This window comes from Callithrix jacchus, chromosome 20, assembly GCF_049354715.1.
Source record: "Callithrix jacchus isolate 240 chromosome 20, calJac240_pri, whole genome shotgun sequence".
NCBI classification, from domain to species: domain Eukaryota; kingdom Metazoa; phylum Chordata; class Mammalia; order Primates; family Cebidae; genus Callithrix; species Callithrix jacchus.
The window spans coordinates 8,767,048-8,911,226 of record NC_133521.1 but is presented as its reverse complement, the minus strand read 5'-3'; the positions used below and the strand labels follow the sequence as shown (position 1 = coordinate 8,911,226).

Genomic DNA, 144,179 nt, shown 5'->3' with positions numbered 1-144,179 from the left:
CATCTTGCCTTGTCTGGGAGAGAGATATGTGCTGGGAGAGAGATATCTGCTTTACTTTTCTGAACTCTTGTTCTTACTCATTCTGGGAAACGTGGGTGCCAACTCCCTTAAGGGATGTGGGATTTGGCTCTTGTTTTCTGCTGAGAGCCAGCATTTCCTGGGACTGAAATCAGGCCAAGACCTCTGTGTGGCACAGCTAATCTCCTTCCTGTCCAGCTCTCAGACCCCCTAGGTGGTGGGGTCAGCAGGGTCACTTCCTCCCTCCCTTGGCACTAGGGGTACTTGGCCAAAGACAAACCAAAGTCCAATGGCAGCTGGCCCAGCCAGAGTCAACCTGCTCCTTGGTGCAAATTCCCTGAGGAAGGAAGTCTGCTTCTGAGGATAGTGTAGTTGGGATATTTGATTGGCAGCCCAGAGACCTGTGTTTCAATCCTAGCTCTGCTACGACCTTGCTTTGTGATCTTGGGCAAGTCACTATCTCCCTTTGGGTCTCAACAGCTCCATATGTAAAATGAACATGCCGGGATATCTCTTACGTTCCAAGACACTAACTGTGATTGCAGGAGAGAGAGAAAAAAAGAGAAAGAAAAAAGAAAAGAAAACAAGAAAAAGTATAGGTAAGCACAAGCCTTGGGGAGGAGCCTTCTGCAGCTCAGCAGCCTGGAGCATCCTTCTGAGCAAAGCAATGGATTCAGAATTCAAAGATCAGGAAGGTTCTTTATTGCTAAAGGGGGAAAGGTCCGAATATTGCTTAGCAAATTACCATCTGCTAGGGGCACCATTATGCCTTGACACAACCATTGGTCAGCAAATTGGTCACATTATTGGTTAGTAAATTTGAGGCTGCAGAATTATTTATTGGCAAATTAGAGATGGCAGAATTATTGGTTGGAGAGGCCAGAATTGCAGCGATTGGTTAGCAAATTAGAGATGCCTGTTTTGGTCTGTGAATAAATCACGGCTGGTCAGGATATTGGAGGCCAAATTAGAGGTGGCCGGGTTATTTATGGCCAAGCCAGGAAAGCAAAAAGTGCATCTGCAAGGCAGAAAGGGGGTCAGCCCTCAGTGTGTGGGGCTACTCCGTGAATGCACCTCCAGGTCGCAGTAGAGTGGGCTGGATTCTTGTCCCACAACTTCTAGCTCCCATCTCCCTCCCCTTTTTTCCAAAGAGAGCTTAAAAAATGTTTGCAGTGCTGAGCTGGTCATCAGAATAGAGGCTGGAAGTCCAGCCCAAGAAAAGATTTGATTGGAGTTGCTGGCTGGAAAGGAAGCTGGGTCCAACTTAAGAACATGCCCTTTGAAAACAAGATTTCTCACTGTCCTCTGGCCCAGTCTAGGATGGGGAGCTATGGGGCATGAAATGTCCCTGACCTCAGGAGCCCAGGATCAAGCTGAAATCCTTCTTCTTCAGGGCTCTGTCCAGACACCAGTTATATGGGAAGACCACCTCTTCTTTGGCAGTTTCCAGTGGCCTCACTCTTTTCTGAACTTTTCCTATCTGGGTCATTCACTACTCAGTTATATTCACCGTGCTTTCTAGGGGATTTTACCTCTTGCCGAGTTTTTCATAGTGCCTTTGCCAGATGAGAAGCTGTTTGAGGGCAGAACTCTTGCTCTTGTTTCACTTGTTGGGCCTGGCACAGGACTTTGCATGTGTATATACACATGATGGATACATGTGAATGTATCCATCAGGGACTTGATGTCCCTGATCTCAGGAGTCCAGGATCAAGCTGAAATCCTTCTTCTTTAGGGCTCTGTCCAAACAGATGGATACATTATGTGTCAATAATGTGTGTATAAATGAATAGATAATGTATAGATGAATGATGAATGAGTGGATAATAGATTGTTGGATGGATGGATGAATGGATGAATGATGGATGGGTGTGTGGGTGGATGAATTGAATGATGGGATGGATGGATGAATGGATGATGACTTTGTGGGTGATGGCTGGATAATGAATTGGTGGGTAATGGATGGATGATGGATGGATGAATGAGTAGATAATAAATGGATGGGTGATGAATGGATGATGGTTGGATGGATGAATTATGGATATATGAATGAATGAATGAACAAGGGATGGATGGGTGATAGGTGAAGGATGGATGGATGGATGATGGGTGAATGAATGAATGAATGGATGATAGATGGGTGGGTGATGGATGGATGATGAACAGATGGGTACATGAATGAATGAGAAATGGATACATGAGTGGATGGATGGGGGACTGTTTAGATGGTTGCATAGAAGAGTGGATGATTGTTTTTGATGTTGTTTTAGAAAGCCAGAGATTCCGAAGCGGAGGAACGTGGAGTTTCAGAGTTAGAAGAGATTTGAAGCCATGTAATCCACTCCCTCAAATTCCCTAGGCTAAGTTTTTAAATAAAAAATCAGAAAAATCATTGTCATGCTCACATATCTGGGACCATAAGGGAAAGTGAGCCAAAGTCTTTCAGTTAACCCTAGGGTAATGATCCCCTCTCATCTTCCATCTTCATAAGAGAACAAATTCTAAGGAAAGCCCAGAATGTGCCTCAGAGCTGAACTAGGATAATGGCGTCACAGGGAGCTTAGGCTGCCATGATCAACATAAGCTGAGTTGTATCTTTCTAAAGTGCCGGGACACTCACCTCTCACTTATTCTCACCTCATCCTGGAGAGCAATGTTGTGGGAGGACTCCTCTACATGTTATAGATGAGGAAACTGCAGTTCGGAAGGAAGGAGTGACTTGCCAAAAGTCCCATAGGGATTCAGGGCTAGACTTTATTCTCCTGGACACTGCCCCTGATGACCCACCACCAGGCAGCTGGCCTGCCCTTCCTCCCCTTTCCCAGTCCTCAGGGCTCGCATGCACGCTCTGTTGGTAGTGTTCATCTCACCACTTGCATTGCAATTTCCTTCTTTTATCTGTTTCTTCTCTTTCTCCCCAACTAGATTATAAACATCTGATGGCAAGGACTATGTCAAGCATCTGTCCCCGGTGAATAGGTTCAGGTCAGCAGAGTCTCTGCATTATTTGAGTCAAGAAAACTAAAAGATGATATAATTGTGTCCTACCAACTCAACCCAAATACTTCACGTTTCTGATTTTTAACTTTTCAAAGTTTTCTAGTTATCTCATGTATTCCCCAGAAAGGTGCTCTGGTGTCATGCAACACTGGTTATCCTGTTAGCTCTCCTCCTGGACTTGTTCTCTGCTCTGTTCTCAGCCCTGAGGTTAGTTGTGGGGGACTGCAGTCAACTTCCTTACCCTCTGACTCCTGGTCAGGTTTGGCTGATAGAGCAAAAGATGAGCAGGTGAGCAGAGAGAGAAGGTGAATAATTTCTCCTTGGGTCCCTCCTTGCTTTACTGTTGTGTCTCTGCTAGGAGCTGAATCCCTGCATGATGACGCTTCCCACCAGGTGGCCCTTCCTCCAATTCTAGCTCTCACTGGGAAGCACTACTTTCTCTTCTCCCCTTTAGCCCTAGGGGTGATAACAGGGCAAAGCCCTTTGTATAGGGAGCAGCTCAGTGCATCCCTTGCTGACTCCTTTCACCCTACAGACACCTCCGCCAGTATCTTCGTTGAAGTCAGTTCATTTGCACCATTGGTTGTGGACAGGCAAACCCTGGAAACAGATGCCAACATTTGGCTTCCTCCTCCCAAGACTCAGCTCTAACAACCGAGGTGGTGATCACATCCCATCTATTGCTTTCCATCTTAGTCTTAACAACCCTTGAAAGGCACCTCTTGGGGAGAATGCACTGTCATTTCTCAGATTCCTCTACCCTCAACAATCACCAGCAGCCACTAATCTATTCGTTGTGCTTGGGTCATGACAAGCCTCACCCCGTGATCTCCAGCTGGGGAAGCCCTCCTCTGTCCCATTTCCTTCTCTTTTAGATGGAGGAGTAAATGAAACGATGTAAGTTTAGTGTCTGCTGCATGGAACGCACTTGATAAACAGGAGATACATTATCACTCTTAGTAATAACTATCCGCTTAGTGTTGGATATTTCAGTTATTTCACCTTTTCACTACCACAAAAAATGCTCCGATGAACATCTATGTAGATACAACATTTTTCATGTTTAGTACAGGTTGAGTATCTCTTTTTTTAAATTTGAGAAGGAGTCTTGCTCTATCACCCAGGCTGGAGTGCAGTGGCGTGATCTTGGCTCACTGCAACCTCTGCCTCTTTGGTTCAAGCGATTCTCCTGCCTCAGCCTCCCGAGTAGCTGAATTACAGGCACATGCCATTAGGCCTGGCTAATTTTTGTATTTTTAGTAGAGACAGAGTTTCGCCATGTTGGTCAGGGTGGCCTTGAACTCCTGACCTCCAGTGATCTGCCCACCTCGCCCTCCCAAAGTGCTGGGATTACAGGCGTGAGTCACCTCACCTGGCCCAGGTTGAGTACCTCTAATATGAAAATTCAAAATATGAAATGCTCCAAAACTCAAAACATTTAGAGTGCTGATATGATGCAGAAAGGAAATGCTCAGTGGAGCACTTCAGGTTTCAAATTTGGGATGTTCAACTGGTAAGTATAATGCCAGTATTTGAAAAAAAAAATGAAAATAAAAATTACCTGAAATCCAAATCATTTCTGGTCCCAAGCATTTCACGTAAGGGATACTCAACCTGTGTTATTTTCTTAGGTCTGATTCTTGGCTCCAGTTAAAGTTGCCAGCCCAGTCGAAAGGTATGACTTTGGTAATTTTGCAAATACAGCCAAATCAGTCTTCCAAAACTACCTGACTGAACGGGTTTGTTGGTTTGTTGGCAGAGCCTTGCTCGTCAGGATATGCTCTGATGGTCAGTGGTGATTTGCAGAAGTGAAACTGAAGCAAGAGCAGTTTGATGACTTGTCCTACATCTCGAAGTCTCATAATGGAACAGCTGGAGGCTGAAGTCCAGATCCGCCTGGCTCCAAAGCCTCTCCTTTCCATTGCTTGCTGCCCTATGGCTTTGCTGTAGTGAGCTGGCCCAGCCCGCTCTTGCTGGCAACTACTCTCTGTACCCACACCTGGGCACAGTGCTCCTCACATGCCTCCCTTGAGTTGTGTGCAGAGGCCATGCCTCTGGGGAAGCAGGCCTCTCTCTCCATCCCAGGGTACTTCAGGGTCTTACAGCTCAAGGGACATCATGGTAACCACCTCTTAGAGAGTTAAAACCAGGAGGGCCATGGCAGTGCCCTGAGGAAAAGATTTTCATGCATAGGGAACCTATTGGCATCCCCTGGGGGCTTTTCCAACCTAAGCCCCACCCCTTCTGAGGATGGATGGGCTAGGATCAGGACCAAGGGAACCCTGTGGCCTGAGGAGTCCCTGCTCTGGGTGGCCCAGGGGTATAGAGCAAGCATGGCTATCTTTCTCTGTAGCATCAGACTTGCCATGCTCTGTGGAAAGGCTCACTGTGCAGATCCAGGCACCAAATCCAATTGTCTACAGAAGCCTAAATCTACCATGTGCAGTGCCTAGAGCTCTGAGAGGGGAGGCCACAGGAGGCTCAGAGCAGTAACGCAAGGGAGAAAGAGCACTGGCTTTTCAGGCTGGAAGTGCTCCCACTGGAAGCTTCACCCAGGCAACCTCTGCCAGGATCCCAGGACCTTCCAGAGAGGCCTTGGCTCCCTGCCTCACTGGCTCTGAGGAAAAGCAACAGGAGCTGCACCAGAGAATCCAGAGAAAAAGTCAATTACTGGGTCACAAATTCGGCTGGGATAGGAAGCACAGTCCGTAGTTCCATTCTTCTTCTGGGCTTGGCCAGGGAGGAAGAGCAAGGCCGGGCAAGGTTCCCCAGAACTGCTGGGTCCTGGACGGCGGCTGCCTGGCGCAACTTCCTGTTGCCTTCTCCCACCTCAGAGACCTGCTGGGTGCTGACAACCAGCCCAGGCATCACTGCAGGGGCCACAGACTGGATCTGAATCCAAGATCATCTGCAACGTGAGCCTAGACGTATTGTGTTTGATATGTGCAGAGTTTAGAAAAATGAGAAATCATGGCCGAACTTTCAGCATTAGAAACAAGTTAATCTGGACTTCTGACTGTTGTCGAAAAAAGCCAGGCTTGGCCACCCTGGGCACATGCCCTCTGGGCAACAGACATTGGGAACTGAGCTCCCTATGGACAGGGCTTGGACTCTCCCAACAACCATAGTCTCCCCAACAGTTTCATCTCTCAAGTGGACCAGCTTCTCCCACTGAGGGGCCCTCCCCAGCATTGGGAGGCATTTTACCATCTGGCCTCAGCTATATACTAGGGTGGCTGAAAGGTGGCCCTGCCTTCAAGAGGACAGAGGCTTAACACTCATCTCTACTATCAGGCGACCCATGGGAGGTGCCATCAGAGCAGGGCAGGAGCATAGACACAGTGCTGCAAAGTGCTGAGCAGGCTGTGGAATGAGCATTTATACAAAGGGGTCAAGGCAGGTCTCATGGAGGAGGGGTGGCTATGCCAGGCATTCGGTGACAGTTGCAAGGTCAATTGCAGCACAAGGGGAGCAGGTTCCCAGGAGCCAATGGAAGCTGGAATTGGCAGGATCTTTTAGGATAATAAGCCTATGAGGCTAGATGGGGAATGGAAAGGGGTAGGGGACAGACCAGTGATCCACTGTGGAAGAGGCCCTGTGGGTCATAAGTCCTAACCTTCAGAGCAGATCTTGCTTCGATAAGAAAAACCTGGATTTTAACTCAGCTCTGCTACTTTCTACATACACATCTTATTCAGCTTCTTGACTTCTGGTTTCCTCTCTGTAAAATAACCATAATATACTCATCTGTATTAGCTGGCTCAGGCTGCATAACAAAATACTATAGACTGAGTGGCTTAAATGGAAATGTATTTTCTCATAATAGTTTTGAAGACTCCAAGTTCAAGGTGCCGGCAGGTAGGTTTCATTCTGAGGCCTCTTCTCTTAGCTAGAGCTGCTATCTTACTGGGTGCTCACATGAACTCTGTGTGTATACTATCTCTCTCTTTTCAGTAAAGGAGCCTACTACCTCTCAGAGCAGGGTCCCAACCTAATAAACTCATTTAACCTTCATTGCTTCCTTGGAGGCTTTATCTCCAAATACAGTCACCTATAAATTTTGAAGAGACGCGTTTCAGTTCATGGGGCTGTCTAATAATTGATGATGGGGATTTAATTAGATTAATATGCAGAGCACCCATGTTTAGAGCAGACGCATCAGGATAATAGGGACTGGTGTGGAGTGGGGTAAAGTGGAGAGCACACAGCCCACACGGCACAAAGCCTAAAGACCGGCTCTACTCAGACCCGAGCAATGGTGCTCCCAACGTGGCCACAGCTTTGATTTTGATTCAAGGAGTCTGGAAATTCAGACTTTTACATGAAATTCATAAAATTTAAATATCAGCTTAAATACTCTTAAGCACTGAACAGGTCTAAGGAAGAATGCATCTGCTACCTGATTACGGCCCATCTCTTTGCAATATCATGCTTGGTGCATAGCAAATGCTTGATAAGCATTACTTCTTTTTCCTGAATAAGAAAAACATTTACATGTCACTTGCCTTCCTTTGCCTCATTTTTCTGGAATAAAGCCATCCCTCTGTGAGGTAGAGCAGGACCGCCCCTCCCATAACCAGGACCCCAGACTCCTCACATGAAAACCTCTTTTTCCGTGACTACTGTACAAACTGAAGTCTCAGCATTAAGGGCCCTTTGTCCCACAAAGCCCTTTGGTTGGTGAGGTCTCACTGGTGACAAACTGGACCTGGAGTTTAGTTCGGGCATGGGCTGCAGAGACTGGCTCATCACATAACAGAACAATAGACATTTTGGTTTTCAGACATTGAACACAGAACACTAAGTGCAGAGGTGGGGTCCCAGCAGCATGGCTGGATGCTGGAGCCCATCAGAAAGCACTACCAAGGAAAGGTTTACCCGTCTTGGGAATAACCAAGGAATACTTAAAAGCAGGGATGCACAGCTTCCAATGGGAGGCCACTTGCTCCACTCCTTGTCATGTCACCCACCTTCTCCTTCTCCCAACCTCAATACCACATGTTGGATGTGCACTCATGAGCTGATGGTCCTTTGAGGAATGAGAATTTCAGAACAATTCCTAGAGAGGTGGAGATGGGCTGGCAGAGAGATACCAGGTAACATGTAGTGTTTTCAGGCAAATAGAAATCTCAGATAAACAGTCAATAATTTTTTTTTTTTTTTTGAGACAGAGTTTCGCTCTTGTTACCCAGGCTGGAGTGCAGTGGCACGATCTCAGCTCACCTCAACCTCCGCCTCCTTGGTTCAGGCAATTCTCCTGCCTCAGTCTCCTGAGTAGCTGAGATTACAGGCACACGCCACCATGCCCAGCTAATTTTTTGTATTTTTAGTAGAGACGGGGTTTCACCATGTTGACCAGGATGGTCTCAATCTCTTGATCTCGTGATCCACCTGCCTCGGCCTCCCAAAGTGCTGGGATTACAGGCGTGAGCCACACAGCCAATAATTTTTTAACATAAGAATGTTCCCAAATTGCATGGGACATACTTATGCTAAAAAAAAATTCATTGTTTATCTGAAATTCAAATTTAACTGTTTTTTCTGTATTTATTTTTGCTAAATCTTGGCTAACCTTCAGCTAATGAGTGAGGAGCAAAATAGAGAGCAGAAAGCAAGAATTCAGAAGCAAGAACTTGGGTATAAGAGAGGAGTAGGTGAGACATAAGAATCCTTCAGGATATTGGGGTTAAGGCTAAATTTCTCATCAATGAGGGAGTGAAGAATTCAACCGATTGTAATTAAATCTCAAAGGAAAAATGACCATCAGCTCAAAGCTGTTTCTTCAAAGATGGATAAAACTTTGTCCAAGTTCAAAAGTGAGCCACACCTTCCAGGAACAGGCCCTCCAGTGGGGAAAGCATCTGACAATGACAGTGAAAATGACATGAGGGACAGCTAGGTTCTCCCAGGGAAGAAAAGGGGGTTATGGGAGCCCATGGGGGGCCCAAACCAGCCTGGAGCACCTTCAGGCTGAGTCCTGAAGGATGAGGAGAAGATAAATTGGGTATTTGAGTTCTTCTGTTTTACAGAACAAACTGAGGCCTAGACCAGGTATGGGACAGCCAAGATCCCTCCCCTAATAAGTGGGCTGGAAGTGTCTATTGGTTGTCCTGCTTTTGAAACATAAAGCCTGGTTCCTCTTTAAAAAGCTTATAGCCGGCCGGGCACAGTGGCTCACACCTGTAATCCCAGCACTTTGGGAAGTCGACGCGAGTGGATCGCCTGAGGTCAGGAGTTTGAGATCAACCTGGCCAACATGGTGAAACCTTGTCTCTACTAAAAATATGAAAATTAGCCAGGCATGGTGGTGTGTGCCTGTAAGCCCAGTTACTCGGGAGGCTGAGACAGGAGAATCTCTGGAACCTGGGAGGCGGAGGTTGCACTGAGTTGAGATTGCACCATTGCACTCCAACCTGGGTGATGAGAAACTCTTCTTAAAAAAAGAGGGGTAGGGCTTGCAGAAGTTTCCTGACATGCACAATTGGATAATAGAGAGAAACTAAGGAAGATAGGTAGTACATTTCTTGGGGAAGCTTACTGGGCACAGCTGAGCCAGTATAAGAAACACTTCAAATTAAAACAAAAATGTAACCAAAAAATAAAAAGTCATGGACCTGAGAGGATGGGCAATGTACACTGTAAAGTGCTGTGCCAGCCCACAAGAGGACTATGCATAGCAGCCTTCTACCTACAGGGTCAACATGCCAAAACAATGCTTCTACATCTAACCCTCCCACCTCTAGCACTGGTCCCAGAGGATTTTGTCCAGGAAGAGAAACTGAGGGGATGTGGTGTTTACTTCTAAAACCAAGGATGAGCCAAGCAGCACTGTGCCAGGGTGAACCTACAGATGCTGAGGCCCAACCACCTACCCTGAATCATTCTCAGCCGCCTATCAGGCAAAGTCACTTTGCCTGACCTCTCCTGACCTCTGCTTTGTCTGTAAGATCAGCATAATGATAGTTCTTAGCTCATGAATATTGAGTTAAATGAAGTAACACATGTTAAGAACTTACAACACACTGTGGGCACATTTTCGGCACAATTTAAGTGCTAGCATCTATTTCTTGTTTTCTTGATTTATTTTTACTAGACACAGGAATAAACCTGAAATAGGAGTTTTCTCATGTATTAGTATACAACATCCAAAAACATCAGTCTCTAGTCACGGAAATATCCACACCTCCCCCAAAATGTTCCGAATTTCAGACTCCAGAACTAGGCAGAGAAGAGAGAATTTTGCTCCTGGGTAGGATCCAGACCATCCCAAAGTCACACCATGCAGGCATTGACACTGTTGCCCCATGCCCCTTTGTCACTTGGATATTCAGAAATGATGAGTCCTTCAGAAGGGATACAGTGCAGTGACTGGGAAGGAAAGGATGTTCCCAGTGAGGGAGTTTTCCTACAGGCTCGTTGGTCACCAGAAGGTAGTAAGCTCCCTCAGACGTCCAGTGACTTTGAGCTCCATTCCGAAAACTTCTAGGTCTGGGTGCATGTGTGTGTGGGCACGCACTTTGTGTAAGCTGGAGGAATACTGAAATTCTCTAGACTTTCGTCAAAGCAGACCCCAGGCCAACTGCTCACTGCCTGCCTCAAAGGATTACTCACCCCGAAGTTATCTGTCGCCTGCCACCAGGGCCACTGGCGGCAGACTGAACACGCAGCTAATCGAAGGCTCCTCCGAGATTCTGGCTGAACCTCTCTTCAAGGCAGTGTGAAGGAGCCCAACAGGTGTTTTCACAATTTTCCCCTCTCTTTTTCTTTCTTTTCCCTTTTCTTTCTGATTAAGTTTGCTCTCTGGGTGGGTTTCTCTGCTTGCTGTCTCACAGCCTGGTTATTATTACATGAAAAACTAGCTTCTTGCACCTAAGAGAGATGCTCATTTACTCCAATAACTAGGAATTTTCAATGGCAGTCTCAGAGCAATTCTACACTACGATTTACACTAGATCTTCCAGCCTGTTCCTTGATGAAATGAGTCCCTATTATTATTAGTCAAGTGATAATCAAATGCCTAAAATAGGTTGATAAAAGATCTCTGAACCACAGGAATGGGTTATTAGTGGAAGCTATGATACAGTTCAGGAAGAGGTTTCCAGAAAAATATGCAACTACGCACAAATATTCTTTTCTTTTCTTTCTTTCTTTCTTTTTTTTTTTTTTTTTTTTTTGCCAGGAAGAAGCCACACAATTCAGGAAAAAGAAAGGTGTGGGGGTTGCGGGGTGGGAAACCAAAGATCTATCAAGTTACAGTTCCTAACTCACTGCAAAGCTTCCGAGGTCTAACTCATTCTCTGGGGTCTTTTATGCAAAAAGGCAATTTGCTGGGCACTGGTTGAAACTTCATTGCCCAGGAAACCACTTGAAGGAGTCAGAAATTCTGCTGCATCACACACCGTTTTGCAAATTCCTAGATCCTTTCGTCTTCCTGGACGTTCTGTCCACTCTAGGATACAAATGTGAATCTCAAACTTCCGCCATTTTTCTTTGCGTATCATCCTCACAATTTGCTTTATATCCATGTGCCTCCTGTACTATACTATTGAGTTATTTTTCTTTAAAGAGGCTTTTTCTGTATAAATAAAACTTTAAATCCATTTATTGGGGTCAGCAACTCTGTAACATTGCTATAAATGTAAATCAGTCTCTTTCCTCACTGCTTGAAAGCATAGGTTGCTTCTGTCCCAGCCTCCTTCCAACTCTGCAGATAAGCCCTCTGCCCCTGTTTCTGAGCCTGGGGGATTCTCAGGTTGCCCACCATTAGCTCCTCAGCCTGCCTCAGGATTTCAAAGTGGGATAGAGAAGCAGCTCTGCATTAGGCAGTGAGAATCATCACCTTCAGTGGCCTGATGGCAACAATATAAGCCTCTAGGCATTTGATTATTGCCAGATGGGACTGTGTGTGTGTGTGTGTGCCTTAGATTTCTGTTAATTAATATGTTTTTTTATTAAGCCCAACCAAGGAAGTCTGTATCTTGTGAAAATGACCCAGCGTTCTCTTGGGTTCCTCTTTCCTAATGTTTTACAGATAGCAAATTTAGCTCTCTGTCTTCCGTCACCTGCGTCTAGTGCAGTGGATGCAGAGGATCCATATACCCAATTCACTATTTCAGTATTTTGTTATTTCCTCTCTCTTGGTCTCGAACACTCCAGGAAGGAATCCACATCCAAATCAAGTCTTCTCACTGCTCTTTGGAAGAATTTGAGCTTGTTGAGAGAACTCGGAAGCACAGTTGATGGAGGATTAGGAACTGGGACAGAAGGATCTGCCATCTTCTTCCAGACTTTGCAACAAAGCCACACCCTGCAGGGTTCTAATACTTGGAGAACAGCTAATATGCAATTTTTGTTTTCTTCATAGGAATGCAGGATCTCAGCACACTTCGCTCTCCTAGCTTAATGGCAGGCTTCCAATTCCAACTGCGCCGTTAGGGAAGTATTTGTCCTCCCTGAATCTCAATTTACTCACTGTAAAATGGACAAGATGAGGATGTCTGTGCTCCCATATCCCAGCCAAGGGGCTGAGGGAGGAAGGGCACATGAAGCTCCCAGCCTAGTCCTGGCACACAACGTGAGCTTACTCTTCCCAAAGAGCAAGTCACATGCCACAGACCTCCACTTCACACTAGGCTAGCTTGTGCCAGCCACTGGAAAAACCTATCAGTCTCCAAACTTTCCTTAACAAAGCACAAAGATGAGCCTAGCCTGACCGTTTCCCAGTGGCCCTATGTTTGTGAGCAGAATGTTGTCCATTCCCAAGGTCTGACTTGATTAACTTTACCTTGGCAGCTTCCCAGAGGTCCTAACTTCTGCAGCTGAATTGTCACAGGCTATTTCCCTTGTCTACAGTGAGGAGTGTCCTTTAGTGCCCCCAACCCCCACTTCCAGCCCTTTCTGCCAGAATTTCCCATTACAACTCTTACAGCAGAGGAGGAAGACCCAACCCTAGGTCTCCACCAGCCCACAGGAGCCTGCTGGCATCCCTAGAGTCTCCCAGATGTAGATCTTCCAGATCTCACAGCTCAATAGCTGTGAGATGTTGTTAATATGCAGCTTTGGAGAAAGCACTAGATGGTTTTAGTAATTTTGCCATAGTCTTAGGCAAACTCATTTGCCTCTCTTCTAGATCTTTAATAGGTTTTTTTAATCTGTAAAATGAGGCTCCATTTCTATTTTTATTTGATGAAAGATATTTTGTTTATTTTATTTTATCTTTTGAGATAAGGTCTAACTCTATCACCCAGTGGCACAATTGTGGCTTAGTGCAGCCTTACCTCCCCAACTACCCAATTCTCCCACCTCAGCCTTCTGGGTAGCTGGGACCATAGGTGCACACCACCATGGCAAACTAACTGTTTTTGCACTTTTTGTAGAAACAGGGTTTCACTTTGTTGCTTAGGCTGATCTCAAACTCCTGGGCTCAAGCCATCCTCCTGCCTTACCCTCCCAAACATGAGCCACCATACTGGCCTTAATTTTATTTTTAAATTGAAGTATATTATACATACAGAAATGGGCAGGTATCATACATATATAACCCAGGGGTTGGCTTTCTTTCTGAAAAGAGCCAGGTAGAAAATATTTCCTACATTGCAGGCTGTGCAGCCTCTGTTGCAACTCCTCAACTCTGCCTTTGTAGCATGAAAGCAGTGATATGCCATATGTAATGAATAAGCATGGCTGCGTTTCAATAAAACTTTATTTGCAAGAACAGGCAGCTGGCCACAGTTGACCTCCTTTGGGAGATGAATAAGGTTAGATTTGATCTTGAGGGTGAGAAACTTATAATAGGATTAATATCCTTATAAAAGGAGAAACAGGCCAGGCACGATGGCTCATGCCTGTAATCTCAGCATTCTGAGAGGCTAAGGCAGGCAGATCACCTGAGATCAGGAGTTTGAGACCAGCCAGTTCAACATGGTGCAACCCCATTTCTACTAAAAACATGAAAATTAGCCAGCTTTGGTGTAATCTCAGCTACTTGGGAGGCTGAGGCAGGAGAATCGCTTGAACTAGGGAGGCAAAGTTTGCAGTGAGCTGAGATCATGCCACTGCACTCCAGCCTAGATGAGAGAGTAAGACTCTGTCTCAAAACAAATAAATAAATAGGAAGAGACAGGCATTCTCTCTCAGCCATCTGAGGATTGCCCAAGGTGGCTGTCGAAGTCCATTTGGGCTGCTATAACAATTCACCTTAGACTGGGTAGTTGATAAGCAACAGAAATGTATTGCTCGAAGTTCTGAAGGCTGGGAAGTCCCAGATCAAGCACATTAGGTGTCTGGTGAGGGCTTGATTCTCATAGATGATGCCTTCTATATGTCCTTATTTGCAGAAGGTGCAAATAAGCTCCCTCAGGTCTTATGATCCCATCATGTCCTCATATAGCAAAAGGCAAATAAGTTCCCTCAGGCCTCATGATCCCATCTGTGAGGGTAGATCCCTCATGACTTAATCCCCTCTGAAAGGCCCACCTCTTAACATTATCATGTTGAGGATTTGATTTCAATCTATAAATTTATGGGGCACACATGCAGCATAGGTTTTGACATATGAGCTATGGGGGTTTACAGACATAACAGTGACTATTATAAACCAGGAAGAGACCTTACCAGACACCAAATCTGCCGTACCTTAATCTTGAACTTGTAGCCTCTAGAACTCTGAGAAGTCCATGTGTGTTGTTTAAGCCACCCAGTCTGTGGTATGCTGTTACACTAGCCCACAGCAGGGAATACACTAATCCCTGACATGACCCAATGAATTATCACCAAATGAGCACACTTGTGTTACCGCTGTTCAGCTCAAGAAATAAAAGATGGGCTGGGAGCTGTGGCTCAAGCCTGTAATCCCAGCACTTTGGGAGGCCAAGGCGGGTGGATCACAAGGTCAAGAGATCGAGACCATCCTGGTCAACATGGTGAAACCCCGTCTCTACTAAAAAAAAAAAAATACAAAAAATTAGCTGGGCATGGTGGCACGAGCCTGTTATCCCAGCTACTCAGGAGGGTGAGGCAGGAGAATTGCCTGAACCCAGGAGGCGGAGGTTGCGGTGAGCCGAGATCGCGCCATTGCACTCCAGCCTGGGTAACAAGAGTGAAACTCTGTCTCAAAAAAAAAAAAAAAAAAGAAAGAAAGAAAGAAAAGATGATAGCATCCCAAGAGCCTATGTGTGCCCCTTCTCATCCACTAGATTCTATTTACTTCTGATGGCCTCCTAGTTTTATTCTTATACTTTTTAATAATTTCTTAGATCTCACCATTTTTTTTAAATTTAAATGTTAATCTTATTTGATTGACTAGTTAGACAGTATCATTTAGGACAGTAGCTTTCCCACTTTCTAGAAACAGTAGAAACCTGTCTTCAAGGGAAACATTCTGTGACCTCCCTAGGATATACTGTGTATAAAAAGCATAGCTCTGGGTGCACAGGAAGCAGAGACTCAGAGCTTATTCATTCCCCATCTTCCCTACACTTGGAGCCCAACTGGTAACCACTGAAGCATATCCAGGAACTCTGAGGGTTTCTCTGAATTCAGTTTGAAAACCACTCCTTGAAACATTCATGAATATCCCAAAACAGATGTTTAATCTATAATTCACAGATTCTTCTAAGATAACACATATTCTTCTCCATGGTCCCTGGGATGAGCCAGGACTCTGAAATGGTAGTAGCAGACAGGTTAGTAGTATCAGGTGGGCACATGGACCCATTGATTCATGAACATGACTGACACATCCCCTGTCAACCTTCTAGAAACACCTGAGGGAGTGGAGCTTTGCAGGGGGCTCGGTCCTGCATCACCAGGAGGAAGCAGAACGTGAGTGATGGTTAAGGAGGTGACCTCAGCTGGGAGGACCTGGGAATACAAGTTACAGAAACATTCTTGCTTATAACAAATGTATCTAAGAGTAGAAGACACCTATTTTATTATCTGTTCCATTTCTTTACTGATCATGCAGTGCCCTTAGGATTCCAGGCACCTTGTGGTCTTTTCTCTCCTCCAGGATTTAGATCCCTCATTCAGATAAAAGGTGAGGGTAAAGGTTAGGCTCTGGAGGAATCAGGTTAGGAATTCTCATTAACTGAAGCAGGCAGGAAGCCTCCAGAAAATGCCCTGCGTTAGATTTGCCCCTCACGTCCTACTTAGGGCTTCATGATGGCTCTTGCATCGAAAGGGTGAAGCTTTTCAGTGGAATTTTTAGCATCTGTGAGAATACGGGGCATGAGAGCAGATAAGCTGAAGATACATTGACGAGACAGTGAGGGAGGCTGTCCTAGTCCTTTTAGTGCTTTTGTAAGGAAAATACACAGGCTGGGCAACTCATAAAGAACAGAAATGTAATTCCTCACAGTTCTGAAGGCTAGGAAGTCTAAGATCAAGGTGCCAGCATCTGGTGAGAGCCTTCTTGCTGCATCATCCTGTGGCCAAAGGAACAAGGCAAAAATAGAGAGGGAGACAAGCAAACCCACTCCCACATTAGCAGTGTTAGTCCATTCATGAGCATGGAGAGAAACCTCTTAAAGATTCCACCTCCCAATACCATCACAGTGACCAATTTCAACATGAGTTGAGTGGGAAACAAACTCCAGCAGAGGCCCGTTACTCAAAGAAGAGTTAGAGTCACACCAAAAGTAGGCTGTGGCTGGGCTTCTGCACTCCGCTCCTCTACTCAACTGCTGTTTGGCCTAGTGATGCTCACCCAGTCTCTCTGAACTTCAGAACATGCTGTTTAAAAAAGGAAAACGGTCCTTATTTAGCTATCTGAGTGAATGTTCACACTGTTCAGATGGGACGGTGGGAGTGAGGATGCTTTGCCACTCTACAGCAACGGTTCTCAACTGGGAATGATGTTGCCCACCCGCCCTTCCCCAAGGAATATTTGGAAATATCTGGAAACATGTTTTGGTTGTCACAACTAGAGGAAGGCTATGCTGGCGTCTAGTGAGTAGAGGTCAGGGATGCTGTTTAAATCTCCTGCAATGCGTTGGACAGTCCCTCTCTCCCCACCCGCCCGATAAAGAATTACTCATCCCAGATACCAATAGTGCTGGTTGTGAGGAGCCCTGTGGTAGAGTCTGTGAGATGTGTGATTTAGACAAGGCCAGCTGTCAGTGGGCACCCTGATGCAGGTGACGAATGATGGGACCTTGCTCTTGCTTGGAGGTGAAGTGACAAGGAAAGATCTGAGACCCCCCACAAGGTCTCTGGATCTTCTCTGGAGTCTGAGTCCAGAGAACATGTTGAATGTGGGCAAAATAAACATGGCTCTGGTTATTAAAAGAAATATCTTCTCCAGTCCAGCCACAGGCCATACAAACATTAACAGCTCTCTGAAGAAATTCATTTGTCACTGGGGATCATATTACCCAAGCTTTGCCACTCAAATTCTCTCCTCCCTGGATTCCTGCAAAGTGGCACCGCTTCCCCCTTAGGTTCCAAATAGACCTTATCAGGCATGTGGGCACCAATCCATGGCGAATCACTGGAAGATCAAGCCCCCCGATACCTCATGTATCTTGTCCCCAGCCGCCCCAGTTGCTGGCTGCAAACAGAGCAGATCTGGTTTTGGGTGATATCATTCCATGTCCTCAACCAGAGACATTGAGATAATAACTTTCCAAATATTGTCTTACTAGATGCTTATCACTGTAAAGCAATATTTTGTCACTAAGCAGTGAGCAATGGCAGTATCATCTTGCAGAAACACCCACATTGATGAGGGGAGGTCAGGTCAGCACATGGAGTGGGGAGGTTTGGAGGGAGCAGTGGATGGGGTGAGAGAGTGGGCTCCAAAGACACCCAAAGGTCTTTGAGACAAGTGAGTGGGGCTTTTCCAGAAGAGCTGGTTTTCAGGCTGTAAGCAATGAGCTGGTTTCCAGGTTACTGCATCAGAGGGGTGGACGATGCGGAAATGAAAGACCCCACCGCTGCTCTCAGGGTGTTCACAGTCTGAATGGTAAACAAACAGGGGTGGCGATCCACCAGATAGTGTGGACTGTGCATATTGTCTCATATAATCCTCACAACATCCCCATGATGACAGCAATTAAAACTATCAGTTACGGTGGTTTCATTCCATGTCAGGTGGTGTTCTAAGTGCTTGTGCAAAACAAAGCAACTGTGTTACCGGCCAGATGGAGCTACCAGACAGCCTCGTTTCATTGTATGATAACCGTCCACTTCATAACAGTTCTTCAGCAAGAATGAGGTAAATAGCAATACGCAACTGCATTGCACATACACATTAGCTATAAGATGCATGGTCCCTTGGTCGCTGCTTTCCTGCTGGTAACAGAGGGGTCTCAGGGAGGCAAGCTCTAGTCCCATCAGCCCAGGATGTGAGTCTGTAGATGTAGAGAAAAGGCAGGGGCAGGAAAAAGTGATAAAAGATGGAAGAGAACAGGTCAGGACAATTCTGTCACCATGTGGCCATAAAGCCACACCCAGGCTGAGGCTATCAGACTCCATTGCCCAATGCCCACCTCTGACATCAGAATTCCTTTAGAAAAGTCCAGTCCTTTGTGAAACCCTTTCTAGAGAGATCTCCAGCAGGACAAAGGCAGATAGAAATAAAAAGAGGGAGAGAAAATCCTGTGTGTGCTTTGTTTATTGTGTTTTGAGGGATGAAAGGTGGTAGTGCTGAGGACTTAGTAGCTTAGTGCTGAGGACTTAGTAGCTTAGTGCTGCTGTGACACTTGAGCCAAGTCGGGATGCTCCCAGGGTCAGGATCAGGTCAAAGTAAAGGGCATACTTGACCCCATACTAGCAGCTGTGTGATCTTGGGTGAGTTTCTTAACTTCTCTGTGCTCCAGCTCATTTATAAAATGAGGACATTAGTAGGGAATAGGATTGTTGTGAGGATTAAATGAACTAGCCACACGAAAGCACTTAGAACACCACCTGACATGGAATAAAACCACCGTAACTGGTAGTTTGAGTACTTCACTGAGATGCTGTGAGGATTAAGTAAGACGACACACACAGCCCAGACTATCTGGTGGATTGCCACCCCTATATGCCAGGTCCTGGCAGGCAAAAACCACACTCTTCAAGATCTTACATTCTAGTGGGGGTGACACATTTCAATTAATACTTTAAAACTATGATTTCAGGCAGCAATAATGGCTATGAAAATAATCATTGCTATGAGAAAGAGAAAAGTTCATCAAAAGGCTATTAGAATTGGCAGCTATCCTAGGCAACTTTAGACATGGCGGCTGCTAGAGGCCTCTGGCTGGGGCTGCCATTAGATCAGAGACTTGGAAGAGGTGAGGGAGTGTGGGCCCATGAGAGAGCTGGGGCAACCAACACAGGCAGGAGCACAGAAGCCCCAGGCAGGATCAGGCTCTGTCTAGGAGCCATACATCTGGAAAGAGGGAGGGAGGGGTTGCTGGAGGAGCTGCCGGCAGATGGCTGGGCAGAGACGAATTCATAAGAAGTCTTAGGAGCCGGGGGAGGACTTTGGCTATTATATTATTCTGGGCATATTAATTTTCTAAGGTTTCTGTAGCAAGTACCACAAACTGATGGCTTAAAACAACAGAAATTTGTTCTCTCCCACTTCTGGAGGCTGGAAGTCCTGTGTCAAGCTGTCACTGGGCCATGCTCCCTGTGGAGTGCTAGGTATACTTCCTCCTTGCCTCTTCCTGGTGGTGACTGTGAATCCTGGGCTTGCAGCAGCCTCACTCCTGTCTCTGCCTCTGTCACCACATGGCTTCCTCCCTGTGTGTCCGAGTCTTCTAAGGATACCCATCATGGGATTAAGTGTCCACCCTACTCCAATCTGACATTATCTTAACTAATTACAGCTACAGTGACCCTACATCAAATTCTGAGGTATTGGGGGTTAGGACTTCAGCATAGCTTTTGGGGGAACACAATTTAAATTCATAAAACTGGGTGATATGAGAAGCCAGGGAAACATTGTGAACAGTGTCATGACATAATCTGATTTATGTTGTGAAAATATCATTGCACCTGCTACATGCAGAATAGACTCTAGAGGCCTGAGATGGGAGCAGCGGGCCACTTAGAGGCTGTTGCAGGAACCAGGTACACTATGGCTATGGCTTGGAGCAGGAGGAAGCAGTGGAGGAAGTGGGAGCTGGGTGCATCCTGCATGCATTGTGAAGGAGGAGCTGAGAAATTTGCTAATGGAGCAGAGGTCATTTGTGAAGACAAGAAATAACTGTTAGGATGACACTCTATTTTGACTTGAGTATCTGGGTAGACTTGTGTGGCCATTTACTGAGATAGTGACCTACAAGGCTGGGGCACATTTGTGGTGGGGTGGACAGCAGTGATCCCAAAATCTGCCTGAGCACAAGTTTCTGCTGCCATCAAAGTGACAGCTTCAGGAAGAGTTGGATCCTCAAGCTCAACATGTCCAAATCTCAACTCATCACTTTCTGGACTCCAGCCTGCTCCTCCTCCTGTTTCCACATCTCTTACATATTCTCACCACCCACCCAAATGACCAAGCAGGAATCATTGGGACAACACCACCTTCCAAAGCGTCACCAAGTCATGGGACTCCTGCCTGTTACATGCCCCCCTGTTCATCCTCAGCTCTCCATCTCCACTGTCCTCTTCCCAGCAGCCTTCATTTTGTCCACATGACCATCTTGTGTCCAACTGATTATAGTGGCCTCCTCACCAGCTCCCTGCTCCTGGCCTTGTCCCTTCTGATTCACTGCGCATCCTGCAGTTTGTGGGTTGGTTATGAAAGCTACAGGGGGACATTTTGGGTATCTCCCTCCAGCTGATGGTATCACATAGAAAGACTTGCTTAGGGAAAATTAGGTGCTTTCCTGCATTGTCAGCTGGTTCACAGGGAGTTCTCTGGTGACCACGTCTCTAATACAAAAGTTCTAGACCTTTAAGGTCAAGGTCCCAGATTCAAGTCCTGACTTCCAGCCTTCTTGGCTGAGTAACTATGGTTGAGTGACCATAGAATGAATTGTCACACCTGACAAAAAAAAGACGCCTTTGTAATGATCATCATATGACAATAGGCATAGCATACATTTTGGTGGGCTGACCACAATGTGGGGATACCCTATACACTGGGTAAGTTACTAAATCTCTCTGAGCCTCAGTTTCCCCAAGGACAAAGGAGGGTAGCCAAGCCTAGCTAGTATGGTCGCCTGAGGATGAAACGAGGTCCTGTGCATACAGACACCTATCTGGGCCCCTGGCACACAGAGGTAATCACAACTAACCTCATACAAAGAACCACTTGAACGCCAGTGTCACACACAGTTCTGCTAACTATTCCCTGTACATATCTCAATTGGAAGAAGAGCAATTTTGAGAAACTACAGTCATTTGAAGTCCTCCTTCATTATTAATTTTATAGAGAGTTATTTTGTGGTTCTGGCTTTTTTTTTTTTTTTTTTTGGTAATTAGATGCTGTAAAAATTTTTTAGTGATTTTCTCTTCTTTGTAATTAGAAATAGCGATTAGAGTATCTTTTATATTACATGGCATTTTTCCTTTAAACAATTGTATACATTTTGTATTCTTTGCTTTTCTCCATACAGACTTTAATGAGAATGGATTCATTGTGTACCATAATTTGCTATTATTATAGTGTGTCATGAAAATGAGTTATTTCCGTCACAGAAATATAATGCCCAGTGTAATGTATTTTTCTGGTCGTTTTTATTTTTTCCCTCTAGGGACAGGGGAAATGCGTTTGCCAAGTTTAGAACCCACTTGAACCTTGAAGGCTGGGAAATTACAAAGTGAACTAGGGCTTTCTGGAGTCTGAAATTGCCATTTTGTTACTTTGGACTGCCTGGAGTGGAGTGTGAGGCAAACGAGAGGTGGTTTTCCATGTTTCAGTTAAAAAAAACAAACACAAATGGCATCTGGGCAAATAGCATCTGTTCAAGCCAGGCATGGGAAAACAAGAAGCAGGTCACTTCTTAAGACTTGAAGAGGCTGTATCACGGCTGAGGTTTGTCAGGGTACCAAAAGAATTCTGAAAATCTGCCTGTGTTTCTTTCTGCTGTTGAGTGCAAACTCTGCCCGTTCAGGGAAAAGCCCACATTAAGTTTTATGTGGCACAGCCCAGCCTATGCACAGAATGTGCCAGTAGCTTCGTGCTGGGGTTCCTGGCTTTCTGCTCCAGCCTTCCAGTTGTGAGCGGTAGCCAAGGCAGTAAGCAGGAGGATGTTATTCTTGCAACTCACGGTAAGGAAGGAGCCCAGGGGCTGAGCTTTCCCTACTCAGTGCCCGCCTACACTCCCACCTACAAATGAGGGTGCTGTTCTTAATGTATTCTGATGCCTCCACCTAATGCTTGCACTGGAGGTGGCTCCCAGGGCAAAGATGGCATGTGGACACCAGGCCCAGGTTCAAGGAATGTGGTGTGGATGGAATAGACCAGCCATATTTGGCCCCGGGGCATTCTCTGTGCTGTGCCACCTCACAGCTCTGGTTAGGGTAGGTGCCATGGAATTAGAGCACGAGGGACATGCTATATGTGCCAGCGGGGATGAGTTCCAGTGGGAAACAAGTGGCCCACTCTGAAAGAGTGGGTGGAGAGTCCACGAGCACCCACCTCACAGAGGTGTGGGCATGGCAGCTCTGGGGAGCACCCCAACCTCTATTGGATCAGCAAGGCAGTGGAGCCTGCAGGGGGTGTGTGTGGTTGTGAGTGAGGCCATCGCCCTGGAGCAGGCCCTCTCCCTACTTTCAAGTGAAGGAATTTGCTTTTCCTTGGAGGGTCACACGATGCTCACAGCAGCCTCCTTCTGTCCTGCAGTTTCTGGGGATTGCAAAGTGTGGCACTTGATCTCATCTCCTTCAGCTCTCCTGACACGCCTGGGAGGCAGCCTTCGGGACAGTTACTCCCATCTTACAGAGAGGAAAATGGGATGTTTGAAAACAGCCTAAAGCCATAGCTTAAGGTCTAGTGAGAGTCTCAGCATCTTCCTGGGTGGGGAGCAGGCTGAGGAAGGTGAGAAAGGGGAGGGCATGTCATCAAGGGCAACGGCCAACTGATGTAGACCCTCCCTCCACATTGCCTGCTGCACAGATTTCCCAACAACCAGCCCTGACCCATACTGTCTTGGTTAAGAGACTAGGATTCAGCAGCAAATTCCCAGAGTTCAAATCCCAGCTCTGCCACTTGGTAGCCATGAATGTGGAAAGACTACCTAACTTTATGATACCTCAGTTTCCCTATCCAGAAATCAAGAATAGTAACAGCATCACCCTCATGAGATCATGATGAGAATTAAAGAAGCTCATCCAGGGAAAGCCCTGTAGTGCAGACGGGCTCCTAGAGGCAGTGCTCCATTTGTGTAATGCACTCCTCCAGGTGAGGAGGCTGCAACTCCCTGCAAAGCTCAGGGGTCAGGCCTTGCATCTTTGTGCTTATGCCAGCCCAAAGAGGGTGCCTTCCAATGCATCCACCTGGAGGGGCATCGTCCTCATTCTTTTTTTCATTTTTATTTATTTATTTTTTTTTTTGAGGAGGCTGCAACTCCCTGCAAAGCTCAGGGGTCAGGCCTTGCATCTTTGTGCTTATGCCAGCCCAAAGAGGGTGCCTTCCAATGCATCCACCTGGAGGGGCATCGTCCTCATTCTTTTTTTCATTTTTATTTATTTATTTATTTTTAGAGGTGGATTCTTGCTCAATTGCTCAGGCTGGAGCGCAATGGCATAATCATAGCTCACTGCAGCCTGGAACTCCTGGCCTCAAGCAATCCTCCCACCTCAGCCTCCTGAATAGCTGGGATGACAAGTGCACATCACTGTGTCTGGCTAATTTTTAAAATTTTTTAGAGACAAAGTCTTGTTGTGTTGCCCAGCCTTGTCTCAAACTCTCGACCTCAAGCCATCCTCCTGCCTTGACCTCCCAAAGTGCCGGGATTATAGGCAGGAGCCACAGAGGCTAGCCTAATTCTTAACAAGACACACATTGGCTAGCAGTGGCCTGGTTCTAGAGAGCACACACATTCAAGGTGCTCAGTTAGCATAGTTTTTAGTCCCTTGAATTCACCTTGTCTCCCTGCTCAAACTCCCCTCTGGGAGGGAGCAAAGCCATGCCAGTTTACTGAATCTGGAGGGAAAAGGAGAGTGTGTTCATGCAGCTACTGTTGCCTGCATGGCTGTGTCTCCCCAGTAGACAGCCCATATATATATGCATCTCTCCCCCATAGATAGTCCAGAGCTGGGGCCCAGGCTGCCCACATCTCAGCTGCCCTGAGCCCAGCCCCTCCACCACCTTTCCCTGCACAGCACAGCCCTTGTGCCCCAGAGAGCACTTCCCTTAGATCTTTCTTGCTTTCCTCTTGCAAGTTTTCTTTGACTCTCTCCCTATCTGAGGACTCATATTTAAGCAGGCCAAAGTGACATTTCATCATTAATACCTATTGCAGTTCTACCAAGTTGTGTAAACATGCTGCCTAGCACACGGCTCCGTCTGCACCCCCCTCATCCCACTTCCCATTATAATTGTTTTCACTCCTCTAAATTCAGATGTAATTCAAGTTGGAGAAATCGCTGCTGGATTGCATCTGCAGGCAGGGAATTATTAGTATGACTTTTTGGCAGTGTGACAGTGATGTTTCGACAATCTATACATATTGATTTAGGTCGATAATAAACAATTTGATTAGCCTCCCCATTCACGGGCTGTCATTTCAATCACTGACAGGGGCCAGCAGAGTGGAAGGGAGGCAGCACTCACAAGTGGCAAGAATTCTCAAAATAAGAAACTCAGTGCTGATTAGAGGCCTGGCTTCAGTGAATTGGACAAGACAGCTCCGCCGCCACGTTATTAACTCCCTGGGAAAATACTCAGCCAGTCCCCGGGGCCAGCCCGCATATTCTGATGTGGATCGATAAGCAATCTCCGGTGTATATGGAATTCAGACTCGAATCATTTGTCTCTGGCTCCTTTCTCCAAAGAGAGCCCTGTGGTCCAGACCTGGCCTGCAGCTCCACTGCCCCTCCCCGCACCCCCACACACCCTCCCCTTTTAACTAATGACCCGCCGCAGAGGAGGCTGGAGAGTTGAAACCTTTTCCATCATCAAGAGAGGCTCTCTCAGGTGTGCCTAATGATAGTAATGGCCTTATTGCAATTTTTAAAAAATGGCTCCCACCCTGACATCTTGGAGGTGAGTTTATGTAAGTGATGGGTATGCCTCTTGATGACAGATACATGAATGTCCTGGTAATGGACAGCCCTCCCCCAACCTGGAAGTGTTCACCCTTGATGGTGACTCTTTAGCAGAGCAAGAAGATGACCCCTTCTGTCAGGCTTCTGTCAGGAAGACAGAAGGGTGAGTGCAACCCAGGGGTGCTGGTGGCTGGGACTGTGGCTAAGGCAAGAAAGAAGAGATGAATCAGGGAAGGCTCCAAGCTCCTTGCAAGCTGACTTCTTGGGCCTCTGGTCACTGATTGATGGAGACACCATCAGATGCCACCCCCTTTGGCAACAGGTGGTAACAGACTCTGAAGGGCACTGAAGGGAAGGATCCTGCATGGGGCCACATGGCAAACCAGCTAGTGGTAGGGTCCCAGGTCTCCTAACTTCTCACAGCAGGGAGGACAGTGTGATTTAGTGGTTGGGACGGGCTTTGGATCAGGCAAATCCAGGTGTTGCAGCTGGTGAGTCACTTCACCTCTTAGAACTTCAGTTTCTTAATGTGTAAAATAAGGCTGCATATTCATGATGAGAATTTGATGAAATATTGCAGGTAGAAGTGCTGGTGGCATTGTAGATGCTCAATTAGATGCTTATTGAGCATCTACATTACAACCGCAGTGAGTTTTACACACTGTTTTTTACATATTATTTTTACTTTTATCATCAGAGCCCTCGCAGAAGTCTAATATGTGACATAGACAAAATCAGCTGCTCTGCATTATGTGAAAGCTGAGAACCTGGGCTTTGCCCAACTGGCCACACATCCCTGGTCACACCCCCTTTCCACCATTTCATGTCTCTGCAGCCCTTGGGACTCTCTGGAATCAACCTAGAAACTACTGGCACAATAAAAAGATGATGATGTCAAGAGGCATGGCTATGGGCTTCTAGTCCCAGCTCTAAAATGCTGGGTCTATTCCTTTTTTGAGGCCTCTGTTTCCCCAGGTAGGACACATCACCTCTCAGATTCTCTAAGACACTACGGTCCATCGACTCCCATAAAACCAAACAGTCATAACATCAATGGCACGGGGTGGTGGTGTCCATGCTGCGCATCATGCAGAAGGGCCTCGATAGCGTCTCCAGTGGAGAATGTCAAGTGGGAGAGGCCCTGAGCCACCCACCCCCACAGAACAGTCTGTGTCTCCACCGAAGGGACCTGCGTCCCAGAGAAAAACAAGCAAAGGACAGTGTCCATGAGGACTGGATTTCGCTGTGAGAAACAGAGACCTAAAATAACAAGACTTCAACAAGATCAGACTTTATCTCTCTTTTGCATAAAAGCCGGGAAGTCAGCCATCCGGGCCTGGTGTGGCTGCTCAGCTGCACAAAGTCCCCAGGGACCCAGTTTCCTTCCCGCTCACTGCTCCACGATCCTTGGGGTCGTGGGGGCTGCATTGTCTGCACGTCCCAAGATGGCGGCCAACAGATCCAGTGTTCCAGGAAGTCACACAAAGGAGTGAACAAGAGATATTGCACAGAGTACAGACCAACTCTTTCTTTTAGTTATGAAATTTTTAAAAGGTTATGAAGATAGTACAGAGAGTTCTCATAGCATCCACAATCCAATTCCCCTACTTTTAAGATCTTATGTTCATGTGATACATTTCTCAAAATTAATAAACCAGGATCGATACCCTGTTACTACCTAAACTCCATACTTCACTAAATAACCTTAGTTTTTAACTGATGTCCTTTTTCTGTGCCAAAATCTCATTCAGGATATGATTTTGCAATTGGTTATCATGTCTCCTTAGTCTCCTCTTGGCTGTGACCACTTTGCAGACTTCCCATGTTTTTGATGACTTTGACAGTTTTGAGGAGTACTGATCAGGTATTTCACAAAATGTCCCTCAACTGGAAATTTCTGCTGTTTTTCTCGTGCTTAGACTGGAGTTACAGATTTTGGGAGGAAGACAACTGAGATAAAGTGTCATTCTCATCACATCATAAGAACATCTTTGTTGTTTCTAGTGTCTGATCATTACGAATGAAGCTGCTGTAAACATACGCATGTTTTTATGTGGCCAACTCTTTAAAAGAAGATTTCAGAGACAGCTGCAAAATTTCACCCCCTGTATTGTGAACTAAGTTTACTCACCTGGCCACACTTACCTGCAAGGGAGGCTGGCAAATGTAGACTTTATTCCATGCTCAGCTAAAAGATAAGGTTTTTCTTATTACAGAAGAAGAGGGAGATGATATATTGCAGACAACCAGCAGTCTCAGCCAAGGGGACTTGATAGGGAAAGAAGCAGACAGTACCAGGGATATAGAAAGGAAAGAGTGAATTTCAATACCCGATCCCTGCCACTGAGGGTACCAGGAAAAGCCTGGCCAATCATCACTGGGTCTATAAAACCGAGCCTGGTGGTGGGAAAATGTTCAGTAATTCACTCATTCAAAAAGGCATACTGAAATTTTTATTTATACAAAAGGGAACAAGGTGGGAACCATGGCTCTGCTGAGGTTTACAGCCCAGTTATAAGGGTCTAGCCATATTTTTGAAGAAGAAAAGGTTGTGTGATGTTCTGGGATCTCTAACAATCTAACGGAATAGGGTGGAAGCCTGTGGAAGTTACTACCAATTCCAAGATCCATGAATCATTCTTTAAGTTAGGTCAGCTTTTCACTTGCAAAGTCACTGATTCCCTTTGAACTACCGCACAGGACAGCCCTTGGCTTGTGGGGCTATCCCATTTGGTATCTTATGTTGATGCATTTTCTTGGGTGCTTCACCAGCTGGCTGAGAAGCTTTATAGGTCTGGGAATTAATTGGCTCTCATGGAGGCAGCAGGTCTATTCCCATGCAGATTCTGCCCAGTGCTGTCCTAATTCTCAAGGACTTGTCATTTTCTTGGGAAATTAGTTTGACTCTGATTCTGAGGCAGATGGAGATGACCTGAAATTCCCTCCAAATGTGGGTAAACTTTTACTTAGGGTAAAATTGAGCATTTTGATGTATTTGCCTGTACTTACGTATAAAGCCTTCCAGTAATGCCAGGTGGCATTTCTCAATCAAGGAATAGGCAGGTGAGTGTCTTCCTAAATTCCTGTCTTCAAAACTGCTCTAAAGTTTATTGTAACATCAGAGGGCTTCCCCGCTGAGTCCCGAGGTTAAAGGTGTTCACCATTATAAAGAGCAGGTCGAGCGCATAGACCCCCCAGGTTTTCCCAGGGGTGGATGAGTGTGGCAGGGCAAACCAGAACAAATTCCCAGTCCTAGGGGTCAAAGGGGACTAAGTCATGTTGCACATCAACACAAATAAACACACGGAAAGATTATATTTCATCTGCTCTTGCTAGAGAGCCTGAATTTTTTTTTTTTTAAACTGGGGCCGAACCATCTCTAGACAGTCGAAAAAACCATAATATGATATTTCCAACTCTTTAATCTCTGAGTTACAAATTATTCTTTCTGTCTCCTTATTGCCCCATGACTGGTGACTTGCATGACAATTACAGCACAATTTCATCCCATTTTGTCCTATTGTGAATTATGTACAGGCTTGACTACCAACTAGATGTAAGTTTCTCAGAGGACTTGGTCCCCTTTTCATTCTCCAGATGTCCTGCATTTAGGACATGGTTATGTGGACAGCCCAAAGACCCAGCTTTCCCAATTACCTGGTCTCATGATCTGGGGCCAGCTGCTGAATTCACCAAAGCCTCAGTTGCTTGTCTGTACTATGGAGCTCACACCCTTCCGTGGTTATGTGTACTAAATGCTGTAACAGATCAAAATGCCCTGCACCGTGACCGTCCCACAGAAAATGCTCAGAAAGCACTAGATGAAAATAAAAACAGATGTGCATGAGTGTCAAAGGGATAAATTAACGCAAGGGCACATGAATGTTTCTCTTTGGGATAGTGCAGTTAACAAGAAAAGGCTGGAGTTATGTTAATTCCCATTAATATCCTCAGAGGGTTGGGGGAACAAAATGGACTAGCAAGCCTTGAAATGCAATCAGATCTCGTTTTTATCTCCCTTGCTACGGCTTTATTGTAGTGAAATATGTTCATTTTAGCAGAGGGTGATCACCCTAAATAGACAATGCGAGAAGCATGAGATGCCAGCAGAAATTTTCAGAGCATCTGCCCGGGACGCCCAGCTCCAGGCCGTTCTGGTTTATGTATTAAAACCACCCGCAGATGTGATTCTGAGTAGCCGGCTGATGGATATTTGCCGCGGTTAGGCTACATTAGACTCAATTTATCCCCCAGCACTCATTGTTGCTATTGATTGATTTTTAAATTAGATGAAGGCAATCTGTAAATACCACCCAATCAAGTTCTAAAAACATACAGGAGATTAGACAATTTAGGGTAATCAATGGAAATATTCTTTGATTTGCTACCACTCAATTTTGACCATAAATTACAACTATAACTTGCAAGTTAGTAAGCTATAAAGCAAGTGGATGTGACAAGAAAAACTAGAAGAAATGAATTAAGAGGCTAAGGAAGCACCACTGATGGTGTCCTATAATGAGGTGAATGACTTCTGCTTTGTATTTTGCATTTCTTCTTGGGACTCATTGCCAGTGATAGGTCAAGACAAGGAGGAGAGCTCAAAATTTGCCTGCCCTTTAAAAGAAATAGTCTGGGGGCGAATGGGTGGAAAATTTGTATTCGAAGTCTAACCAATGACTTTGAAGAATAATTTATCAACCTAATTTTGTGATTGCAAATACATGTCATATAATTTTAGGCTCAAAGCCCCATGGTTTTTGGCATGCAGTTCAAGGCTCAGAAAAAAAAAAAGAAAAAGTAAAAAACACAGTTTGTGAAAACCCTCACCTACCTCACAGACACTTTCAAATGCTAATTTGAAAGTCACACTTCTGTACTGCTATTTCCTACAAAGTCTAAAATGTAACAATGATTAATGTAATTTTAGATCAGAACTTTATACTTTTAATATTTATATTTGTCTGTCTGTACAATCTGCACATCATCCATATTTTTAAAAGAAGCACATTCAGACTATGGATTTATTTTTCTTTCCCCACCCAACAGGTATGTAATTTAGGGGAAATGAATTCACTCAGGAGCTCATGATTTCACAGTAAAGGCCAAGATTCCAGAGCAGCCTGCATCACTTATTTATCCATTCATTCACTCATTGATCCACATGAATGTGGAAAGAGAGACAGGTTGCTTCTGGTTTTCTCCTCTTATTATTATTTTTTTGGCACTCCTAGGAGCTTTGTAAAAGTAGGAAATAAATAATCAAACTGTGTAGTACTCAGTCTATCCCCACAAATAATCTAAGGACTTTCTGAGACATTAAGGTAAACAGGCCAGTTCTGGTGCCTCTGCCCTGGGCAGTGGGAAGAATGAGCCTGTGATGGGCTCCTCTGTTTTCTGGCTTGTGGAGGATGGGGCAGGATGACATCTTCTGACAGATCCCTGCACTGGTGGGACCTACAGGCAAGCAAGGACTGGATTGTGTATGTCCTGGTTTGGGGACTGCGTCGGAATACCATGGGACCCCTCTCCTCAGGGATTCCAGAAGGAATGGTGCCCAGGTACCCTTCAGAAGGCTTTGGGAATTCAAGACCGAGTGGGATTTCTGAGTGTAGGGGGTTCTCTGGAAAGCAGATGGCAGGGTAGGGAGGGAAATGGTAAAGCTGATTTTGTTTCTTCTGGAAGACTGGGAACCTAATTTTTTAAAAAAATTATCTTGCACTGATTTTAAATCAATACATGCTGACTTTAGAAAATTCATAAAATGATAAGATAGAAAATTTAAATTACCCATAATCCTAGTGCCTCAAATTTCTTCTGTTTTTACGCATCTCCTTTTCTAATTCTTTGCAGCATTTGGCCTGTGAATACAAAAATAAAGTTAGCCTGTCTGGTGCCTGCTTTTTAAACATTTAACATTGCGTAATAGGCATTGGCTCATATGATTAAAATGTTCAATTAACACCATTTCCAAAACTGTAAAATCCCCGGCGATCATGGCAATACTCACTGAGTGCTGACTGGGAAGGAAGCATTTAAATGCATTGCTGTGGTGTATCCTCGTAACTGCCCTATGACGCAGGTCCTGTTGCTATTATCATTGCCACTTTGCATGCTCATGACAGAACGCTAGAGCTAGGAGTGAACCCAGGGAGTCAAATGGGCTTCTGGATCTCAGCGGCAGCTACGGGATTTATGTTTGGGTCTTGCAGAGATAAGAGAGAAACACTTTTCAATACTGAAAAGAACTCCCGGCTAGTCACGGCACATTCAAGTTGCTCACTCTCTGGTGTGTCATCTGCCAAATATGCCCTTGTGTAGGATAACGGCTGGTACATGGTCTCAGGTCACGTTCCTTGAGGGGACACCTGGTGACAGTGTTCCTCCCCAGGCTGTTATGAGCACAAGATGAGGCCTTCTCTGGGAAAGTGTTGTACATACTGTAGAGTGCTATACACAAGCACAGGATCCAGGCAACAGTGGTGCACAATCATGCTCTCAACAGGATGTTACTGACTGCCAGGCTGTGGTCCAGATGGGTTTCATTTAACCGCATGTTAAAACTTTTTTGAATTAATCGCTACTATTTAAAAATCACAAAATTTCCAGAAAAAAAAATCAGGATTTTCAAATTCTCTAGATAGGACCACTGGGCCTACATTCCCATTGGCTGGAGTTAAGCAATAGCCACCTCCTATAGACAGAAATTGGTCTCAGAGCACCGCAGTCCTCACCACTCCCTTTTGCATACCATCTGACCTGCTGCATCCACTGATGCTCCTTGCCCAGCCTTGGAGGAGTGGGAGTTTACCATGCTTGCCTCAGATATTCTCTGGAGATAGAATTCTGTCCCTATCTTCTCTCACTAAACCCTGAAATGGGTGGCCAGTCTCTGCCTACTGTTCCTTGAATATCAGCTCCACAAGGGCCAGGAACTCTTCTGCTGTATTCTTGCTGCACTCCAGCTGACCCAAGCAGGAGTGGACACCCAGTCATTGTTGAAGGGATGAGTGAATTAGATGGAAGCTAACAAGGTCTGTAAGATGCAGGCAGTCTCCAGGATGAAACAGGTGAGCTGTCTGATGAGCCATCAGGAATTGGCATCTCAGCAGGTGACTCAATCTGCACAAAGACTCTTATGGATGCCAGCCAGGTAGACAAGGAGCTTGGGAAGGCCCAAATGGAAGGTAGACTTGGCTGGAAGCCAGCTGCTTACCATAGCCTCCTCTGCTCAGGAAAGAACTTCCCTTGGTGCTCCTGCAGCAGAGGGCTGGCAGTAAGACTGCAGGGAAGGCTCCCCATTGGCCTGTCAGCAGAGAACGTTAATCCCACCTGCCATCTGTTCTTTACTGTGCAGGTTGCAAAGCCTCCTATTGCCTTGTCTTTTCAATGCCTCACCACGACCCTGGAAGATGAGGCGACTCAGGCAGGCAGCTCACCTGGAGTATTCCAGTGAGTAAGTGGCAGGGCTGAGCCTTTACCCTGGGTCTCTGGCAATTGCCTCCAATATATGGATCTTTGATGGTGTGGATCTTGCTTCCAAGAGGCTCCTCCAAGAAGAAAAGCAGCATCCAGATGAAAAATTCCTCAGCGCAAGCTCAGAGGCTCTTCCTACTCAGATTCTAGAGTTGCCACCTCTGAAAGCAGGCGTTTCCTCCCAAGGAGAAGGAGCTGGGGACAGGGGTGTTCAGGAAGCACACTGATGAAAGACTCAGAGGTCAGCCTGTCTGGATCTAATTCTGACTCTGCCCTTTAATAGGAGCTTCAACAATCCATGAACTCTGTGCCTCAACTTTTCCTACCTGTGAAATGGGGATATCAATGGTTACTGCCTTTCTGGGCAGCTGAGTAATATTGATAGAGCCAGTACATCAGAAGCTAACATTGACTGGGCACTTACTATGTGGCAGGTGCTGTTCAAGGCCCTGGGCATACACCTGCAGTGCCCACTGTGCAGTGAAGACCATATTATCTCCTGTTAAACGGTTCACCTCCTTGTACCTCCATAGTCACATGGGGTAGATTTCTCATTATCCCTATTTTGTAGAGAGAACTGAGGCACAAAAATGTTCTATAACTTGCCTAAGATTGCACAGCTGGTAAATAGGAGAGCCGAGGTCCACGCTAGACAGCATGACAGTGGAGTCCACATTTCTCAGCTCTATCTGCCTCTGCTTGCAAAGAGCTTCACCCACAGTGTTAAATCAAACCTTGTGATTAGGTTAAACTACAATCTCTGTGGAATCTCAAATCAATCTCAAATCACCAAACACCGGCAGTTTCATGCGCATCAACACACGAAGAGCTTGGTAACTTCTCATAATGGGGATGCTGAAGATGATGATGATGTGATTATGATGGCAACTTGCATCCAAGGCAGAGGATGTGAGGCCATGTCCCAGGCTGCCGGTCTGAGTTCTCACCCCAGGCTGGCCTCCACAAGGGTCTGGGAGGGCCAGGGAGCTTTAGAGGAATTGCCTGGGAGGTGACCAGGAGAAGTGAGATTTACTTTATCATGGTACGGAACTGAAAGGGCAGACTAATTAATCATGGAAGTTTCTAAAAGTGCTTTTATTTTGCCATTTAGTATGCCAGTGAGATCATTTCCCTTAATGTATACTCCTGGTATTAACATGCCTTAATCCATCATGGGCTGTATTATGAAATTACTGTGTTTTACTCCCGGGTCCCTCGGAAGATCATTAACCCAACTTTTCTCCAGGCCATACATCATCAGCAGGATTACCTCATGGGTCCAGAGACCCCTCTCCCTGGGCTATGTGGTGGGGCTGCCCTAGTCATTTTTCCTTGCCTCACCTGACAAACAAGGCTGTTTGCATTAGTGAGCAGATGGCTCGCGGGTGACAACCCAACGTCCCTTCCCGCCCATCGCCTCTCCTTCTAGTGACCCAGGTTTCCATGGGACACAGCTGAGAGGGGGGCAGCGTCCACTTACAGCTGTCCTCCCCACTTCTGCTGATGTCTTTGGGCCAGCCAAGCTGTTCCAGCTTAAGGACATGTGTTCTTATATTCTTAAGCCCATCCTGCCATCCTGGGGTTCATCTCCTGGGGGCTCTGCTCTGGAGTCAGGGGGAGGCAGAGGGTGGCTATAGGCACCCCTGCATTAGCCAGTTCAAGGGACTGCCTATCTTAAACACCTAGGCTGTCAAATCTGACCCCAACATGTTCCTTCCCCTATCTGTCTTATGGCCCCACAATTCACTTTGTTCTTTCATTTTATTACTTTTTTTTCCTGGTTTTTTTGTCTAGAGACAGGGTCTCTCTCTGTCACTCAGGCTGGAGTACAGTAGTATAATCAAAGCTCACTGGAGCCTCCAACTCCAGGGTTCAATTGATCTGCCCACTTAAGCCAAGTAACTGAGACTACAGGCATGTGCCACGATGCCCTAATTTTTAGATATTTTGTAGAGACGGGGTCTTACAGTGTCAACCCAACATGGTCTTGAACTCCTGGGTTCAAGTGATCCTTCTGCCTCAGACTTCAAAAATGCTTAGATTACAAGTGTGAGTCACCATGCCTGGCCCATTCCTTTCTTCATTACGTTTTTGAGGAACTGTCAAACTATTTTCCATAGTTTACTGTACCATTTTTAATTATAACTATTTTTAATAGACAAGGAAAATTATGCATATTTATGGTATATGACATGATGTTTTGATATATGCATACATGGTAGAATACTGTTGGAAAAAGATGCTCGGTGCTGCAAAGAAAGATTAGCACTGCGACAATGGAATTTTTAGCAAGAAATTTTTTACTTTTTTACTTTCTGCGCTGCATTTTGTCACAAGAGTACAATGAACAAAGGAAAAGCAGACATATTTATCCATTAGGCATTTGGGGTTGTTCTTACTGCTGTGTTTGATTTTCATTGGTTGGAGCCAGACCTTGCAATTTCAACTAAAACCTGATTGACTAATAACTTAAAATTTTTCTAAACAAGTAAGTATAGGCTGTGAACTGGAACATGTCTGTGAGGACATCCAGCACAGATATTTTGGTTAAAGCACAAGGACATAGAATAAACTGGGTAATTTATAAAGAATTATAAATGAATAGACTGGGTAATTTATTTAAAAAAAAAAAGAGGTTTACTGGACTCACACTTTCACGTGGCTGGGGAAGCCTCACAATCATGGCAGAAGGTGAAAGGCACATCTTACATGGCTTACGTACCTGTAAGCATGGCATGTTTAGCAGCTACATAGGATAGAGCTTAACAAAGAGTTATCAGCAAACTTATTCTTTAACAAGAAAGGAAACTTTAAAGAGGAACTTTTTTACTTCCCGCAATAGCTAAATCAAGTTATTTAACATATGCATTACCTCACATATTTTGATTTTTGTGGCGACAACACTTAAAATCTACTTCCTTAGCAATTTTCAAGTACACGACATTGTTATTAACTGCAGACACTGCTGTACATCATGTGTATACGATGGAGCTCTTGAACTTCTTCCTCCCGTCTTACTGAAACTGTATCCTTCGTCCAACACGTTCCCAATCCCCTCACACTCCAGCCTCTGGAAACCACCAGTCTACTCTGTTTCTGTGAGTTCAACTTTTTTGGATGCCATATGTAACTGAGATCATGCAGTGTTCATCTTTGTGTGCCTGGCTTATTCTACCTAACATGTGCTATAACTTCATCCATATTATTGCAAGTGACAGAGATTCCTTCTTTTTTAAGGCTGAATAGTATTTCATTGCAAATATACCACATTTTCTCTATCCATTCATTTATTGATGAACACTTAGGTTGCTTTCATTCTCGGCTACTGTGGATAGAGCTGCAGTGATCATGGGAATACAGGTTTCCTTTCAACATATGGATTTCCCTTCTTTTGGATATATACTTATGTATTAGTCAGTTTTCATGCTGCTGATGAAGATATACCCAAGACTAGGTAATTTATAAAGAAAAACAGTTTTAATGGACTCACGGTTCCATGTGGCTGGAAGGCCTCACTATCATGGCAGAAGGTGAAAGGCATGTCTTACATGGTGACAGACAAGACAGAATCAGAGCCAAGTGAAAGGGGAGATCCCTTATCAAACCATCAGCTCTCTTGAGACTTATCACTATTACAAAAACAGTATGGGGGAAACCACCCCCATGATTCAATCATCTCCCACCAGGTCCCTCCCACAACAGGTGGAAATTATGGGAGCTACAATTGAAGATGAGATTTGGGTGGGGACACAGCCGAACTACATCACCTTGGAAGTCGATTGCTGGAAGAATTCTACTTTTGATTTTCTAAGGAGCCCCACTCCTGTTTTCTCCAATGCCTGTACTAATTTACATTCCTAATAGCAGTTCATGAGCCCACCTACTTCTTGAAGCCAAAAGAATCTGAGCTGTCTTCTCTAATCCTCTTGCTCTTAGTCATCTTAATCTGCCCATCAGAAACTCTTCTTCGCTCTATCAGCAAAAAACATCTTGAACATACCATTTCCCTTTTTTCCCTGAATCCACACGGATCTAAGCCGGGATGACCAATTCTTGCCTCTAACTGGTGTCCCTGTTTCAACTCTCAGCCTTCTGCAATGCTTTCTCCACAGAGCAATCAGAGGGATCTTTTAGAAACACAAATTTCTGGGGTGCTAGAAATATCCTGGATTTTCTCTAAGGCAACCCAGGTGCACATATGATGGAAATTCATTGAATGCTCACTAAGGTGAGTGCACTTACACATTTCCTAAATGTACTATATACCTCAACTCTTAATCATGAAAAAGGTAAATAACACAAATCTGGTCATATCATTCCCTGCTGCAAATCCCCCAGTAACTTCTCCATGTCCTTTGATGGAATTATGTAGCTCGTCTGTCCTCTTGGCTCCAGGTCACCTGGTCTGCTGTTCTTTCTGTCCTCATTTCTTGCTATGACTTCACCCCTTGTCCCCCTGCTCTACCCTCTAGATCTGGAACACACCAAGCTCAGTCAAGCCTCAAGGCCTCCTCCTTTGCTGTGCCTCCCACCTGGAACACTGCTCAAGATCTTTACCTGGCTGACTCCACCAGGTCATTCTGGCCACAGCCCAAAGTCACCCCCTCAGATTGACCTACCTTGGCCTGCTTACTTAAAGTACTCTTTCTCTCACTCATCACTTTCTCTCACATTACTCTGGTTTATTTTCTTCAGGAGACCCAACTCGACCTCAAATGATCTTGTGTGTGTGTTTGTTGTTATCTACTCTCATTAGTCTGAAAGCTGCCCCACAGCAGGAAACGTGTCTGTCTTGTTTATCCCTGTCTCCCCAGAGCCCTGCCCACCTCTTCCTGACCTTTCCCTCCCATCCTCTGTCCAAGAAGATCCTAAAGTGACAATGGGACCCAGAGAGGAGAAAAGGGAATCAATGGGCTGTGTTGACCAGGAGAGTGGACTTGGAGAGTGGCAGCCAGAGCCACAGGTGTTGGCTGTCTCTCACCTCAAAGACCCTCCAATGTGACACCTTCCCAGCTTCACATGTCACAATTTCATTGTGTCACCCCCTTCTGAGTAATGTGACACCTGAACCCTGCTAGATGGAGGCATAAGGAAGAGGCTGTTGGGCTGTGAGCAGCTCTCTGTACTTCAAAATGCATCATGTAATCCATTCAGTCCTTTAGAAACCCAGGAATTCAGACTTCTGAAGATACCCATCTATCCACAAGTCTGTACACAAAAAGGCATCTCCAGCCTTTGCCCTCTCTCCCCTGGTGAGAGGGGCAGAAGTAACACCTTTCAACCAGGTGTCTGCTGACGTGTGTGCCAACCCTGAGGGTTCAACCAGGTCAGAGTGGCCTTGACGCCTGTGGGTAGGGGCCAGGTTTGGAGCAAGAGGCCCAAGCATGTTACACAGTATAGAGGGATGAGGCGCTGAGTCCCCATCAGAGGGAGGCTGACACAATAGCTGACCTCTGGCACAGCCGACCCCTGGAAGGGCCAGAGTAGAGCCCTTAGCTGAGGCTCCAGAGGACACCTGGTCCCAGAAACTTGGGCAGGCCTTTCAGAGCTGTCTTAACTTAAGATCCTCTAAGGCAACCCTAGTTGGATGCAGATGGTTTATTTAGGAGGTGATTCCAGGAAGCATAAGCAAGGCAGGGAGAAACTGAACAATGAAGGGATGAAAGCCATATAGTGTTTGTCCATGATCTGGTACTGCCATGAGCAACCGGGGCTTGATCTTACTGGGGCCCTCTGAGGAACTGTGTGAAAGACACTTCAGAATCATCCCCTGGAGGATGGAGAGGCTAGGCCATTTAGCCACTGACTCTGATCCCCATTGGTTGAAGCATGTACATGCATTCATGTGTAGGCATGTGCATACACACACACACACACACACACACACACACACACACACACACTGCCTGGCTGCACACTGGCATTTAACCCAAGCAAGCTCCCTTGGTGCCCAAGAAAAGAAGAAAGGAAAAGAGAAAACAGGCTTGAGTGGATGCTCTCTGCCTACTGTGAGCTATCTGCAACTTTAGTCAACTCAGATGGGCTATGGGGATGGAGGATGAGGCATCCACAAAATCCACTAGAGAGTTGCTGTGATCATGATCTTGGGGCAATTGTGTGACATCTTGCACTGAGTCAATAGCCACTGCTGTGGGTTCAGCCACTGTGTGTACTCTGGGTGGCTCTGTGTCCCCAGGGCCATGGGCTGCTAGACAACAGCAAGGCCAAGCCAACCCTCACAGGCCTCATGCATCGCCCCTTTCAAAGCCAATGGCCAGGAGCTAGGTGCTGGGGGAATTGACCGTCAAATCAGACTCTTCACTGGTATTTGCCTGCAACTTACTATACCAGCTAATGGGTATGTTATTTCATTTCATCCTACAGAAGCCTTGAGCAATGAGTGCCATTAGTTTCCCACTTTGCAGATGAGGAAACTGAAGCACCAGAAGATGGGGTAACTCACTCACCATCACATGGTAGAGAAAGGTTTATCTGAGTCTGAAGCTTAACTCTGAACAGCTCTGGAGAATGATCCCTGCAGGGCAGCCTCTGAAACCCCTCTGAACAGAACAGGCTGGGAGCCCAGAGTTTCATCCCAGGAGCACCTCGACTGCCCGCAGCCATACTCACCACCAACCTGAGTACAGATCCAATCAGAGTTGATGCCAGAGTCACACATCCCCCTGCTTTATGGTCAGAAAGGAGGCAGGGGATCTGGGGTCTGCAGTGATGGGCCTAGGGCAACCACTTCGACAGAGGGGCAATGGCCTGACCAAGGCATGCCAAGCCTGTGGATGTGCCAGTGAGCCACAAGTCAGAACATCCTTGCTCTCTTGCCTTGGAACACAACCAGGCATGTCGGGGGCACATGGAGCTTGGCATTCATCTGCTGCAAGGGCTGAGTTGGACTAAGACAGATGGGGGTCATTACCACTGTCCTTTCCTACATCTTTGTCCCTGCAGTCTCCCTTCTTGGAAAGGAGCAGGGTATCTGGAAACACTAGGAAAGGCATCCACGAGCAGCTGACATCTGTGTGTTGGCCGAAGTGAGTGATGTACTGATGTGTTGCTTTACTGTTAGCCCTTCACACAGACAGTAGGTTTCATTGCTTTTTTCAAATCAGCAGGGAAATGCTTGGTTACAGGTCAATGGCCAAAGCACAAATCATTCTGGACAAATTTGGTGAAAAGTCAGAAACCACAGGATGGCCAGCACCAGCAGAGGCCAACAGGTAGCCTGGCTTATCAATAATCCTGGTTGCATCATTTTTTAAAGAAAGGACATGAATGTGGGTCATTGCATTTTGCCATACTAACACCTAAGTGACCTGGTTCCTCTGGATTAGAAAACCGACAAAGGAACATATGATAAAAGCCACACTGGTTGGAGATGGGAGGCAATTGGGGCTGGCCTTCTGGGATTCCCATGAAGGGGCAGGCAAGCTGTCACTTGATCAGTGGAGGGGGTGATCCTAGAAGAGCAGCCAGAAGCCAGGGTTGGACACCATCCGAAACCCTCCACGTGATGGGGCCAAGTTTTTTTGTCTCTCTTGGCCTCAGTTTCTCCCACATGTGCAAGGGGATAATTGTAAAGCAACATATCACACACAAGGCAGTGATCAGGAAGGGGGCATTTATTCCCTTCAGGTAATACGCCAGACAGTAATATCTTTTATCCTCAACGAGTGCCTCAATTCACCTTTTTTTAGCCAAAGCAATGGAAATCTCTTATAGTATTGTAGAAGGCATCTTGGTGCCTTCAGAAACCACTGCTTATCTCCTGTAGTGGCCCGTCTAGTAAGCAGTAGCCAGGGCTCAAGTACTGGTTGTCTATTTCCTGGCCCATGACCTTGCACTCACATGTAACTTCATAGGTTCCTCAGATGCAAAAGAAAAAAAAAGCCTCACAGAGCAGCTATGCCTTAGTGATTCTAAGTAGTTGGGTTATGAATGAATACGATAATCCAAGCTTCTCCAGTGGAGGGCATTTGGATATTTTTCCTTTACCTAAAATACCCTTTTCTTGATTTTGCAATCAAGAAACCTGTCCCTTCTTGATTTTGGCTTCAATACGATCCTCTTGGCAAGGCCATCTCTGTCTACTTTCCCTCACCAGGGCTTCCCCATTTATTATCTCCTTTCCTCTCTCAGCATTCTGTTTCATTCTTCTGTTACAAAAGTTGCACCTTACATATAACTATTAAATGGATTCCTCACCTGTCTGTGGTCTATCTCTCCTACCAGTTGCTAAGCTCTCAAAGGTGGGGGCTTTCTGTGTGTTTTGTTCACAACTGCATAACTAGACAGTGCCAATCACTGTCTAGTGATAAAAGGATGGACAGATAGATGGGTGAATGGATGAATGGATAGGTGAATGGATGGATGGATGGGTGGATGGATGGATGGATGAATGGATGGAGGGATGGATGGACAGACGGACTAATGGATGGATGGATGGATGGATAGATGAATGGATGGACAGATGGACTAAGGATGGATGGATGGATGGATACAAGGTTATGAGGAACAAATGAAAGAGCATGTGTGGAAATGCTTTGGAAATTGTTTTAATGTAACACATCATTGTAAAATGCTAGTGCCAGGCTCTGTGACAGATGCTTTGCAAACATCATTACCTCCAATCATCCAACTTTGCCTCACAGGTACTATTCTCCCATCGCACAGATGGAGAAACAAAGGTGTTAGTGAAGTTAATTAACTTTTCTGAGATCACAGGGCTGGTACTGAAGACACTGATGGGGTGAGGTTCAATCCCAGGCAAGTCTAACAGATAGCTTACATTATTTCCCACATTACACCATATTCCAAAGTTCTCATCTTCAGAAAAGTTATGGTGCAATGAAGTCCTCATGGCCATTCACAAGCCTGAAACTCCATACCCTTAAACAAAAGAACCCCGTAGTCATTCTTGAGTCAAATTCTTGAGTCAATTCTTCTTCTTCTTTGTGAAGCATAATCTGCCTCTCCCCCACTCCCATGGTCAGTTGTCCTTCCTTGCTTCTGTCATCGAGGAACTTTCACCTACCACCAATTCCTCTCTAAGGAATCACTTCTAATTACCTTTAACAAGAAGCCGTTCTTGTTAAAATTGGGTGTAAAGTAAGAGTCCAGAGTTCCTAAGCAAGGAGGGGCATTTGTGCATTAGTTGCAATCTCCTTTGATTCCTCCAGAGGTCTTTCTTGTTTACAAATTCTTTTGGTTGCAGAAAGTTAATCTAGAAAGTTAAAATGCAGGGAGGAAGTGGCATTCAGATAAGCAAGTGCCGTCTTGCCTGTTTCATAGGGTTTCCCAAGAGAATCTAATGAGAAAATAAACATGAAAGTACATCGGGAAAAAAATATAGCAATGTGAAGACAAAGATACTTAAGAATATGTTATTGCTGCCAGTGCTTTACCTTTACCCAAGCTCATAATGCTGCCAAGGAGACTTTATGGCATTTTCTAATTTAATCCTCACACCGTCTGCAGCAGCTACCATCAATATGTCCATATTGCAGAAATAAATGCCAGTTTAGCAAGGGCAAGGGCTTGCTCCATTGAGAGGTGTACACGGGGTCCCTGTCACAGAGCCGGAGCACTTGCTGTGTGTTTCTCACGGTCAGCGCCCACCGTTCCACTGGAGGACTTCAGCACAGGCTACATTTTCTATACAACCTACCCTGGCAAAAACGAGGCCATCGACTGTCCCGAGATAGCAGGACTGGTTTGGGGAGCTTGAGATCAAGTTCGGGCTCATAATTTTGTGTCCATTTATGGCTGAAGTGGAATCCAAAAGCCTGTTAGAATCTCTTCTTCATCATAAATTCAGGGGGTGAGGCTGAGCCACGAGAGTCCCCAGGAGAGAGGGTTGTTCCTGTGTCCTTCTCTTGCAGGAATTGGAAACAGAAAGAGATACTGAAGTCCAGAGAGCAGGAAGTGACATCCAGGGGAGAGATACTGAAGTCCAGAGAGCAGGAAGTGACATCCAGGGGTCCCCAGTGTTGAGTAGCAGTCGTCACACTGCCCACGGGTTTGTGAAAATGTAGATTCCAATTGTGTTTTCCAAATGGACTGAATTATAATCTTGGGTGTGAACCCTAAAACTCTGCATTCTCAACAAGGTTCCAGGGAGAATTGGATGACTAGCCAGTTTGGAAAATTACTGGTGTGAGGGAGACAGACTAGATAGAGACAGAGTCCAGTCTGGGTTAAATAATGTCCCCCCAAAATTCATGACCATCTGGAACCTCAGAATGAGAACTTATCCTATTTCAGGGCCTTTGGAAATGTGATTTCAGTCTGTTTTTGTTATTCACAGCAGTTATGCTCTATAAAGTCAGTACAAACACTGAATTAGAGAATTCTAAACCACTTCCCCTAGGTGAAACAGAGTTAAGTTCCTGCAAGCCTCTTGTCACAGTGTTTTCTCTAACCAACCATGAGTTTTGTTTTTTTTTTTTTTGAGATGAGTCTCACTCTGCCGCCCAGGCTGGAGTGTAGTGGCATCTCAGCTCACTGCAACCTCCGCCTCCTGGGTTCAACTGATTCTCCTGCCTCAGCCTCCAAAGTAACTGCAATTACAGGCACCTGCCATCACACCCAGCTAATTTCTGCATTTTTAGTAGAGTCAAGGTTTCAGCATGTTGGCCAGGCTGCTCTCAAACTCCTGACCTCAGGTAATCCGCCCTCCTCGGCTTCCCAAAGTGCTGGGTTACAGCCATGAGTCACCATGCCTGGCCCCATGTCTATTTTTTTGCATGCTTCTACTTGAGGACATCTTGTCCTCCTCATATTGTTGATTTATCCATTCATTGAACCATCAAAGCCAACTACACTATAACTCATGCCTGGACAAAGCTTCTCTAACATATAATTTCCCCATAAGGCACATCACAGCCTTCTTGCACATAGGAACACTTGACAGCACTTCAGTGCTGCACTTTGGGATCATTTCAAACAGCAAAGTCACCAACAAAAAGTACAAACATGCAAAAAACACAGCACTAAAAAGTGCAAGAAAGACACTTGTTTTTGAGAAAGCGGAACCTAGAAGGCGGAGCACCACCTTACTGGAGCTCAGCTGGGAATGCACACACTGGGCAACCCACACTTTTCGCTACTCTGCTTATATCTGCAGATGACCACATGCATTGATTTCCAGCTTAACAAGTAAATTTTGGTGAGGAGGTAAATAGCAAATACGGAATTCATGAAGAATGAGGATCCACTGTAGTTAAGATGAGGTCATTTTGGATGACAGTGGATTCTAAATCCAATATGAGGTGTCCTTAAAAGAACAAAAGAGGACATACAGAGACAGTCACAGAGGAGGAAAAAAATTCACGTGATGACCAAGGCAGAGATTGTAGCAAAGCAGCTGCAAGCCAAGAAATGCACGGTTGCTGGCATCCACCGGAAGTGGAAGGAGGCAGGGAGGGACTGCTCCTTAGAGCCTCCAGACAGAGGACACGGCCCTGCTGTCACCTCAATTTCAGACACCTAGCCTCCAGCAGTGTGCCATCCCATGGCCGGGAGCAGTGGCTCATGCCTGTAATCCCAACATTTTGGGAGGTTGAGGTGGGCAGATACTTGAGGTCAGGAGTTTGAGACCAGCCTGGCCAACACGGGGAAACCCTGTCTCTATAAAAGTACAAAAATTAGTCAGGCATGGTGGTGAGCACCTATAATCCCAGCTACTAGGGAGGCTGAGGCAGGAGAATTGCTTGGACCTGGGGGGCAGACATTACAGTGAGCACTCCAGTCTGGGTAACAGCACGAGACTCCATCTCAAAAAGAAATAGAAAGAAAAAAAAAAAAAACAGAAGTGTGCCACCCCTTGTTATGGCAGCCCTTAGGCTCCAGGAATTATAGTTCTGAATATGCAGGGGCCAGCCTGGCTCCAGGAACCATCAGTCTTGTGGTTCTAGGGAATCCCTTCCACTGGAAAGCCAGCCAAGCTCCAAACCCAACCGGCTTGCCTCAAAAATCAAATAAGAGAGTATCTGTGAAGTACTTAGAAGACTGGAGTGTGTTATATCCATTCAGCAGAGTATTATGCAACTCATCGTGTCCCTAAATCACCTTTCAGCTGCTATGCAGCACCCGCTGCAAATGCCCTGGGCTCCAGCCACGCTGAACTCTTCACCCTTCCAGGCAAACACTGGGCATGGGGCTGCCTCCACACGTTTTCTCAGGTCATTCGCTATCAAAACCAGGAAACCCACATCTCAAATGCCACAGCCTTTATCTTCCAAGAAGATGGAGCTCTTCTCTTCTCTGAAACTTCAGTCCTATATAGAATGCCTCTCGCTGACATAACATAGAATTTTGCCTTTGGTAATAATTTGCAATTTAAATCTATGAGGCAGGAACTTCTTAGTCCAAGTGTCTTCCACCTCCCTGGCACATGGTAGGTACTTAATACATAATCTGGAGTTGTGTGGGCACTCAGCAGGGTGTGTTATGTCATCCAGGATGAGAGTATTTTTAGCCAAAGGATCTTCAAGTCCCTTCCTACCTTGACATTCAGACCCCAGGACTGTTAGAGGAATGAATGAGTAGGTCAATTCATTGGTTCAATTCTTATACAAGCCCTGAAGTTTGTATAAGATCAGTCAGTTCCTGGGCTCTGGAGCAGGGATGGGAGAGCAATAGTCCAATGCTGCTTCTGGGGACCAGCTCCAGCCTCACTGCACACCTGCAGCAGGCGTCAGGCATCCCTGTGCCCAACCTTTGCCCTAATAATGTCAGTTTGAAGGTCCATTGGAAGAGCAGGGATGACTGCACACCATTCATTCTGAACTCAGGTTTTTTCCATGTCCCCTGGCTGTGCATTCTTCCAGAGAAGGCAGGCAGGAGATGAGCAAGGTGGTTAGGGGCTGCTGAGTACCCCTGAGCTTTGGTGGGTGGAGACCACAGACAGGAGGACCTGACAGCTGGAGAGGTGCCCAGCAGGATTGGATTACCCTTCACTGGGAATCCAGACCTTCATTCTGGTGGGGCAGGCACTGCCAGATCCGACACCTCTGATTATCCTCTCCTAAAACCACAAAATGACAGAGAAGTGGGGCCTCAAAGAGATGGCTTATCCAGGATCACACACTCAGGACCAGATAGGTAACCAGTATGGGTGACTGCACCAAGTAGTGGTTGGCCTATGGACCCACTTGGAGACTGGATGCATTCGGTCATCATTACCTTTAATGCTGAACCGAATACAAAGTGCCTGGCGGGCCAGATTCAGTCTCACATCCATTGAATCCAATTCTCTGACTGTCCTGATGGAAACTCGTGGGGTCCCCTTGGGGCCGAGTGGTAAGGGATCGACAGCAGTAGGAGAGCCAGATCAGCCCTGCCCACATCTAGACCCTCTTGTGTTTATTCTTTCAGCTCTGGAAATCTGAACCTAAAGAGCTGGAATAACCTTAGAGAAAGCCCCATTATACAGGTGGAAAAACTGAGGCCACAGAAGGGAAGAAACTTGCTGAGTTCACTCAGAAAATGGAGAGTGCCAGGCAGAACGAGGGCTCAAGCTAAAATGTGACTTGTGTGTGTGTGCATGTTGGTAGCGATTCAAGCCTTCTGCAAGGACAGGACAGTACTCGGCATGTGACACAAACCCAGTAAGTTCATGGCTTTGGGACGATTGCAAACTTAGAGATCATACTTTGGGAACTTGAAGGCTGGTAAGATGCTTTCCCAGCATCCATTTACCCCCAGAAGGCTTCTGAGTTCTCAACATTTTTTCCCCAAACTCCTGGGCATTTCTTTTGGGTGCCAAGTTTGACATGACTGCTTCAAGTTCATAAGGAGTATGGAATATACAGAAAGCAGCTGAAGGTGAGTCATTCATTAATCATAAGCAAAACAGGCCCTGATCAAGGACATACCAGCACAAACCATAAAAAAGAGACAGGGGGACAGGGTTGCCCAATCGCCTTATTTAATATTAACTACATTATGTTTTTTTTTCACTTGAGTTCTGAGAAATATTGCTCCCCACTCTCTGGTTTTGTATGAACTCAATCCAAAGTCAATTTTCCTTGCATACAGGGTGCCTGCTTCATGGGTGCTGAGGCTGAGATGCGGGACTCTGAAACCATGGTCACTCACCTTGGAAGAAAGTCAGCCGGCGGGACCACTGACTTTCAGTCTTATCCTCGGTTCCTTTTTTCTGCACTGCCTGATATATTCAGGTAGAAAGCAGATGAACAACATGAGGACCACCTGTCCTTAAGAGGTGCACTTCACTGGAATAGAAATAACAAGTGCCCAAATAACTATGCAAATAGCCATCTGTCCACACCACTGGGCTGTGGTCAGTCGGGGTCCGACCTGATCTGGGGGAGGTGAGATAAGTTAGCATGCACACCACGCGGACGGCTCAATCACATTTCCATCTTTTTCTCCTTTGCTCTCACATGTGTCCCATGATGTGGGCAGATCATGGGGTGTAATTGCAAACTGAGACTCCAAGTACAGGCTATACTGCATGTAGGGTCTTCCCACTCCCCACGCTACCATCAAAACAGTGTGGCAGGAGGCTGAGCACTCTGAAAGGGTAGCTGTCACTGCATGATTAAGCTATGGCCCCCCCTAGGGCTGCTTGTCTGTCCAAAGAGGAAGACTCTGGGCTTGGCAAATACTGCCATTTGCACTCGCTGTGGTGCCCAAGTGCCTTCTCCCTTCCCTGGCATTTTCAGCCTGTCAGTCGCTGGCCCCATCGTCTCTCTCCAGCCATGGAAATGGCTGAGTTCTATTGTTCACCCTGATTAGAATGTGTGGCTCCCTGAGAAGGTGGCAGGGTCCCAAATGGTGTGAGCATGCCTCCATGTAATTTGCACAGCATGGGAGTACTGTGATCTAAAGGTGAGATTCAGGAGTTTGCCCCCAAAAATCCCCGGAGATGTAATGGAACGATAAGGAGATGAGAATACAATCTGACACAAATTACCTGGTGCTTGCTGGAGGGGAATGAGGTGGTGGGAACTGCCAGGGTAAGTCTGGTTGGTATTATCTCTGTAGAGGGAGGCAGGAGAGGGAGAGGAGCTCATGTGAACTTGGTGTGGGCATCGCTTGGAAATCCTAGGATGTCAGAATTAGACAGATCCTGAGAAGCTTTCTTGGCTACTAGTTACAAATGTCTGGGGACTAGCAAGATGTAGGAGAATTGTAACTGGAATAGGTTTGTGGCGTGATGTCCACAGCAAATCAATGTACTGAAACACCAGGTTGCCGCAGAGAAAGAGGTTTAATCATAGGGTCACTGAATGAGGGGATGAGAGGAAACCTCAGATCCACCTCTGGAGGAGTTTGGAGTTGGAGTTTTAAGAGTTTTGTAGTGGGGCAGGGAACTGTGGCTCATGCCTGTAATCCCAGCACTTTGGGAGGCTGAGGCAGGCAAATCACGAGGTCAAGAGATCAAGTCAATTCCGGCCAATATGATGAAACCCCATCTCTACTAGAAATACAAAACTTAGCTGGGCATGTTGATGTGTGCCTGTAGTCCCAGCTACTTGGGAGACTGGGACAGGAGAATCACTTGAACCTGAGTGGCAGACATTGCGATGAGGCAAGATCGCGCCAGTGCACTCCAGCCTGGTGACAGAGAGAGACTCCATCTCAAAAAAAAAAGGGTTTTGGGGTGAGCCGATTGGTTGAAAAGTGCAGGTGAAGTCATGGGGCTGAGAGAGGATGAGGCCATATTCTCATGCTGATCCTGTCCTTCTGGAAGGGTCTCCAAATTGTTGCTGGAATTCAAGAGCTAAAAAGCATCTTAAGCAATCTTTAAGCAAAAGTCTTATGATTCTAATGTCAGAGATCTTGCCTATTGGAACAATGAGGATGCAAATCAATTCTCAAACAGTCTTCGGACCCTAGTGTCACAAACCCTATTTATAGGAATAATGGGGTTGCAATGGTCAGGATCTAGTGCTTTGTGACTTTCAGCAACAAGGAAGTGGGCCAAAGTGCAGCCTGATGAATACTTAATTCTAACTATTTCTGTCCAGAACCTGGCATGCAATTCTTGTCATCTCTGAGGGTATGGTTTCAGAATCACCTGGATCCCACCCTTCGTGGTTCTGAATTAGGAAATCTGGGGCACGGCCAGGCCAACTGGATTGCCATTCAGCACCAGGCACAACCCTGAGACAAAGCCTGCTGGGAAATCACTATTCATTTGATAGAGAAGGAAACTGAGTCACAGAGGAAAAGGGTTTGGCCAAGAGAGTTACAAGCAGATCTTTTAATAGCTTCTTGATTCCTTCCTACCTCCTTTCCTTCCGTCCTTCCTCTTCTTCTCCTTCCCTTTGTCTTTCTACTTTCTTCTTTTGTTCTTCTCTTCTTCTTTCTTTTCCTCCCTTCCTCCCCTTCTTTCCTTCCTCCCTCCCTCCACACCTTTTTTCTTCTCTCTTTCATTCATACATGTAGTCAACAAACATTTGTTAAATATCTGCTGTGTGCCAGGCACTATGTTAGGTAGAGAAACAGCCTAAATCCCTCTCCTTCTAGAGCAAATGCCTTCACGGGAAAGGCCAGCAGTCATCAAATTATCACATGCATAAATGTAAAATTACAGCTATGCCCAGGAGAGGCACACAAAAGGTTGTATCAGCTGGATTTAACATTGCACAGAGATGGCCTCAGCATCTTTATCTGTAAAATGGAGTCTCCTCACTTGCCCTGGCTCCTTCCCACCTGCACAACTCACACTGGATATTAATAGGGATTAGACCTTTTAAACATAAGAATAATTATCCAAATGCTGGGCTTATCTTGACTCTGATAGTCAATCAATAAATATTTGTAAAATTGAATTATTCTACAAAAATAAAGCAAGGATTAGCAAGAATCCCAACCACCAACCCAGTGTTCATTTAACTTTCCTGTTTGTTCAGATAAGACACAATCTGGATTTGCTGGATTTCAACAGACCAGCAGAAAGACTGCTTTCCACAGATCCCTGGAATGTCAGAGTTGGAGGGAGCTTAAATATAACGTATCTTCCTCGACTTCACAGAATGGGAAAAAGTTATTCAAGGTCACATGCGGGAAGAGTGGTAAAGCCAAGGTCAGACACAGATGATAGATTAACCAAAAATAAAAAATAAAATAAAAATAAATAAATAAAAGTGGATTTTGGGAAGCCACCCTCTTCCCTCCCACTCTGAGTCCATGAGGTTTAGGTACCAGCTGAATCTATTTACTTCCAAGCATGTTGCACATGTCTGGCCAATCAGCTTGTTCCATCTCCCTGGTCATAGTGATTGGTTCAGGAAAGAACATGTGGCTCAAAATGATCCAATGAGAATCAGCCCTGGGACTTTGGCTGAAACTATTGGGAAAGAGATACTGTATTTCTATTGGTTTTGCTAAGCGGTAAGATGTTATTCTGGAGCTGCAGGCAGGCAGCTTGCTACTGAGCTAGAGAGACTCTCTATTAATGAGTCCACACAGTGATAGAAAGGGAAATAAGAGCTGAGGAGCCACTGAATCTTGATGGAATATATTTTTTGGACTCATAGATGCAGCCATTCCTGAGACTAAATCCTCTGCACTTTTCAGTCGTGGGAGGCAATGAATTCTCTATTACTGTTTAACCCAGTGTCAGAGACAGCCATCAGAGATTTGCGGAGCTTTTGCTGGAAAGCAATTTCCCAACACTACTTTTCAGCATCCTTACAACTAGGTGGTACTAGGCAACTGAGTTCTTGCCAACACAATTGGAAGCAGAAGTGAAGTATAGCACTTCCACCAAAACCTTCCATGAATCTTTCACACTCTTTTCTTCCTTCCACTGATTAAGTATCAGAGCACCCAAGATGATCTTGGGAGCCACACACTGAAAATGACATCGGAGGGTGCTGTTCACTGCCATTTGGGCTGAGGTAAATGAAAAGTAAACTTCCTATATGTTAATCTATCAAAATTCCAAAGCCTCTTTATAATAACAGCTACGATTCTCTTCATTCATTCACCTAGTGTTTCAGTCAGGGTTCTTAGTCATAAACAATAGAAATCACCTCTAGCGATCTTAAACTGAAAAGCAATGTATTAAGAGGACAGTAGTTGCTCATAGACACTCCACAAGGGCAGGAGAACCAGGCCTGGGACTACACTGGTCAGAAAAATCCCAGATTTTTGCCACAGCACTGGAACAGGGGACAGTGTTGAAGATGGCACTGAGCACCTGTATCTCCCCTTGCCCATTGGCACCCTGATGCTGCCACTTGGGCTTAGATATAGCTACCACCATGGTCACTATCTTTTGTGGAATGGATTCCACAAAGTCCCTGCTTCTGCATGTCTTTTGGAAAGTCTAAGGCAGGTTTATCTTTACTGATGGAGGCTTAGGTCATGCAACCATACTCTAGCTGCAGTTGAAGCTGGGAAAGTAAACAGAGGGCATTCTCCCATTACTACAGAGGAAGAGAGGTTTTGCTTCAAAAAGTGGCAAATTCTCCAAACATGAGAAGGGGGTTCAAACATAGGACAACCTAAAGGATTAATGCACGTATGCTACAGCCACCGTGAGATGGGTTTCCATCCCTGAAAGAAACTGACTGACAATGTGTACCGTTAAGATGTTTCAAATTTTATGCAAAATAGAAAATAGACATGTTCTGGAGATTGTGCTAATCACTTGACATGTATTATCTGATGTAATCCTCACAATGCCCCAAAGGGGATAGAAATTATCCTCACTTAGCAAATGAAGAAACTGAGTCCTGATGAAGAAATTTATTTGTGCAAATTCATGCACCAGGGATAAGATGAAATCTTGTACTGCAAAAGACAAGGGTCATGTGATAGCTTCCTATAGAGTGAGGTTCCAAGTTTGAAACCACCCCAAGATCCTGATGAATTTGAAAACTGGGTGGTGGGTCCATGGTTGGGAGTCTCTTTTGGCTCTCATATTTCCAAGGCTTCCTGAGAGAGCCCGTCCTGATAAAGAGATTCAAGTAGAACCAGAGTGATCAAGGAAGAAAACCTTGGTAATAGGTTATTAAGTAAGGAATTAAGATTCTGAATATGATAAGGGGAACAGTTTGTCCCTGATATGTCTTCCGGGGCAACCTTGGGCACTAGCATCAGAGTCCTGACAGCAAGAGAGTTGAAGGTGAAAACTGCAAAGGATATTTCATTCCATACTGTACACAAGATGTTGAAGGACTTGCCATTGCTTTGGGACTCCTCTGGCAGCTCAGCGTGGGGGAGGCCTTCCCCCTCACTTCTTTGCAGACCACCATGAAGCTTTCACAGCAAGGCACCAATGCATTGTTGGTGGTGCCCAGAGCAGTGGTCACACCCAACTAGAAAAGACTTGTTTCTGAGCATGCTTGAGACTTTCCCTGAGAACTCTCTGAAATACTTGGAGAGGGAGTGATTTACAGGAGTGGGGAGGCCATGCAGCAGCAGGTAGGGTCAATAGCCAGTGGAGTTCAACACCTCAATGTCAATGTGAACGTCAGTGTTACCTCCAAACTGAGTCAAGGGCAAATATGCTAGGCATCTTCATTTGCTGCTCAAATGCTCTCTCCACCCTTTCCCACCTGGCTCTGGGCCCCTTGAGGTAAATGAACTGGAGAACTGGAATTCTATGCTTTTTGGCTTCTGGTTGGACTCACCCAATGGGCAGCACTAGCAGACCCGTCCTCCAGAGTCATCATGGACATGACCACATCCCACACCCACCAGGATCACCAAGATTCCTGCCAGCTGCCCTCTTCACACAGCCCTCTGCCTCCACCATCTGGTAATTGTCCTCTTCCCTCACTTTGTTAGGCCTAGGGGAGGTCATTGTTCAATGCTCTTCTGTGCCCTGTGGGCTGCTCCACCCCAGGTGGGCCCATTTCTCTATAAAGAGCCCCTGTATTAAACTACCTTAGTTGCCCAGTCCGAGTATGGCATTGGTTTCAGCCAAGACTCTGACTGATAGAAGGAAATGTGAATCCCACTAAGAGATCATCTCCTTCATGATTTTGAGCAATATCATTTCCGTCATCTTTTCTGTTCTTTTTTTTCAGCCAGTCAGATACACCTGCACCAGAACTTTGGTGGATTTTTGTAGACCCCTGGCACCTGGTAATCCCGTTACAGTACTCTGGCAACTTTTGGGCCCTGTCCAGTTGGTCTTAGATCTATCATTGTTGGGGAAAATGCCATAAACCAAATGACTGAGGGAAAACGTCATGGAAACATCCACTCCAGGGGCTAAAAAATAGCCTGAGATGCCAAGCCCCTAAAGGTGCCAAGATGAGAGGGCTGGAGCTGAGCAACAATTGGATTCAGGTGTGGAAGGTCTTCCTGATATACCTGGGGCTGCAGATGCCTGAACAACAACATGGAAGAGGGTCACTCACTGTTTCTCCCATTGGCCATTCTTCATTTAACCCAATGACAAATGGCCCAGGTTCAGACAAGTGAGAGGCAGTGTCTCATGCTACACTGGTTCCACCCAGCAGTTCTGTGGCCTAGGGACCTCTCTGGTCAGTTCAGGTGGTCCAGGGACCTCAGGCCAGTGGTAAAGGAGTCAGCTGGGACTGTCCACCATGCCTTCCATCCTATTCAGAGAGAAGGGGCCGTGAGCGTGCTTCCCAAGCAATGGGCTCACATTCACTAGGAGTATTTTTAGAACAGCAAATATACCTGCTTTGGGCTCACAGAGGAGTGGCTCACTAGAGAGCAGCATCTATTCCCCTAGCAAAAGCCAGGAGCCCCAGCCAGCTGTCCCTCTCCATCTCATCTCCAACTCTGGCCAAATTTCTCCCCTGAGAATATTCTGATCCTCCATGTTGCTATCTGAGGTACCCAATTTGGGGATTACTAACTTCCAGAGAAAGTGTCCAAGATAGGGTCACTATGACCAGGCCCTACCTACAAGTGGGTGTTCCCGTAAAAGTCAAAGGTCTTTATGGTTTGAGTCACGCCTTCAAAGTAGAGGCCACTTGCTTCAGGATAAAGCCTGACCTGCTGCCCACTCAAGGATAGTTACCCACCAGTTGTGTCAATGAAGCAAGGATGGGGGTTAGAGCAAGAAAGATAACATGTGAAAAGCAGAGAGAGACTAATTTGGACTAATGGCCACTCCAAGGGCCACCTTGATTAGCTCTGCAAATTGCATTACACAACTGCAGAGGGCACCACTTACTGCCTGCTTAGCCTAGATTGGTACAGTTTTTATGCCCGCTTTCTGGCAGATGACAGTAAGTGAACAAAGGGAGGGACATCGGTCTCTAATCACCCATTTCAGTGGGACCCAGGCCAACTCCTGAGACACCGGATCAGAAAGACTTAGAAACACAGTGGTGGAAAATGTTCCCTTCTCCATTCTTTGAAAGGATGTGACACATTCCCTGGGGCACCTATGCCACCCTGGCTCCTCTGATGTGGCCTTCTCCTTCTCCATCTATCCCCACAGAGCAGCAGCGTAGGCACCAGCAAGGCCTCGGGATATCACTCCATAAATTCTTTTTCATTGGAGGCCTAGCAGATAATAATTTAAAGAACTAGTCACTGCTTGCAATTAAGCACAGAGAAAATAGATCAGGCCCATAATTTATGTCTGGGCAAGGTTGGGCTGGATTCGTAATTAATGTTTGCTCCCTTTAATGAAATACTCCAAAGGTCTGCACTTCTGTCATTCATGAAGGTAATTTTTCAATTGATTAGTAAAATAATACTTGAAAAGTAAATGCACCTGCTTCTTCCCCGAAATGTCTCAGTCAACCGGACACACTGGTTGGGACGCTAAAAAAATACCACTCCAATCCAGTGGAGACCCGGCCCTGCACCATCAGCATGCAGACGGCCTGAGCAGGAGACAAGAGGAAAAAGTAATTAGAGCAGTTGCGGTGACCAGAATTCCTGGGTGGCCCAGGGCTGCTGAGCAGCTGCGGCTGCCCTGCCTAGTTCCTGCTTGAGATGGAGGGGCCAGGTGGTAATGTGAAGGACTGGGGGCAAACTCAGCCAGAGAGCCAAGCGTCCTGGTCTTTACAGCCCAGGTCGGCAAGGGACACCAGCCAGGCGGAGATGGGCCTCATCAGGGGGAAGATGTCTCAGAAGCCAAGTAGGGCACAGTCTGGAGGGCGCTGTGCTCAGCTGGGATGTGGGCTGCCTAGGGCTAGGCACAGACGGGCTGTACCCAAACATCTTTGTTGTCCCGGAGCAACAGGTTCCTGGTAGAGGCTATTTAACATGGAAGCCAGCATTCCTTAGTTGTCAGTAGATAAATGATTGGGGCCTTATCTTGAAAACTGAAACTAAAACTTAGAAAAATGATTTCATTTTATGTTTATAAAATAAAATACAGGCAATAAATGTAATACAGTAGTGTTCATTCTTAGAATAACAACAGCTATCAATTCGGGGGCTTTTCTTAAGTCTAAACCATTTGACCTCAATATAGATCATCATTTCCCTCATCATAGATTTTCACAGTTATATAGAGAGTGATTTGGGCAAAACTATTCAAAGGCACCATAGGTTTTCCAAAATCCAATCTTCACTTACAACATTTAAACAATTTGGTGATCAATTATTGAACATCAAATACTGAGTTCCTTTGCCTATTGCTGTTCCTGACAATGGTTTTCTCCCTCTAGCAGGCATCATTGGCCAGTGGCTTGGGGTGGGAGTCCAGGGGTTCTTCAACACAACACATGGGTATCAATCAAGATGAGAGGAGAGGGCTGTGTGCTCCATGTCTTCTAGCAATGCCCGCTTGCCTATGCAACCTCACGACAGAGGGGCTCAGGGTGGCAAACGATTAAATACCCACGAAACTGTTTCCTGCACTTGATGGACAAGTTTTCTCAGATTAAACCTTAAAGGAAAGCGTATCACTCAGAACCCCAGTTGCAATCAACAGAAATGGACTGGCTGATTAAAGCAGAAAGAGAATTTTTAAGAATATGTTGAAAATGTCCCAGACTCTTTGGGAGGGCTGGGGAAGGAAGGGTGTGCAAAGAGCCAGAGTGAAGGTCTCCCCAGTCCAGTGGGGCAGTCCCTGCTGCCACCACAAAATACCAGCTGCCACAGCTGGAACCAGGCTCTGGCCACCCAGGACTGCGGCCACTGCTGAAGCAGTTCATCACTGCTTCTTTCTGGCATGCTTCCTGGTAAATGTGTGGCAGATGCAGGTCATTGGTCAGGGCCAGGTCATATGGCTCTGCCTTCTCCAAGAAAAGCAGGAACGTGTCAGCCACTGAGTTGGGTGACAGGCTCTGTCCCCCAAGGTTCACATGGTGTGGAATCTCCTAGCGTAAGAAGAGGAGATCCCCCAGAAATTAATATTAATAGTGATGTTGATTATTCACTGTTAATATTTTATTGATATTTTACCTTGGCCTCTACCGATGGGCTACATTTAAATCATGTCCTAACTGCCCTCTCCTCTAACATTTATAGAGCACCTGTTATGCTAGACACTCTCATATATGTTTTGCCATTCAACCTTCCCTCCTGAAATAGGACTATGATACCAATTTCCAGGCTCGGAGATTGAGGCTCAGAGAGATAAAAGGACTTGCCCAAAATCATGCAGGTTAAAAGCAGCTGGGTCTGGATTTGCTTTTCTTTTTTTTTTCATTCTAGTGCTATGAATCCAAAAGATACACTTGAAAAAGGGTCCTTGGAAGGGTGAGGTGAGTTTCCATCTCATGCTTGATCTTGTTTTTGCTGGAGGAGGATCCAGGATGCTGAATGCCTGTCAAGCTTCTCACACTTCTAATTCCTGGTTGATTTCCCGGCATCTAACACAGGGTCAAGCAGGTAGTACCAGCATGGTAAACAGTCTTCCCATTTTTGAGACCACAGTGGAAAATAATAGCTCAGTGCTGTGATGATAGTTGTTCACTAGTAACATTTTACCTTAGCTGAGAATGAAAAAAGTCTAAAGTTTAGTCCTGGGTGGGTCTACCACTAACTTTGTCCAAGTCTCTGACCCACGGTGACACCCTCCTCTTCCTCCTCTCTAAGATGGAAAGTGGTATTGCCGCAGAGGTTGCAACTGGCAGCCTTTTGCTCTGGATTCAACCACAGAGAAGTTTTGTTAGTCCCGGTGGTGTGAGCCTCTACTTCTCCCTGCTCTCCGTAGCCCTGAGGCCACTTTTTAACAGAGAACCAGGCCTATTGCTTGTCTGATGTCTCTCAAACATGGGAAAACCAAAGATAGACCAAAAGGGTGGCATGTTACAAGAGAAATGAGATTTTTGTTCATTTACTTAATAACTTCACTCATGTTGGCATCACCTGCCCAGACCCTGTGGACGCTTGAGGCCTCGCCCCTGCAGGCGCTGATCTTAGAAGATGACCAGCCAGAGCCTGCCAGCTGCGACTCTCTCTGCCTCTTCACTGCCCAGTAGGGAAGCCACTAATTTAATTTGCGGAATGAATTAAATTTAAATACATAAAATTTTGGCTTATTAGTCACACCAGCCAAATTTCAAGTTCTCAGCAACCGCTGGTGGCTAGTGGGCACCCTGTCCACAGCACAGTGTGAGAGACTATGTACAGCATCCCAGAAAGTTCTCTCGGGCAGCACTGCTCTAAAGTCCCCCCACGGACCCTGCTGGCCCCACCACAGTGCCCAACCGTCCCTTTAAAGCAAGCGCCTGGTCTGTTGCAGGCTCTGGGGCTGCCGGGCACAGTGACCCAGGGCCAGACCTCCCTCCTCCTTTGCTCCTTCCACTTCCGCTTCCTATCACGGCGAGACCAATCTATATTCGCAGCTCCTTTTCTTCATGTGAACAATGAGGAGCAGCCCTGGGAAACGGCTGGATCACTTTCTCTAGCACCTCCTTTCGGCTCCCTTAATAGGTGGAAATGCTGGATTATTTCAAATGAATATAATAACAAAATCCTCTACTTAGAGGAATGCTCCTCCTTTGTGGCTGCAGATATCTCCTTTCTCTCATTATCTCCTCTTTGAGAGGCACTTTGCAGCTTTGAAAAGTGCAATTCTATAGATATAGTCCCCGCAGGATGGGTTCTCCTCACTTTGCTGCGGGGCAGAGCGACTTTGGAACAATGCAGGAGACCCAGCTCTGCAGTGTCAAGGCTCTATCTCCAGGTGGGTGTGATGCTGCAGGAAGGTCTTCATCTGAAAGGGTGAGCTCTGGCCCCATGACACCCAGGGGTATTCTCACCTGTGTTCTAACTCACCCTAAGCTTGCAACCTGCCCCTCCCCACCTGGGAGTGCTACCTCACTTAACACTCCTCTCCCTCCTCTGCACCTCCACCATGGCCTTGCACCTCCTAATGGGGAGCCGACCCCCTTGTCCAATTCTGCAGATTTGCAGCATCCAATGTCCTCAATTATATTTTTATAGAGACAGCACAGAGTATGGAGTGAGAGTCACTCGAGTTTGAATCCTGACTCTAACACTGGGTCATCTTTGGCAAACTAATCACCTTTTTGGACACTCAGTTTCTCCAACTCTAAATAGGGGTCCTAAGCACGGTACCTAGTGAAACCTCCAAGTTCACACAGTGACCCTGGTCCCAAGGGATTGGTCCCGCAACGGGCACTGGTTCCATTTTTCTCCCAGATGTTTGGACCTGGAATGAGAGAGCATCATGCCGTTGTGAGATGTCCCCATCGTCTGGAGCCATGTTTTCACCGGGTATAGAAGGCTGGCCAGGAAGGAATCAGCATGATCGTTGCCAATGCACAGAGAGAAGTTGGTTGTCAGCCCATGAGGGCAAGGGCCACACTGGTTTTGTTCACTCCTGTCTACTCAGATCCTGGCAGGTGCCCAGCACATACAAGGCACCCAGCAGGGGCCGGCTGCATTGCTGCATTAATGGGGAACAGAATGTGAGCCCCTGGTCCCATTGTCCTGAGGCCCAGATATATCTTCATCTCTTTACGCACATGACTGTCCAGCCCTTCTTGGATTCAGCCTCTCTGGGCTTCTGCTAGTTTGACTTTGGTTTTCGCCAGTTGCAATCTATAGACCTCCGATATTGTAACTACCTGAAAAGCCACCCTGTTCCACCTCATGGCAGCAAATGTGGACCAGGCGAGGCAGGGCTTATGACCCCGGGTTCACGCTCCACCTTTTCATTTTAAAGCAAACAAAGATGATGCAAGGACTTGCCAGCCATTGCAGACTGATGGAACGCCAAGAAAAGGTAAGGCTCACATTGCAGCAGCCTCTGGAGGGAACGCCCCTGTTCACACTTGACATCTTTCTCTTTTCTCTGCTCACACCAAAGGGAATTTCTCTCTGAAGAGTGGGATTCTGTTCCCCAAGCCAGAGAAAACTTCCTCTGGAGAAGATGTGAGCTCCAGATAGACAGAGGCTCTGCATCCCACGTTCAAGTACACAGCTGAGTAAAGTGAACTCACCTGTACCCTCCCTCCTCACCTCCTTCCAGCAGCAATAGTGCCTCCTCCTTCCACAATCTACATGCTAAGAGGGATACCTTCAAATCTAAGAACATAGAGCTGCATGTCTGCAGAGCCGTAAGCAGAGAGAAGGCTCAGTGGTCAGAGGTCAGGTACCAAACACATAGACAAACATTCCCTAACTTCATGCCTCTTTGCCAGACAACTTTCAGATGGACTCTCTCTAGCCATTCCCACCTCCCTTCCAGGCAGAGCCTTATGTAGGTGTCACATCTACTGCAGGCCTGAAGGACATGTATTGACACCATGGTATAGATCATAGTTTGAGCTCCAAAACCAATTTTGCTGTATGAATCTGCAGTGGCGTGATTTGGAGACAGATCTGAGTGCAGGTCTTGACTCTGGAGTTTGGTGCCATCACCCACTGGCTGTCCAGCTGCTAGTCTTGACCCTGACCTGAACCCTGTGCATAGTTCTGTGAGGGAGAGGAAGGGAAAGGACCCTGCCCCCAGGCTCCCAGGTGAGCCCAGACAGGTGATGGGCATGTGTGTGAAGCATGGACACATGAGGATCCCCAAGCAGGCCAGCATCATCATGACTGGAGGATCAGGGAGGGCTTCCTGGAGGAGTGATCATTTAGCCAGGTAAGGAATGAGGAAAATGTGGATATGCATGGATGAACTGGGGTTGGAGGGAAGAGAAGAAAAGTGGACTGCAGGCAAAAGGAACACCATGAACAAAATGCAAGAAATTATCTTTCTTAGGGAGACATGCACCTAGAAATGAGAGAAAGTCTCTTGACTATGGTCTTTCTTGTTAGAAAACTGGGACTAGCTACCTAAGAGGAATAATAAATTGTCATTCACTTATTCATTTATTCATTCATTCACTTATTCAGCATATAGTTCTTGAGCCTAGTGACTCTGAACTTGAAACATTTGAAATAGACATGAGAAACCATATTCAGAACCATTCTGTGCTTGGACCAGAGGATACACAAGTAAACCAATCAGATGTGGTGGCTGCCCTTGAAGCAGAGAGGTGATTGTTAAGAAACAACTAAACAAATAAATTAAATCCGAATGGAAATGCACGTTGGAGTGCTTTGGAGGGCAGAACCAGGTGGCCTAGGAAGGCCTCTTAAGTAGGGGTCATTTGAACCAAGATCTGAAACTCCAGAAGGAACCAGCCACCCCAGAACATGTTGGGGAGAGAATATTCCAGGCAGAAGAAAGAGAAAATGCAAGTCTTGGGAAGAGAAACTGAGCAGCAGAGCAAAGGCCTGGGGGCTGGAGCACAGCGGTGAGGGGCGCGAGGCTGGAGGGAAAGGTGGAAGGCAGGGCGGGTCACAGGTCACAGAGTCTTGCAGGCCAGGCCAAGCAGCTGTGGATTTATTTCATCCTATGCCTCTGCCCCGACAGTGACACAAACTATTATGAAAGTTATGTAAGCACACGTTTCTGCCTAGCAAAGGGATCCTCAAACAAACAGGGGTTGCCCTCTATTTTGATACAGCCCACGAGCAAAGACTGGCTTTTCCATTTTTTAATGGTTCTCATATTAGTGCCTCCATAGTATCTTTGATTTTTCCCTCCTGAGCTAAAAAGCTGAAAATATTTGCTATCTGGCTCTTTACAGAAAAAGTTTGCAGATCACTGGCCTGGAAAGACGGTAGAGAAGAGATTACTCTCCAGAAAGGGGCAAATACGTTTATGATTACTAGGAGGAATGAATGTTCTTCTGTTTTAAGAGAAAATCAACAAAATAACCAAACAACATTTGGTTAAAAAAAAAAAGATATCTTCTTCAATTTTCAGTTAAGTGTTTATGGGTGCAGAGAAGAGCAAAGGGTCCTTCCCTCTCCCTCCATGTCTCTGCAACTTTCCCCCCTCCTGTCTCCCAGCTCCTGGAAATCCAATTTCCTAGTTATGGCTGTGCCTATTAAAAGCATAACTGTGGAGGCTGTTTACCCCTGGATCTATTTTTGTCATAACTGTTTGTAATGGTTAAACCTCAACAACTTAAACACTCCATACAAAATAATGTATCTTCAATAAACTGAAATATTAACCAATCATATGTAATGGCTCATTTCTAACAAATGCAGAGCTCAGGGTCCTCGGGGCATCATAGAAATTGAAAACCATATTGATGGACTGGCCAGCCTTCAAATTACACTGCGTGGAGATGAAAAAGCATAGGAAAAGTTCTCATTATGGCTCCCTGACATTAATTTGAGCATTTTTATATGTGTGTCCTATTAAGCACTTTAAGTGCTTTTTGATAATTGTGCTTTGTAGTTTTTACAGCACTTCAGCCTATTCCCAGTTCAATTTCCTCTTTTATCCGATGTTTGAAATATTGATTTCTGACAGATAAAAGCAAACCTTATAATCTCAGCAGCGTGCAATAAGTGAGTGGGACGAGGCTTCAGAATGCATCAGGGAATGGTCATATTTGAAACAGTCTTTGTTTTATTACATTTCGTCAACAGAATTTACTTACTGCTTGCTGATATTTATGTAAAAAGCCCAGCCGCTGAGAGGGCCATGATATTGCCAATTTCAGCTCTACTTTTTGCATTTAGTAAGATAAAAGAAGCCTCTCCCTTGGAGCCTGATGATTGCAGCGGCTTAAACTGCTGTCAGCCGGCCGCAAGTAACTGTGATTTATCTTCTTCAGATTGTGTCCTGTCGTGGCTGCAAACTTTTCTTTCAGTTTTGTATTAAAAACTGACAGCCCATCAGGATGCTTAGAGCCAACCCTCTCAGGCTCGCCCCGGCCTCCGTGGAGACCTTTAGTCTGGGAGAATCTCAGAGTTGTTCTTTAAGCTGGATGTGACCTTAGACGTGACACTCTGCATTTCCCCTAATGCGACTTGCAGACCCTTGAGGGCATCAACATTACTTCAGGTGCTAGTCAAATTATTTCCCCCTATTTTAATGATTCTTTCACCGATTTATTCAGTTCTGCTATTACTTACTGTGCAGTGTCCTGGGCATGGGGAATGCAGAGTTGAAGGAGAGAGACCATCGTTGTAGTGACACTCTCATTCTAGAGCAGTGATTCTTGACACCAGGCGTGATTTTGCCCCCGCCCCTACAGGAGACATTTTTGATTGTCAAAACTAGAAAGGGGGCGCTACTGGCTTCTGGAAGTAGAGAATGTGTTAGAGGAAGCTGCTAAACCTCTATAATGTACAGGACATAACGAAGAATGATCTGGCCCCAAATGTCAATGTGGCTGAGGCTGAGAAATCCTGTTCTAGTGGAAAGAGAAAATTTACCTATAAATGGGCAAGAAAATAGCTGGCAGTGATAAAGGCAATGAACAAATAAAATAAGGAAGTGAGATGGAGATTCTAAAGCTGTTTTAGACCTCAAGGCCAGGAAAGACCTCTCTGAGGAGGTGGCGCTTAAACCAAGACCTAACTGATGCCAAGGATCCAGCCAGGAGAAGACCCAGAGAAAGGGCATTACCATCAGAGAAAGGAGCTGTGCAAAGGGCACAGTGAGAAGGAGTTTGGCGAGTTTCAGGGGCATAGGGCAGGCCAGTGTGGCTGGAGTTAGGTACCTTCAGCGGGACCAGGAGCAGGGTGGAGAATGACAGCAGCCAGAGAGCAGGGACATGTTTTTGAGGCTGTGTTGACAAGCCATTGGAATCTAATGCAGTAAAACAGGCGGAACAATGGGCCAGGCACATTGGCTCATGCCCCTAATCCCATAATAACACAGAAGAACCCCTTGAGCTCAATAGTTCAAGATCAGCCTGAGCAACATAGCAAGACCCTGTCTCTACAACAAATTTAAAAACTAGCCAGGTGTGGTGGTGCATGCCTGTAAACCCAGCTGCTCAAGAAGCTGAGATGGGATGATTGCTTGGACCCAGAAGTTCAAGGCTACAGTGAGCAGTGATCACACCACTACACTTCAGCCTGGGCAAAAGACAAAACTCTGTTCCCAAAAAAGAAAAACCAAAAAGGAGATAAAGGAATAAAAAATGATGCTCAAGTTTTGCCCAGCTATAGATTTATTTTAATACGTATTAGAAATGTTGCTTAGGATGTAAATAAAGCATGTAAGTAAAGAAAGAAAAAGCATCAAATCAACTGTGACTAAGGTGGCACCTAACTCTAATAATAGTTGTGAAGGCAGCACTCAGATGAGTAGAGGTTGGGATGAGGAAGCAGACAAAAGAAGGGACAAGGGATTTACTGTGGGCCTCATGACATGCGAAGAACAGAGCTTGTCCTAGAATCACATGCAGGGACTGTTCCAGTCTGCCCATAGCCTAGGAGTTAGGAGCATGAACTAACTGAAGTCTGGGCCTGACTTCCCCAGAATTTTAGGAGACTTTTATCATCAAGGAAAGACTGTCAGGGAGCCAGCCAAGCTCTACCCAAACATAACAGTTGATTGCAGCCTCCCTTGGCCTTCCTGGCCACCCAACCAGATGGCTGAAACCCTCCTACATGCCAATACATTCATTCATTTAACAAATATTTATTGAGCAGCTGCTATGTGCCAAGCCCTGGGACACACACTAGAGACACAGCAGAGAACAAAACAAATCAAATAAAGGGCTGCCATGTCCATCTGCTGCTACTGTCCAGCTGTCTCTCTGGCCTTTGGAAGGCCAGCTGTGAACCCAACAGCTATGGGTAAAACAAAAATGGTAACAGTCAGGATAGGATCAGTTATGCTGCAGTAACAAACACACACAACTCTCATTCACCCTATATCTCCCTTGCAGAGCAGCACAGGCTCCACTCTGCACTGTCGTTCTCTGGGAGCCTGGTAGATGGGTTGCTGGCACCTGGAACAATTCTAGTCCCTGTGACAGAGGGTGATAGAGCATGAGGATGCTTCCCCTAGCTTTCCACACTTCCATTTCTATGTGGTACATGTTACATCGGTACCTGTTAATGGTCAAAGTAAGCCACATGACTACACCTGAACTCAAGAGGATGTGAGGGTAGAAAACAAATATCTAAGACCAACCGGGCACAGTGACTCACACCTGTAATCCCAGCCCTTTGAGAGGTTGGGCAAGACAGGCAGATCCCTTGAGCTCCAGAGTTCAAGATCAGCCTGGACAACATGGTGAAACCTGTCTATACAAAAAATACAAAAAAAAAAAAGCTGGACTTGGTGGCATGTGCCTGTAGTCCCAGCTACTCGCGAGGCTGAGGTGGGAGAATTGCTTGAGCCCAGGAGGTGGAGGTTGTAGTGAGTGGAGAGATCATACCACTGCACTCCAGCCTGGGTGACAGAGCCAGACCCTGTCTCAAAAAAACCACCACCAAGTATCTGAGACCAACCTCCCAGCTGGTACAGTGCTCCAATCAGGAGGAATACAGCCAGGGGAACCTGGGGTTGTGAGGACAGAGTGACGGCCTCAGCCCTGAAAATAAATCCAAAGACCTTTGACGGGCAGGGTCAAAAGGCCGGATTCTCAAACTGGAGGCCGGCAGACAGTAATCAGCACACACCCATGTTTTGCTTGACCTGTGCAGTTTCTAAATGTTTAAACATTTGTTTCCAGTATTTTTCAATGAGGAGATTTTGCATAAAAATTACAATTTCTCTTTTAAAAAGTGAGAAGAGCTGGTGATGTTAGGTTGGCATTTTCACATGGCAGCCATCAGCTGTCACTGAGCAGTAGCTGGCCCTGCTGCAGGGCCCATTGCCTGCTCTCATCAATCTGCATTACCTGCCCAGCCCAGAGACTTAAGTTTACAACCTTTAGTCTAATTTCTTTTACAGATGGGGAAACTAAAGCTCTAGAGAGAGAAAATGACCTGCCCCAATTCACAGATCAATTAATGCAGACTCAAGACCAAAGCCAGCCCTATCTCTGGCTTCATAGGCTGATGGGAAAGAAAGGGATGCTGACAAAATGGGGTGGGGGGGAACATAGCTGGAAAAGAGTGGGGGCCTACCTATCATTAAAGAGTCAAAAGACAACAGATGCTGGCAAAGCTGCAGAGAAAAGAGAACTCTTACACACTGTTGGTGGGGATGTCAATCTGTTCAGCCACTGTGGAAAGCAGTTTGGAGATTTCTCAAAGCACTTAATGCAGAACTACCATTCAACCCAGCAATCCCATTACTGGGTATATACGCAAAGGAAAATAAATCATCCTATGAAAAGGCACAGGCACCCATATGTTTATCGCAGCACTATTCACAATAGCAGAGACCTGGAACCAACCCAGGTATCCATCAATGGCAGATCAGATAAAACAAATGTGGTACATATACACCATGGAATACTATGCAGCCATAATAAAGAACAAGACCATGTTCTTTGCAGCAACATGGACGCAGGTGGAGGCTATTATCCTAAGTGAATTAATACAGGAATAGAACACCAAATATTGCATGTTCTTACTCATAAGTGAAAGCTAAACATTGCGTACTTGTGGGCATAAAGATGGCAACAACAGTCACTGGGGACTAGTAGATGGGGGAGAGAATGAGAGGGTCAAAGTGTACAAAGCTAACCAATGGTTCAGTGTACAAAGCTATGCTCACTTCCTGGGTCCCAGGTTCAATTATACCGCAAACTTTAGCATCACATGATATACTAATGTAACAAACCTGCACATGTACCCCTTAAATCTAAAATAAAAGCTAAAATTATTTTTTAAAAGAGTGGGACATTAGGGGATGGTCAGGTGGGCTGGCCTTGCAGACAGTTCCAGCGTCTTTGCCCTCCAGCCATGGACACACACCCCTGCAGGGCACTGAGTGGAGTTCTTCAAAGCCCCGGCCTTGTCTGGCGTTGCTGGGCCCCACTGGGCCATGCTGGCCAGAGCTCCACATGCCCCTCCTAATACAGCGACTGCATCAACCCCAAGCCTCTTCAGAGGATTGCCTGTAAACTGGAACCAGACATGCTTAGAATTTCAAAGGGGATCGTTAGCATTTTCCATACTGGCCTGGTTATTTACAATTCATTCAGAGAATTAACTTTGAGACTGGGTTCCTCGGATAATCCCCCCAAATAGAAACCGCAGTCAAGGGCAGCAGAAAGTGGGGAGGGGGCTGAGGGCTGGGAGAGCCTGGCACTTGGATAAATCTAGACCTTCCTGCATCCTCACACTCGCCTTATGAGGGAGGCCTCCCCAGCTTCCCTGTGACGGAGAGGGAAACCGAGGCTGAGAGAAGTTCTCTATATCTCTAAGCTGATGTGAGTGGACCCATGGGGAAGGCTGGGCAGCCAGTTAGTCCAGATAGGCCAGCCTGGTTGACCTCTGCATGTACAGCATTGACGCCTTGATTCCCTTAAAGTTCTTTGGTTCTCATAAGCAGAAACTGCCGGAAGTACCAAGGCCCTAATCCACTCTATACCAAAGACAGTGTAAGCTCTCCTGTCAAATGGGAGATGACTGGATGAAAAAGGATGAAGAAATCAGACCCTGCACCCTACAGCAGCCCCACCTGTCACTCCGCAGAGAAAGAAAGTTCCAGTCTAACCGAAGCAGAGACCCTCCTGTGCTCTTGGGGCTCTCAAATCTCCGCCATCAACATGCCTTCTAATTAGGTTTTTTGTAAGTTCACTAAACTATCACTCCAGGCTGCTAAGTTTCTGGAGGCCTCATCTCCACCATCTGAGGGCTGAGTTCTCCTCCTCCCTGCTGGCTTCCTGGGTGTGAGGTATATATATGAGATAAGATCTTGCTCTGTAACCCAGGCTGGACTGCATTGTGAACATGGCTCACTGAAGCCTTGACCTCCTGAGCTCAAGCAACCTTGCTGCCTCAACCTCCTGAGTAGCTGGGACTACAGGCATGTCCCACCACACCTGGCTAATTTTCTTATTTTTTGTAGAGATAATGTCTCACTATCTTACCCAGGATGGTCTTGAACTCCTGGGCTAAAGCGATCCTCTCATCTTAGCCTCCCAAAGTGTTGGGATTACAGGCATGAGCCACCTTGCCCAGCCCAGGGAGTGAAGCTTTAATGTGCAGATTCTCAAAAGCTTTACTGGGACCCTTGAGTTGTTTGAGAGCTGGTATGTGTTTTATTCCTTATGGTATCCTGGCACTTAGTGCATGAACATATGCAAAACTGCATCCTTAAAGGGATGGGTGGATGAAGAATCTAGAAATAATAAAATAGAGAAAGGAGCAGTGGATTCAGGCAAGGAACACAGTTTAAACTATATCAAGAATACCAAGTTCTTGACATGCACACCATTACTTCAGCATCTTAAGACCACCACAGACATTACTAGTCAATCTAATTTCCCCTGAACCAGAATGAAGTCTCAGAATCCCTCTTAACACATGCACTTAATCAGATTAATATGTGAGATGACATCATTCCTGGACTGGATGACCTTTTGAGTTTCATTGCAGCCATCCACCTCCCTTAAAAAAATTGCAAGGTATTATGAGACACTTGATTCACAAAGCTTGTAACATTATTCCCCAAATCACCAGGCTGTCAAAGCAGCTGCCTCTGAGTTTAGGCTAAGTCTCCTACGTTCCTGATGGTGGCTCCTCTGTGAGCTTGGTGTTTGGTTTCCCCAAAGAGCAACCTCTTCCCACAGGGCTGGGAGTTTCTGTTTTGTGAAGTGGTGGAGCAGGAGATCTGGGAGGCCTCTCAACTGATATGCTGTCAGCTGGTAGCAATTGCCCCGCTGCTGAGCCCTGCAAACACCTGGCCCGTGCCAGACCTTGGAGTTAAACTCCAGGAGAGGGCGAGATCTGGACCAGAAGCTGCCCCATTTGGCCAAAGACCTCTCTCTATTGGTGACCAGAGAAAGGAAGCACAGACTCGGAGTCACATCACCAAATCCTCAGAAGCCTATGTTCCAGCCTCCCAATCATGACAAGATTCCTCCCTCCATAGCCTCCCTGGCAAGTGGCTATGCAGGCCCAGGCATACCCCTTCAGTGCCTGGGAGGTTGCCACCTTCATCCATTAAGAATGATGCTCATTCAGGCCGAGTGCAGTGGCCCACACCTATAATCCTAGCACATTGGGAGGCCAAGGCCGGTGGATTGCCTGAGCTCAGGATTTTGAGACCAGCCTGGGCAACACGGAGAAACCCCGTATCGACTAAAATACAAAAACTTTAGCCAGGCATAGTGGCATAAGCCTGTATTCCCAGCTACTCGGGAGGCTGAGGGAGGAGAATTGCTGGAACCTGGGAGGCAGAGGTTGTAATGAGCCAAGATCGCACCACTGAACTCCAGCCTGGGCAACAGAGCAAGACACTAACTCCAAAAAAAAAAAAAGAATGATGGTTATTTCATATTTATTTCTCCCTAGTGATCATAAACATATTTGCTCATTTCTAGAGAGCAATCTCTTATCTGGTGTTTCTTCCCAAGCCAGGGATCTGCAAACTTTTTCTGTAAAGAGCCAGATAGTAAATATTTTCCATTTGCAAGTCAAGAGACAAAATTAGGGACATTATGTAGACATTTACATGAGAACCATTCAAAAATAGAAAATCCAGCTGGGCATGGTGGCTCATGCCTCTAATCCCAGCCCTTTGGGAAGCCAAGGCGGGAGGATCACTTGAGGCTAGGAGTTTGAGACCAGCCTGGGCAACTAACAAGACCCGACCTCTACAAAAAATAGAAAAGTTAGCTGGGCGTGGTGGTGCATGCCTATAGTCCCAGGTATTTGGGAGACTGAGGCAGGAGGGTCACTTGGAATTTGAGGCTGCTGTAAGTTATGACTGTGCCACTGCACATTACCCTGGGTAGCAGAGTAAGAGCTTGCCTCTTAAATAAAGAATGATGTCAGTGAGAAATCCTTCGCAACCTGGGAAAACAAACTTGGGGAGTGAAAAAGCAAGATAATAAGTGTGTATTACTGTGCTTACACATAAATTTAAAATACATTAAAAGTGTAGGGGCGTTGGGGGGTAATTTAAATTAAGATATTGCCTATAGTTGAGTTCCAGTGATAAGGTTAGAGGTGAATACTTTTGTCTCTCCTTTTCCAGGGTTTCTGTAATGTCGCTTGATTTTCCTGATGGATCTAGTAGATTTTGGTGATTTCTGCTATACTATTGGCCATGGCTCCTTCTTCTTCTGGCAAAGGCATCCTGGTTTTCCTTTCAAAACTATCCCTCCCTATTCTCAATTCATGTAGTTTGGTGGGGCTAAGCCCACCTCCACTAGCTCCAGGGATGGGCATGTGCCCTAAGCCCACTTGATTGGCACATTCCATTCCCCCTAGCTGTGGGGATTGATTTATGAGTGGATATTTATAGTGAGGCTTCTTGAACCATTAGGGAAATGATGAAAGTTGTGGTGATATGTATTCAGAGCTACTAGCAGTTGTCTCATCACCAAAAGGGGAGAACCTGCTTGAAAATGGAGCTGGTTCAGAGGAAAATAGAGCAGAGAGATAAAGGGACTGAGGGAGAGAGAGAGAAAATGCTAATATAATTGAGCACCTGTATCCAGCCATCCCTCAAGTCCATCTTTCCCTGTAGTAACATAAACCAGTAATCTCCCTTTACTGCTTAGGTCAGCCTGAGTTGCAAATCTGTCACTCTCAACTGAGCTTTTACTAGCACAGTGGGAAAAAAATAAAGACCAGCAAGCTTGACCTTCTCTCTTCTACTTTGAATCTTAGTTTTGACTTGTAGGAAGAAAGGTGCCTTCTTCTCCTTTTAGATATTGGAAGGTAACTCTCAGCTATCTGCCTGCTTTCCCCTGCCATTCTTTCACCTCCACCACTACATACACAGACGCGCGCACACACACACACACACACACACACACAGGCGCGCGCACACACACACACACACACACACACACACAGTCTTCTCCAAGCTAAACTCCATAGTCCCCACAACCATGAATCCAGACCCATCTTCAGCCCATCATTTTTGGGAAGTCAGCAGCATCATTTTTGGGAAGTCAGCAGCATCATTTTTGGGAAGTCCCCTTTCCAGCCTCCTGAACGTAACTCCCTCCATGTGCAGAGAGGTCCTGAAGTATATCTGGTTAGGAACAGAAAACTGAGGAAGGCCAGTCCCAGCTGGGCTTCAGACCTTTGCATTCAGTGTCCATATACAAAAGTGCGAGGGATCAGATGCAGGCAACTTAGGAGGAATCTCAGTGAGAGGAGATCGTGGACAGAGTCGAGGTCAGCAACACCACCCAGAGGGGGACCTTAGTTAATGGGAGGCAATTTTGAATTCAAATCCACTCTCTAAGACAGAGGTCACCAACTGGCAGTCTGCTCATTGGACCAGCAAACACATATATTTTATTTGGCCCACTCAGTGGTTTTAAATTATTTGAAACTGGAGAATGTCACATAAGAATCCAAAATTTCTAAGTCTCTTAGAAACTTGTCACCACCAGGCCCACATCCCACAAGTTAATGACTGACTGGAGATGTGATCACCCCTTTAAGAAGGGCAAGGACACTCCTATCTCTACCCTGTTGTCTCCCAAAATTCTGCCATCGCTGACATTTGTCAGCAAGCTTGTACTGGCTGCTGTGCTTCTCAAGGAAGAGAACGACTCCTTTCTACCTCTGCCAATCAAATGGAAAAATAAAGCTCCATGCGGCTGCATGATCTTCCTTCCCTCTCTCCCTCCCTCCCTCCATCCCTCCCTCTCTTCCTCCCTCTATCAGTCCCTCCCTCTGCCCATCCTTTCCTCCCTCCCCCCTTTCTCTATTTCTTTCTTTCTTTCCTTCTTTCTGAGACAGAGTCTGGCTCTGTCATCCAAGCTGGAGTGCAGTGGAACGATCTCAGCTCACTGCAACCTCCACCTCCTGGGTGTAAGCGATTCTCCTGCCTCAGCATCCCAAGTAGCTGGGATTACAGGTGCCCACAACCATGCCCAGCTAATTTATGTATTTTTAGTAGAGACAGGGTTTCACCATGTTGGCTTGTCTCGAACTTCTGACCTCAAGTGAGCCACCTGCCTTGGCCTCCCAAAGTGCTGGGATTGTAGGCGTGAGTCACCACTCGGTCAGCTGCATGATTTTTCTTACACTTAGCCTGCTTCACTCATTTCCATTACTTCCCTGACCCCAGAAGTGGCTGGAATAAATTTTATACATTTCAAATATATTGAGAATTGATAAATAGTAATCACTGGCATAGCTCCATCCGATAAAATATTGAAATAATTCTGTATTTATTGGTTCATTACCACTGAGGGCCTCCCCTGAGGCTAATCACGGTCTCTGGCACTTCCAGTCCTCTGCAATGATGCAAGTCAGGGGATAATTTCCACACACATTCCCACCCTCCCAGGGCGATGCGGCAGGTCAGGAGGTAAGGCCTGGCACTGTGGCCAAGAGCCCTGTCTGCCTGGCCAGTGCCCCAGCTGAACCACTTGTCCATGTATTGCCTCTCAGCCTTGAAAACACTCTACAGTTATCTTACTTTGAATTCCCCCAGAAGCAGACTCTGAGACACAGATCTGGGTACAGGTCATTTATTTTGGATGTGATCTCAGGAGGCAACAATAAGAGTGAGGAAGTGAGACCAGGAAGGGAAGGCAAGACAGGGGGCATCAATGAACAGGTTACCAGAGTTGACCAATGGGAGCTTGAGCCTGCTGGGGACTTGTGAGAGATTGCATAGAGCGTATCTCAGGGCTGTTCCACCTGAGAGGGGAGGCAGCTGAGAATTTACCCACCAGCTCCATTTGTCATTGGTAGAGAGGCTGCTTCCAAGGGCATTCACTCCCTGCCACTTCTGGTCTGGACTGTGTTCAACTGAGAAAGGCTGCCAGGCAGGTAGAGAGGTGTGAATGCTTACAGCAGGTAGCTGGTGGCGTGCATTGAACAATCCGCTGAAGAAGCAGGCAGGTCTAACGGAGTCTGCTGCAGCAGTAGGAACTACTGATGCTGTGCATGGCAAGTGAAACTGCTTTCCAGGTGGCAGGGGATCCCCAGGCATGGAGGTTTACCAAAAGGAGTCTGGCTATGTTTTCCCTGGATGGTTTATTTATACGAGATCTCACGATTCTCTGGCTCCTGGATTGCTTATTTATAAAGATTTGAGAATTCTCCTGGCTGAAAAAAAAAAAAAAAAAAAAAGGCACATGGAGAAACTTCAACATTCAACGTTGTAGGAAAATTTGGCTCCACAAATATTCCATCGACTCATCGCCTGCGTCCTGCTAATCTAACCATTTTCCAATTCCCCTTCACAATTGCTGCAATCAAGTTATTATCAATCATACTATCAATTGCTTGCCCCGCTCTAGGATGTAGGTTAAATATTCTTGTGTCAGTGGAATGCTACATCCTGGATTTTCATTGAACTCTAATGACTTTCATCTTCAAAGAAACTGTTTGGAGCTAGCGCTCCATCCCCACCCCTGCTGGTTTAATTACAGCACTTCATACATTTCGCATTCTGAAGATAAAAACCCTGTTCAGCATTTATCCCAGGGAGATGCTTTTCAAGGGATAATGTTCCTAAAGTACCCTCTCCAGAAAGAGGATGGCTCATCACCTCAAACTTAGAAATGTGTATCTGGTTTCCGGTGAAATGCAGCCAGGAGGCTTCAGCATCCTCCCAGCTGGTACCTCCCTGTGCTGGGTCCTGGGCCCATGCTCCAAAGAGCAATAGAAAGAGTATTAGAGATCAGGCTAGAAATAATACCAGATCATTGAGTGGGCACTTCTGGAAAGTAGAGCATTTGGGTTTTTTCAAAGCCTTGTTATATGTTTAATGCATGTTTCCTCAATTTTCCCACCATTTATTGAACATTCATTTAACAGGTATCACACCACCAACAAGTCATCAAGACCTGGAGAAGGCGGGAGAAATTTAGGAAAGATAGTGGAAGAGGGAGATGAGTGCCATTTGTGGGACTGAGATCAATGGGTGATGGGGGTTGTAGCTCATCCTGCCACCTCCTTGCTTTTAAGTGTCCCCTCAGAAAGAGAGGCCTATGGGAACTATGAATGTCTGTCATGTGCCAGGTACCATGACAACAGCAGTAGATAATGCAGGTATCCTTCAAAGCATCCTGTTGGCATGAACTTCACATTTCAAAGGAGCAGGGTCACACACACACACACACACACACACGCGGAAATATAAAACAATCACTAATTAGGACCAGATCCATGGAAGGGAAAAAATATGCCCACGGTAGAGAAATACAGAAGGGAAGGTATTAGGAGTGCTGGACAGAGAAGATGTACCACCTGGGGTCTTCTGAGAAGCAGATGTCAGACAGGAGTGGATGTACAAGAGATTTATTAGGCAAAATGCGGAAGAAAGATAAAGGGTGAAGGAACAAGACAAGATGGAGAGAGTCTTCAGGCTGCAATGCATATCTGACACCTGGGAAAGGAGGGTGAGAAGGAGGGATTGAGTAGGGAGAATCTCAGATACAGTATAGCTCTAAGAAACACTCAGTCAGACTCATGAAGACTTCTGAGAAAGACTCGGCCAAGTTCATGAGTAGTACCTGAACAACGCAGATGCACATCAAGCAGGAATGGTCCAGCCCTAGAATCCAAACACCAGGTCCTCTTGAGGGGAAAGCTGAGCAGGGCATCTCTATGGCCTCCATAGTCCACCCCTTGCTTTTACAGGTCCACTTCCCATCCATGTTTGGTGAGCCATTCCTCCCTAGTTCCCATGGGCCTCTCTTTCTGAGAGGACACTTAGAAGAAAGGAGGTGGCAGGGTGAGCTACAACCCCCATCACCCATTGATCTCAGGAGCACAAATGGCACTCATCTCCTTCTTCCACTATCCTTCCTCAATTCCTCCCGCCTTCTCCAGGTCTTGATGACTCCTTGGTGGTGTGATGCAACCCTTTATTGCTTAGGAGTCTGAGTCCTTGGTAATCATATATTTCTTTTTTTGTTTTGTTTTGTTGTTTGTTTAAAACAGAGTCTTGCTCTATCGCCCAGGCTGGAGTGCAATGGTGTGATCTCAGCTCACTGCAACCTCTGCCTCCCAGGCTCAAGCCATCCTCCCATCTCAGGTTCTCATGTAACTGGGATTATAGATGCAGCACCATGCCTAGCTAATTTTTGTATTTTTTGTAGAAACAGGGTTTTGCCATGTTGCCCAGGCTGGTCTTGAACTCCTGGGCTCAAGTGACCTTCCCACCTTGGCCTCTCAAAGTGTTGGGATTACAGGCACAAGCCGCCATACCTGGCCTTATCATGCATTTCTTATGTTGTGTTTTCTACATGTGTTTTTTCATAGTTACAATGGGGAAAGGGAATACCAAGTTCCACACATATTCCTCTCCAGCCCCATTGCGTACTAGCAGCCCTATTCCTTCCTGATGACAGGATCAATTATCCTTGCCATGATGGTGATTCCTCTCTTACCTGCTGGCCCCTGGATACAAGGTATTCAAAGCACCGTGGTAGCAGTGGTAGTTTTGTAATTCAGTGAGAGCTCTTGCTGTGTCCCTGGCAAGAGTATACCCTCTTTGGGAACCAAAATCTTTAATTCCAGCAGAGTCCACAGTTGGGAGGATGGTAAGCATAAAGTCCCCTGCAAGGTCAGTGGGAATAATGTTAAGGGACACTTCTGTTCCTTGGTTCCTGAGTCCATGTACTTTTCCTATCTGAGACCCAGGGATCTCTGATAGAACGTATATATTGCATTCTGAAGGATGGCATGTCATGCTTGCCTCCAAGCTGGCACTTTAGTTGTGCATTTGGGAGGCCATTCTAGCATTCTAAGGCCAACTCTTTTTTTTTTTTTTTGAGACGGAGCTTCACTCTTGTTACCCAGGCTGGAGTGCAATGGCACCATCTCGGCTCACCGCAACCTCCGCCTCCTAGGTTCGGGCAATTCTCCTGCCTCAGCCTCCCAAGTAGCTGGGATTACAGGCGCGCGCCACCATGCCCAGCTAATTTTTTGTATTTTTAGTAGAGACGGGGTTTCACCATGTTGACCAGGATGGTCTCTTGACCTCGTGATCCACCTGCCTCGGCCTCCCAAAGTGCTGGGATTACAGGCTTGAGCCACCGCGCCCGGCCCCTAAGGCCAACTCTTTCTGGATGATACGGTATATGATACAACCAGTAGACTCTACGGTCACTGACTCAATTTTACGCCTCCTTCACTATAAAATGGGTTTCCTAGACAGATGCCACATTCTGCGGGATTCCATGTCTGTGAATCAAAAATTCTATAAATCCCTGAATAGTTGTACTAGCTGAGACTCTGCAGGTAGAAAGGAAGAACTATACCTGTAATAGGTATCTATCCTATTAACGTTTAACCACTGGTTTTTCTAGAATTAGAAGGGTCCCAATGTAGTCAACTTGCTACCAAGTGGCTCAGTGGTATCCTTGAGGAATAGCACCAGATCTAGAGGCTCAGTATTGGTCCTTGGTGCTAGCAAGTTAGGTATTCAATGGCAGCAGTAGCTAAATTGTCTTTCCTTAGTGGAAATTCATGATTGGACCCATACTAACTTTTGTCTCTACACTTGCTACCAAGTGGCCATTGGTCTCCTTGAGGAATAGTGCCAAATCTGAAGGCTCAGTATTGGTCTATGGTGCTGGCAAGTTAGGTATTCAGTGGCAGCAGTAGCTAAATTGTCTTTCCTTAGTGAAAATTTATGATTGGACGCATACTAACCTTTGTCTCTACAATCATGGCTATTCATTTGTCCATTCTGCCCGTTCTGGGATGGCCAATGATGAAGGGTAGTTAAAGTCAACTGGCTAAGTCATTTTGTCTTCTTAGTTATTCAGTGACTCTTCTGTGGTAGATAGCTTCTGGTCAGGGTTAATATGTGATAAAAAATCTTCAGAGTTTACACCAATGTCCATATGTCCATCCACATGCCTCAGCTTCAGACCATCTTGTCTCCAATCCTTTCTTTTCCTCCCAGGACTCTGACCAGTCAGCCAGGCCATTAGCTTCTGTCCAGGAATCTTTATACATTCTCAACTCAGGCCACTTCTCCTTCCTTTGAAAGATAATTTATCTGGTTATAGAATTCTAAGTTGATATGTTTTTTCTTTTGTTTTTTAAAAAATACTGCTCCACTATCTTCCCACTTGCATTATTTCCAACAAGAAATCTTTTGTCACCATTATCTTTATCTGTGTATACTATGACCTTTTTTCCTCCCCTTTGGATGCTTTTTAGACTTTTTTTTATAACCAGTTTAGAGTAGTTTAATTACAATGTGCTTTGTTATGGATTTCCTCATATTTCTTCTGCTTCAATTTTGTTGAATTTCTTGAATCCATGGGTTTATATAGTTTTTATCAAATTTGGGAAATATTTTAGGCAACATTTAGTAAAATTTTTATCGATTCTTCTCTGTTCTCTCCTTTGAGTACTTTACATATTGGTACATGAAATTGTCCCACAGTTCACTGATGCTCTGTTTGTTTTTGTTCCTGTTGTCTTTTTTGTGTGTGTTTCAGCTCAGATATATTCTACTGCTATATCTTCAAGTCACTAATCTTTTCTTCTGCAGTATCTAATATACCACTGATCTTGTGCAATATATTTTTTATCTCACATATTGTACTATGAGACCTAGAAGTTCAATTTGGACTATTTTTTCTATTGCATATCACTACTTAACTTTTAAGATATATACAATACTATTAAATATTAACTAATGTCTACTGATTCTAACTTCCCTGTCAGTTTTGTTTAATTTTATTTACCTGATTTTTCTCCTTATTATGGGAGATATTTTTTAGTACTTTTTATATACTTAGTAATTTTTTATTGAATACCAAGCATTGTGGATTTTACTTTGCTGTATGCTGGATTTTTTAATTCCTAAAAATATTACTGAGCTTTGTTTTGGATACAGTTCAGTTACTCAGAAACAGTTTGATACTTTGAGGCCTTGCTTTTAAGATTTGTTAGGCAGAGCCAGAACAATGTCCAGTCTGCAGTGAATTATTCCATACAACTGAGTCAAGACTCTTCTGTGTATTCTATACAATGCCTAATGAATCTTGAGGTTTCCCCTTATGGCTAACGGAAACGAGCACTATTTCCAGCCCTGTGTGAGTATGGAGTGCTATTGTTTTGAATGGTTCTATCTCTAGCCCTGGTCGGTTTCCTCGCATGTAGGTACTTATCAGCTCTTTTCTGAATACTTGAGGGAGTCCTTCTGTAGTTCTCTAGAGTTATCCCTCTGTGCAGCATTCTCTTCTCTGGTGTACTATCCTACAAACTCTGCCTTTTTCTCTCCCAACTTTCAACTCTGCCTTCTAAACTCAAGAGTCTACCTGAGTTTCCTCTTTCTGTGCCATAACCTGGAAATTCTCTCAGGGTTTCCAGGGTCACTTATAGGGCTCCCCTCATTTGATTCCCATTTCTGAAAGGTTACTCTTCTGCATTGCCTAAATTTTAGTGTCTTGAAAGCTAATGTTTCACATATTTGTGTATTGGTTGTTTCAGGACAAGAGCAAATCTGAAACTGGCTACTCCATCTTGGCTAAAGGCAGAAGTTCTCCACCCCTGATGCTCCATATTTGCCTTCGGCTTGTAAAAGTTAGGCAGTGGCCTTATTGGCCAACTGAATATTTTGCCTCTAAGGACACCAGGCTCTGTTATCCATCCTCTCAGTTCCCTGTAGGTCAAGCCACCATTGCAACCCTTCTGATCTTGCCAGTCGTTATGATAATTGCAATTCTCTGACTTCTGATATATTAGGAAGTCATCTTCTTCCTAATGGTCCAGTTCTGCATCTGCCTCTCCTATCAGCAGCATTAATCTGCAGAGTAGAAGTAGCAATGAGTTTCTTGGGAGGCTGGTGCCCTTCTCACCAGTGCATTCCTGATGTTATTGGTGAATGGTGTGTCCTCTGGGTCCTTCAATGGAACATATCCTCTGTGGGTCTTCTGGCCTCATACACTGCATGTCCCTTTCCCTCAGGTTTTTCCTTCCTGCCAGGGGAACTCAGCTATTTCTACTTCATCTCATTATGAACCATTGCTTTCTCTAGGCTTCTAGAGAAAGCCTGGGATTCTAGCCTTCTAGAAGCTTCCTTAGCAGTGAGTTTGTCCCATCTCCTCAGAGTTTTGCAAGGGTACTAAATCTTACCTTCCAAGAAAGTGATGTCAATTCAATGAATTCTTATTTGTTCAGTTATATGTTCTGGACATTTTGATCAAACACTCCAGATGTCCCACCCTAGAGGTACTCTCTTGCCTCCTGACAGTACATACTTGCCCATTCATGCAACTCTCTCAGCATGAGAACTCGTTCTCCTCTTGTCAGGCTTAGCATGCACTCAGCAGGTTTATACTGGCCTGTTATTAATATATTCATATAAAAATTGAAGCATGCCATACCTAATAAAGGTGCACAAATCCTGAGTGTCTTGATGGATGCAATTTTCGTGAAGTGAACATATCCAGACATCCATCACCCAGGTCAAGAAATGGAACATGTCCTTAGAGGCAAAATGGAACATTTTGATCACCAATCCAGAAGCCTAATTCATGGCACCTTCCAGTCAATGCCCCCCTTCTAAAGATAAGCATAAGCCTGAATTCTACATCACAGGTAAATTTTGTCTGACTTGGAACTCTTTATGGGTGGAATCATGCAGTATGTATGTCTTGGTCTCTGGCTTCCTTGCCTCAACCAAGTTTGTGAGTTTTATCCATGTTTTTACATGATATGTAAGTATCATGTAAATATAATATGTAAATGTTTCATACTACTCATTGCTGAGCAGTAATCCACTATATGATTATATCACAATATAATAATCTCTTTTACTGTTTATGGGCATTGATTTTTTCCAGTTTTGTGATATCACCAACAGCACCGCTATAAGCATTCTTATATGTGTTGTTGGTGAATATATGAGCACATTTCTGTTGGGTACATATGAAACAGTGGAATTGCAGAGGTCTCAGGGTAGGTGTATGTGCGTCAACAAGCTGATGAGTGGGACTTTTCTCTGACTAAGTCTCTGAGCTAAGTTCATCACAAGATAAGTGATAAGTGCCTGGTATACTATAGAGAAGCTGCAGGACACAACCCTCGGACTTTTTAAGAGGTGGCCTAATGGATTACCCACTAAGATCTAAGAGCATCCCCATTACCCACTCCAATCTACATAAGAAGAAGAGAAAATGTTTGAGAGAAATATGGGGAAAGAAGAAGATAGTCAGCTTTGAGAGTTGTCAGCCTGGGCAGAGAGCACTGTGATTCAGGAGGAGGGAAGGAGAGGGATGAGTCATGGAAGGCACACCAGCCACCAAGCATGGGAGGTTGCTCAAGAGATTGGCTGCAGGGACCAGCCTGACACCCATGGCTGTTGGCTTGCTGAGCTGTGGAGTCTGTGAGCCCCATTCCACCCTCAACTGGGATAGGATGAGATAAGAACCATCCTGAGAGTGAGTACTTGGGAGTTTATGGACACATGTCTTAGATTGGGTTCTACCTGGAATCAGACTCTGTGCTAAAGATTCAAGTACAAGCAGTTTGAGAAATATTCCATGAAGTACTGAGAGGGAAGTAGGAAAATGAGAGAGGGATGGAAAGGAAGCCAATACCGAGTGCATTAACAATCAGGGACCGCTGCGGGCAACTGGGGCTCAAACCCATTGATGATTATCATGCACACACCTTGTCCCAAGTAAAGGCAAAGAAGATGGGGTATTTATCCACCGACTCCTATTCCTAGGTGCTAACCATGACTTTCACCCCATGGAATATGACAGCAAGGAGAGGTGCATGCCTGCCACAGCTTATATGTACAAAGATTCACACCCTTTTCTTACCTGTAGAAACTCCGGAAGTGGGGGTCAGAGTGGGGCAGACTTCTGTGGCAAGGTGAGGAGAGAGGGAGCAGCAGGCACCCTATAGCACCTCAATTTGCTGTAGCAAGACTGCGTGAGTTTCCTGTGGACCATTACAGGCCGTGGGAGGTAGCCAGGCTCCAGATGTCTTGATGGCATCATGTCTGCTGGTTGTAGCATATACTGCAAGAAAAGGAAGAAGGAGGAAGGTCCCGTAAGGTCAGCCAGAGAACAGGCAACCCATACCCAGACATAGTGTCACACAGAGATCCTTCCTGAGAAAACCATGATGCCACATGAAAGCCAACAAAAGATGCCACTCCCTGATGGAATTGATGCCTTGTAATAGCCCATCTAGGATGACACCTGTCCTGTCACCTCAGGGCTGACACACAGGGGACAGAACATTCACAGCAGCAGATAAGAGGGCAAGAGGAAGGAACATGCCAGACAGTCCCAGCTCCCCAGCCTCCCCTCCTCCAGGGTTCCAGTTGAAGTCAGGCTGAGACAAAAGGAGGGAGGAAGACTGGAATAGGCTGCAAGACTAGATATGATAGAAACTGGGCTGGACATTTTAATACCTGAAAATGAGTCAATTACAGAAGTTAACAGGAAAACTAATCCATCCATCCATCTGAAATATTAACAAGGGAAGGAGCAGGCAAGAGAGTTTGAAGGCAGTAGTGTATGAAGACTGATTCATAAATGGTTAACATTTCTCTCCTGCTCCTGCTCCTGTTCTGAAATGCCCCTGCCATCAGCCCACCATGGCAGAATCCTTTCTCTTCCCCAGACACAGGGTTTTCAGCCAAGCAACATCATCATCCCTCCAACCATTGCAGTAGTGTGTTCCTGTGTTCCAGTGGGGTGGGCCTGGCCTTCCCAGGATAGGAGCATCGCTCAGGCCCAACCAATCACAGGACTCCACTCCATCAGAGCTAGGAAGAAAAAGATACTCGCAGGATGTCCTATGTTTTCTTACAGTCTGTATTCGTCTATTGGGCATTCACTCATTGGGCCAATTGTATTAATAATATTTGCTTACTTTCTGTATTATTGATGTTCTGGCATTTGTGTCCTCTCTAACTGGGGAGAAACTGCCTTTCCCAGGACTAGCTGATTCCTAAAGATAATAAACACCTGTGTACATGCCTTTCATATGCAAACCAACCAATCTTGAGTCTATACCCTCAAACACCTCCTTTATTCAACTCTCACACCTCAAGGCAGTATTTCCCCTGCCCGTGTGCCGCAAAGCATGCCAGAATTATTCAGAATATCCAATTTTAAACTAACTACCCGAAACACCCACACCCAATACCTTGCCTTGCCCAAGGAAACCTCACTAAAGACTCCGGCAGAGGCTTTCCCCTCACTTCCTCTGCCTCCTGACCAAAGCTGATGCTTCGCTCTGGCCTCTTGTGGTGTGGCATGCCCCTTCTCTCATGATCTGTTCAGTAATCAAGATCTTTCAATGCCATTGACCTCTTTGTGTCATCATGCAGTCACCTCCGTATATTCAAATGCTACAGATACACTTTGAGACACAGGGTACAAGGACCTTGAAAACTAGAAGTGCCAGGGGCATCTTTACAGCCCCATGTAGAGAGCTGCTAAATAAGTGCCCCAACCCAGAAGGAGGCAGAGGAAGTGGATAGCCACAGCATGGACCACACTTTTGTAGCACCTGGGTTCATAGGCTTTACCCTGAGTGTTTTGGTTATATGAGCCACAAACAAAACAAAACAGAAGGTTTTTTTTTTTTAAACTTTGCTTTAACCGGGAAAGATGCACTTTCTGATCTTTGTAGCTAGAAGTTCTGGCTAATGTCCTCTCCTCCCAAGTCCCTGATAAAGCCTCCCCTCCTCCAGGGAGCCATCCCAAGTTACCCTAAAGTCCCAGTCTCTCCCTCCTCACAATGCCAACTGCACCTAGGGCCTTGTAACATCTATTACTCTCTTACATGCCGTCTCATACTATTCTCTAACCATCCTGTGATTTCCCTCTGCTCCCAGTTTCTAGAGAGCAGAGGTGCTCTTTAGTCTCTTCCTGGGAATGCTCTTATGCCTCTAATTATTTTGGGAGCCTCCAAGAAGTACCTATCTGTGATCAAATCATCAATGGGCTAATGGCAGGTGATCTTCCTACCCCCACTTATCCCTAGATGTCCACACATGGCCTCACTGGAGAGCCTACATATAAACCCAGCTGCAATTTCCCCCCATCTTGTCCTAAAATTCAAAGACATCACAGTTTCCCTCTTGAATTCTCCTGAAATATCAAGAACAACATCACTTCTCAAGGCTCGCTTGGCCTGGCTCACCAGTACAGGAAAGCTCTGTGTGATATGAGTGGAAATCCCTGAATGGACTAAGGCTAACATAAACCCTTGTGGGTACCTAGTTCAGCTTTGATTTATCTCACTTTCTAACTGTTAATTATAGGAAGAGGAGGAGAGTAATGACACCACTTCCCAGCCTCTGTGATCTGGTCCATTCATGGAGAGGATGCAGCACTTTGGTGGGGTCACAGGATTCTCAGTTCAAGTCCTGGCTCTACCATTGCCTGACTGTATATCTTCAGGCAAGTCTTGTCCTCTCTCCAATCCTTGCGAACTTTTGATCTGAAACAGGGTCATTAATAATCCAGGCAGTGGTTTGGGCGTGGTGGCTCACATCTGTAATCCCAGCACTTTGGGAGGCCGAGGCCAGTGGATTATTTGAGGTCAGGAGTTTGAGACCAGCCTAGCCAAGATGGTGAAACACTGTCTCTACTGAAAACACAAAAAATTAGCCAGGCATGGTGGTGGGCATCTGTAATCCCAGCTACTCCGGAGGCTGAGGCAGGAGAATGACTTCAACCCAGGAGGCGGAGGCTGCAGTGAGCCGAGACCACGCCACTGCACTCCAGCCTGGGCAGCAAGAGCGAAACTCTGTCTCAGAAAAACAAACAAACAAAAACCAATATGTTTATGTATATTTTGGCTTAACATAAAGCTAGAAGGGGTATTTAAGTGAAAATTTTAAAAGTAAGACAATCTAAAGAAAAGTGTCAACAAAATAATTAGAGAGTAGCTGCATGGGCAGATATAGCAATAACTATAATAATAAAGGTAATCGGTGATAAGGATGAGAGGAAAATCTACTGCTAAAAGTGAAAAGCAATGTTCATAATAAAAGCTTGGAAAGAATAATATCAAGCAAAACTGTACTTCATTTTAATGTGTAAAGTACTTTCTCATCTACGATCAACTAGGCTAATCTCATGAGGTGAATGTTCCAGCTCTCCATCTTAACAAAATCATTAAAACTGAGGTTCAGAAAGACTAAGAGGTTTTCCTTGATCATGTCAAGGCAAAGCCAGGGTTATATCCCAGACTGGTCTGGACACTACTTAGAAAAAAGAAAAATCGCACCTGATTCTGGCAGAATCATTCTAGGAAAAGCGAAGTTCAGGCCAGATTCTTGTCTCAGCACCTTCTGTCCTGAAGACACACCCCAAAGGTAGTTGGGATTGTCCCCTTAGGGTGACAAGGGGCATTGTTCACCCAGACCCCCAACTCAAACATCTCTGCCTCATGAGTTCAAATTGTTCACCAGGATCCCCAACTCAAACATCTCTGCCTCATGAGTTCAAATTGTTCACCCGGATCCCCAACTCAAACATCTCTGCCTTGTGAGTTCGAATGATTAGCTGCTTCCAACCTGGGACCCTCTTCTCCATCTATTCCTTCCTCCCCGACTCTGGGGCCCTGACACTCCATTGGAGTGGTGACTCTTTCGAGGACGCAAAAAATCCTTTATTTTTCACCACTAATTTGCCAACAAGCTCAGCCGTCCATCCAGTTGGCCTGAAATGAAATTCTATAATTATACAAAAGCCTGGGTCAGCGACCTCCTGATTGCAATATCTTGTCTCTTTTGTCCCTTCCTTCCACCACCTCGCCCATGGGACAAAATTGCTTCAGCTCCTCCGGCAGCCTCCGGAATGAGGTGGTATTGGAAACTAGTGAGGCGTGGCCCTGCGGAGGTGTTCATAGCTTTGCAATAATTTACCCATTTTCATTTGTTTGATTTCATTAACACCTGGGTCTCAGGGGAGACCCCAGTTGGGAAGGGGAAAAAAACAAGTGATTTCAGCTGAAATCGAGTGATTATCACTGCCTAGTCTTGCAATACCAAGGGAGGGTAAAATGCCAAGGATGGAGTGCCATCTGAGCATGGCAATGAAGGAAGCCTCTCCTTAGAGCTTCTGCTAAAAGTCTTGGCTTTCTTACTCCTCAGTACTCAAGGGTCTCCTCTCTCAAACTCACCCCATTGACACCAAGGGTATGTTCCACCCCAGTGCCCCTTTCTCGACAAGCCAGCCTTATCGGTCCATTGGGCTACTGGGGTGGCTGCATTCAGACAGCATGGCTCAGTGGTTAAAGGCATGGATGCCCAGAACTAGGCTCTAATCCGGCTCCACCTCCTGCTTGCCTGGTAGCCTTGAACATGGAGCTTCAATTCCATGAGCCTCAGTTCTCTCTTAAATAAGCTGCTAAGTAACTACCCCACCCAGTAACGATGACAGCACCTACCTCATAAAGGCTGCTGCAAAGATTAGCCGGGATAATGAATGGGAAAGTGCCCCTGAATGCTGTGTCCAACATATTGTGAGTGCTCAGTGGAGTGAGAAGGAACAATAGCAATGATTGCCAGCTTTATGATTTTTTTCTTATTTTTCATCTTTACTATCATCATCATCACCATCAATCATCACAACTCACATCTCAGCCTCCACTGGCTCTCAGCAGACAGAACCTAGTCTCAGAGTGAAGACTGAAATGCTCGCTGGCTGTGAGCAAAGTCCCAGGCCCAGCTTCCCAGAGAGAGACTTTGATCCAGTACAAGTCATACTACTGGCCTGCATGGCACACCCTTTCTCAAAGGCATAAGAATTCTGGTGGCTTTGTGATGTCCAGGTGATGAGGAAGGACACGCCATTGGCTAATGGCATCTGATGGTGAGAGAGCCCTTTGTGGCCAGGCTGGATCTGTTCATTCTCCTGGTTCCCTAGAGCACCCCAGAGAGACCCCAAGGCTGGGAGGCAAAAGTCATTGCCATTTTAGCCTGCAGCAATAGCAGACAGTTGGAAACATCACTTTGGGGTGAAGGGTCTTCCAGATGCCCCTAGAATCAGCAACAAGGAACATTAGAGTCTGCTTCCATCCTCACAAGAGGTTGCTCTGCCTGTAAAGGCAAGTCCTTCTATGCCACTAGTAAGAATGTGCTGATGACTCAGGTGACGTTTATTGAGCCCTTACTGTGTACAGTGTTTTAGGCACTGTCCGTGTGTTAACTCATTTCACCCTTTTGAGTGGCTGCTGTGTTCGTCCCCATTCTATTGGTAAGAAAACTCAAGCAACGAGAAGTTAAGTCCCTTGGTCGGACAACCAAGAAGTGGTTGAACAAAGACTCCGTCTGGTCTGCCTGACCCTAGAGTCCACGTCTCCAGCTTTTGGACAGCTCTGACCATTACAAAATCCTTCGGTAACTTGAATTAAAATCTTCTTCCTGGAACTTGTGCCGCTCAGTCCTGGTTCTACATTTAGGGTTCTCAGTTCAGAAGTCAACTCCCTCCAGTGAGACAGTTGTGTCCAGGGCTTGAGCTCCCAGTGCCCCACCCAGCTTCTCAGCTCCAGACCGAAATGCCATTAACTGTGGCTCACAGGCCATGAGGTAAAGAGCCTCCTCCCCCAGCCACTCTTCTCTGGACTGCCCTTTAAACAGAAGCCTCAGAATAAGCTCTGATAGCAGCAGAGGGAGAGGGATACGATCTCTACCCTTCCGGATAGCCAGCCTCTCATTGGGAATTCGTGACTATGCAGTTCTGAAATTTCTCCAAGCTCCAGAATCCTCTAGGTCACGAGTCACACTGGCAGATTTCTAGGCTCCACACACAAACATTTAGCATTAGAAGGATCTGGTGAAGCCCATAAATCTGTATATGTTAAAACACACACACAGGGAATTCCTAAGTGGAGAGGGTGGAAGTGGACAATGGAGGAGGTGCCCCTCAACTCTGCCTTGAGAAACCCCGCCTGAGGCCTCAGCACCTCCTCGTCCAGCCACCTACACAAGAGGGTCAACTCAAACACCTGAGTGTTCTCTTTGCACCCTGAGAGACCCCTACCCCCAGGCATCCCCTGACCCCGGCCTCCTGCTTGGCAGCTGAGGCCCCCCAACCCAGGACCATCACAAGCCCATTAGAAAGCCCCAGGGTCTGAGTGCAGTCAGATTTCTACAGCAACATTCTCTCGGCCTCAGCTTCCTTCATTCTGTTTTTATAAAGTAATAATTGGTGGCAGCCAGCGCCAGAGAAAGGCAGTCTCCCAATAGCTGAAAACACCTGAAAGTGGTGATCAGCAGCTTCCTGATAAGATCCCAGGAGTTAGGCGGGTGGACTCAAGCATGCGCACTAAGAGGCAACATGTCAGCGTTTGCTTGGTCTATGACCTTCCAGGGACATTTGACTAGTAAGGGAAGATGTCTCAAGTGAGCACAGGGAAACTTCAGTAAACACACTACTCATGCTCCCCTCCCAAGCGCTGGCAGGCCCCTGTGCATGCGGACAGCACACCCCAAGGGGAGAATCAGGGGAGAAGCGATGCCCAACCCCGGAAGCATGCCAACAGATAAGACCTCAAGTGAAAGGTCAAACGGGGCCCTTGTCTTTCAAATTGCCCACTTGACCCTCTTCCAAGTGTGCCTGCTTGCCTCCCTTCTGTCTCTACTCTAAAGCTTTTTAATAAACTTTCATTCCTGCTCTAAAAACTTCCCTTGGTCTTTTCCTCTGTCTTATGCCTGCTTGGTGGGATTGTTTCTTCTGAGGAGGCAAGAACTCAGGTTCTGCAAACCCACAGGGATTTGATGCTGGTAGCACTAACATCTCTTCATAATTGGCTCCTTCTTCCCACCACCTCCCCAGAAAGCCCTTCCCTGACCGCCCTCTCTGTCATATAATTCTGCTGGATTTTTCTCCATTGTATGGAAATTTATGCACACAGCAAGCCTGTGTCTCTTGCTCCTCTCTTTCTCTCTGCCTCAGTTTCCACATCTGTAAAATGGAAAAAATGTTACCTGCTGGGCTTTTGGGATAATGAAATGAGTTAATGTAGGTACAGCACTCAGAACAGTGCCTGGCACACAGTAAGCACTGTGGAAGTGGTGGCTTTATTCTTTATATTAATGTCACTGTTCTCAGTATCTGGCACAGCACCTCATACAAGGTAAGCACCCAATAGGCATCTTTGAATAAATATATGAATGGATGATGAGCCACCATGCAGAGAGCCTGCAAAGTCCCACCCTGTCTGCTGCTGAAGACCCAGGCCACTCCCTCCTCGTGGGCTGTAATTACCCAATAACAAGAAACTCAGCCTCTGGGGCTTCGCACACAGCACATTTTCCAAAGATGAAAAGCTCATTCGTTAATAACTACATAGCAATATCTAAAATTTTAGTTGCATTGTGAGGCCGGGTGGCTTCCCCATTCACCAATAATGACAGACCACTTAAAAAATATATAACACATATAATTTAAGCAACTAAAACAAATGGCAGTGTTGGCTTTCCCCCGGGAAAATATTTTCACTATTTCCTTGAGACGTCCCCACGGGTGCCCTTGCCTTGCCCTCCCCTGCTGAGATGCCTTCTCGGCAGGTGGCCTGGGAGTGGAGCATACACAGCAGTGGCAGAAAGGAGACCTCACCCACAGTCTCCCAGAGTCCCTTCCCAGAGAATCCTGGGCTTGTGCTCCCCAAAGGAGGGAAGGAGGAAAATTCCCTTCTTCCACCACACCCATATCTACTACCTTTCCCTGCACCCTTTCCTCTGTGGGGAAAGTTTGTAACCTCAGATCTCTATGGGACAGACAGGCAGTGTACATGAGCAAGGCAGGTGGATATATGAGGCAACAGGGACGAGTGGGGCTTGTGGCAAATTAAAAAGGAGATGCCTCTCCCACAGGGAACAAGCCTTACCAATGGTTGCTATGCAGGAATGCAGGCTCAGTTTTGCAAAATCTCCTGCCATTACAAAATAAGCCATCAATTTGAATTTAAAATGTCAGTCCCTCTAATGATCTCACGGATCCCTCATTCTGGGCCCTGCTGTCTCTAATTTTCTCTCTGACTTCTCTACACTTCACTCACGCTGCTAAGACCACGCTGACCTCGTTACTGCTCTTAAACCAAGACAGGCATATTTCCACCCCAGGACATTTGCACTGAATATTCCCTCAGCCTAGAACATTCTTCTCCCAGATAAACTCATAGGTCAGGAGGCCAGCACAGCTGGAATGCAGTAGGTGAGGAGGAATATGGCAGAAAAGAAGTTGGGGTGGAAACCAGGGCAGCCAGATTACAGGCCAGTAGTGGGGAGGTTATAAATTTGCAGGCCTGTTTTTGGTCAACACGAAGATTGGGGGTGTTAATGGTATTTAGTGACTGGGGGCCCACATGCTAGACCCCTTGCGATGTGTGGAGAGCCCCTCACACAAAGAATTATCCACCATACATCAGGGCAGCTAAAAAAATCCCAGATAGAATTAGGGGCCTGGAATCTTTTGTTCATGTTTTGCTCCATCTCATTAAACACTGAGCTTTCTGGGGCTGCTGCTTGTGTGTGGATCAAGGGGAGGTTATTCTCTGTTTTCCTGGGGGCTTTATCAGGAGTTGATCACCTTCCTGGGGACCCCATTAGTGAAAGCCATGACCTTCGTGGAGTTTGAATCACTGAGTGGGCACCAAACTGTATTTGTCAAGTCCCGTTCTTGGAAAATCTACCTACAGAGGGGGTTTTGACACCTTCGCTGTGTTTTTCAGAAGAGTTGGGCTGGAATATTTACATACTGAGATAACTATTATTTTATTATCAATTAGTTTCTTTTAATTCTCCTCTAGAGTACAATTAGGGCATTATGTGGCTTACATGGATTTATTTAAATTAAGTCTATAGATAGGTGATATTGTCTGTGAATTTTATTTCAATATAGTATAATAGGGGGCAGGTCAATGTATTTATTATTTTTAAATGAAGAAGAAAAGGAGACAAGGCCTGTTATACCTGAGTTCCCAGATGTGAGATTTTGCAGGATATGGTCAGGGACTTGTGTTTTTCCTTGGCTAAGCTGGGAGCCCTGGGAGGGTTTGGGGTGGAAGAAAGATTCATCTGACCTGCACCTTTTAGATGCTACTCCAGGGGGCAAGCGTGAAGCAGCAGACACTCCTTAAGCCATCCCAGAGAAATGGGAAGAGAGCAGAGAAGGTGGTGAGAGTGCTGCTGAGACTTGCTGAGGGGTTGGATTTGGAACTTCCAAGAAAGAGGACCCAGACATGACTCCACAGTGTGGTTCCAAGTTACCGTGGAGGTCGGGAAGGAAGTGGACAACTTCAAAGATCAGGTAATTTGAGTCTTGATTTGGGTTCCTACCTGTGCCCAGCAAAGAGAAAGAGCTCAGTGGCAATGCCAGAAGCAAACTCCCATCCAGCCTCCCCGAGCCCATCCTGCCCCACTGATTGCTGTCACCAGCAGGTGGCGATATGGAGCAAGCCTGCGACCCAGAGCCAGAACACCTGCATCTGAGTCCTAGCTCCCGCAATGAGCAGAGGTGAGCAAAGTGGGCATTGCAGAGAAACGATCCCCTTGTCACCAAGAGCCCACTCTCCATCTTCCATGCCCCCTCATGTCCCCACAGGCTAGCTTCAAGAATGGCAGGAACACTCAGGCCACTCTCAGCTCGATTTTCAATTCATTATCTATACTCAGCTCCTTCCCAAAGATACTTGAGGTGTCTTTCAAAAATACACACAAAGGAGTAAAAAGGGAAGAGGAGACCATTAAGAAGAGGAAACAGATAAACTGAATTATAGTACAAATGGAGCTGCTATGAGTGGGCACCATCCCAACAAACAAGACAAAGCGGGAGGCCAGCTGTTGCTGCATAACAAGCCTCCCAACACCAAGAAGCTTAAAACACCATTTGTCACGCCTCAGAAATCTCAGGCTGGGCTGCACAGTTCTGCTGGTCTCAGCCAGGGCTGGCTGATCTTGGCTGGGCTCGTGTGTGCATCTGGAGTACAATGGCAGGTCGCTGGGTGCTGGGTGCTCTGAGATGGCCTTGACTAGGACACCTTGACTGGATTGTACATGGCCTCTCATCCAGCAGCAGGCCAGCCCAGGCTTGTTGACATGGTCATAGCAGGGGCCCAAGAAAGCAGAAGGCTCAGGCCCCTTGGGAAGCCTCTTCCTCTAGGCTTAGAACTGGCACATCAGCACTCTGGCTACATTCCATTGGCTGAAGCAAGTCACAAGGCCAGCCCTGATTATAGGTGCAGGAAATGGACTTCACTTCTTGTTGGGAAGAGTGAAGGTTGTTTCCATTTTTGCAACTTGCCACCATGATAAATTGTGCAGCTCTAATTATCAGAGAAGAATAAATATGACAGTTTCTTGGAACAAAATTGTTCCCCTTGACCAACTTCTAAGAAATGTCCCCAAAGGCAGACACCACATTGGCCTCATTTTCTTCATAGCAGTGATCATTCATTGAGTACTTACTATGTGCCAGACCCTCGGTGTCTTTTACAGTCATGTGCTTCAAAAAGCACAGGAGGCACAACACCGCTCTTCATCATGAGTTTAGCTGGCACACAGATGAACAGTTATGGTGTCATTTTCTTTGTTTTTCTTATCACTTTGCATGTGTGATAAGTGATATCAATTTTCCCTGATGCCAATAATATAAAATTTTCCTTTTGAAATCCATCAGTTGAAACCTTTCAAAATGAATTCATTTAAGGAAATATTAATTAAATAATGAAGCCAGGCATGGTGGCTTATGTCTGTAATCCCAACAGTATGGGAGACCAAGTAGGAAGATGGCTTCAGGCCAGGAGTTCCAGGCCAGCCTAGGCAAAATAACAAGACCTCATCTCTCCATAAATAAAGGAGTCACCTAGGCGTGGTAGGGTGCACCTGTAGTACTAGAGGCTAAGATGATAGGGTCCCCTGAGCCCAGGAGTTTGAGGGTGCAGCACCATTTTGCTCCAGCCTGGGAAACAGACCCTCCATCTGTAAAAAATAAAATAAACATAACGATACAGGTGGCATGTGGTCATAGTAAAACTCATGAGGGTGCAGGAAACACACTGAAATTTGGAAAACACACTGAATTATCTCTGTTCATTGCCGAGATATAAGTATTGTTTTCCATTTTGCAGCTAGGGAAACTGAGGACAGATGGAGCCCCCAGAGGCCCAGACTTAAGATGATGCCAGATGTGCAGCTCTGCCTGAAAAGGCCTGAGTGAATGTTCCCAGGTGGCTTGTAATAGGAAGCTTGGCACATGGCAGAGGACTGTGGTTGCATCTGTCACCAAATGAGACCCTGGGGCTTCCAGGGCGCCCCCACTGCTGCTAGTTCTGGGCTTCTGAGTATAATGAGGATGGCAGGCTGGGGCCCTCACAAGGCACTTTCAGAATCTGCATCAAATGAAATTTGAATCAGAAAGTTCTCTGGAGTCCCAAGGGAGGCATCAGGCTGAAATCTCCAGGAGAGGTAGGTGCAGGCATGGTTCATGTTAGCTGAAATCACTCTGCACCTGAGAGGCCACACACACACGGTGGCACTGAATAAATTAGGAGAAAATGAACATGCTTCTCAGAAAGGGGAGCGGGAGGCCTCTATGCTCCCAGCACTGTTATAAGTGCATCCTTTCCCCGGAAGCACTTACAACATGTCCCGTGGGGCCCATCCTGAAGCCAATGGGCCAGGTCCAGCAAGGGGAGAGGAGGTCAGGAGGGAGGTGGGAAAGCTGGCAGAGCCCTCCTGGCTGCACACCCCAAGTTCTGAGACTCACAAGCATCCAGCACTCGTTCAGGGCCCCTGTGAAATAGGCCAACATTATGAACCAAATTGTACCTCCATACTCCATATATTATAACCTCCAGGACCTCAGAATGTGGCTGTATTTGGAGATAAGGCTTTTAAAGAGGCAATTCAGGCTAAATGAGGTCATTGGGGTGGGCCTAATCCAATCTGATGAGTGCCCTTAGAAGAAAAGGAGATTAGGACACAGACACTCAGCCAGAGGGATGACCATGTGAGGTCACAGTGAGAAGACAGCCATCTGCAAGCCTAGGAAAGAAGCCTCAGAGGAAACTGCCCCATTGATTCCTTTGTCTCAGACTCTGAGAACATGGACTCTGAGAACAGGCAGTTCTGTCCTAAGCAACTCAGGCTGTGGCATTTTGTTATAGCACCCTAGCAGACGAACACAAGCAGTGAGCACTCTCAGCGGCTGCTCTGCTGTTTACATCACTTAGAATCCTTCCTGGCCTCTAGCTGTTTCTCTCCCTCTCTTCTTTCTACATGCCCTAGCCAGGAGACCAAAGAACACCCACACTTCGTGGGGCACTCAGGCTGGAGCACAATCCAAGCAGAAAGTGCCCTGTGAATGTTTCCAAAGTGAGAGTACCCAGGGAGAGAGCTGGGGGTGCTGGGTGGGCCAGGCGTAGGACGGGAAGGTGATTTTTGCCTGAGGAGCAGGACATACAGCAGACCAGAGCCTTCCTCTATTAGTGCATTCACTTATTCATGTGTTCATTCATTCACTCAGTGAATTAGCCCTGGTCCCACCTTCAAGGAATTAGGGGAAGGCTGCTGAGTTCACCCTCCCAAACCTACCCAGCAGGGTGAGGCTCTGAGGGCAGAGAGTGAGGCCAGAGGGTCAATAGGCTGGCTTTGAAGTGTGAACCTGCTTTTATAGGCTATGTGGCCCTGGTGAACCCCAAAACATCTGAAGCCGTGGTGTTCTCACCTGCCAGATGAGAATAATAATCAAACCTACCTTGCAGAGGTTTTGAGGACTAAATGAGATGATACAAGCAACCTGCTCAGAACAGAATGTGGCCCAAGGCCAGTACCCAAAAATCAAGGTCACAATTTATTGCTATTAGTATTATTTCCATTCCCTGCCCTAAGAGATCCCAGCCTTTGCCCAGTCTTCTTCATAAGGTCTCACACTCACTTCATGCCCCAGGGCCTTTGCTCAGGCTGTCTCCATCACCTGGAGTATTCCCCACCCTGCATCCCTGGGGCCAGTTTACTTCTCACCTCCTCCAGGAGCACCACCTCCCATGCAGGCATGCTCCAACCTTCCGCATCCGCAGTGCCTGCCACTTAGCATTACTTGGGGTCCTCATCTCTACCCAGCACTAAGATGCTTTCTGCTCAGGGACTAAGCCCTCCCCTTTCTCATGCCCTCCTCCAGCCTTACCCAGGTGCACTTCCTGGCCATTCCATGGGATTTGTTCCAGAAATCAAGTCCAAGCTTCATTCTCTAAAGCAGTGGATCCCAACTGGGGCTGCTTTTGCCCCCTCGTCCCTGACCCAGGGGGCATTTGGCAATGTCTGAAGACATTGTTGCTTGTCACACAGTGTGGGTGGCAGGGGTGCTACTGTCATATAGTGAGTCGAGGCCAGGGAGACTGCTTTAGAGCAGTCTCCTATGATGAACAGGGCCTCCCACAGTAAGCACTTACCCACCCGCGGAATGTTCGTAGTCCCCAAGGTAGAGAAGCCCTGCTCTCAGGGGGCACCTGCTTTCCTTCAGAGACGGTGAGCTCCGGGGCTCCTAGGAATTCCATTCTCAGGACAACTCACATCCTGGCTGGGCAGGTCCTCCCGCGCCCGCCCCTTGTCACAGCACCCGCAGATCCCTGAGGATTTGTATGAAGCAATTGACCTGTGACTAAGGCCAGCTGAGCTCTCCTTGTTCCTGCAGGGTGGGGACAATACCCCCATTAACTGGGAGGCAAGGTCTCGCATAGCAGCGCAGAGCATGGATTGGGGAGGGGCGTGGATGGGGGCGGGGAGAAAAACGGGCGGCTCCAGAGACGTCCCAGGTTGGGGCGAAGTTCTTAGTACTAATGGTTATAATTAGCACAACATGAATATCAGCATCTCCTCCTGGTTGCCAAGTACATGAGAGCTCATGCTTATTCACATCCCTGATGAGATGCCAACCTCGGGGCAGGGTATAGTCCTTGTTCCCTTTTAATATAAGAGGATACTGACAGATCCCAGGCAATTTACCCAAGGTCACCCAGCTAGTAGATGGGAGAAGTAGAGGCAGGAACTCAGATTATCTGAATTATGGTTTGTATTAAGCACTCATTCTGTGCCAGGCACAGTGAAAGTACTAGATGGGGAGTTTGTAACCTGGAAAAAAGGGGGTCCTAGAACCCCACAACCTCATGAAACTCAGGCCACACCTCCTCTGAGCATCGGCTCCACCCACAGGGCGCAAGAGGCCCCTTTCTACCACCAGGCTTCACCCCCAGCGCCATTGACTGAACTGTGCAAAAGGGGAGGGGTCTTCCAAGCCAAGATGAGCCAATCAGAACCTCTCTTCAATGAACTGGAAATTAGAACAGTGTCTGGGCCAGACAGATGGTGGTGGGCAGGGGAGAGAAAGGTCTTGAGGGAGCGGCACCCTTGCCTGATGGGTGCCCAAAGCCAGGGGCAGGTGGAGGTGAGAGAAGGAGGAGCCCTGCAAACGTTGCAGAAGCGCTCTGTCCATGGAGCAGGAACGGGACTTTCACGCCGGGGGCAGCTTACTCCTGCTGAGCACTCTGGGGAGACAGAGTGGAGCAACCATCTCAGACTTGAGCGGCTGAGCTGGATCCTCCTCTGCCGCCCTGTGCAGAGCTGCCGGACTTTGCAGTAAGCAGCCTTCAGGTCTAAAGGTGAGTGCCCTGGGGATAGGGGCAGGGTGTTGATTGGGTGGGCTACACCAGATTTTTAGCAGATCATTGGGAAAATGGTCATGCTGTCTTCTTTGACACAACGTCCTGCTCAAGAACCTCCTAGGGCTTCCCAACTCATTTAGAAAAAAGTACCAAGAGATTATCCTGGTCCAGAAGACCTTATAGGATCTGGCTCCAATTTTTGCAGCAACCTAATACACAGCTGTTCCTCTCACTAAATTCAAGCCTTTGCTCAAATGTCACATGATTGGTGAGTTCTTCACTGTATATCCTCCTTACAATAGATCCCTCCTTTCATCTCTCTTCCTGTTCACCTCCTCATCCTGCTATATATCCTGCTATAATTGATAATGTACATTTATTTGCTTATTTGATTTTATTTGGTGTCCCCAAACTAGAATGTCATCTGCTTTGGCCTGTGCCTGGCATATGCTAGTTATTAAATACAGTATTGGTTAGAGAGGGAAGGAAGTTTCAGCGGCTTGGGTTTAAATCCTGGCTCTGCCGTGTATCAACTGAATGACCTTGGAAGTCTTCATTCTCTGTGTCTCAGCTTCCTTATCTGTAGGAAAAGAATGAAGAAGAAAGCACTGATAATAATATCTACCTGATGCCATTGTTGTGGGGATCAGGTGAAATCATGTATGTACAGTGCTTGGCAGGCATTCAAGTGCTTAATAAATGCTAGCTGTGTTGATCCTTGGACCCCAATTACCCCATCTGTGAAATGGGGTTGTTATAATTCTTATAAGAATTCTGGGCCATATAGTTGGTGGTGGGCAGGGGAGAGATGAATTATAACCCCATTTCACAGATTCGGTATAATAAGCTAATGAATGCAAAGTGCTTTGCACATAGTGCATCCTCTATAAAACTTTGTGGTTATTTTTCATTAATACACACGCACACACACACACACGCATGCACACACACACGCACACATGCACACACACACTCCATCCACGAAGGCTATCCATTTGCACCTTCCCTAAACAGAGTCCCTGTAAGTCCTGGAATTAGCATGGACCTAAGTAAACCCTTGAAGTCAATGATTGAAGGAGGACAGCTCCAGTTTAGCAGCTTCCACACTCATTTTCTCTGAGCTGATGCCAGCACAGCTTTCCCTTCCTGTGCGCTCTGGGAGCTTTCCCTTCCTGTGCGCTCTGGGAGCTTTCCCTTCCTGTGCGCTCTGGGAGCTTTCCCTTCCTGTGCGCTCTGGGAGCTTTCCCTTCCTGTGCACTCTGCAGCCCCAGTCTCCAACAGGCAGCCTGGCATCCCTACAAAACAGTCCCACACAAGCATCGGAACCCCGGCTGCTCCCCCTCCAGAGCCCAGACCACCAGGCTGAGCAGCAACCGCTCCTCTGTGCAATGTTGCTCCTTATTAGGCATCATTAGGTACACAGTAATTATAATAATTATGTGCACTGCTTAGGCGACCATCCTCAGTAACAACCACTGCTATTCAGAAGTCATAATTGCTGCATCGAGATTTAAAATGAAGGCTAATTAGATGTCAGTTGCTAGCCCCAACTCACAACCTCCTACATAATCTCTATATCCAAAATGCCCCCATGACCACCAGCTATCCTTGATTAATCTGCAGAACCCAAAACAAACAATTTGGTCCACAGGAGAGCATGGATCTGCCTGCGAGATTAAGAGGGAACATGTGGATGCTTGGAGGGGACTTGCAGGACGTTGCATCATTTCAAAAGAAAAGAGTTTGGGAGCAGAGGGTGGCTGAAGAACTTGAGCTGAGAGTTAAGAGATGGGGTCTAAGTTCTGGTTCTGTCAGGGTTTTGATGTGGTGCTAAACTGGTCACCTCCCTCCTCATCTGCAAAGTTAGAGGAATTGACCTAGGGATGCGCTGCAGGGGCCACTTTGTAAAGTATCAAGTGATACTTTATAGAGGATCAATGAACAACACAGATGCAAGCAGAGCCTTTGATTAAGGCAAAACAAGAAGGTCTGGAGACTCCCTGTCCTTATCCTGTCTGCCAGCACCCTCTGAAACAACTCTACAAACCCTTGGGTTTCCTGGGAGACAGATTGGAAACTGCTGGTGCCTGTGCTGGTGCACTGGTTCTCAAAGTTGGCCCCACACTGGAATCACCTGGACCGATTTTAAAACTGCTGGTGACCAGGTTTCACTCCAGAAGTTGTTTTCTTTGGTCTGGGCTATGACCTGAATATCAGGGATTTTTTAATTCTCCCAGATGATCCTAAAAGGCAGCCAAGTTTGAGAAGCCTTGCTCTATATGCCCTGACACCTGAACATTCAAAGCGTTTATGATTCTGCCCAGCCTAGTACAAGGTTTCCCCTCTCTGGGTCTCAGTTTCCCCATTTTCCAAAATGAAAGCATTACACACAGTGGCTTCCACGGACTTCTGGTTCTAAGTTTCCTTCAGACTGTGATTACTCTAGAGCTTGGCATGATGGGAATCTGAAGGGTGAGAGAAACCAAGCTATTTAGGTCCACCTTTCTCTGCCAATAATATTTGTGTCTACTCCTATATGTGCAAGCTTGTCCCCAGTGCTGCAGAATAAAAATCAGAAGAAGTCAGCTAAATGCTTTTTGTTCTAAGGAATTAACAGGGAATTATGTGTTGGAAATGAAAGGATTAAATAGCAACACACACACACACACAGGACTCGTCAAAGCCACCTACAGAAATGCTTTAAGGACTGGAGATAGTGTACCAAAGTCATTAAGCAAGGTTCCTGGTTCACGGGAAAACCCCCAGTAAATGGCAATTTTTGTTACGGTTGGGCACAAATCCAGCATTCTGTTGGGTATACTGGGCAAAACACTGTCTTATGTATTCTGTAATAGCAGCACAAATGGATGAAAACACCTTTCTGGCCCCAGAAAGCTGCCAATGCTGCTCAGCACAAGGGTGCAGAATGAGCTTCTCTTGCCATGAAGCCTCATCTTTCAAGTGCTGCCACTATTTGCATGAGCTACACACAAGCTGTGCAGAGCTAGAAAGAAAAATAGCAGACAATTCCTAGACAGCACCTACTGTGTGCTACACCCTGTTGTAAGCAACACACATGTGTTACCTCATTCAGCTTTCATTATAACCCTATCAGTTGGGTACTACCCTTATCCCCATTTTGCAAGTGGTTAAACTGAGTCATGGGGAAATTAGGCAGGTTGTTCTGTTCACATAGCTGGAGAGTGGTGGGAAGCACATCGTAGAAAACTTTTCCCTTCCCGAAGCTCTTCCCTTGGGCATTTCACCAGCCTGAATGACTCCAGGTTTTCAAGGCAGGGCATTAGAGTATGGGGGGATACATTAATGGTAGGACCCTGAAGTTCCTGTTGGGACTCACTCTCTGAAGATCCTTGGCCAATAGATGTGCTATGGGTATACACAGTGAGCCTCTGCAAGCTGAGTTGTGAGCTGCTGCTGAAAGCTGAGAGCTAAACGGTGATACCAGAGATTACAAAGTGTAGGGGGTTCTGGCCCAGCTAGAATGAATTAAAAGACTCCACCAGTAATTTGACTGCCTGCCATAATGAAATCACCATCATTTAAAGGATGACAAGAAAATTTAGAATATCCAGAACACAAAAAAATAAATTACTACACATGCAAAAAAGTAGGCAAAACTGACCCAAATCAACAACAACAACAAAAAAAAACAGAAAACCTGAGATGTTCAGAAGTTAGAATTACATCCAAGGACTTGAAAACAGCTATTAAAGAGACAAGGATCCAAGATGGCCAAATAGGAACAGCTCTGGAGTGCAGTCCCCAGCAAAAACAATGCAGAGGGTAAGTGATTGCTGCATTTCCAAACAAGTTATTACTCTCCACAGACTAGGAAGTTCCCCAGGCTGAAAAGCACCACAAGTTTCCAGCACAGCTGATTCAGCTGGTGCAGTGGGTCTCTGCACAAAACCTCACACAAATCTGAGCAGCCATTTCAACTGGCACCTGGAACACCTCTGTCGAGCCACCCATTCAACTGAAATAAAGGGGGCTGAAACAGGGAGCCAGGTGATCTTGCTCAGTGGGTCCCACCCCCACAAAGACCAGCAATATGAAACTCTCTGGATTGAGAGTTTCAGGCAAGTATAGCTGGACCCGAGACGGTTCAACTCTGTGGGGAGAAGGGCATCCGCCATTACCGAGTCAGTCCACCATGACCGAGGCAATCTGCCATTACCGAGGCAGTCTGCCATTACCGAGGCAGTCCACCATTACCGAGGCAGTCTGCCATTACCGAGGCAGTCCACCATTACCGAGGCAGTCTGCCATTACCGAGGCAGTCCACCATTACCGAGGCAGTCTGTCACTAAAGAGGCAATCTGCCATTACTGAGGCAGTTCTAACTATACCTCTATAAACAAAACCACAAGGAAGTTCACACAGCAGCTGGCCAGAGCCCATGGCAGCTCAGCAATGCTTCTGCTGGCAGACTGTGACTAGGCTACCTCCTAGCTGAGCAGGGCATCTCTGAAAAAAGGTAGCAGCACATCAGGAACTTATAAATAAAGCCCCACCCTCCCAGGGCAGAGGACCTGAGAAAAAAGACAGTTATGAGTTCTGCTGCAGCAGACTTAAATGTACCTGCCCAGCAGCTCTGAACAGAACATTGGACCTCACAGCTCAGCCTTTGAGCTCCTATAAGGGACAGACTGTCACCTCAAGCAGCTCCCTGACCCTTGTATATCCAAAGAGACACCTCATAAAGGAGAGCTCAGGCTGACATCCAGTGGGTATCCTTCTGGGACAAAGATAATAGAAGGAACTGTAGTAACCCTTACTATTCTGCAGCCACTGCAGGTGATCCCCAGGCAAACAGGGTCTGGAGTGAACCTCCAGCATTCCTACAGCAGAGGGGCCTGACTGTTAGAAAGAAAACTAAAAAAAAGAAAGAAAGAACTTCATCATCAACAAAAAGGATGTCCACACAGAGATCCCATCCAAAAGTCACCAACTACAAAGAGACCACAAGTAGATAACTCCACAAAGATGGGAAGAAACCAGTGCAAAAAGGTCAAAAACACCCAAAACCAGAACATCTCTCCTGTTCCAAGGAATCACAACTCCTCACTACCAAGGGAACAGAGCTGGATAGAGAATGAGTCTGATGAATTGACAGAAACAGGGTTCAGAAGGAAGGAACAAACTTCTCTGAGCTAAAAGAACATGTTCTAACCCAATGCAAAAAAAAAAAAAAAAAACCCCAAGAACCTTTAAAAAAGGTTTGATGAAATGCCAATGAAAATAAAAAGCTTAGAGAAGAATATAAATGACCTGATGGAGTTGAAAAACACAACGTGAGAACTTCACAAAGTATGCACAAGTTTCAATAGCCAAATCGACCAAGCAGAAGAAAGGATATCAGAGATTGAAGATCAACTCAGTGAAAGAAAACAAGGAGGCAAGATTAGAGAAAAAAAGAGTGAAAATAAATGAACAAATACTCCAAGAAATATGGGATTATGTGAAAAGACCTAATCAACGTTTGATAGGTGTACCTGAATGTGACAGAGAGAATGAATCCAAGCTGGAAACACTCTTCAGAATATTATCCAGGAGAATTACCCCAACCTAGGGAGGCAGGCTAATATTCAAGTCCAGGAAATACAGAGAACACCACAAAGATATTCCTCAAGAAGAGCAACCCCAAGGCACATAATCATCAGATTCACCAGGGTTGAAATAAAGGAAAAAATACTAAGAGCAGCCAGAGAGAAAGGTCGGGTTACCCACAAAGGGAAGCCCATCAGACTCACAGCAGATCTCTCAGCAGAAACCCTACAAGCCAGAAGAGAGTGGGGACCAATATTCAACATCCTTAAGAAAAGAACTTTCAACCTAGAATTTCATATCCATCCAAACTAAGCTGAAAGGAGAAATAAAATCCTTTACGAACAAGCAATTGCTGAGAGATTTTGTCACCACCAGGCCTGCCTTACAAGAGCTCCTGAAAGAAGCACTAAATGTAGAAAGGAACAAGCAGTACCAGCCCCTCCAAAAATGTACCAAGTGGTAAAGAGCATTGACACAATGAAGAAACTGAATCAACTAATGGGCAAAACAAACAGCTAGCATCAAAACAATAGGATCAGATTTACACATAACAATATTAACCTTAAATGTAAATGGGTTAAATGGCCCAATCAAAAGACACAGCCTGGCAAATTGGATAAAAAGTCAAAACCCATCAGTATGCTGTATCCAGCATACTCATCTCACATGCAAGGACACACATGGGTTCAAAATAAAGGGATGGAGGAACACTTACCAAGCAAATGGAGAGCAAAAAAAAGCAGGAGTTGCAATCCTAGTCTCTGATAAAATAGACTTTAAACCAACAAGGATCAAAGGAGTCAAAGAAGGGCATTACATAATGGTAAAAGGATAAATGCAACAAGAAGAGCTAATGATCCTAAATATATACACACCCAATACAGGAGGACCTCGATACATAAAACAAGTTTATAATGACATACAAAGAGACTTAGACTCCCACACAATAATAGTGGAAGACTTTAACACTCCACTGTCAATATTAGACAGATCAATGAGACAGAAAATTAACAAGGATATCCAGGACTTGAACTCAGATCTGGACCAAGAAAATCTAATAGACATTTACAGAACTCTCCACCACAAATCTACAGAATATACATTCTCAGCACCTCATCACACCTACTCTAAAATTGACCACATAATTGGAAGTAAATCACTCCTCAGCAAATGCAAAAGAATGGAAATTATAACAAACAGTCTCTCAGACCACAGGGCAATCAAATTAGAATGAAGAAACTAACTCAGAACTGTACAACTTCATGGAAACTGAACAACTGGCTCTTGAATGTTGACTGGACAAACAATGAAATGAAGGCAGAAATAAAGATGTTATTCAAAACCAATGAGAATGAAGACACAATGTACCAGAATCTCTGAGACACATGTAAAGCAGTGTCTAGAAGAAAATGTATAGCAATAAATGCCCACATGAGAAGCAAGGAAAAATCTAAAATCGACACTCTATTGTCAAAATTGAAAGAGTGAGAGGAGCAAGATCAACAAAACTCAAAAGCTAGCAGAAGACAGGAAATAACTAAGATCAGAGCAGAACTGAGGGAGATAGAGACGCAAAAAATCCTTCAAAAAAACCAATAAATACAGGAGCTGGTTTGTTGAAAAGATCAACAAAATAGACAGACCAATAGCCAGATTAATAAAAAAGAAAAGAGAGAAGAATCAAATAGATGCAATAAAAAACAATAAAGGGGATATCACCACCGATTCCACAGAAATACAAACTACCATCAGAGATTACTACAAACAACTCTATGCATGTAAACCAGTAAACCCGGAAGAAATCGATAAATTCCTGGACACTCGCACCCTCCCAAGCCTGAACCACGAAGAGGTCGAAACCCTGACTAGACCAATAACAAGGGCTGAAGTTGAGGCAGCAATTAGTAGCCTACCAACCAAAAAAAAAAAAAACCCAGGTCCAGATGGGTTCACAGCCAAATTCTACCAGACATATAAAGAGGAGCTGGTACCACTTCTGAAACTATTCCAAACAATCCAAAAAGAGGGAATTCTTCCTAAATTATTTGAGACCAGCATCATCCTGATACCAAAACCCGGCAGAGACTCAACAAAAAAAGAAAACTTCAGGCCAATATCCATGATGAACATAGATGCAAAAATCTTTGAAAAAATACTGGCAAACTGATTGCAACAGCACATCAAAAAGCTTATCCATCACCATCAAGTAGGCTTCATCCTGGAGATGCAAGGCTGATTCTACATATGCAAGTCTATAAACTTAATCCAACAGATAAACAGAACCAAAGACAAATACCACATGATTATCTCAATAGATGCAGAGAAGGCCTTCAACAAAATTAAACAGCCCTTTATGCTAAAAACTCTCAATAAACTAGGTATCAACAGAACGTATCTCAAAATAATAAAAGCTATTTACAACAAACTCATAGCCAATATCATATTGAATGGGCAAAAACTGGAAGCATTCCCTTTGAAATCTGGCACTAGACAAGGATGCCCTCTCTCACCACTCCTATTCAATATAGTACTGGAAGTTCTAGCCAGAACAATAAGGCAAGAGAAAGAAATAAAGGGTATCTGATTAGGAAAGGAGGAAGTCAAATTGTCTCAATTTGCAGATGACATGATTGTATGTTTAGTAGACCCCATCATCTCAGCCCAGAATCTCCTGAAACTGATAAGCAACTTCAGCAAAGTCAGGATACAAAAATCAATGTGGGGAAATCAAAAGCATTCCTATTCACCAATAACAGACTTAAAGAGAGCCAAATCCAGAACAAACTACCATGTACAATTGCTACAAAGAGAATAAAATACCTAGGAATACAACTAACAAAGGATGTGAAGGACCTCTTCAAGGACAACTATGAACTACTGCTCAAGAAAATAAGAGAGGGCACAAATAGATGGAAAAACATTCCATGCTCATGGTTAGAAAGAAGCAATATTTTGAAAATTGTCATACTGCGCAAAGCAATTTATAGATTCAAGGCTATCCCCATCAAGCTACCTATGAGCGTCTTCACAGAACTGGAAAAAAACCACCTTAAACTTCATATGGAACCAAAAGAGGGCCTGCATAACCAAGACAATCCTAAGCAAAAAGAACAAAGCTGGAGGCATCACGCTACCTGACTTCAAACTATACTACAAGGCTACAGTAATCAAAACAGCATGGTACTGGTAACAAAACAGAGATACAGACCAATAGAACAGAACAGAGGCCTTGGAGGCAGCACCACACATCTACAATCGTCTGATCTTTGGCAAATATGACAAAAACAAGCAATAGGGAAAGGATTCCCTGTTTAATAAATGGTGTTAGGAAAACTGGCTAGCCATGTGCAGAAAGAAAAAACTGGACCCCTTCCTGACATCTTACACTAAAATTAACTCCAGATGGACTAAAGACTTAAACATAAGACCTAACACCATAGAAACCCTAGAAGAAAACCTAGGCAAAACTATTCAGGACATAGGCACAGGCAAAGGCTTCATGATTAAAACACCAAAAGCATTGGCAACAAAAGCCAAAATGAATACATGGGATCTAATTAGACCCCAGAGATTCTGCACAGCAAAAGAAACAATCATTAGAGTGAACCAGCAACCAACAGAATGGGAAAATTTTGCAATCTACCCATCTGACAAAGGACTAACATCCAGAATCTACAAAAAACTATAACAGATTTACAAGAAAAAAAAAACCATTCAAAAGTCAGCAAAAGACATGAACAGACACTTTTCAAAAGAAGACATATATGATGCCAACAAACATATGAAAAAATGCTCATCATCACTGGTCATTAGAGAAATGCAAATCAAAACCACATTGAGATACCATCTCATGCCAGTTAGAATGGTGATCATTAAAAAATCTGGAGACAACAGATGCAGGAGAGGATGCGGAGAAATAGGAATATTTTTGCACTGTTGGTGGGAGTGCAAATTAGTTCAACCATTGTGGAAGACAGTGTGGCGATTCCTCAAGGACCTAGAAATAGAAATTCCATTAAACCCAGCAATCCCATTACTGGGTATATCTCCAAAGGATTATAAATCGCTCTATTATAAAGACACATGCACATGTATGTTCATTGTGGCACTGTTTACAATAGCAAAGACCTGGAACCAACCCAAATGCCCACTGATGATAGACTAGACAAAGAAAATGTGGCACATACACACCATAGAATACTAAAACAATGAGTTTGTGTCCTTTGTAGGGACGTGGATGAATCTGGAAACCCTCATTCTCAGCAAACTGACACAAGAACAGAAAATCAAACACTGCATGCATGTTCTCACTCATAGGCAGGTGTTGAACAATGAGAACACATGGACACAGGGAGGGGAGCATCACACACTAGGGTCAGTTGGTGGGAACAGGGGAGGGACAGCAGGGGATAGGGAGGTTGGGGAGGGATAACATGGGAAGGAATGCCAGACACAGGTGATGGGGGGATGGAGGCAGCAATCCACATTGCCGTGTATGTACCTATGCAACAATCTTGCATGTTCTACACCTGTACCCCAGAAACTAAAGTGCAATAAAATATAGGCGCCAAAAAAAGAAAGAAAACACCTATTATGAATATGTTTAACAATTTAAAGGAAAATGTGGACATGAGGAATGAAAACTAAGGACTCAAATACGAAATGCAAAAGAACCAAATGAAATTCTAAAACTTAGAAATACGACATAATGAAATATTCACTGAAATTAGTGAATATTTAGAATCAGATTAGATATTGCAGAAAAAGCCAATGAACTTGAGACTATATCAGTTAAAAGTATTCAATTTGAAGAACAGAAAGAAAACACTTAAAAAATTAACAGAGCCTCATCAATTGTGGGATAATAATAAGTAGTTTACTGAATAGTTAGACACATGCTACTGGAGTCCCAGAGTGATGAGAGCGTATAGGACAGCAAAACTGTGTATAGGGTTATTTCCCAAGTTCCATGAAAAGCAGCAACTGGAGGACCCAATAATTCAGCAGACCCCAAGAGTAAATACAATAAATATTTTTAAAGATGCTTGAGATGCTGAAAGAAAAATAAGAAAAAAAAGCAAATATATATATATATACACACACACACATATATGTATTTTATTCTCTTTGTAGCAATTGTACATGGTAGTTTGTTCTGGATTTGGCTCTCTTTAAGTCTGTTATTGGTGAATAGGAATGCTTTTGATTTCCCCACATTGATTTTTGTATCCTGACTTTGCTGAAGTTGCTTATCAGTTTCAGGAGATTCTGGGCTGAGATGATGGGGTCTACTAAACATACAATCATGTCATCTGCAAATTGAGACAACTTGACTTCCTCCTTTCCTAATCAGATACCCTTTATTTCTTTCTCTTGCCTTATTGTTCTGGCTAGAACTTCCAGTACTATATTGAATAGGAGTGGTGAGAGAGGGCATCTTTGTCTAGTGCCAGATTTCAAAGGGAATGCTTCCAGTTTTTGCCCATTCAATATGATATTGGCTATGAGTTTGTTGTAAATAGCTTTTATTATTTTGGTTCCATATGAAGTTTAAGGTGGTTTTTTCCAGGTCTGTGAAGAAGGTCATTGGTAGCTTGATGGGGATAGCATTGAATCTGTAAATTACTTTGGGCAGTATGGCCATTTTCACGATATTGATTCTTCCTAACCATGAACATGGAATGTTTCTCCATCTGTTTGTGTCCTCTCTTATTTCATGGAGCAGTGGTTTGTAGTTCTCCTTGCCAGTTAGAATGGTGACCATTAAAAAATCTGGAGATAGCAGATGCTGGAGAGGATGTGGAGAAATAGGAACACTTTTACACTGCTGGTGGGAGTGTAAATTAGTTCAACCATTGTGGAAGACAGTGTGGCGATTCCTCAAGGACCTAGAAATAGAAATTCCATTTGACCCAGCAATCCCATTACTGGATATATATCCAAAGGACTATAAATCATTCTACTATAAGAACACATGCACACAAATGTTCATTGCAGCACTCTTTACAATAGCAAAGACCTGAAACCAACCCAAATGCCCATCGATGATAGACTGGACTGGGAAAATGTGGCACATATACACGATGGAATATTATGCAGCCATCAAAAACAATGAGTTCGTGTCCTTTGTAGGGATGTGGATGAATCTGGAGAACATCATTCTCAGCAAACTGACACAAGAACAGAAAATGAAATACTACATGTTCTCACTCACAGGCGGGTGATGAACAATGAGAACACATGGACACAGGGAGGGGAACACTACACACTGGGGTCTATTGGGGGGAATAGGGTAGGGACAGTGGGGGGGAATTGGGGAGAGATAGCATGGGGAGAAATGCCAGATGTGGGTGAAGGGGAGGAAGGCAGAAAATCACACTGCCACGTGTGTACCTATGCAACTATCTTGCATGTTCTGCACATGTACCCCAAAACCTAAAATGCAATAAAAATAAAAATAAATAAAAAATTAAAAAATTAAAATTTAAGTGAAATGTTAACTTTAGTATTAAAATAAAGTTACATTTCACTTAAGTTTTAAGTGAAGTTACAAAGTATAATTCTAAGTAGGCATGATGAGCAGGATAGCTAAAAATAGAAAAACATAGAGCTAAAAAGGGAATACAGAAAAAATTTTAAAAATAGAATATAAAATAAGCTGTATGCCCAAAATGAAGAACAAAGGGGAAATAGAAGGAAAGAAAGATGAGTAAAATAGAAAACAAATGCAGGATCATAGGTTTAAACCCAGTCTCAGCAATAATTACATTAAATATAAATGGTTTTTCCAATTAAAAGGCAGCTGTTGTCATTCTGAATCAGACAAACAAGACCAACTCTATTTCTACAAAATAAATAGTTTAAATATTAAGACAACAATTAAAGGCAAAGGGAAAAAGATATACTATGCAAACAATAAACATAAGAAAGCTGATATAGCTATATTATCAGAAAAGTAGACTTTAAGACAGAGTATTTCTAGAAATAAGTGAGCACATTTCATAATTATAAAAGGGGCATTCATTAGGAAGACATGACAATAGTAAATGCCTATCAGCCTAAAAATATACTTTAAAATACATGAAACAAAAGCTGACATAACTAGGAAAAAATAAACAAACCCACAATCATAGTAACTTATTATAAAATCCCTATCATACTAGTTACACAAAAAATAAGTAAGAATATGTGAAAAATAATATCAACCAATTTGATTTACAAGAAATTTATGAAAGCATTCCACCAAACAACTGCATAATAAACATCATTTGTGAGTGCACATGACACAGTTACCAAAATAGACCATATGCTTCACCAGAAAATAAATCCAATACATTTTGGATGACTGAAATTTTACAGATTATAACCTCTGACAACAATGAAATTAATTTAGCAATCAATAACAATACGATAGCTTAATAATCTCAAAATATTTGGAAATGGTACAACACACTTCTGAATTACCCATGAATCAAAGAAGAAATCACAGAAATGAAAATAAGGGCATTGTTACTGACCTTACTGGGGAAAAAAGGAATTAAAAAGAGAGTAAGGAAACAATTATATGTAAAACATGTAACCCGGATTAAATGGACAAATTCCTAGAAACATACAAATTACCTAAACTGACTCAAGAAGAAGTAGAAATCTCAACAGACCTATAACAAGAAATAAAATCAGTTAATCAAAATCTCCCAGCAAAGAAAATCCTAGAACCAGATATACCCACTGGTAAATTCTAGCAAACATTAAAGGAAGAATCAATACCAGTCTTTCTCAAATTCTTCCAGAAATCTGAAAAGGAAGGAACATTTCTTACTTATTCTATGAGGTCATCATTGACCTGACACCAAATACAGACTCCAAGCTAATATACCTTCTGAATGTATATGTAAATCCAACAGCATATTGGATTTGGACCAAGTGATATTTATTCCTGGAATGAAAGAGTGACTTAGTATATGAAAATCAATGTAATATACCATATTAACAGAATGAAGGGGCAAAAAAACCCCACACAATCATTTCAACTGATACATGAAAAGTATTTGACATAATCCAACATCCTTTCATAATACAACTAGGAAAAGAAAGGAACCTTTTTAACCTGTTAAAGGACATCTGTGAAAACCCCATAGCTTATATCACAGTCAAGGTGAAAAATTAAAAGCTTTGCCCATAAGGTCAGGAACAAGACAAAGAGTCTTGCTTTCACCACTTATATTCAAAATTGAAATAGTTCAAGCCAGAGCAATTAGACAAGAAAAAGAAATGAAGTCATCAAAATTGGAAAGAAGTAAAACTAACTCTGTTCACAAATGGCATGATCTTATATATACAAAGTTCCAAAGAATCTACAAAAAGAATCAAGTGAAGCTAATAAATTCAGCAAAGTCATAGTGTACAAGAAGATCAATACACAAAAATAAGTGATATTTCTATACACTAGCAATGAACAATCTGTAAAGTTAAGAAACAATCTCATTTTGGTAGCATGAAAAATAATAAAATACTTATTAATAAATTTAACCAAGGAGATACAACACTTAAACACTAAAAACTATAAGACATTGCTGAAAAACAAAAGAAGCCCTACAATGATAAAACATCTCATGTTTACAGATTGGAAGAGTTATAATTGTTGAAATGTCAGTACAACACAAAGTAATCTACAGATTCAATGCAATCCCTATCAAAACCCCAATGGCCTTTTGTGCAAAAAAAAAATGAAAATGCTGGCTTAAAATTCACAGGGAATTGCACGGAAGCCCAAATGGCCAAAAAAATCTTGAAAAAGAATACATTTGGAATACTCAGGTTTCCTGATTTCAAAACTCACCACAAAGCCATAGATCAAAATAGAGTGGTACTGCCTACCATAGGATACATGTATAGATCAATAGAATAGAATTGAGAATGCTCTATCAAAACATGAAAATAAAACCACTACATCTATGATCAATTGTTTTGACAATGGTGCCAAGATCATTCGATGGGAGAAAGAATAGAGTTTTCAACAAGTATGCTGGAATGACTACATTTCTGCATGCAAAAGAATTCAGTTGGACTCCTGCCTCACACATTATACAAAAATTACCTCAAAATAGACCAAAGACCTAAATGTAAAAGCTAAAACAATAATAGTCTCAGAAGAAAACATATGGCTAAGTCTTCATGACTTTGAATTTGGCAATGGCTTTTTGGATATAATACCAAAAGCACAAACAACAAAAGAAAAATATGGGTTAATCAAAATTATAAACTTTCTTCATCAAAGAACACTATCAAGAGAGTGATAAAAAGCAATCTAAAAAAATGAAAGAAAATATTTGCAAGTAACATATCTGCTAAGTCTTGTATCCAATATGTATTATAACTCAACAAGCAAAAGATAATTCAACCAAAATGTGTGAAAAGGACTTGAGTAGTCATTTCCTTAGGAAGTTATAGAAAATCCCAAGAAGCACATCAAATAGTGTTCAATGGCATTAATCACTAGAAAAAAGCAAATCAAAACTACAATGAGCTATCACTAAGTTGGCTATAATAAAACAAATGGAGAATAACAAGTTTTGGTTACAATATGGAGAATGTGAAGCCCTCATGGACTGCTGGTAGAAATGCAAAATGGTGCAGCCGCTTTGAAAAGAAGTTTGGCAGTTCCTCAGTAAGTTAAACATATAATTACCATCTGACACAACAATTCCACTCCTAGGTTTATGCCCAAGAGAGTTGAAAATAGGTGTTCAAGCAAAAGCTAGTACACAAATGTTCATAGTAGCATTATTCACAATAGACAAAAGGTAAAAATACCCAAATGTTCATCAATTGATAAATAAATAAACAAAATATGGCATTTTTATATAATGAAATATTATTCAGTGATAAAAAGTAATAAAGTTCTAATACAAGCTGCAACATTGATGCACGTTTTAAACATTATGATGCTAAGTGAGAGAGCCAGACACAAAAGCCACATAGTGTATAACTCATTTTTATGAAATATCCAGGATATATAGACAGATCCATAGGTATAGAAAGCAAATTACTGGTTGCTAGGGGACAAAAGCCAGAAAAGGCTGAGGAGTAGTTATGTAGGATTTTCTTTGGGGTTTGTGAAGATGTTTTGGAACTAGATAATGTTGATGGTTGCAAAACATTATGCATATTCTAAATGCCACTGAATTGTACACTTTAAGATGGTTAAAATGGTGAATTTTATGGTACATTTATTTTACCCCAATAAGAAGATAAGCTATCACAAAAATAAAATTGCACAATATGTACAATCTTTATATCCATAAGCTCAAATAATTAACAAAATATTAACAATACAGCAATATATAAAAAGGATAATACATTATGTCAAAAAAATGAAATGTATGTCTGCATGCAAGACTGATTTAATATTTGAAAGGCAAGCAATTTAATTTGCCACATTAACAAAATAGAGGAAAAAACTATATAATCATCTTAATAGATTCATAAAAATCATTTGACAACTTTATCACCTACTCAAAAGCTAGCAGGAAATTTAAAATAGAAGAAAACCTTCCTCTATAAAAGAAAACTAAATATAAAAGTTTTCTATTAAAAAAACTAAAAATAAAAGAAAACTAAAAACAAACAAACCCACCATAAGCATCATACTTATGGAAAATGTTCAATACTTTCTCCCTGAGATCAAGAACAAGGCAAGTATGTCTCCTCTCAGTATTTCCATTCAATACGTATTGGAGATTTTTGTCAGTGAAATGGGGGTAAGAAAAAGAATTTATTTAGCAACATCCTTCATCTTAAAAGATTTTTTTTTTAAATCTATAGCCATATCACCATGAATGTGCCCTATCTCATCTGTTTTTGTGAATGTAAGCAGGGTCAGGTCTGGTTAGTGCTTGGATGGGAGACCTCATGGGAACGCTGGGTGCTGTAGGCTTTAAAAAATATATTTTTAAAAAAGAAAATTAATTGAAAGGCATAAATTATTACATTTGATAATAAATTAATAATTACATTTATTTCTAGATTACATTATTATTATGGACTAAATGTATGTGTCAGGAGGAGGAGGCTATGTTGAAGCTTTAACTCCCAATGTGACAATATTAGGAGGTGGGACTTTTGTGAGGTAATTAGATTCAGATGAGGTCATGAGCAAGAAGCCCTCATGATGGAATTAGTACCCTTCTAAGTAGTGCCACAACTTCTTAGAGGAAGAGACATCAGAGTGTCTTCTCTCTACCTTGTGAAGATACAAAGAGAAAGTGGCCATTTACGAGCAAGAAAGAGGGCCCTCACCAAGAACCAAATCTGGTGATACAGTTCCCAGCCTCCAGAACCGTGAGAAATAAATGTCTGGGTTTTTTGTTTGTTTGGTTGGGTTTTTTGTTTTTGTTTTTGTTTTTTTTTGAGCTAGGGTCTCACTCTGTTGCCCAGGCTGAAGAGCAGTGGTGCAATCTTGGCTCACTGTAGTGTCTGCCTCCTGGGTTCAAGCAATTCTCCCACCTCAGCTTCCCAAGTAGCTGGGATTACAAGGGTGTGCCATCATGCCCAGCTAATTTTTGCTATTTTTAGTAGAAACAGGGTTTCACCATGTTGGCCAGGCTGGTCTTGAACTCCTGACCTCAGGTGATCCACCTACCTTAGCCTCCTAAAGTGTTCGGATTACAGGCATGAGCCACAGTGCCCAGCCAATGTCTATTGTTTGAGCCACCCAGTTTATGGTATTTTGTTTTAACAGCCTGAGCTGCCTTAGACAATGATTGTTTACATAGAAAAATAATAAGCAATCTATCAAAAATACTATTCAAACTAAGAGGTGGATTGAGTAAGGTTGCAGAAAACAAGGTTAATCTACAAAAAAATTATATTTTTACATAATAGTGAATAAAATACAATTGTAAAATAAATTTCAAAATCATATCATTGCCATAATATATAAAACATAATATAATTAGTAATAAATGTAACAAAATATGAACAAAACTCTGCACCAAAAGCTGGAAAACTTTGCTGTGGGGAATGAAATCAAGCCTAAATAAACAGATATACTATGTTAACAGATTGAAAATTCAATGTTGTTAAAATGTCCATTGTCCCAAAATTAATATAAATATTCAGCACAACCTCAGTCAAAAATCCCAGAAAGTTTATTTTTGTATAAATGTACAAATTAATTCCTAAACTTACATCAAAATTCAAAGGAGTTTGAATAGCCAAAACAATTTTGAGAGAGAAAAAAAGAACAAAATTCAAGCATTAATATGATTTGATTTCAAGATTTCCTATAAAGCCATAATAACCAAAATAGTATAGTACTAAAAAGTATAGACAAATTAATCAATAGAATAGAATAGAGAGCCCAGAAGAAGATTCACACGTATACAATTATTTGATTCTCAAGAAAGTCATCAAGGCAACTTAAAGAAGAAAGAAAGTTTTTCTCAACAAAGAATGCTACAACAACTGTATAAACAGATTGTGGAAAAGGAACTTTAACCTTTACCTCACACCATACACAAATTGAGATAGATCATAGACTTAAACATAAAAGCTAAAACTATAAAAATGTAGAAAAAAGTATAGAAGACTATCTTCCCTACATGAGGATAGACAAAAATTCATTGGACAAGATATAAAAATAATAACAATAGAGAAAAATAACAGACTCCATCAACTTTTTAAAATGGCCATTAAAAGGCCTTATTAATAATATTAATAGGCAAGCCATGGTCTGGGAGAAAATATTTGCAAAACAAATCCTTGATGAACAGATGATAATCATGATATATAAGGAACTTTTACAACTCAATAATAGCAGATATAAACAACAAGCACGAATTTGAATAGACACTTAGTGAAGGAACATATGTAAATGGCATAGAATACACATATAAAAAACGTGCTCAGTGTTATTGATCTTCAGGGAAATACAAATTGTAACCACATGAGATACTTCTACACACCCACCATAATAACTAAAATTAAAAACACTGACAAACTGAACATTGGCAGACATCTGGAGCAGCCAGAAGTCCCACACATTGGTAGTGGTAGTATAAATTAGTACAGTCACTCTAGGTAGGTGTCTGAAGTAAACATATACCTTACCAATGACCAGGAAATTCTACTCCAAGGTAGTATTTACCCAAGGGAGATGAAAAGATACGTGCCCCAAAAATACATGCGCAAGAATGCTCATAGAAGTTTTAGTTACAATAGCACTAAACAGGAAACCACCCCGATGTATATCAAACAAGTGAATTACAAATGGGATACTCTGCAAGCAAAACTAATGAACTACTGATACATGCTAAATATGGATGGGTTTCAAGAACATAGGTTGGGCAAAGTAAGCCAGACATAAAAGACTACACATGTATGATTGCATTTACAGTCATGCATTGTATATTGACGTCTCGGTCAATGATGGCAGTTTCATAAGATTGTTGCATATTTTCACTATAGACTTCCTATATTTAGCTATGTTTGGATGCACAAGTACCGTTGTGTTACAACTGCCTGTAGCATTCAGTACAGTAACATGTGCTACGTGTTTGTAGCCTAGAAGCAATAGCGTATACCAGATAGCCTAGGTGTGCCTATACCATGTAGGTTTGTGTAAGTACACTCTGTGATGTTCACACAATAATAAAGTCACCTACCCACGTATTTCTCAGGGAAATTCTCCATTAAGTGATGGATGATTGTATATGAAGTTCAAAAACAGGCAAAATCGATCTATGTTGACAAAAATGAGAACATCCGTTGCCTATCGTAGGAGCGGAAGGACTGAACTGGAAAAGGGCATTAGGGAACTCCCTACTGTGATGGAAATGTTATCAGTCATGCACTTGTCAAAGCCCAACTTGTAGACTTCGGATGTGTGCACTCCAGTGTTTGATATTTTATCTCAGTATCTTTAAAATATTTGTACACACAGGCACACACACCAGAGGTGTAAGCTGCCTATATTTGCTGCTCTCTCTGTGGCTCTACTGGCCCTACCCAGTTTCCAGAGTGCATAGCATTCCCAAAGTATTTCCATATATTTCACTGAGACTTCTAGGAAATAGAGAAGGAATTGTGAGCTCCATTTCACAAATGAAGATTAGTCACAAATTGTGACTAAATCAACATGTTACAAGGCAGATATCTCTTAGAGGGTAAGAAGTAGTATTACCTCTTAAAAAATACTACTTACATACGATCACTATTACTACTGCGAATAACAATAATAGCTAAATTATTTTGAGAAACTAAAATGTATCAGGTCTTGCATTATTTTATTCCACTCGGTGTCTATGCTAGAGCTCATTCATACCAGTTTGCAAGGGTCAATAGTTACATTTTCAAAAAAAAAAGTCAGTGGGTTCTTAAATACATCCACCATTAAAAATTAAATCACATAAATTTACAATTAAATACATTACATTAAAAACAAAAGTTAGTAATTCTTAAAACCCATCACTTTCTAGTTATTTTTCTATGATCTGTGCTCCTGGAGTTGTTTATATCTTGTGTATCTTCATGGTGAAAATAGTATGTGCTGTGTGCTCCTGTGCAGCTCTAGTGACATCATGTTGTTTTAAACTGGACATAGTAGAAATATTTACACCATGGAAATCAGCAAACACTACAAAGCAGGGCTTGATTTATTGTTTTGTTGGTGATCTGGACTTTAAGAAACTGATGAGAGCTGGGAGCAGAGGTTCACACCTATGATCCCGGCACTTTGGGAGGCTGACACAGGAGAATCACTTGAGGCCAAGAGTTCAAGACCAGCCTGGGCAACATAAAAAGATCTTTGCTCTAAAAAAGTTTTAAAAATTAGCTATATGTGGCAACACATGCATGTAGTTCAGCTACTTGGAAGCTGAGGCAGGAGGATCACTTGATCTCAGGAGTTTAAGGTGGCAGTAAGCTATGATCACACCACTGCACCCCAGCTTGGGCAGCAGAGCGAGATTCTGTCTCAAAAAAAAAAAAAGGAAAAGAAACTGATGAAGAAAATGTTAATCCTACATGCTAAACTTTAAAGGATGTGGCATCTATAGTCATTATATTGTTAGTAGTGCAAAACATTCAGGAAATATTCTTCTAATATGCAAAACTCAATTCAACAAGAAGTCTCTTATGCCAATGACAAAAAATTAAACTTTCGGTAGATATTTTAGTTGTTTCACATATATCTTTCTTATTAACAAAAAATGAAAATGGCGAGGCACAGTGGCTCACGCTTGCAGTCCCAGCACTTTGGGAGGCCAAGGGGGGACAGATCACAAGGTCAAAATATAGAGACCATTCTAGCCAACATGGTGAAACCCCAACTCTACTAAAAATACAAAATTAGCTGGGTGTGGGAGCACACACCTGTAGTCCCAACTACTCAGGAATCTGAGGAGAACTGCTTTAACCCGGAAGGCAGAGGTTGCAATGAGCCAAGATCACACCATTGTACTCCAGCCTGGCGACACAGAGAGACTTGGTCTCAAAAAAAAAAAAAGCCAAAAATATCAACAAATATTAATGTCAGAACTATACTCATTTGTTAATTGCAACCATAGGTTGTCTATAAGTAGGACAGTTTGACAAAAATCAACAAAAGCATTCTTGGAGAATCAATTCACTATATGGAATTTATAATAAAAAGTACTGTATACTGGCCTGGCCTGTTGGCTCACGCCTGTAATCCTAGCACTTTGGGATGCCGAGGCAGGTGGATCACGAGGTCAAGAGATTGAGACCATCCTGGTCAACATGGTGAAACCCCGTCTCTACTAAAAATACAAAAATTAGCTGGGCATAGTGGCACATGCCTGTAGTCCCCAGCTACTCAGGAGGCTGAGGCAGGAGAATTGCTTGAACCCAGGAGGTGGAGGTTGTGGTGAGCCGAGATCCCGCCATTGCACTCCAGCCTGGATAACAAGAGCAAAACTCCAACTCAAAAAAAAAAGTACTGTATACTTTATTATTTGTAAATTCTGTGCTGCATTCCTTTATATCAGTAAGTTTTATAATTGACTTATATATATACGTACAACTTTTTTATCAAGCCTGTTGTTATACCTTTACCAGCACATTATTGATTTCATTTAGCCACAACACAGACATCTAATAACATATATTATTATTATTATTATAAATGTTTTGTGGAAAGGAAATGGAGAATCGGAAAAATGAATGAACTTGCTTAAGCTCAGAGCTGACTGTATCCAAAGCCCAAACTTTCATCCACCTTACAGTGAAAGCAGCTCTCCCAATACAACAACGCCCAGAGCCATGGCACTCCATTGCTAGGAGGCATCTTAGAACTTGTTTTAGCCAATGTCTATCCCACTCCCATTTTATAGACAGGAAAACTGAGTCTCAGAGAAGGGAGAGAGTCTCGCCCAAAGTCAATGCCTGCTTGCTAGCAGAGCCACGACATGTTCTTATTAGGAGCTTCGCCTCAGCCCTGATAGACACCTGGAGAGGATTTCAGTGGCCTCTTTCCCTCCCATTGCACTAGCCCCAACCACCCAGCAGGCCTGGCACAGAGGGGCACCCAAGAAATGTTTTCCCAACCAAGCCAGAGTGAATCTTACTGCACACACTCAGGTTAAAAAGGACTATTAAGATACTTTCTCTAAATCAAATAAAAATTTTCCCCCAAGCCTCCATCCAGTAGGCCTGGCCAGAAAATCAGTCTGAACTATCCTTGGTTCACCTAGGAGACCAGGAGGATTCCTTGGGGCTCAGCAAATGGGAAGGGGGGGGCCTGTAATTGCCCCCTTGTCATGGTGGCCCTGTCCCTTCACCAAGAACCATTCTGGGTGTAGCAGTTTCAGCGAGCCATCATTCCCAGGCCATTGGGTTGCCCAGACACCATTCCGAGGCCAGGTACGTGGATTTTTCCAGACACAAGGTCAGATGCTCACTCACATGTAAACACTGGCATAGGCACATAGAGACACACACTGAGAATCTACTTACACCAACACAGACACCCCACATCTTGACACGCCACACAGACACCACACCAGACATCCCAAACACACACCTTACAACACACACTGAAGTGCCCGGCCCCATGCACAAATGGACTTCTGTCTATACCGCGCACACACAATGACACAGGCACAGATATTTGCTGAGATTCCCACTGAAACAGATATGCACACTGGCAAAAACACGCACACACTCCTGAACCCATTCTCAGGCTGTCATTAGACATACACACTGTGACCCCCAGCCAAGAGAGTAACACACATACTGAATTCACAAGGACACACACACTCCCACACAAGCAGACCTGCCCAGACAGAAGCATGCCTGCATCAAAACAGCACACACACCCAAGGTTAGGTTCACACCTTGACACACCCAGCCTCACAAACAAATGCAGATGGTTTGCACACCCAGACACCAGCACACGCTGCACACAGTCTGAGACAGGCAGCATGGATTCTCGCACGCACGTGCACACATGCCCCACGTCTGCACCCACGGAGCCCGCAGGCGGTCCCCAGCCTGTGCTGTTCCCTGGTCCATGCTGCCACACAGTGGAGAGGCAGCATCCTCCCCGGCGCCCTCTTCCACCCTCTCCCACCCCTGCCCGGACAGTCATGTGCATGAAAAGACAAAAATATAGATGGGGTGGGGAAGGCGGGTAGCGAGGAAGGGAAGGGGCAGAAGATGAAATAATAATACTGCTGGGTTTGTTCATTTCGGTGATAATTAGCGGCGCATTCACGCCGCCTCACCGGCCGCTCCCGGCTGGTCCCGCGTGATGGATGCCTGGTGGTGCTGAATGCAAATTAGCATAATTTCATTACCGAGGGACCCGTGAAAAGGTTCAATTATAGAGCAATCTCATTAATACCAGGGCTTGTTAAACTAATAGAAAGAGACAGGCCCCGCAGCTCTGAGAGGTAGACATGTGCTCAGAATGCAATTAATGCTGAAACCCCAATACCTGGGCCACACCTCACTCCCTAGGATCTGCCCCGGTGCCTGGCACACTTGGGCTCCCTGAGGAACAAGGGTTCTGGTCTCAGCAGCCTAGATCATGTCAGAAAAGCAAAGCATCCAGCTGAGTCAGCCTTGCCAATCATCTAGTTCACGGTTACAGATGGGGAAACTGAGGCTCACAGTGGGGAAGTGGCTTGTCCAAGGTGTGTGGTATGATAGAGGGAGCAGAGCAGTAAGGGGAGACATTCTGGTGTGGGGAAAGTAATGTTCATCCTTGCTTTAGTGCCTGATTCGGTGACACACCATCTGTCAGGAGCTGCTCAACAGTGACTCGGTTTCTCCATTATAACGGGATCCCCTTGGGGACACTCAGCATTCCTTTATCTCCCCCTAAAGTTTCTCAAGGCAAATGCACCTGCCTCAGCCTTTTTACCAGCCTGACTCAGCCACTCTCACCCCCAGCTTCTTGAGATGGGGGCTCTGTCAGAGCCGGGTGAGCTGAAGCCATGGTCCATTTGGGGAAGCAGCTTCAGCACCAGCCTCTCAATCCCCACTTTCATCTGAATGCCTTCCCACAGCCAACACCCAAATCTAAGAACTAGAAAATCTGAAAGAAACAGCTCTCATTGAGGGAGGAACCTTCCTTTCCTCTCTGGACTCTTGGGAATGGGATAAAAAGGCTGGCACCTTCTGCCTTTAGCCTAAGAAGATTTCTTAGGGATGCTAAAATCACTCCCTTATTTGACTTCAGCAAAAATGGGTGGTACCTTAACCACCCTCTCCAAAGAACCCTTGGCAATGACCTCATGCCCTGGCTCTCTTTCCTGTCCTAGAACTGTGCACACACTGAGCTGGATCATATGAATTTGCTGTATTTTTTATCACCTCTGTAATATTTGATTTTTTTCTGCAATTGTAAGTAAAACAGCACAAGTCCCAAAATACCCCCAAGCTGGAGAATGACTCACACTGTATATTACTGAACACATAAAAATATGCAGTGACTCAGAAGGGCCCAGCAGAAGCAACAAACCCCACAAAAGACCCCATTGTTCATATTTATAGGTAAAGGGGAGGGAGCTAAGTGATTGCAAACTCAGAGGACTGATTCAGGCTTTGACTGCTGACACTTGTCAAAATGCCTGTCAGTCCTTGGTGTGGTTTGGTTCTTTCTCTTTCTAATGACACAACGAAGCCAGATAATTTCATAAGAAGAGCAAGCCCACTGGAGACCTTCATTTCTATTTCAAAGTGATGATGTGGAAGGAGTGGCGAGGCAACATTAGAAACTCTTGGGCCATAAGACCCCAGGAAAGCCACAGGATTTCTGACCAGACTGAAACTCCCTCTCCTTGCTGGGGGCTGTGGCAGAGCCTGGGATGGGAGACAGAACACGAGAGGAAAGACTGAGTGGAGTAATGGAACAGGAGCTCAGAGACCAAGGCCCAGCGTCCTATGACACTCGTGACTGGCTGGTCCCTGCAGGCATGCGATTGACCATCAGGAGAGGGGGCTTGAAGAGCTGCCAGGAGACCAAGGACACGGAGACCCTCATCTTTCCAACAAGAGCTTTGAAAGCTCCAGGTAATGCTTCTAGCATTGTATGACCAAGAAACAAAGGGGCATGTCTAGTCCCCCAAGTTAGAAAAGTAACATTAGAAGCACCAAAAATTAATAATGGGAGAATGTGGGGGAGTGGAGGGGCTATGAGTGGGAGCAAAATTCTCATCCATCATCTTGGAAAGTCAATAGATAATGTCCGAAACTGATGAATCAGGAAATAGTGGCAGACACGCATTATTTAAAGATATGGGGCACTGGTGTGGAGACAAGCCTGGAAGTTAATGTAGAGGCCTCTGGGGAGCATGCATGGGTGGGGAAGGGTGGGGAAAGGGGCTGGCCATTGTTTAATATTTTATTAAAGAGCTTTTGTTTATGCTCCTGACTGTGCCTCCAATTCACCCATCCCCATCACCCTGGTTTTACTGACTCCCTGAAAACTCGGATAAGAGGACATGCCTGTGTGTGTGCCTATGTGTATGTGTGTACACATTTGCACCTCTGCCATGCATCCCATAAATCACCACTGGTGGGGGAGAGTGATGCAGCCTCCATTCCATCTGGGCCTCAGATTTTCTTATCTGCCTAATGAGAAGCTCGAATGAGGGCCCTTTCCTCTGACAGCCTGAGGTTTTGTGTTAACAGAGTTTCAAGTCAAAAGACCCAGATTCTAATTCTGCTTCTGCCACTTCCCAGCTGTATGTTCTTTAACAAATCACTTGACCTCTCGGTGTCTATTTTCTTCTCTCTAAAATGAGCAGGCTGATGGGAGCTGTGCACATCTGTGGGGTTGCTGCAGCCACATCCTTGGTTTTCAGCCTCCCTGGACTCACATGGCACACCTCTGCCTCCCATTCCACCACCTCCATCCTCCCACTCTGTCTTCCTTTCCCTTATCTCCTCTCCTATTCTTGGTGACCACTGGCAAGAAGTAGACTAAAAGCTCAAACCACAGTGAAGGATCAGGAGATGAAAAAGAACAAGATTAGAAAGGGAGATGGGCAGATGGATGGTAGAAGAAGGGGCACCAAATGTGGCTCTGAGTTAGAATTCTTTGGGCTGACAGCAACAAAACCCATTACAAACTGGCTCCAGCAAAAAGGAGAGCAAGAGAGAGAATGCACTGATTGATTGGCTCATGTAACTGGGAGCCCAACACCATCTTCAGGCATGGATGGATACAGAGGTTCAAGCAGTGTCCTCAAGAACCCACCTCTCTTTCCACATCTCAGATCTCCTCTGCCTCAGATCAGCTCTGACACAGGCAGGCTGGCTCCCAATGACAGGAAGGATGGTCCTTCAGCTGCTTGATTGCAGAAGATTCTCTCTCTCCCAACATACCTAGCAGTCTCCCCAGAAGGAACTCCAATTGGTCCTCCTCAAATCACATGTTCAGTTCTAGACCAATCCCTGTTTCTAGGCAGGCAGGTCTCCTGATTGGCTTACAAGAGTCACATGATCTGTCCTGGGGAAAAGGAGGCGTTACCCTTGGTTGGCAGCCCCCACGGAGATGGGAAGAGGGGTTCCCAAGGGAGGCGAGGGGGATAAGGGACAAATACCTAAAGGCCAAGTCTAGTGCCAAGATTTTCAATTTGGAAATGAGATCTGGGGAAGGAAGGCAAAGCCTGCATATGCTGGACTGACAGTGGGACAAGCAGCAGCCCCTGGGGATGCGGGTTCGAGTTTGAGGGTGAGGTGGAGCTAGTCTGCAGGAAAAGAACACAGTGCCAGGGGAGCAGAGGCCCCAAGTGCACCTCACAGTTCAGAGGTCAGAACTATGCCCCAGCCAGCTCCCGGGTTCCCAGCTCCTGGCTCAGATGTCCCAGAGGAAGGCCAGTGGAGCTCTGTTGGCTAGGTCAGCATGGAGGACCCTGGTCCCGCTGTCCCCAGCACCTGTCGCCCAACTTGATGAGGGAGATGAGCTCAGTGTCTGCTCGGCACTTTAGTCGCATGATCTCATTTGATCCTTGTTCCAACTCAGTCTAATTCCTATTTTGCAGATAAGGAAATTGAGGCTCAGAGATGTTTTAAAAGATGTTAAATAACCTGCCACGGATCTCACAAGAAGTGCTGAATCCATCAAACTGAAGACCCTATGCTCTAAACCACTAAGCTTTACTGTATATTTTTAAAATTATGTTTATATTTACCTGCCCATAAATATTTTTGTAGTTCTTACCAGGGGGCAGGAACTCTCCAAAGCACTTCACATGCATCAAGCCTTTTCATTCTCACATATTCCCATGAGGTTAATACTTTTGTTACCCCCATTTTACAGATAAGGAAACTGAGGCACAGAGAAATCAAGCGTCTTGCTCAAGCTCATATAGCTAGTAAGTGGCAGAGCTCTGGCACCCAGGCGTGTGGATTCAGAGCCTGAACTTTTGCCAGCGCCTGACTGTGCTCCTCGGAGGGTGCCTCCGATAGCCCTCCGAGTTAAGTGCTAGCCCTGCAAGTGCTGTGAGCTTTGCTGAATGGCTTCCATCTGGCACAGAAGGTTATACAGGGGATTCAGCGCACTAACTGCCCCAAAGCCCTGAAGTCAGCTTTCCTGAAAAGGCCCGGGACCAAGATTCTCCGTGCCTCCATCTCTTCATCATTGGAAGGGGCTCCAACTTGGGCCAGAGACACATTGCTGCACGTGGGAGGAGAGAATGAGAACCGCACAGCAAAACAGAGACATAGAGGCAAAGAGAGGCATGACAAGAGGAGAGACAGCCCTGCAGAACCTGGGGGATGCAGGCAGCCCTGCCACTATTGCCAGAGCACAATGAGGCAAGTCTCCCAGCTGGGCAGGAAAGAGAGGCAGCCAGAGGCTTCGGCAGTCCAGCTTACTGTGCATTCCCACTGACCCCCTGCCCAGCTGGCCTTCAGCACATTTTGTGAAGACCTTAGGGGGTCCACAGAGCTTTCTTCCCTCCAGGACAGAATAGAAAGGGGAGTGGAGAGGGCATTGCTTAAGATAAAGATATGGCCTCATACCAGACATGAACCCAACTTCAGCTGCTGTCCCTGACCCCAAGACTGCCCTTCCAGAACAGAAATGCCCTTCTTGCCATCGGCCCTGCTCCCACACCTGCTCTAGCTCCCAGATGCCCCAGCAGAAAGTCTGCACATCCCAGCTGACATGCTCGGCCTCCACTGCTTCTCCTCAATATACCACTTCCTCTACACTCAGCCAGTGTGCCCACACTGCCCCTATCCACCCTTTAATTCTGTCCATGCCCTACACACGGTACACCCTTCCCACTACCATGCCCCAAGTCTGATCCATCCTCCAAAGCCTGGCTCCAGTGTGGGCCTGCCCAGGCTTGCCCAGCACTCTTATCCCTGCATGCTTCCTCTCCCTCAGGTTCCCCTGCCTGGCTTCCCCCAGCTCTGCTTCTTCAGCAGTCTGCTCCTTTACACCCAGCCATCTGCCAAGCCCACTAGGGCTCCCTTCTGTGCTTCAGTTCCCACATCTGCATATGTGAATAAGGAGAGTATTTACATCACAAGGTGGCAGTGAGGGTTACAATTAGAGAACTCAGGTAAAACACTTGGAACAGAGCCTGGGACTTGGTAAGAACTCAGTAAATGGTGTGTTATTTTCGTTAGTGCTATCTAGGAGGATATGGCAAGCTGTATTTTCCAAAATATTTTCAGTCCCATGTGCTCGTGAAGAGATTATCACATCCCATCAAGAATTGGAAAGGCCCAATGTGTGACTTATGCCTGTAATCCCAGCACTTAGGCACGAGGATTGCTTGAGCCCAGGAGTTCGAGACCAGCCTGAGCAACATGGGGAGATCCCATCTCTACTATATATATAAAATATAAAAAAGGAAAAAGAATTGGAGGAGTTACAGTCTATTTCTGTTTTTTTAAAATTCACTAAAAAAGAAGTGACGCTATGTGACTTCTAAGGCTAGGACATGGATACAGCTTCTCTCTCTCTCTCCTCTCCCCCTCCCCCCACCTCAACCTGGCTTTCTCTCCTTCTTCTTACCATTGGAATCCAGGCTCCACATTGTAAGGAAGGCCAGTCACATGGACAGACCATATGCCAAGTTCCAGCTGGCTGCCCCAGCCAAGGTTTCGGCCAACAACCAAGATTAACCACAGCCACATGTATGAATAAGCCTTCAAATGAGTCCAGCACCCAGCAGAATAATGCCCCCTCCCATCTCATAAAGATCTCCACACCCTAATTCCTGGAACCTGGGAATCTGCTATACCACATGGCAAGCAGAACTGGCAGACGGAATTTAGGGTGTGGGCCTTGATATGGGGAGGGCAGCCTGGATTACACAGGTGGGCCCGATCTAAGCACATGAGGTTTTATAAAGGCAAAAAAACCTTTCCCCAGCTTCCAGGTAGCTGGCAAACAGAATTGGAGTGGCAGAGAGATTTAATCAGGAAGGGCAGAAGAGACTTAAAAGAAAGAGAGGCTCAACCTGCCATGGCTAGCTTTGAAAATGGAGGAATGGGGCTCCAAGCCAAGGGATGCAGGCTGCCTCTTTATTGGAGTACCACCAGCAAGAAAACAGACCAGCAATTGCAAGGAAATTGATTTTCCCAAAGGCCTGAATGAGCCAGAAAATGGACTCTCCCCTTCTGTGCCCTGAGTTCAGCCTTTCGAGACTCTAAGCAGAGACCCACTCGAGCCCACAGGACATCCAATCCATAAAATTGTAAGATAATGAACTGGGGTGGTTTTAAGTCTCCGTGTTTGTGGTAATTTGTCACAGCAGCAGTTGAAAATATAGCAGCCATCAAGGTTTACTTCTGAGGCCCTCGACATCAGGGAACAGAGAAAAGCTCTCTCCCCACTCCTGACCTGCAGAGGAGGTGAAGAAATGGCTGTTTTCTGCCACCAGTTTAGGTATAACGCAGGCCTAGTAGCTGAATCAGGGCTTCCAACTCTTTTGCCAGAAGGAACTGCTGTGTCCTCTGAAATCACCAAACCACAGTTTCTTCATCCATAATATAAGAATAGGAACCATTAAAGAGACAACTTATATGTGCTGCTATGAAAAGGCACCAGGCTGGATTTTTTCTTTTTCTTTTTTTTGAGATGGAATCTTGCTCTGTCACCAGGCTGGAGTGCAGTGGCGCAATCTTGGCTCACCGCCACCTCCACCTCCCGGTTACAAGTGATTCTTCTGCCTCAGCCTCCTGAGTACCTGGGTCTACAGGCGTGCACCACTACACCCAGATATTTTTTGTATTTTTAGTAGAGACGGGGTCTCACCATGTTGGCCAGGATGGTCTCGATCTTCTGACCTTATGATCTGCCTACCTTGGCCTTCTAAAGTGCTGGGATTACAGGCATGAGCCACGGCACCCAGCCCAGTATGGACTTTCTAAGAGAAGAGTTGATGACCAACTTACATCATACAATTCCATTTTGTGAAATAAAAACCCTTTGTTGCCACAATGAAATATGACTTTATACCCATTAGGATAGCTACTATCAAAAAAAAGTAGAAAATAACAAGGATTGGAGAAATTAGAACATTTGCACCTTGCCAGTGACAAAGAGAAATGGTTTGGCTACTATGGAATATGGTACATAGGTTCCAAAGATGTTAAACACAGAATTATGTGGATTTATTCATTCCACCTCTGGGCATATACCCAAAAGAACTGAAAGCAGGAATTCAGACAGATATCTGTACACCCATGTTCACAGCAGCATTATTCACAGTAGCCAAAAGGTGGAAACAACTCAAATGCCATTGATGAATGAGTGGATTTTTTAAAATGTGGTATATCCAGACAATCGAATATTATTCAGCCTAATAAAGGAATAAGGTTCTGACACATGCAATAACATGGATGAATATCGAAGGCATTAGGCCAAGTTAAATAAGCCAGACACAAAAGGCCAAATGTTGTGTGATTCCACTTACAAGAGATACTGAGCGTCATCAAATTCATAGCTACAGAAAGTGGATGGTTGTTGCCAGGGTCTTGGAGAGAGGGCTGTGGGGAGTTATTATTGAATGGGAACAGAGTCTGAGTTGAACAAGATGAACAAGTTCTGGAGAAGGATGACATTAATGGTAAAAATGGTAACTCGTATATTATGTCTATTCTCCCACACTGTTTTTTAAGACCACTATGTGCACATATTGTTTGTACCTGCATTGCAGAAAGTCGAAAAGGATGCCTTCAACATTACTCAAGATAGTCACTACAAGGGGTGGGGGATGGAATGGAAGGCAGGAATTCCACTTTCTAATTTATATACCTACGTGCTCTCTAACCATCTTACAAGCATTACATTTGCAATAATCATATAGCCAATGTGTATTTTTCAATGGTGACTGCAACACTCACCTCAAAGAGAAAATGTGAGGATTAATATTCTCACTGTAAGAAAAGCACTCACCCAGGCCTGGAGTGGAGTTCTCACACGGAAAATATAAAAATCCCTTCCCTTCCTTTTTTCTGTCCTGAGAATGTGCACACTGTACAGAACAGCCCACCAGAGGGCTGAGACTGAAGCTGTCCATCTCACTGTCTGCATCCCAGCCCAAGCCTGGCAATCCCATCTGATCATGACCCTAGAACTCCTCAGCATCCCTGCAATTTAGCAGGAGTGTTTATTCCTGAGTATGGGGGAGGAAAACATGATTCTTTCTAGGTGATCACATTATTAGGGACAACAATTGCTGCCTTCTGGATCATTACCAAAAACCCAGAAAAGCTCTGAAAAGATCATTTCACTCATCCCTCTGTCCTCTTGCCCTGACGCCCTCATCCACAAACAAACAGAATTCCTTTACTCTTCACTTTGAATATGCCATAGTACTTTTCACTTCCTAGAAGTCTTTCACAAAGTATAGTCCAAGTCTCTTATGCTGCTGCCAAAAGAAAGTCTTTGCCTTTATAAACTAGTAGCCACTACCCAGCACAAAGGAAACTTACAGATTTTTCCCATTAGAACTGTAGAGCCTGTTCCATGCACACCACCCAAGGAACATAGCAAATATCTTCAGTTCAGCAGTGTATTAGTTAGGGCTCTACAGAGAAAGAAACAAGCAAGAAAGAAGAAAGAAAGAAGGAAAGAAAGAAAGAAAGGAAGAAAGAAAGAAAGAAAAAAGAAAGAAAGAAAGAAAGAAAGAAAGAAAGAAAGAAAGAAAGGAGTGTGTGTGTGTGTGTGTGTGTGTGTGTGTGTGTAGATAAAGTAATTTATTATAAAGAATTGTCTCATACAATTATGGAGACTGGTAAATCCAAATCTGAAGTGCAGGCTGGCAGGTGCAGCCAACAGTGCAGATGAAGCCCTTAGGCAATCTGCTGGACAATTCCTCCTTACTTGGCAGAGGATCAGCCTTTACTTCCATTCAAGTCTTCAGCTGATTGGATGAGGCCCATCTACATTTATAGAGGGCAGTTGGCTGTACTCAGTCTACCAATTTAAATGTTAATCTCATCAAGAAACACCTTCACAGAAGTAGCCACAATAATGTTTGACCGAATATCTGGGTATCCTGTAGCCCAGTCAAGTTGACACATAGAGTTAATCATCACAGGTTGGTAGAGTATGGGCTGCCAGCTAGCCAAGGCAATGATATTGATCAAGCTGGCAATATGGCACATGGAGTGCTCCTAACACCAGCCCTGCCTCTGGGACCATAAAATCAGGAGCTGGACATAACATGGGGTAGATGTCAATCTGGGGTTGGCAGGATCCCCATTCTAGGCAGAGCTTTCATCCCTTGTAAGCTCAGCCCTTTCTGCTGAGTCCACACCAACCACCCTTTAAGTTTCTGTCCCCATCAACAGCCTGGTTTTCTTCTGTCAGATCCTGTTTCTTAGGCTGTGCAGACCCCCATCTTCCTATTTAACTAAACACCCAGTGATTATGAGTATGGGTTCTACAGTGAAGGAGTGAGGATTCAAAAGGCAGCTCTGCCACTTATGGCTTTGCAATCTTGAGAATGTTCCTTAACCTCTCTGTACCTTGGTTTTCCTATTTATAAATTGAAAATAAGTAATAATGGCATCCACCTCATAGAGTGTTATGAGAAATCAATAAAATAACACATATATTGCGCTTATCTAAGGAACCTCATTAATAGTAAAGCATGAATATTTACTGAGTGAATCATCATTATCATTAAATTGGCCCTTACACACCAAAGTCGATCACTATGATTTTACATAACAAACCCAGCAGTATACTACTCCATTGGTCTTTTCAAAAACTCCAAGAATAAATATGGGTGATTTTCTTAGAAAAACCCCAAAGCTGAGAAGAAAAATAATTTTTCTATCATCAAAAAAATTATAATATAAAAATTAAAACTTTTATACAGTATCAGTATATCAATTTAGACCATGGAAGAGTCAAAAAACTTGTGCAACACTAAGAAAAAAGGTTAATATTTATAATATATTAATAAACTGTTACAAATACAGAAATTTTTTTAATTTTAAATTGAGATAAGGACATGAATTAGCAAATCACAGGAAAGCAAATTCAAAAGATCAAAAACATAGGAAAAGATGTTGAAATTCAGGGCTATACAAATTGAAATAACAGTGAAATATCATTTTTCATCTGGCAGCCTGCCAAAAATATTAAGTAACATCTACTGCCAAGGAGACACAGGAAAATGAATACTCTTGTTCAAATCCAGGGTAATTGGGAAGTATTTTGGAATGCATTCCAGCAACAGCCATTATAATGCAAAAATACATATATCCTTTGACTTGAAACTCTCTCTCCTGGAAATGTATCTTATAAAAATAAAAACCGTGGTACCTGGGAATAGATATGCGCTTGTCACACGGTTGTTCACCAGATTAAGAGATGCCTATCAAAGGGCAAATGGATGAATAATATTCGTGTTACACAGACACTGAAAAGAATGTGTGAGAGCTATGCCTAACAGAAGGGAATTTCCTCAATATGCTGATGAGTAAGAAAAGCAAAAAGCAGAAAAGTCTGTACAAAATGATCCATTTTTGTAAAAGAAACAACCACCTAAAAACTCCAAATTCATAAAGATATGTAAATATTTGTGTGTGTGAAATAAAAATTATGAACAACATAAATGCAAAAAATAATGTCTGCTATTTTTAATATATATTTACATATATAAAAGTATAAAAATGGGCTGTCTAGAAGGATAACCACCAAAATGGTAAGAATCATGGTATCTAGAGAATTGAAGCAGGAGAGTAGTTAAATGACCTTTAGCTGTATTCATAATACCTTATTTTCTTGAAGAAAAAAATACCGAAAGCAAATTCAACAAATGTTAATGGCTGAATGGCGCAAGTAGGGATGTTTGTTACATTATTCTCTGAAATAACAATAAGCTGAGATAAAGCTAACTACACATTTGTTGTATAGTGAGATATCATCAAAGCGTTTGTTCTCGGGGCAGTCCATGGATCTATCATGTACAGTGTCCCCATCTGTACCATGGGCATACATGACTACATTCACAAATTGCTGAAAGGGTCAAATGAGAGAATACATGTAAAAAGACCCAATAGTCAGTCAGTGCCAGCCAATCCTGCCTCCCCAGACACAGGTGGATGTTTGCACAGATGCTTTGGTGCCCTTCCCAGTGGGAGCAGCTGGTAATTTGGCCCAGGCCATTGTAGCACATGGGAACCCAGATGGTTGATCTGAACTCTGGGGGAAATTCTAGGAAGGTTACAGGCAGATGGAACACCACAAGAAAAAAAGATACAGACCAATATCTCTTACAAATACACATGTAAAAAGCTCCAACAAAAATATTAGCAAACCAAATACAGCAACATGTAAGAAAAATTATATATCATGATCAAATGGGATTTATTCAGGAATACTAAGTTGATTTTCAGTATGTGAAAATCAGTTAACATAGTATATCATATAATAGAATAAAAAACAAAAATTACAAGATACTCTCAAATAACAAAGAAAATCCATTTAACAAAATCCAATGTTCTTTCATGATAAAAACACTCAAGAGACTAGGAATGGAAGGAAACTCCCTCAAGCTGTTACAGAGCATCTACCCAAAAATCCACAGCTAATGTCATACTTAATGGTGAAAGACAGCATGCTTTCCCCTAAGACTGGGAACCAGACAAGGTTCTGTTTTCAACATTGTACTGGAGTTTTTAGTCAGGGCAATTAGATATGAAAGAAATAGAAAACATTCAGAATGGAAATGAAAAATAAAGCTATCTCTATGCACAGAAGACATGATCTTGTACAAAGAAAATCCTAAGGAATTCACTAAAAAGCTACTAACAGCTATTAAAATGAATGAATTCAGCAAGTTGCAGGACATAAGATCAATACATAAAAATCAATTTGTATTGCACTTGTAAAGAAAAATCTAATAAATGACATTTTGAAAACAATTGTATTAACAGCACCAAAAAGAAAAAATTGCTTAGGAATAAATTGAACTAAAGAAGTATAAGATTTGTACCTGAAAACTACAAAACGTTGAAAAAAATTAAAGAAGAACTAAATAATTGAGAAGACATCCCATGTTCATGGATCAGAAGACTTAACATTATTTAGATGATGATCGATCTACAGATTCAACACAATCCTCTTCAGAATCCCAGATAGCTTCTTTATAGAAATTGACAAGGGGATTCTAAACTTCACATAGAATTTCAAAGAACCACAGATAGCTGAAACAATCTTGAAAAAGAAGAAAGAAGGTACATTCACACTTCTTGATTTCAAAACTTCATTACAAGTAACAGTAATAGAGACAGTGTGGTCCTGGTAAAAGGACAGACATATAGACCAATGGAAGAAAAATGAGAATCTAGAAGTAAACTTATACATCTATGATTGACTGATTTATAATGAGGGTGCCAATACCATCCAATGGAGAAAGAAGAGTCTTTTCCACAAATGGTGCTGGAACAACTGGATATCCACATACAAAAGAGGAAAGTCGAACACTTACCTCACACTATGTATAAAAATTTAGGCTGGGCACGGTGGCTCACACCTGTAATCCCAGCATTTTGGGAGGCCAAGGCAGGCAGATCACCTGAGAGGTCAGGAGTTCAAGACCAGCCTGCCTAATGTGGTGAAACCCTGTCTCTACTAAATATACAAAAAAATCAGCTGGGTGTGGTGACAGGCACCTGTAACCCCAGCTACTTGGGAGGCTGAGGCAGGAGAATTGCTGGAACCTGGCAGGCGGAGTTTGCAGTGAGCCAAGATAGCGCCACTGCATTCCAGTCTGGGTGACAGAGTGAGACTCCATCTCAAAAAAAAAATTTTTTTTAACTTAAAATGGATCAAAGACCTCAATGTAAGACCTAAAACTATAAAACTCTAAGAAGAAAATATAAGGGTAAATATTCATGACCTTGGATTTGGCAATGCCTGACCCTTCTTACTGTCAAGGAAGGCCCTGTGATAACTGTGCCCTGGCATAGAACATTAACATGGTGAGAACTGAGAGGAGATAATGTTGGTTTTCCCAACATTTGTTGGGTTAAATATATTTGTTGAATGAATTAATGAATGACTTCTCTACCCAACCCAAGTGGAACTGAGGTGAAGGCATGCACACTCATGTGCCTGCACACACACATGCTCACACACGCACACACACCATCTGTGCTGTGAGCTGAACAAGGCCCTGCTGAAATCCCTTTCTCTCTTCATCCTCCCTCCCCACTCCCTTCCATAGACTCCACCTGATAAGACCCAGTGTAGATGCTCGCTCTTTCTAGAAGCCTTCTCCTATCAGTCAGTGATTCACCCAACTATCAATCACTGGGCATCTGCTCTAGGCCAGGCCCTGAGCTGGGTCCTGGCAACACCCAGCAGGACAGATGTGGGCCCTAAGATTACAGCACTCACAGTTGTGCAGGGGCCATTGTAAGGAGCCTTGACCTTTCCCCGAAACGCATGCTCTGCTCTGAACTTCCAGGGAAGCACCAAACACCACCTCCTAGTGGAGCAATCAATGGAGTGGCCAATTTGCCTTTTTACTGAGGTACAAAGAAGCCTCCTGCACCACTCAGTTAGGAGGGAGCAGAGTGGACCTCCCACCATCCCCAGAACTCCACCTGTCTTGGTTGTTCAATACTCACTTACCCATACAGGACTATTCTCATGAAAAGTTGAAAGCTTGTTTCTCCATGACAAAAAGTGCCAAGAAAAAATGCCAACTGCTAATGCTGCTGGTGAGAACAAAGAGAATACAAAAAAAAAAAAAAAGAATACAGAGAGAAGCAGTTTAAAAAGGAAACAATGGCGGGGTATGTACCCAAAGGATTATAAATCGTTCTATTATAAAGACATACGCACATGTATGCTCATTGTGGCACTGTTTACAATAGCAAAGACCTACCAAGCCAAATGCCCATCAGTGATAAACTAGACAAGGAAAATGTGGCACATATACACCATGGAATAATATGCAGCCATAAAACATGATGAGCTCGTGTCCTTTGTAAGGACATGGATGAACCTGGAAACCATCATTCTCAGCAAACTGAGACAAGAACGGAAAACCAAACATTGCATGTTCTCACTCATAGGCGGGTGCTGAACAATGAGAACACATGGACACAGGGAAGGGAACATCACACACTGGGGTATGTCAGGGGGTGGGGGCTAAGGGAGGGACAGTGGGGGAGCAGGAAGTTTGGGGAAGGATAACACTGGGAGAAATGCCTGATGTAGGTGATGAGGGGATAGAGACAGCAACCCACCTTTGCATGTGTGTACCTACGCAACAATCCTGCCAGATCTGCACATGTACCCCAAAACTTAAAGTACAATTTTTTAAAATTTACATGTCAAAAAAAAGAGAAGGCAAACAATGGGATAAATTAAAAGATACAGCCTATGTTAACCTGGGGTTGAGCAATATTGGATCTACATGTCTCGAAATGGAAACAAGGAAAAGCAAATCATGGGACTGTTTCAGAAAGGGCTCCAAAGATGAGCAGATGACTCATCAAATCAGGAGGAAAACGTCTAGGCAAGGTTTAAAAGTGGCAGAACTTATTTTAATAACACGATTAAACCTTTTAGTGATGCAAGCAGGCACTTAGATGACTCCCTAATATTTTTCTCCTTGTGCATGGGAGATGGGGGAAGTAGACATGCTACACTAGAGCACTGTATTAAAACCGGGAGTCTGAGAGTGTATTGAGATCCATCCTTCCTGAAGAGGTATGGGGTCAGTGGAGATGCCTGATGAACAGATAATCACAGCAGTGTTGGATGACGAAGAAAAGAATTGGAAAACATTCAAATGTCCAAAAACTCAGAGCCCCTCTAAGCCATGAGGGGTGCATCTACCCCATGGAATCTATGCAGCCTCTAAAATAAAGGTCTTATGTATTTGAAAGAAATGTGTCCTCTTGAAAGAATTATTTTTAGAGATGGGGTCTTACTATGCTGCCCAGACTGATCTTGAACTTAGACTCAAGTGATCCCCCCACCTAAGCCTCCCAAGGTGCTGGGCTTACAGGCATGAACCATCAAGCCTGGCCCTGATAGTGTCTGAAGTGGAGAAGAAAACAGGATGCAAAATGTTGTCTGGCTGAAAACGCAACCACAAAACCATGCATTCAGGAAGACAGACGCGAAAGCACAGGACACGGCCTTAATTTTAGAGGAATTGCAAATGACTTTTTTTTTTTTGCCTTTTATTTTTATGGCTGTTGCTACAATATTGTTTGCACAATTAAAAACCCTGAAATCAAAGCCAAGCCATTTAAGGATCGTTATAACTCAGATTTCTCCAGTGGCATTTAAACAATCACTCACTGAGCACGGAGCATCAAGTCTGTGACTGGCCCTATGCTGGGTTTTAGGATTCCAGAGACAAAAAGAGGCTGAATATGGTTGCTCACGCCTGTAATCCCAGCAGGGGATTCCGTGCCTGTAATCTCATCTTCTGTCTCGGCCTTCAAAAGGCCAAGGCAGAAGGATCGCTTGAGCCCAAGGGTTCAAGACAAGCCTGGGAAGCATAGTGAGATCCTGTCTCTAAAAAATAAAATAATAATAACAATAAAACATCCAGGCATAATGGTGCACACCTATAGTCCCAGCTGCTCAGGAGGCTGAGGTGGAAGGATCACTTAAGCCCAGCAATTCAAGGTTGCAGTGAGCAATCACACCACTACCCTCCAGCCCGGGTGACAGAAAAAGACCCCATCTCCAATTTAAAAGGAAAGAGAGGCCGGGTGCTGTGGCTCAGGCCTATAATCCCAGCACTTTGGGAGGCTGAGGCAGAAAGATCACAAGGTCAGGAGTTTGAGACCAGCCTGGCCAACATAGTGAAACCCCATCTTTACTAAAAAAAAAAAATTACCCGGGTGTGGTGGTGCATACCTGTAGTCCCAGCTACTTGAGAGGCTGAGGCAGGAGAGTCCCTTGAACCTGAGAGGCAGAGGTTGTAGTAAGCTGAGATTGTGCCGCTGCACTTCAGCCTGGGCAACAGAGCAAGACTCCATCTTAAAAAAATAAAAACAGAGAGACAAAAAGACATGGATCCTGTGCGTAAGGAGCTCACAGTAAAGAATGGGAAGAGGAGGTCGAACCTGAACAGATCATCACAACATGGTAGAAAAGCCTTAAGCAAGATGGACACAGAAAATAGGAAGGATAGTGTAAAGAATGACAGTGATGGTGACAGTGTCCAACACTCCTGTAGCGCTGCATGAGGCAGGATAAACCAGGTTTTGCTCCAGTAACAAGCCTACAATTTCTGTGGCTTAAAACAGCCAGGTTTTATTTCTTGCTTACACTACTATTCATGGCAGGTTAGCACTGGAAGGATGGGAGGAAATGCCGTCTATTATAGTTACTGAAAGATCAGGGCAAGTGAAGTAGCCACCATCTCAAAAGCTGATGGTCACCGTGCCACAAAGAAAGAGAACTCAAGGGTTATCTCATACCTGCAGTTAAATAATCTGGTCTAGGAAGTGACATCCATAATTTCTGCCAATAATTCATTGTCCAGGGGTGGTATCATTCCCCTAGCTTCGAGGCGAGTAGGAAGTGCAATTCTACCATAGTGAGGTAGAATGTGTTCTCTTTCCCGGTCCACAATGGGGGGTTAGTTTTAAGGGCAAGAATTTCCCAGCACCATGCTCCCCTCCCATCTCTCTCCATTCAGAGATTTAATGGTTTATGTTTGAATTTCACTGGCATGGGAAGAAACTAAGAGTCACTCAGTGGAAGTTCTAGGGAACTCCTTTCATTGGCCCGGTGTCTTTGAGAAGGTGGGGGTTCCTCCCAGGTTAAAAGTCCTCTTCTTCCACACCCCTTTGGACTCCATGTTTGGCTCCCCTTTCACAAACACTCCCTTTGTGGAAGCCATCTTTCTCTCTCCTGGATTTCCCCTCTGGAGTCCCCTTCCACACTCGCTTGTAGAAGCCTGTCTTCCCCTCCTGAACTCCATCTCTCTCTATTCCCTTCCACTCAGTGTGAAAGCTGCTTTCCTCTCCTGGATTCCATCTTTCTGGTTTCTCTCACTCTCACAGTGTGAGAGTTAGCTGTTTATTTCTCTCTCCTCCTGTTTGTCGCTCAACCTAAATAAATCACTTTTTACAAACACTTTTGAGTCCCACATTTACTGTGCACTGCACATGGTCCTCTCTCTCGTTCTTGAGAGGGCAGGAGACCAAGAACCTGGAGAAACGTCCTCTCAGGGGAGCTGAGGGCACCCTGAACCCCTGAACCCCAATATTGCAATCAGAGGCAGGGACTATTATCCCCATCATACAGTTAAGCAAAGGGAGGTCAACTGTACTCAACATTATGTATTGTACCCAAGATCACAGAGTAAGTATTGCAGCTGGCATTTGATCCCAGGACCCAAGTTCCAGACCCATGTCACTCTATCAGATGGATTCAGGAGAAGAAGACCTCTTGGCCTCGGGGCAGGAAATTGATCTGGAAAGGTACATTCAAGCTGGAGGTCACACAGCGTCACCATGGCCAAGACACACACCTCTGCCATCTTAAAGGATGATCTCACACAAGATGCATCCAGCATTCTGCCAACAGTGCATTCCCTGAATATAATCACAAGGAACCTATCAGACAGGTCCAGATGGAGGAGCAGGCTACAAAGCATCTGCCCTAAACCACTAGCAATTCCAGTGTTGTAAGTGACAAGGGGGAGGGCAGGACATAGGAGCTTAGGCGCTGTCCCAGGTGTAAAGGGTGTCAATGCCACTCTTGGTTCTCAGCTGCATGTTATATCAGGGGGCAGGGGGGAGGTGGGGATCCAGCCTAGTCAATATAGTGAGACCCTGTCTATTAAAAAATTTTTTTAATTAGTGGGTCATGATGGTGCCTGCCAGCTCCTCAGGAAGCTAAGGCAGGAGGATCGTTTGAGCCCAAGAGTTCAAGGCTGTGGTGAGTTATGATCACACCACTGCACTCCAGCCTAGAAAAGAGAGTGAGACCCTGTCTCAAATATATGTCTATATTTGGGAGGAAAATGCCTTAAAGGTTTTTACTGAGATAACTGACAAAATTTGAATATGGACACCACATTAAATAACAGTAAAGTCAGTGCTGACTTTCCTAAGTTTGATCGTTATCCTGTGATACCTAAAGACAGTACTGTCCTCAGATATCCTCTGAAGTGTGTAGGTGTGAAGGGTCATATTTGTACTTCCTCTCAAAGGCATTATAAGGAGACAGAAAGAAACGTGGATGTGGCAAAATGCTAACAATTGGTGAATCTAGGTGCTCATAGATGGGCGTGTATTGTACTATCCTTGCAACTTTAGATAGACTTGACATTTTTCCCCAAAAAAGGTATTTTTAATCAAAAGTGCCATCTGCCTTCTGTCCTGCCTGTGTGTGTGTGTGTGTGTGTGTGTGTGTGTGTGTGTGTGTGTCAGTGTTGTGTCCACCACCCAGCTGGTAACATGGGCTGGGCAGTCCTTATCTTCTGGCCTCCCTTGAAAATTGGCTCATCTTTACAATTCAGCCATAGAGGATTCTCAGTGATATGACCACCAACTCAGACCTTGTCACTTGCCACCGACTCCTGCTCCCCTGAAATTGCTCTGGGAACAGAGCCGTGTCTTTTCCTCGCACTCCCCACCGTATTTTTCAAACCTGGGGCTGCCTTTCCCCTCCTTGAATCTTACAGGGAGAGATTGGAGCCCCACCTCAACAACACATAGCCCCATGTGTGCAGTGACACTACACCTTCCTCAAGGTGAGTTGATTCCCAGCCCCTCAGGAAGGAAGCAACCTCTCCTTCTCCCCACATCTAGAGGACCCCCAAGGCAAGCAAGGCAGAGGCCAACAGCACACAGACCCACAGGTATTTCGTGTTTCTTCCCCTTAGACTTGATTTTTCCACCACCAAGCGTGGTGGTACGACCTTGTCTCCCTCCACTCCTCTGGCCCCCTCCTCTATCCACACAATCCATCGGGGGTCTGAGATGGCTCAGTATAGGTATGCAAATATGTGGCTATGGGCCCATGTGCAAAAAACTGTCTAGCCAAGTAGGAGCCGCGCACCAATTATCTATTGCCACAATAATGATTTATAGCAAACTGGCCCCAATTCAGTGGCTTATCTAACAACTATTTATTATTTTACACAAGACTACAGGTCAAACGAGCAGTTCTTTAATCTGAGCCAGGCACAATAGGACTCCATAAGGCATCTGTGGTCAGCTGTAGTAGCGCTGATGGCTTTACTGATCTCTCTGCCTAGGACGGCTTTGCTGACTCCTCTCTGCTCCACAGGGTCTCTCATCCTCTAGCAAGCTAGCTCAGGCTTGTTCTCATGATGAAGACAAAGTTCAAGAAGGATAGAGCTGGAGACTGGCACATGTCACTTCTAATGTATTCTGCTGGCCAAAACAACTCAGGTCAAGTGGTGGAAAAATAAACAGATTCCACTCCTTGATGAGAAGAGTTGTGAAGTCACACTGCTCTGGAGGGAGAGCAGGGTCCAGAACTGGAGCCAATTTTGCCATTAAATTTTGCAAAATCTACCCCAAAAAAATGTGTGTGTCCATGAATCTGCCCACCTAGGCTTTTGGGAGGTACATGCACATGAGAAATAAAGCAACTTTACTTTTACTGGTAAAAGTAAAGTCAGCAGGTAACAGATAACTCCAAATGTGAGCAGACTGCTCTAAGAAGGAAATTACTATCACTAGTGGCAGCCCTAGCTAGCAATTCCTTGCAAAGTTTCTTCCCAGACCCAATGCTTAGCACAGTTGTAGAAGGAATTACTCTCTAATAACCCTGCAAGCCAGACTGGCTAATAATTTGTGAGGCCTAGTGCAAAATGAAAAAACGAAGTCCTTTATTCTAAGATTGTTAAAAATTTCAAGACAACTGTCAAGAGAATAAGAAGGCAAGCCACTGACTGGGAGAAAATGCTTGAAAAAGGTGTGCCTGATAAATGACTAGCATCCAAAATATGGAAAGGACTCTTAAAACTCAAAAACAAGAAATGAACAATTCAATTACAAAATTACCCAAAGACTAACAGACACCTCACCAAAGATATACAGATGGTAACTAGCCTATGAAAAGATACTCCACGTCATATGTCATCAGGGAAATGCAAATTAAAGCTATGAGACACCACTATGTGCCTTTTAGAATGGCCAAAATCCAGAACAGTGATAGCACCAAAGGCTGGTGAGGATGTAGCAATCCTTTATTGCTGTTGGGAATGCAAAATGTCCAGGCAGTATGGGAGACAGTCGGGCAGTTTCTTAGAAAACGAAGCATACTCTTACCCCACAACAATCAATTGTACTCCTTGGTATTTACCAAAAAAAGTTGAAAACGTGTCTGTCTCAAAACCTGCACACAGATGTTTATACCAGCTTTATTCATAATTGCCAAAACTTGGAAGCAATCCAGGTGTCCACCAGTAGTGAATGGATACATAAACCATGGTACATCCAGACAACAGAATATTACTCAGCACTAAAAAGAAATTACTTCCTAAGCCATAAAACAACATGGAGAAACCTTAGATGCATATGACTAACTGAGAGAAGCCAATCTGAAAAGGCTCCATATGGTATGATTTCAACTCTCCGACATTCTGGAAAAGGCAAAACCATGGAGACAGTAAAGAGGTCAGTGGGTGTCAGGAGTTGGGGTAGGGAGGGATGATTACGCAGAACACAGAGGATTTTCAGGGCAATGAAATGCTTCTGTATGTTACAATGATGAATATGTGTCATTATAGATTTGTCCAAACTCATATAATATATAACACCCTGAGTGAACCTCATGTAAACTATGGAGTCTGGTGATAACAATAAGTCAATGTAGGTTCATTGACGAGAGTGGACGCCTCTGGTGGAGCTGCTGATAATGGGGGAGGCAGTGCATATGTAGGGTGGGGGTATACGGTTGAAACCTAAAACTGCTCTAAAAATACAATCTCTAAACATTTCACGACAGCTACATTAAACTAAGCATGGTGCCTGCATGGGTCACACTCACATGAAGCCAGTCCTGTCTGCTGGGTCTCCTCACCTGGCCTGACCCTGGCCATTGCACCTAGGCGGTGGGAGCCACCACCCAGTCACTACTGGGCCCACCTTCATTCATTCATTTATTCATTCAACACAGATTTACTGAATGTCTATGGCACCCCAGAGACTGTGCTCAATGCTGGGGACATAGCAGTGAACAGACAAGTCCCTGCCCTCAGAGAGCTCACATTCCAGAGTGGGGAGACAATAACCCAGATACATCAATATATCATCTGTTCAACAGTGAGCAGGGAAGAGGAGACTATGCAGTATAGGGCACGGGTCCAGTGGGTGGTAAGGGGTGAATCATAACTGCAGAGCTTAGGGAAGCATCACTGGGAAAGTGACTATTGAGTGGAAGTGGGGACCAAGCCATGCCCAGTGACTGGGAGGCAGGGGCAGGTTCTGGAGAAAGAGGAGAGGAAAGCAAAGGCCCTGAGGCAGGAGCATGGCTGCAGTGTTCAGGGAACCGCAAGGAGGCTGCTGTGGACGCAGGGGAGGGAGAGAGGGATGCATGGCGAGGTGAGGTGAGTGAGGGAGGCAGGGCCAGACCACATGGGGCCATTGCAAGGAATTTGGTTTTTACTCCGCAGAGAAAGGAAGGCAGAGAAGAGTTTTGAGCAGAAGAGTGACCTGGCCTGACTCCTGTCTCTAAAGGATCAGACTGGTTATTGAGTGGAGGACAAGTGGGGATGGGGTCCATGGAGAGGCCGGCTACGAGATGCTGGCCTTCCTCACCACCTGCCACCCCACACAGACCATCAGTGCAGTGGCAGCACCCAAGACTCTCCACCCGGGCTTTTGCAGCAGGTTCTCAGGCAGCAGGAGGTGCTGGGAATTAACACCCCCAGGGAATAGCCCTCAGCCAGTGGCAAATGGAATTGAAAACCCAGCTTCTTCACCTCTAGGTGGGACTACCCCAAAGTGTGCCCCACAGTGCTGCCCCAGGCTCCCTAGCAGAACTGCACCCCAATTGCCCACAGCTGTCACCTGGTTGGTGACGTATTCTGTGGGAGTTCCCTCTGTCCTCTTCCACTGCTTCCTGAGACCACCTCCGGGAGAAATCACGTGGTGGAAACTTTTGTCTGAAGATGTGCTTCCGGGAGAAACTTCAGTAAGAGGGAAGTACGGCCATAACTGAGTGACTCGAAGGTGGCTCAGATGGTGGTCACCATCACACATAGTAGGAAAGGATTCTGGCTACATTAGGAAGGTATTTACAGACGAGCAGAATATGGGGTCTGCAGGCTCAAGGCACCTGTCTTCACCTCCCAAACCAGGTGCCCAGGCCTGAAGGCACTCAGCCTCCAGGAACCCACGAGGCAGGACTGTACCCTGACCACAGGCCCTGGGCCCCTGGCCACCAGCCCGTGTCCTGCAGGGCGGAGGGGCTCAGGCCTCCAGAGTTAATGAGGTCCCCGGCAGAAGCAGACCCCGCTCAAAATGACAAACGAACAGCATTACAGGCCGTTCCCACAATTACTATCAGTTGCCTGTAATATAAATATGCAAATTCCCTGGGCTTGAACTTTAACACCCTCGGTAGAGACCATTCATCTCTTTAAAGTATTAATTTAAGTTGTAAAAGGGCCCATACATCACCGCGTGTCATTTTGAAAACAAATATTAATCAATTTTACCCTCGGAATTGCTACAGCGGAGGCGGCCCCCACGGCTGCGGCTGCGGCTCCGGGAGGCGGCGGCGGGAGATTTACATATTCATCCGAGCTTAAGGAAGCCGCGATAATGCAGGTACAGCCCGAAACCCGCGCCCCCAGACCTTATCTGCGCGCCCCGCCGGCCCGCGGCTGCTTCTGCATGCGCCGCGCAGCGCCTTGCAAATGAGGCCCGCGGACCGCTATCTGGATAACCTTGAACGCCTCGGGGACACGAGGCGGGGCCACCTTCTAACTTCTATTTTCCCGGAAATGAAAAAGTATTGAGAAAGGCTGGGCTCTCCCTCTCCAAACGGGAGAAACAGCTCTGGCCTCCTTGGAGGTCCTAAGCAGGACAGGCTGGTCCCTGCTTTTCCACCCACCTTAAGAACCAGGACACCAGAGTGGCAGGTCCTGGAAGGATGGGGACGACTGGACGTGGTGGTCTTCTGGGGACAGAAAAGAGCTTTGGAGTCATATAGCCCTGACTTCCAAAACGGGGTCTGCACATACATGCCATGGACCTTTGCATGGATTGATTTAATCCATCTAGAGAGCACCTAGCACAGAATTGTGCATATAGTGAGTGCCGGAATGACATTATCAACAATTATTATTATATTCGGTTACCTTCTGGGGTGACCATTCCCTGCTCCTCAACTGCACCTCCTTTGATCTTTCTACCCTTGCTGAAGTGGGTTCGAGGGACAGGACCTCCTGCTTCTGCCCTGCCTACTGCCACAGTCTAAGTCTAACAGAATCTGCTGCCTCCTGCCTGAAGATCTGCCACTTCCTTTACAAGAGGATAAGGCCTCCTGGAAAGAAATGCAAGCCGGGTTGACAGGTGAATAGCCCCATTCCCTAAGGTGTTGACCATTCACTGCTTCCCCTAGGGAGATAACTTCATCCTCAGCCAGAGAGAGCACGCTTCCAGCCTCCTCCTGAATCAGGGCTTGCAGGAGCACAAGGCTGCTGCCATTGTCTGGCACTGGGGAGCGCCCACGTCAAGCCAGCAGAGGACACGTTGCACCTGCTCGGTGCATGAGTGATGCTCCTCCCTTCCCAGTCATCCTATAGTGGCCTGCACAACATCACATCCACTGCATTGTATGCACGTACACATGCTCCTGCACACAGGACACTGGCTCACTGTGTGGCTGACCTCCACATCACAGCCCAGAAAACCCTGCCTCCCTTCACTGGCCCCTCAGCAAGGTTGGACTTCCCTGACGAACTCTATGCATAGAATGGTGCACAGCCGAAGAGATCTCCCTGGAATGGTGATGCTGACCAGTGAACATTGTCCACCACCTCCTGGTAAGGCTGAGTATCAACCAAAGTCAAACATTTGCTGGGACAGCCACAGATCCTGGCTCAAGTGAGGAAAAGAAATAGGTCCCCATCCTTCTCCCGGGTGCTAAGGTGAGAGGAACTCATTTCATCACAGCTAAGCCTGGGACAGGAATTACTCAGGGATACAATAAAACCCCCACTCTGTGGTTGTATCTGAACCAAATGAAGTGTGTCCACCTATACACGTCAAATCACATGGAAGCATGTGCACATGTATGGACTGAACTGTGTAAATGTGCACATTGCCCACATGTGTTGAGCCGTATGCAAGGAGATACATGTGTGTATATTCTACCACATGTCAGTGTGCATGTGTATAAGTTACATGTGTGTGAACATGTGTTGACTCACATGTGAGTGTATGCACATGTGTATATTGAACGACATGTAGGTGTGTGCGTTGCACGTGCACATGTGTATCAAACTACAGGTAAGTGCGTGTGTACATGTATGTTGACTCACACAGAAGCATCGCAGGTGCATATGTGTGTATCAAACCATATATAAATGTATGCGTACATTATGTTGGTCTATAACAGTCTGTACAAAAAATGACGTCTAGAGATAATGACAGGAAATAAACACAGTGGCCATTTAACAAAAAAAAAAGAAAGAAATCCTGTTAAAAACACCCTATATTCAAATTTTTAATTAAACATTCATCCCACAAATGTTTATGTAGGACCTAATTTTTTTCTTTTTAGAGACAGTGTCTCACCATGTTGCACAGGCTGTTCTCAAACTCCTGAATTCAGGTGTCTCTCTGGCCTTGGCCTTCCAAAGTGTTGGGATTACAGGCGTGAGCCACCACACCCGACCAGACCTAATATATTTCAGGGAAATGTCCAGTCAGGACACCAAAGGGCTGAGTTATCAGGAGTGGAGCAGCCAGAGTTTTCACATAGTTCATTAAACCTAAGACACAGTTTTAGCCTATGAAAGAAGGTGATAAATTCAGGAAATCCCAAGTCAATTTCTTTCCTTCTGGCCTACGACTTAGTAATTAATCAACATGGTTATTCCCTACTTAAGGAAAACTCATAGTTCCGAAGGACAGTGGTGGCATAGACTAGGTAAAACCTTCCAGAAAACAAGTGTGTTTTTTGTTTGTTTTTGTTTTTTGAGACAGTGTCTCACTCTATCACCCAGGCTGGAGTGCAATGGTGCAGTCATGGCTCACTGAAGCCCCAAACTCCTGGGCTCAAACTATCCTCCCATCTCAGCCACCCAAGTAGCTAGAACTACAGGTGTGCACCACCATGCATGGCTGGTTTTTGAAATGTATTTTGTAGAGACAGACCTTTCTATGTTGCCCAGGCTGGTCTCAAACTCTGGCCTCATGCAGTCCTCCTGCTTCAGCCTCCCAAAGTGCTGGCATTATAGGCATGAGGCACTGTGCCTGGCTGTGGGTTTTTTCTTTTAAGTGCATAGATTTTTTTTTTCTAAGTGGAATGTTGTAATAAGTTTGCCTTTGCCAGGAAATCTATCTTCACGTCATATTTTCCATGCAGGCCCAGGGTACCTTGTCAGTAGAGCTCTAATTTCCTGGAAGTCAATTATCCAATCAACTGAACAGCGAAGACAGTGACCTTGAGTAAGTTACTGTGCTTCCATTTCCTCACCCGTGAAACGGGGACAACACCAGGACCTGTCTTTTAGCATTGTTGTAAGGATAAAACCAGTTCAAAACTGACCCTGATACATGATGAGCACTCAATAATGTTAGCTATCATTAATCACCATTGTCATCATAACTTTTCATTGCCAGCAGATATTTTATTTTATTAAGAGTGTTTTTTTAATTCAGTGCCAGTACTAAAAAATACAAGAGTAGGCATAAAAATTTACAATCCTAGTTTTATTTAAAAATCCAAACCTCAATGGGGCGCAGTGGCTCACGCCTGTGATCCCAACACTTTGGGAGGCCAAGGAGGCAGACTCACTTGTGTCCAGGAGTTCAAGACCAGATTGGGCAACATAGTGAAACTCCATCTCTACAAAAAAAAAAAAAAAAAATAGCTGGGTACGGTGGCACACATCTGTAGTCCCAGCTATTCAGAGGTTAAGGTCCTAAGATTGCTTGAGCCCAGGACT

At 44.8% G+C, this 144,179-nt stretch overlaps 2 long non-coding RNA genes across 3 annotated transcripts; one reads left to right on the top strand and one right to left on the bottom strand.

Annotated features, from left to right (window-relative positions):
• Window positions 1-71,407: 71,407 nt before the first annotated feature.
• Window positions 71,408-140,960, bottom strand: LOC144580508 (uncharacterized). Of its 2 annotated transcripts, XR_013530068.1 has the most exons (4): window positions 140,718-140,960; window positions 79,701-79,901; window positions 78,258-78,358; window positions 71,408-72,006 (listed from the first exon to the last, which is right to left on the bottom strand). It is a non-coding gene; the product is annotated as an uncharacterized LOC144580508 (long non-coding RNA). The 2 variants fall into 2 exon arrangements; XR_013530069.1 differs by lacking the exon at window positions 78,258-78,358.
• LOC144580509 (uncharacterized) lies at window positions 119,161-123,439 on the top strand. Its single transcript, XR_013530070.1, has 2 exons — window positions 119,161-119,619; window positions 121,874-123,439. It is a non-coding gene; the product is annotated as an uncharacterized LOC144580509 (long non-coding RNA).
• Window positions 140,961-144,179: the final 3,219 nt, after the last annotated feature.